The sequence below is a fragment of the Chelonia mydas genome, chromosome 2, assembly GCF_015237465.2.
Source record: "Chelonia mydas isolate rCheMyd1 chromosome 2, rCheMyd1.pri.v2, whole genome shotgun sequence".
In the NCBI taxonomy this organism is placed as follows: domain Eukaryota; kingdom Metazoa; phylum Chordata; order Testudines; family Cheloniidae; genus Chelonia; species Chelonia mydas.
In genome coordinates, this window is record NC_057850.1 from 253,213,691 (window position 1) to 253,335,586 (window position 121,896).

General features: G+C 44.9%; 1 protein-coding gene across 5 annotated transcripts; it reads right to left on the reverse strand.

The window, feature by feature from the left end:
• Nucleotides 1–68,745: 68,745 nt before the first annotated feature.
• Nucleotides 68,746–107,681, reverse strand: SEC22C (SEC22 homolog C, vesicle trafficking protein). Of its 5 annotated transcripts, XM_037891209.2 has the most exons (8): nucleotides 107,545–107,664; nucleotides 106,744–106,985; nucleotides 95,894–96,103; nucleotides 93,495–93,658; nucleotides 90,942–91,121; nucleotides 83,932–84,050; nucleotides 83,185–83,250; nucleotides 73,933–79,066 (listed from the first exon to the last, which is right to left on the reverse strand). In XM_037891209.2, exons 3-8 carry the CDS (start codon nucleotides 96,073–96,075, stop codon nucleotides 78,866–78,868), a joined length of 912 nt encoding a protein of 303 aa, XP_037747137.1. In that variant the 5' UTR covers nucleotides 96,076–96,103; nucleotides 106,744–106,985; nucleotides 107,545–107,664; the 3' UTR covers nucleotides 73,933–78,865. The 5 variants fall into 5 exon arrangements, with proteins under 5 accessions (XP_043397583.1, XP_037747137.1, XP_037747136.1 ...); XM_043541648.1 differs by lacking the exons at nucleotides 73,933–79,066; nucleotides 106,744–106,985 and adding an exon at nucleotides 68,746–69,685 and having other exon boundaries at nucleotides 107,545–107,681; XM_037891208.2 differs by lacking the exon at nucleotides 106,744–106,985 and having other exon boundaries at nucleotides 107,545–107,680.
• Between the last annotated feature and the right edge of the window lie 14,215 nt (nucleotides 107,682–121,896).

Consider the following 121,896-nt stretch of genomic DNA (forward strand, 5'->3'; position numbering starts at 1 on the left):
CTTCCTTAACAGGATTAGATTTTTGGTGTCCTCAGAGGTTTGTGCACGTTGTTTAATTAGCTGGGGGCAACAGCTAATTTCCTTTGTTTTCTTTCTCAGGGCTTCCCTGGAGCGGGGGTGAAAGGGCTTGAGGGTACCTCACAGGAAGGAATTCCCAAGTGCGCCTTCCTGGGTTCCAAGGGGTTTGCATTTTGGGTGGTGGCAGCAACTACCCATCCAAATCAGAGAGAAGCTGTAGCCTTGGGAATTTCATACAAGCCTGGAGTGGCCAGTATTAATTTTTTTGAATCCTTGCAGGCCCCCACCTTCTGCACTCTAAGTGCCAGAGTGGGGAATCAGCCTTGACAATGAGAGAATGGGTACTTATATGGTCCCTGTCACTACAGTAGCGATCACCTCAAATTTTAATGCAGTTATCCTCACAATGCCCCTGTGAGGCAGGAAAATACTATCAGCCCTTTTTCACAGATGGGGAATGGAGTCAGAAAGAAGCCTAGAGAGTTACCCAAAGTCACACAGAAAGTGTGTGGAAAACCAGAGACTGGAGTCTGGGTCTTCCCAAATCTAGGGTAATGCCCTAACAATTGAATCATCCTTCCTTTCTGCCATAACTGCCAGCAAGGAAGCCAATTACTGCCACTAGAAAATGGCCCAGGACAAAAGAACTGCATAGGTCTCAGTCCAGCATCGGTGACATCATAGACCAGAGGTGAGCAAACTTTTTGGCCTGAGGGCCACATCTGGGTGGGGAAATTGTATGCAGGGCCATGAATGTAGGGCTGGAGAAGGGGGTTGGGGTGTGGGAGGGAGTGTGGGGTGCGGGAAGGGGTGCAGTGTGCAGGAAGGGGCTTAGGGCAAGGGATGCGGGGTGCAGGAGGGATGCAGGGTGTAGGAGGGGGCTCAGGGCAGGGGATTGGAGTGCAGGAGGGGGCTCGGGGCAGGGGGTTGGGGTGTGGAGTGCAGGAGGGGGCTCAGGGTTAGGGTGCAGGAGGAGGTCAAGGCAGGGGGTTAGGGGGCTCAGGGCAGGGGGTTGGGGTGCAGGAGGGGGTTCGGAGTGCGGGAGGAAGTTCAGGGCAGGGAGTGCAGAGTGCAGGAGGGGTTCAGTGTGTGGGTTCTGGCCTGGCGCCACTTACCTCACGCAGCTCTGGGATGGCAGCAGCGTGCAGCAGGGTTAAGGCAGGCTCCCTGCCTGCCCTGGTCCCGCGCTGCTCCCGAAAGTGGCCAGCATGTCCGGCAGTGGTTCCTGGGGGTGGTGTGGGGCAGGCGGGTCCACGCGCGGTGCCCTTGCCTGTGGGCACCACCTCCGAAGCTCCCATTGGCCGTGGTTCCCCGTTTCCGGCCAATGGGAGCTGTGGGGTGGGGGGGCAGTGCCTGCAGGTGAGGGCAGCGTGCAGAGCCCTCTGCCCCTTCCCCCTCCCCCAGGGGCTGCAGGGACAGGGTGTCGGCCGCTTCTGGGAGCCGCATGGGGCCAGAGCAGGCAGAGAGCCTGCCTTAACCCCACTGCACGCCACTGCCACCCTGGAGCTGCTCGAAATAAGTGACGCCAGGCCAGAACCCACACCCTGAACCCCTCCTGCACTCTGCACCCCCTGCCCTGAGCCCCTCAACCCCCTGCCCTGAGCCCCCTAACCCCCTGCCTTGACCCCCTGCGCCATGGGGCTGCCAATCCCAGAGGCTGGATTGAAAGCCCTCACAGGCCGGATCCGGCCTGTGAGCTGTAGTTTGCCATCCCCGTCATAGATGATAACAACTGTCAGTCCAGCCCACCCTTACTTGGACTAGAATGTGTTACCTAGTAGGAAGAGAATCCATAACCCAAACCAACCCTGAGCCATCCCGTTCCCTACTTATTCCAATGCATTCATGTACTGCGAATAAGAGGCTGATCCTGAGAGATGTTGAGAACCAGCAACTCCCATGGACTGAGCCCACCTCCCCGGGCAGACCCGACGCGAGGATTTGGGTGGCTAATAACAGAACATAGAAGAGTACATCTGACATTCGTCTCCTGTTTGAGAGAGACAAGATGGGGCATTTCCTGGGGATTAGTAATCAGCTGGGAAGTGCGGCCACAGGCCCATTAGCCTCCCTCCCATCTGTAATCCATAAGAACTGCCTTTTCGCAGGTCACTGAGGCTATTATAGCTGTATAAGCTCACAGGCACGTATGGCTTGTTCCCCCCTAAGGTTACTACAGTTTCACTTAGTGCATACAGGGCATCCCAAGGGAATGAATGCCATGTAGATTAGCCAGGTGGTTAGATACCAAGGTGATGGGCACAGTATAAGAACCTGAATATCTCTCAGCATCTTCTAGCGAGGCTCTGATTCCACCTGGTTGGACCCCTGTGGCTGTGCAGAGCTCCATGTGGATAACAAGGGTCCAATCACAGGATCAGGGCCGAGAATGTTATCATCCACAGAGAAGGTTGTTAGAATATAGATATGCTGGCCTCCCTCTAAAGGCCTATACTTTAAGAACTTAGGTGTATTTTTATCACTTAACTAATTACAGGGGTATAAAAACAAAGAATCAAAATCACAGTCCACCTGTGCATGGGCCTTCTCACTAGGATAGTCTGAGGTCTTGTTCTTAGGCTAAGGCCTTTGGCTAAGCAGCTGGTGCAGCCGTAAGCTGGGAAGCGTAAGGTCATATCCTCACATTCGAAACCAGTCATACTGAAATAAAGTGGCTTTGGGCTGTTAGGAAGACGATCCTGTCCTGATAGTGCCCACCACCACCAGATAGAGAAACAGATCTTAAGATAGTTAAAGAAAACTTAGTTTGATAGCATCCTGTCTGGCAAGAAATCACTTATCAATGGTTGTGGTTGTGAAACCCTCATTTCTGTATTGTTTTATCTTTATGGCCCTCACTTTTTGTCATGCATCCGCCGAAGTGGGTATTCACCCACGAAAGCTTATGCTCCAATACGTCTGTTAGTCTATAAGGTGCCACAGGACTCTTTGCCGCTTTTACAGATCCAGACTAACACGGCTACCCCTCTGATGCTTGACACTTTTCTATTGTTAATCTGTCTGGTTCTCTAATTGCTTCTGTCTGCTGTATAATGAATTTTGCTAGGTGTAAGTTAATTAGGGTAATGGGATATAATTGGTTAGAGAATTATGCTACAATATGTTAGGATTGGTTAGTTAAATTTCAATAAAATGATTGGCTAAGGGATAGCTGAGAATATTACTATATCAATTGGGGTCAAACAGGAAGTGGGGGGGAAGGGAAATTGGAATCATGCTTGCTAAGGGGGGGAATGGGAACAGGGAATGGGGAACAGGGACATAGGCAAGGCTCTGCGGCGTCAGAGCTGGGAAGAGGGACACAGGGTAAATACTCTGCGGCGTCAGAGCTGGGAAGGGAACACTGGGGAACAGATTCTATCGGCGTATATAGAGATAAGCCCAACTGGTGTGAAGGGCTTCGGAATATGCTTGTTTGGAAACTAACCCCAATAAACATTACATTGTCTGCGCTTCGGACTTCTGGTCATTTGCTGCTTGATGCCTGCATGACAAGAACCAGGAAGTGGGAGGGTTGAGGGAAAGCCCTCTAGGTAACACCCCAGGTCACTAGTAAACCTACAGATACAGTTCTATGTTGTTCCTTTGGGCCAATAAGGAAAGATGGTTTCAGCCCACTGTGGCTCTCTATCACTAGGATATACTCACTATTCATTCCATTACAGAGAACATAAGGATTTAGCTCCTAGGTGTTGTAGTTTAGTAGTACTTACACAGCCATGTACAGGTCCATTTGTCTGTCCTTTACTATTCTGTGTTTTCTTCCTCTCTTCAAATGCTGGCAATATTTCTCATGTTGCTCCACATCCTAAATCCAGGCTTCTTCCACCTACCGACACTAAATGCCTTTAAGCTCTGCTGCGCTGTGCATAAACTTTAAGCTACAGTCAAATCAATACTAAGTTTTTGGGATCTGATTCTCTTTCCTTGACACTGATTTTACATCAAGGTAAATCCACTGGAATTCAGTAGAGTTACTCCAGAATTACACCCCTGTGAGATCAGAATCAGACCCTTATGATCATGCTCATGTTTCCTATATAGAATCCTTAGGGTATTGCTGCTTCTGTAGTTCATCTCGCCCGGCATGTGGCAGGGAAAACCCCACTGGTAAAATAATAACGATCATCACTAGAGCTAAGCAGGTAAAAAAATCCATGCAGAGGCTCAGGAAATATGACCAGATCAATACCCCCCAAGCCTCAGAATGCAAGGATTACTGTATTTCAAAATAACTATTGGGACAGGTCAGCCATGGGTGTAATCTGCCTGTATCCACTGGAGTCAATGGACCTATTCTGATCTACACAAGCCAGTGACCTGGCCCACAAGCTTGAAATGCCCTATGAGACATGTTAGAGCCAACTTCCAAGGATTCAAAGATGCTGACTGACTTTGATAAGCAACCAGTAATTCAAAGGCTGATGTGAAACCAATGAACTTGTTGGGGCAGTGGAATTGAGCTGGAAGTCTCTGGATGTCAATAGAAGTGGACCTGAGCTCCAAACCTGGATTCCTATCCAGATTGCAACTTCCCACATAAGGCATTTCTTCAGAACCAGTTCTAGCTGTCTTATTTCCTATTTTAGTTTTTGCTTCCGATTGTATCCTGTTGGAAGCAAGGAGCTAGTAGGCATGAATAAGGGTGGCAGAACTAGCCCCCTAAGGTTAAAGACGTGCCTCATGAGAGGTCCCAGTTATACCTAATGGTGTAAGGTTATGTGTACTGTCTCTTACAACATAGCAGGTACCCCAAGGCTAGGAAGGGTTCTAAGCAGAAACCATGCAGGATATGTCTAAACTTAGAGCTGGAGACATACTTGCACTAGCTTTGACCAATCTAGTGTGCTAAAAATAGAGAGTATCACCACTTGGTGAGACTAGGTGCCCCAAGAACATACCTAGGATCTCAGACAGGATTGCACTCAAGGTGGCTAACACCTCCCACCATTCACCCTGCCGTGCTACACTTGTGTTTTTAGTGCACTCACTTGATCAGAGTTAGCACGGTCCGTCTCCTTGACCTGGAAATTAGACCCCCAGCCCCAGTGTAGACATACCCATAGCAAAGCAAAGAGGATAACTTTACAGAATATACTGTTGTCCTTATTCCATAAAGTTCCTGGTTCAGTAGGAAACTAATTATTTACCATTTTCACAGAACAAGGTGCCATCAGTTTGCAGTTTCCTTGAAGAGTTCAGGGAAGGAAACAAAGGGAATGGAACATTTATGTAGGTATGAATTTAGTGCTCATTAAAGCTGCTGGATTGACAGCCAGAGAGACTGAACGACCAGGTTCAAAAAGGCAGGTGCTCTGCACATTGCCCTGTCATTATGGCTCATTTCCAACCTGGAGGAACCACCTCCCGAGGTTAGCATCTCCACAGCCCATTCAGTCCTCGACTCTGTGCTGAGGCTGGAGTTGTGGTGGTGGTGGTCTGGTGACCGCGATATTTGCCACCAAATTCCTTTCCCTACAGGACACCAGGAAGCTGCCAAATAGTAACAACAGCTGCAGGTTGGCTGGATTTGAACTGGAAATACAGAGTCAAATGGCTCTGGAGGTCATTAACAATCCTCTGAGGCACCCAGTCCCTTTTTGAACCTAGCTGAGAAAATTGGACAGAAAGTCTCACAAGAGCAGGCTTCCTTGCAGTATCTTATCTTCAGGTAGGGCAGCACTATTATCTGCATTTTACAGATGGGCAACTGAGGCACAGAAGGACTAAGTGACTTGTCCAAGATCACACAGGAAGCGTGTGGTGGAAGAGGGAATGGAACCTGCATCTCCAAAATCATAGACAAGGTCCCTAACCTCTGGGCCATGCTTCCTCCGTTTGCCAGCCCCCTCTACTTTGGTACATCCAGCCTGTGGGACCGTCCTACCCGGCCCTTGAGCTGCTGGCCGGGGAGGCTACCCCCGACCCCTCCCCTGCTGTCCCGCCTCCCCCGCAGCCATGCCACCACACCCACCTCCCAGGCTTTCCAATAAGCCAGTCCTGCTGCTCTGAGGGGCATGGTAAGGGGGCATGGAGCGGGGGGGTTGGATAAGGGGCAGGAGGTCCCGCTTATCTGGCAGCCAGGGGAGTAGGAGGTAGTTGGATGGGGCAGATGTTCTGGCGGGAGGCAGTCGGGGATGGGGAACAGGGGAGGCAGATAGGTGTGGGTGTCCTGGGGGGCTTGTCAGGGGGTGGGGGTGTGGATAGGGGTTGGGGTAGTCAGGGGACAGGGAGCAGGGTGCGGTTGGATAGGGGGTGGAGTCCGGGGGGGCTGGTTTGGGGCGGAGGGGTCCCAGGAGGGGGCGGTCAGGGGACAAGGAGCAGGGGCGGGTTGGATGGGTTGGGAGTTCTGAGAGGGCCAGTCAGAGGGTAGATAGGGGGAGGGGGCCAGGCTTTTTGGGGAGGCACAGATTTCCCTACCCAGCCCTCCATACAGTTTCGCAACCGCGATGTGGCCCTCAGGCCAAAAGGTTTGCCCACCCCTGTCCTAGCTGAGTGTAAACCTAGACAAACACAGTGACTGGTTACAACCACCAAGTCAGTGCAGCATCCGAAACAAGCAAAATTATAGCAGTCAGGGGCCTCTGCCTGTATAGCTAAGGACTTGCTCGAGTGGGGGAACTGGCCCTCATTTCCTAAGTTCATTCTTCACCTGGTGCGATAGAACGTTTTCACAGACCGCATTTACTCCACCACTCAGGCACCATGCAATTTGCTGAGTCAAGATGCGAGCAGAAATCCCCTTTGTGCAGACAGCCCCAAGTGGAAATAGTGCCAGAGGATTCATCTTAGTTCCCAGATTGTAGCTTGCCACGGGGTGGCTGGCTTATTAGCATGTTCTATCGAGCAGGTTTTCCTCGGAGGTAACCCAGAATGCAAATAAATAAATAAACAAACTAACCAAGGGAGAAGACACAATGACATACCGAGGGGCTTTTTAATAAATGCTTTCAAAATGGCTTTCCCCAGCTCATGGGAAACTAGAATGCCTCAACCTTCCTTCCAAGCATGAAACGCCAACTTGCAGCGCTCAGTCCATATGGTCACGCCCATCATTCCATTCCTTATTCGTCCTCTTTCCAAGCCCTGGCAGGGGGCCAGCCTATCTATAATGGTTATGACTGAGTGAGATTTCTGGCTTCACAGCTGCCCACGATAACCCTGTGGTTATCTCCACTGTACATGGCCTGTTGCTGAATCACTCCACTGCTTGATACAACAAGCTGTTTTGAGACGTGACACTCTAATGAATTTCTCTGGCCCGAAAGTGCCAACTCAATGTTTTTTGCCACTAGGCTGTAGCAATAACAGAAAGGAAAAATGTCACTATTTTGTGTACTTGGAGTGGAAATGACTTGGCACGATATGTTTCAGACAAAGGGAAACCACTGGACTTCTGCCTTTTGGCTGGTTTTGCCAAAAAAAGATGCAGTGGCGCATTTGAATTTTCATCCTACGTGTAAATGCACTTACTGTTTTTAAACACACGGGATGCAATCCTGATCACAGAGGTCCCTTCGGGCCTTAGAATCAGACACCCGTGGGAGCTTTTCCATGGACTTTAATGGACATTAGATCAGGCCCACAGAGAGCAGCTGTGACCCACTGGTGACTGTCTGATACAAGTCCCCCGCTAAGCCCAATCCACAGAGGATTTGGGAGTTATAGTACCCACTGTTCATCTTGGGCTGCTCCAGCTCTTAGATATGGAGGTGCCTGGCACAATCCCCAGCACCAGCCAAGATGGCAGCTATTGCACTCATACTTTGGTGTCAGGGGCTTTTACTCCGGACTAAGAGACAAATGAAACAAGTAAAGTCTCTGGCGTGTTTGTGCACCCTCTTACATGCTGCATGTGAGAGCACAAATTGTCAGTCCCCAGTGGGCTCCTAGAAACGTGGGGTGCAATGAAGAGAAAAACAACAGACCTATGTACACCACAGTCACAAGAGTAGCTATGGACTTCAGCAGAAAGGATACAACCGTTGTACTATAATGAGCCGGCTAGTGTGTATTTGTACTACTGCCAGTTGCTGGACTGAATCATAGCTGCTTTATCATTTGTATTATCATTGTTCCTTGGAGCCCCAGTTGTGCTAGGCGCTGTACAAAGACACAGCACAAAAGGACAGTCCCTGCCCCCAACAGCTTACAAAGCTAAGTTATGTGTCCCAGGTAAGGGTGGTCAAACATTTGTCAACGTTTCCGGATAGTTTTGCATTCTGTTCAGAGTTCTCCAGTTTTTCAATGAAACAACTCAAAACCAAATGTGCTTCAAACACATTCCCTTCCCTGCTCCCCTCCCCTCCGCCCCCTCTGCTCCGCTTTTTGCCACTGGAACTTTTGGAAAAAAAAGTTCCTACTTTTTTCCAAACCAGCCCTACTTATAAGCTCTGTATCGCTAGCAACTAGCAGTATTCTCTGTCCTTACCGATCCTTTTCACTCATCATACACACAAACATTCCTTACCCACTTTCCTTGCAAAGGGAGGCAGCTGTCTATCCAGGTGCTTATATGGCCATTGCTGGACTACATGAGCACCCCCTTCTTTAATTCCCATTCTTAGATGGAGCAAGTCTTGGTGCACGAAAGGGGGAACTTCAGTACAAGGACGTCATTTGGACCAGGACACCAGTGACTCTTGGAAACAGTAGCAGGCCTTTTAATGATCACAGTTGGCCAAGAATTCCATTTTACTTCTCCAGACTCCTTCAGACCACTCTGGGGACATCGGTACAACACTGACTCAGAGAAAAGAGTCTGAACTAACAGCCCCTGGTTTGGTATCAGACTTAAGGTATGTCTACACGGCAATCAGAGGTGTGACTGCAGCACCTATCCCAGCTAGCGTTGATCTAGTTAGCTTGAACAGCAGCAGCAAGCCAGGGCAACAGCCTGGGCTAAGTGCTTGAGCATGTACCCCTGGTCCCAGGTAGACTTGTGTACCAGTGCAAATTTAGCCGCACAAGCTGTTATTTGTGGTGGCTAGATCAAAGCTACCTCAGGAATGTCTACAGGTGCTGTGGTCACTGCTGATTGCAGGGTAGACAAACACTGAGGGTCAGCTAACAGACAACACAGGATGTTTCAACAAACCAATATTTATTACAGCCTCTCCGATCACAATGCATACACCATCCCCGCACCCAGGCAGCTGCACTTGCTGGTGTAGGGCTCTTTAAAGGCACAGTGCACCACAGTTTGGGCGTGGGGGAGGGTTGGGGAAGTAAAACAGCATCCAGTTATTGCTGAAATAAAAGGAGTAACACATCTTGTTACCACTCCTGCCCAGTCTCAGAGGTTTTGGGGGTCTCTTCTATTTGAAAGGCTTTTCTATCAGTGTTGAAGAAGCCTAAGGACAGCGTGGTTCAAAATGGAGCCTCCATGTTTCTCATGACAAGCGGTCAGACACAATGAAAGGGGCTCAGTTATTTACCAGAGAGCTCTCACTGAAGCAGGATAAAAACCACCCAAAGAACACAGGCAATTCAAAGCATCAGACTACACGAAAGCCAGGACCTTATCTGGTTCTGGAGACTGGTCTCCAACGCTGCTTTTCTCCCATCATTCCTCTTCAGTCACAGGCTTTTATTTCTCCCTACTCTGCGTGAATTCCCCTCACTCTATTTGTTAGCAGTGCTCTGATCTCTTTCTGGGATTCAAGTCTTACGGTCTAATGCTAAGGCACTTCACATTTGCACAGAACAGCTTAGAAAGCCTTCCAAGCAGCCACCAAGGGCTCCTGAAAAATGGCATCCTTCACAAGCTGGGAGGAATTTTTATTCCCTCACCTAGAAAGCCCTTATTAAAAAAGAGGGCAGAAGCCACAGAAGAAGCACATTGACAGCTAGGAGACAATGAAATGCACCTAGACACTGATGAAGTTGCAGTCCCATAAGAGAGGCCTGTTTCTTTCTCAAACTCTAACAGCTCTCCCCAAGTTTGGGCCAGCTCTTAGAGTCAAGACAAACCTTTCAAAGACTTAAGTCACTCAGATACTACACTGATGCCTGCAGTATAAGAACCGACAGAGAAATAAATGCCATTGTTATGTTCAGAGAAGTTAGATAAAAACAAACACACGTGCTGGAAGGTAGCAATGTTACATGACTTTATTTCTTAGCATTCAGAATACACAAGAACCAAAACTGGAGAGAAAGCAGGCTGCTCTCTAAGGGAGAGGAACACACCTCACCACCCCAGCTCAGTCTGCACACAGCCACCCTAAAGTGCTGCTAGCCCCAGATCACATGCTTCCCTACAGAGCCACCCAGCCTGCAAGCAGGATCAGGAAGCCCCTCACGCTCAGAGTGAGAGGTTGCAGTTTTCAGTTTCCAGTGCACTGCAGCCACTGAAGACATTGAGGCCAAGAACTTAAGATTCAAAAAGTTATTGGATGTTTATATGGATAACTAAGAATATCCAGGAGCATCATAATTCATGACAACCTACAACATTAAACACTGTTCTTCAGGTATTACACCCGATTAATGACTAGGGATGATTGCAGGGGCAGATTATCACCCATCTGCTTACACCTCCCTCTGCAGCATCTAGTAATTAGCCACTGTCAAAGATGGACCTTAAGAACTGCCAGACTGGATCAGACCTGTGTTCCATTGTTGAGGTGAGGTTGCAGATTTAGAACTGGAAGAGTTGTCTGAGGCTGGGATCCGCCAAAGAGCCTAAGCATATGTCGACGCAGCAAAGAAAAAGCTACGGCTGGCCCATGCCAGCCAACTCGGGCTCCAGGGGCTCGGGCTGCGGGGCTATTTCATTGCTGTGCAGACGTCCAGGCTTGGGCTGGAGCCCGAGCTCTGGGACCCTCCCACCCTTCAGGGTCCTAGAACCCGGGCTCCAGCCTGAGCCCAGACATCTGCACAGCAATGAAACAGCCCCGCAGCCCGAGTCAGCGGGGACTGGCAGCCGCTGGTTTTTCTTTGCTGTGAGACACACCTTAGGAGAGTTGGGGTCCCAATGAATTTGAGCACCTAACTCCCTTAGGCACCTTTGGAATTTCAGCCTACATTTTTAGCAGACTGTTGAAATCTAGCCATGTTTAAAGTGTAGGTTGAGCTCGAGAAGCAACAACACTTCTCAGAAGAATGAGGCGGGATTTGATAGCTGCTTTCAACTACCTGAAAGGGGGTTCCAAAGAGGATGGAGCTCGGCTGTTCTCAGTAGTAGCAGATGACAGAACAAGGAGTAATGGTCTCAAGTTGCAGTGGGGAAGGTCTAAGTTGGATATTAGGAAAAACTTTTTCACTAGGAGGGTGGTGAAGCCCTGGAATGGGTTACCTAGGGAGATGGTGGAATCTCCATCCTTGGAGGTTTTTAAGGCCCGGCTTGACAAAGCCCTGGCTGGGATGATTTAGTTGGGGATTGGTCCTGCTTTGAGCAGGGGGTTGGACTAGATGACCTCCTGGGGTCCCTTCCAACCCTGATATTCTATGATTCTATGCCTGTAAAATGTCTGTTTCAAATCTCTACAGATCTGAACATCAAAGGAAGATTTCTTTCTTTCTCCGCGTGCTGGCCCTGCAGAGCCCCATGGCTAGGGGAGAGAGCACAGGAGTCCACAGGAGCTGACTTTTATATTTCCAGGCAGGTGTTCCACCCCCACTCTCCCCCAAGGTCCAGTCCCCACTCTGCTCCTTCCCCTGAGGCCCCACCCTCACTCCGCCTCTCCCCGTCCCTCCCCCAAAGCCTCCCTTGCTCCGCCTCTTCCTGCCCCTGCTCCGCCCCCTCCCCTGAGGCTCCCCACCTGCCGGCCCCTTGCTGCTATCTGCCCTCCCCCGAGCACCTCCCGCCAGCTGCCAAACAGCTGATCAGTGGCCCCACCATACAGCTGTGGTGATGCACCCAAAGGAATAGATTTCTGCACAGGCAGGAATCTGTTCCTTCGGGTGCATCACCAACAGGATTATTCAGTAACTTCTACTCAGTTGCATTCATGCAAACCCACTAAAAGCAATGGGGCAGCACAAATGCTCCTGAGGCCCCAGTCAAGCTAGCAGAACCTTTAGCACTGATGGTGATGGCACAAGAAGCAAAGAACCCAGCTTGACTCTCAGATGGCAGCGGGAGCTTGAAGAACTGGCATGTAGGAGCAAAGCCCCCCTGTTTTCACTTTAGAGACCGAAGCCCATTTGCTTTGGCAGTTACGGGAGAGACAACGAACGCGGGACGCCACAATACCATTTTCAGAGAGCTGCTTTTCACCAGCCTCTACAGAAAGCTCCTGACATCTTCTCCTTCCCAGCAACTAAGCCAAACCATTTCAGTCAAAGAAACGGGGGTGAGCAGAAGGGTCTCTTTCCACACCCTCTGTTTGGAACCATTTTAAGTCCAGTTAGGGCCTAACCAACAAGCCACATCCAAAACAGCCTCAAACACTGGTGGAGGGTTGGCAGTCCGGATCAAACGAGTGCTTTGAAGCCAGGGCAGAGCAGCTCCAAACGGCACATCCAGGAGGGTAAATACAGGATTTACCTTACTTTCCCTAGCACACCATCAGTATAACATACATTTGCAGAGATTCATGCACAACTGCTTTTAACCAGGAGTCTTTACACATCAGTCTAATGGTGTTTCGTTCAGCTGGAAACATTTGGTTCCCAAGATGCAGCCGCAGAATCTCCTCCTTCTCTTACCCTCCTTTAGTCTTCCTGGTGCTATCCTTCCTCCTACGCAAACACCTCCACTTGCAAGTTTTCTCATTGGATTGCTGGCAAAGACGGCCTTTTCTCCCGTTCCCCCTCCCGCTCACATCCCACCATTTATAAGTTTATCTGTGTTCAGGAGCCCTCGTTATCATATGCCCCCTGCCGTCTAGGACAATTAGGCCAGCAGCCACTTCATTTTCCAGACACTGATGACTTATCTTGACCGTTTCAATTTGATTGAATCCTATGCGCTTTGATGCATCTCAAGAAGTAAGGTTTTTACCCACGAAAGCTTATGCTCAAATATATCTGTTAGTCTTTAAGGTGCCACCGGACTCCTGGTTGCTTTTGTGGATACAGACTAACACGGCTACCCCCTGATACTATGCGCTTTGACGGTCTCTCTCCCTCTGAGGCGCGCACACACACACACACACACACACACAGAGCATCATGATCCCTGCCAAATCTCTTTCGTTATTTGGTTTCACAGGCCCAGCAAAGGAAAATTTGTTCCAGGAAGCTTTCCGAAATCACCATGTGAAGTTTGTTACTGAATCTTCACTAGCCTTTCCAGTCTGTATTCATTCTGTTTCCTCTAGTGCCACCTAATGGCAGAAAGAAAACTGCACTAAGGTTCTGCCAAACTGTTACCTACAGGTCAGGGTGCTGGTAACTCTCAGACTATGGGCTTGTCTTCACTATGGCGCCAAATCGGCGCCGCTGCGATCGAGCGTTCTCCCATCGACTTAATGAATCCTCAGTGAGAGACAGAAGCTATGTCAATGGAAGAGCATCCATCTCCCACTGACATCGTGTGCTGTAGACACCGCTTTAAGTCGCTCCTGGGGTGGTTTTTTACAACCCTGACTGACGTAACTTACCTCAACTTAAGCAGTTGTGTAGACAAGGCCTATGTCTACATGGATATCCAAGGTGTGCTTGCACCTTGGGTAGACATACCCATCCTAGCTTTCCCCCCACTAGCCTGGCTAAAAGGAGCAGTGTAGATGCAGTGGGGTGGGCTTCAGCAAGGCGAGTAGGTATCTAGGGTTCCAGGCAGGCTTGTACAATACGGTTTTTAACACTAGTGCAGGTAAAGCTGACACGGGCTACGTCTACCTGAGATGCAGTCACACTGTGGACTGCAGTATAGACAGATCTTCAGAGTCCCCAACAAAGATCAGGGCCCCATTGTGCCAAGCACTGTACAGACAATATGGGTGTGTCTACACTGCCATTAAATGCCCACAGCTGGCCTGCATCAACTGACTCGGGCTTGTGTGGCTCGGGCTGTAAATCTGCTGTGTAGACGTTCAGGCTCCGGCTGGAGCCCAGTCCCCTGTGAGGGGAGAGGGTCCCAGAGCCCAGCGCAATTACACAGCCCCATAACTCAAGTCAGCTGACACTGGCCAACTGCAGGTGCTTAATTGACAGGCAGTCGCTACCAGGAGGAGCTAATGCTCCAAAGAGACACAAGGTGGGAGTCAGGGAATATTATCTCACAGAAGGGAACAGAGGCACAAAGTGACTTGAGCAAAGTCACACAGGGGAGTCTGGCAGAGAGCTGAGAACTGAATGCAGAGCTCCTGACCCCCAGTCCATGAACCTAATCACAAGCTCATCTTTCCATTTTAAAGGCAACACAGCCACTCGCTCTTCCCGATGAAAGCTGCATGGCTTACTCCCCGAGCAGCATGCTAATATCTGTTAATATCAAGCACCAGTGTCAACAGATTATTGCTGCATATGGCCCTGATCTTGCAGCTAGAGGCACAAGGGCTTGCCCTGACATCTGTGCATCACCCCACTGGCTTCAGCCACAGCCAAGGGCTTCAAAGGAAGGCATAAAAAAGTCTATTGTGTACTCAGTTGTGAAATAGCCATAGGAACTAGATATTAGTGGCAGTATTCCCATAGTGACCAAGAGCCCCAGTCACGGACGACGGTCCTCAAAGTGCTAGGTGCTGTACAAACACAAGTGAATGAACAGGATATATTGACATATTACCGGATAGAGAGAGCATATAAATCAGATACAGGTCAAATTACAAAGGATGAATATAAACAAATAACAAAAGTATGTAGGGACAAAATTAGAAAGACCAAGGCACAAAATGAGATCAAACTAGCTAGGGACATAAAAGGAAACAAGAAAACATTCTACAAATACATTAGAATTAAGAAGAAGACCCAAGGACAGAGTAGGCCCGTTACTCAATGATGGGGGAAAGACAATAACAGAAAATGTGGAAATAGCAGAGGTGCTTAATGACTTCTTTGTTTCGGTTTTCACCAAGCAGGTTGGTGGCGCTTGCACATCTAACATAGTGAATGCCAGTGAAAATGAGGTAGGATCAGAGTCTAAAATAGGGAAAAAACAAATCAAAAATTACTTAGACAAGTTAGATGTTTTTAAATCACCAGGGCCTGATGAAATGCATCCTAGAATACTCAAGGAGTGGACTGAGGAGATATCTGAGCCATTAGCGATTATCTTTGAAAAGCCATGGAAGATCGGAGAGTTTCCAGAAGACTGGAAAAGGGCAAATATAGTGCCAATCTAAAAAAAGGGGAATAAGAACAACCCAGGGAATTACAGACCCGTCAGCTTAACTTCTGTACCAGGAAAGATAATGGAGCAAATAATTAAGCAATCAATTTGCAAACACCTAGAAGATAATAAGGTGATAAATAACAGTCAGCATGGATTTGTCAAGAACCCTGTACTTTCAAGTTGAGAGACAGTCTAAAGATGCTTTCAGGTGTGTTCATGTAGAGAAGCATGAATTTACAGTATTTGATGTATACGCTCTCTCTATCCTGTAATATGTCAATAAATCCTGTTTGCTCATTCATTTAAGCAAACCGGGATTTTTGCTTGTAACATCTCAGATATTTACTGCCTGATGCTTTCTAGGGCTGTGTGTCTTCCCTGCAAAATGTAGGGATGTATTTATATCAAGAGCTAATTCCAGTTAGCTATCTCAATATAAAATCCTAGTTAGAGACAAGACACTGTATTTACCTTGGTGTCGCTAGTCAAGGGCAACCCCAGGTAGAAGGTATACAGTAGAATCTCAGAGTTACGAACACCAGAATTACAAACTGAGCAGTCAACCACACACCTCATTTGGAACCGGAAGTACGCAATCAGGCAGCAGCCAGGGGGAAGCAAATACAGTACAGTACTGTGTTAAACTACTAAAAAATTAAGGGAAAGTAGCATTTTTCTTCTGCATAGTAAAGTTGCAAAGCTGTATTAAGTCAATGTTCATCTGTAAACTTTTGGAGGAACCACTATAATGTTTTGTTCAGAGTTACAAATATTTCAGAGTTACGAACAACCTCCATTCCCAAGGTGTTCATAACTCTGAGGTTCTACTGTACATTTGACCTTAATTAATAAACAATAATGCCTCTGTCTTCTATTAGGGATACAAAGTGGGTGAGGTAAGATCTTTTATTGGAATAACTTCTGTTGGTGAGACAAGCTTTTGAGCCACACAGAGCTCTTCAGCATGTTTTTGCTTTTATAGAACTTTTCATCAGTAGATTCCAAAGCACTTTACAAAAGGAGGTTATCCCCATTTTACAGATGAGGAAATGGAGGCACAGAACTTAAGAACTACCATACTTGCTCAGACCCTTAGTGCATTTAGCCTCGGGGTCTCAAACAGGGGGTCATGACTCCTCAGAGGGTCACGAGGTTATTATGTGAGGAGTTGTGAGCTGTCAACCTCCACCCCCAAACCCCACTTCACCTCCAGCATTTACAATAGTGTTAAATATAAAAAAGTGTTTTTAATTTATAAGGGGGTGGTGTCACAATCAGAGGCTTGCTGTGTGAAAGGGGTCGCCAATTTAAAACTTTGAGAACCATCTAGCCCCGCATCCTGTCTCTAGCAGTGGCCTGTGCCAGAACTTCAGAAGGAGTGTACAGAGCAGGTTAGTTGGAGGGATCCACCCCTATTTTCCCTTCCCTGCTTTTGGCAGTCAGAAGTTTAGGGTCACCCCAAATATTGGGTTTTGTCCCTGACCATCATGGCTGATAGCCATTGAGGGACCTATTGTCCATGAACCCAGTTATACTTTTGGCCATCACAACATCCCATGGCAATGAGTTCCACAAGTTAACTGTGCTCTGTGTGAAAGAGTACTTCCTCTTGTTTGTATTAAACCTGCTGCCTGTTAGTGTCATTGGGTGACTCCTGGTTTTTGTAGTGTGGGAAAGTGTAACCACTCTTCTATTCACTTTTTCCACACCAGTCATGATTTTATAGATCTCTCCCTCCTCAGTCATCTCGTTTCTAAGCTGATCACACCTAACGCTTTTAGTCTCTCCTCATATGAAAGCCATTCCACACCCTTTCCTGGTTTTGTTGCCCTTCTCTGAACCTTTTCCAGTTCCACTGTATCCTTTTTGAAACGGGGCAACCAGAACTGTACATGGTATTCAAGGTGTGGTTGCACAATGGATTTATATAGTAGCATTTGATATTTTGAGTCTTATTTTCCATCCCTTTCCTAACAGTTCCCAACATTGTTATTTTATTTGACCACTGCTGCACGCTGAGCCGAGCAAACTAATCACAGCGACTCCAAGATCTTTCTTGGGTGGTAACAGCTAAATTAGACCCCATCGTTGTATACGTATAGTTGAGATTATTTCCTACTATACCCCGCCATATGTCTTATTCTTCACTCATCCATGTTGCATTTTGTCACTCAAAAAATGAAGCCACTTGCCCAAGGTCACCCGGCAGGCCAACAGCAGAGCTGGGAACAGATCCCAAATCTTCCAAACCCCCCACTGGTGGTCTGCCCGCAAGGCCACACTGCCTCATTTGCCACACCGAGGTAGAAGCAGGGACATGCACAGGAATTTAAATGTTATCACTTTTGGAGGGGCACGTTCTGTGCCCTCACCGTGGCCCCAGAGCCAGAGGAGTTCTGTGCCTCTGCCGATTATGGCGGGGGGGGGGGGGGGAGACCTTGCCCCTGCTTTCCTTCCTCCTTCCCCCCATGTGCACACCCATGGGTAGAATCATAAAATATCAGGGTTGGAAGTGACCTCAGGAGGTCATCTAGTCCAACCCCCTGCTCAAAGCAGGACCAATCCCCAGTTTTTGCCCCAGATCCCAAATGGCCCCCTCAAGGATCGAACTCACAACCCTGGGTTTAGCAGGCCCATGCTCAAACCACTGAGCTATCCCTCCCCCCAGGGTAGAAGTAACCTGTCCCTTATCTCCTCTGGGAGAAGGTTACTGCAATGTAAAAAAGCATAACTGTTAGTAGTGAAGACAGCATGAAGGAACAAAACTGATCCAAGGGAAGCAACAGTCTGTAGAACTAAATGCTGGATTCAGGGGACTGGGAAACTTTGCCTGCCTAGTGCACAGCACCACACAAGTTACACGGAAGGACAATATATGGGCCTTCATATTGAGATTACATTTCTTCCTAACCCCTGTTGACGGTCAGCTGATGCCAGGAAGCATCCTATCTGTGGCTAACCCTAATGTTTATCCTAGTTACTAGTATGGGCCAGTCTTACTTATAGAAATGTCTAACCCTTTCATTTTTTTTAATGCACTACGCTCATGCTCAGGCAGCCCAGATACAAGTCTGACATGATTGATTGGGATCTCTATTAACAGGAAAGCCTGGGGACAGATTGCTTCCGCTGGCAGGTAGCCCAGTTGCCTTCATCAACATTCAGGGCCATGCTGCGTAGAAGGGGCCATGAACTGTTTTGACATCCCCACTGCGTGTTGTGTTGTGTCTCTCTGTTTCTCTCTTATCTGAATGGAAATAAGCTAATTAGAGAGCACACCCGGGTGAAAGCAGGTTCACCTCAACATTGCATGGGATTGAGAAGAATGAAAGCACCCCTGGACACTGGTAGGCGTGGTAGAGAGAGACCCAGACAGGCCACCAGAGCAGCAAGCCCATTACTGCACAGATGGCTCAGCAGAGGAGCGTGGGCTGAAGGCGAAGCTGGGTGCAGAACTGGGGATGGGGGAGGAGCTGGAGCTAGAGTTGGAGTTGGCCTGGGAGCAAAGCTGTGGCGGGGGCCAGACCTGAGCTGCGTGGGGGCTGGTCCAGACCTCGTGGGGGCTGGCCCAGGCACTGCTGCATGCACACCCCCAAAAAAACCATTCCTCCACACCCCCTAGGGGGGCACGCCCCAGACTTTTGGGACCATTGGTCTAACCTATGGCTCTGTTCAGCCAGCTCCAGAGAGAGGAATCCATCTTCCTAGAAATCCTGACTTCTGGAAGGGGCAGAGAATTAATTACACACACCCCCAAGCTAGGCCTGAGAAACCCTGCCCTCAGGATAGGATGCTATAGTCCTAGCCAGAAGAAGGTAGCCCTGTCCCTACTTTTACATCCCAGTACAGCACTAACAGCTGCATGTTATTTATTAGTCAACAAGGAAACAGAGCTTTATGCTGCGGTTTGCCATAGGGTGAACCAGTGCCTAGGGCACTGGACTGGGGCTCAGAAGACCTTGGTTCAAGTCCCAGCTCTGCCACAGAGCTGGGACTTGAACCAGGTGACCTTGGACACCCCACAATGTACTCTGTGCCTCTGTGTTTCTCTGTCTATAAAATGGGGATAGCACTTCCTGACCTGCGGCACAGCCACAGGTGGGCCCGGTCCACCTATATCTGAACTTGTGTGAATGCAAAAGCTGGTGACCCGATCCACACCATGTGGACGTCCTGGCTGAAGAGCAGGTGGCTATTGGCCCATCTGCAGAATGCCACGGCCAGCAGGGAGCGGAGCAGCCTGAGCTGCAAACTTCTCCCAGCCCCTGACAACTTCAGCGAGAGCCTGGTCCCTCACAGCTGCCGACCTGTCCTCTACTTTTGGCTTAACCCATACCTGCCTGCAGCGATCAGCCCTCTTCTCTGGTCAGCCCAGCCTGCAGGCTCCCTGCAGTCAAATCCCTTCTATCCCCGTTATCCCGCCTACATGCCTGCCCCTGGCATTCAAATATAGGCCATTTAGATGATTTGCTGTGACATCAAACCTTTGGTGATTGCCTGTCCACCATACGTTGGAGCCCACGCAAATTTCCACGCTGAGCTACACCGCTGCTCCCTACCTCAGCGGGGCATTGGGGGTATAAAATATTCTAATGACGGCGAGGCGTTCACACACTGCAGCGATAAGAAGCCATATGAGCAGGAGGATGGAACTTCACCCTATGGTCCCAGCAGCTGTGACCAAACCCTGGAGAGCCACATGCTGATCCCCCAGGAAGAGCTCACATAGCCACAGAGCAAGAGGAGGGGACTCTGGGCACAAGCTTTGTACAACCAGGACAGAAGTTGGACAGATTCTCCTCTCACACCAGCAGCGCCATAGTGTGATTGCAATGGGGTGAACCCACCACTGACCCCAGCGTAATGAGCGGAACTGGACCAAGATTTTTGATATTTTGCCATTTTAAATGGGAACAGACAGCGTTTTGCTGATGGAGGGTGTGAGATTATTTCAGACCTTGGCTTCAGCGAGTGGAGAGGCAAGAATCCCTCCCTCTGAGGCCAGGATCAGTGCATGTGATCCGAACACTGCCCCCAGAGAGGGACAGAGAAATCACGTACTGGTATCCAAGCCACCCGTGTTTGCTACTGTCCGGCAATGGGCTGGTTTTATGTGCCTGCCTTAGAATCATAGAATCATAGGACTGGAAGGGACCTCAAGAGGTCATCTAGTCCAGTCCCCTGCACTCAGGACAGGACTAAGTATTATCTAGACCATCCCTGACAGGTGTTTGCCCAAGCTGCTGGCATATCACTAGCAGCCTCTGCTCCCGAAGGGCTGCACCTGCCTGCTGGGACTAGCATTTACACACTGTTCAATCTGCCATGGAGTGGGAGGTTCGGCGGTGCATGCTGTACCTGGGGCAGGGCAGACATGGTCTGAAGCTGGAGGAGTCACGCGGATCTGCCCTTGGTTTACAGAGGGGAAATGGGTGAGTTGCTGCCCAAGAGGAGGGTCACAGTTAATGCTAACCGACACTTAGAACAGATCACTTCAGAGGTGAAGTCCAAGGCCATTCCCAGGAAGGACCCATGCAAACCACAACTCTGCAGACTACGACAGATAACTGGATTTGACTAAACTCTACCACCAGTTGGAACATTAGTTTATTATTTCTATTCCACCAGCACGCAGAGGCCCCCAGAATTGGGCCCCTTTGTGCAAGGTGCTGTACAAACAAACATTAGGAGTCACTGTCCTACACACCTTACAATCTAGACTACATTGAAGGCTCCTTGTTTCATCTCGGACTTATTACTATTTACTTGTAGCAGTGCCTAGGAGCTTCAGTCATGAACCAGGACCCCACTGTGCTAGGCACTGTACAAACAGAACTGAAAGCCCCTGCCCCAAACAGATTACAATCTAAATCCAAGGACCATCTCCCTGCTTCAGCTTGTGCTACTTCCAAGCCCACGGGAGTTCTGTTCAAGCGTTGAGCTCTCCTTTCACTCCTCCCCCTCTCAAGCGGTAGAGCTTCAGCTCCTGTGGGCCAGAGAAAATAATGCACCTTAACGTACTTAGCAAGTAACAGAGCAGGATAAAGTCAAGGGGGAAACCTGCAACATTCTACATGCTCCACCCCTAAGGACTGAAGAATTTCACCCAGCCATTGAGGACTGCGTTGCAGGAAAGAGCTTTCAGTCCCACAACAGCAACCAAAATAGCCCCTGCAATTCAGCAGCAAGGAATGGAGTTCTCCCACTATAAGGAAAATACTGCAGTTGTCAGCCCGCTGATCTGCTGTCTCTCGCACGACACTTGTATGGCTCCCTCACCACAGTATGGGAGTGTGCTGTCCACCCTCCGGGCCAACACACGGGACTGAACCAGGAAACTTCAGATGTAAAAAGCACAAGCTACTTGAGCTAAAGCCCCACCGATAGAAGCCTGTTACAGACCTTCTCTGTGTATTAGCACACAGCGGGACCTGTGCCACTGACCTGTGTCTGGGTCTGAATCACAGCTCGTAAGGTTAGCAACGTGGCAGAAATTGGTGACTGTTTGGAAACAGGGAGCTCTTACCAGTGCCTTTCATTTAATCAGGACATTACAGCTCCCCAGGTGCTTTAGATTGGGATGGGGAGACGGCTGGGTGAATGGGACTGGCCACTGTTAATCCTCTGGGCTGTTATCCGAAGCTGTGAGGACACAGAATAATACCATCTCTTTCTGGTGATTAAAGAACTGCTCCCAAGAGCTTCGAGATTCTGCTCAGTAATACGGGGCAGTTATAGTGCGCCTTTCCTCCCATGCTTTGTAATCACAGAGGGTCCCTTTCTGCAGTCCTCCTTCAGGCAAAACAGGCCTTGATTTCCATGGGAGTTGTGCCTGGGTGGGGACTGAGGTTCAATCCTGCAAGGTATCAAGCGATCCTGAGTAACACTGAACATTCTCAACACTCGCTAAGGTCAAAGAGAACAAAGGGTGCTCAGCGGCCTGCAGGATACCAGCCTCAAATGAGCACGACAAGCTTTGGCCTTAAACAATTCATGCAGGAGCCTTTGGATTCTCAGAAGACACACTCTGGCCAATGCAACAGTCTCATGTGAACCCAGGAACGAGATGAGCCCTGTTTAAACACACGGCTCGGTTTATTGTTTAACAGCTCTGTTTGGCTTTTCATGGGGACATGAATTAGAACAGGTTGGGTTTCTTAGGCTGGGAGGAGCAGCCTTTGCCATTTGATTACTCCTTGCTTGTTCTGAACACAGAGCAAAACAAGCAATAAATCCACCTCCGTCAATTAAGTGGTGGTTGATCCTCCCTTTCCTTGTGCATTGTATAAGCATATTACACAGTGGCAAATGACATCAAATTGTAATGGTAGCATTTTATACCCACTTTGCACAGATGCAAGTGACAACAATGTTCAGGGCAATGGAAAAAAAACAAGGTCTGGCTCTCAGGGATTTGGTTACAGAATATAGATTTTTCTTCTCCTCAAGGAGCCTGATCCTTGGGACCAGCTCAGCTGCATTTGCTACAAGATCCAAGTGGCAGAAGGGCAGGAGAAAGTATCTGTATCTCCTGAGGCTACTGGGGGCTGGCTCAGCTCCTGATACATTCCAGAGCAGCCTCGTTGCTGCTCTAATCTATAACCCCTTGCAAGGGTGCTGCAAGAGGACATTGTGGTGACTGAGGATTGTCAGAGGTGAAATCCTGGCACTATTGAAGTCAATGACATGACTCCCACTGACTTCAGCAAGGCCAGGATTTCACCCACCATACCTACACTGTGTAAGGATTCCCTAACAGCTACTCACTCAGGCCAGCTTGCATCACAGGGGCTAAATCCATCCCCTGAGTTATGTGCAATGCAATTCAGCCAGCCCTGCATTTGATACTGAAAACCCTAAGGATGGGCGAGCCATCAGGATAAAGTACATTTTATGACACTCCTCCCTTCTGAACGCCTCCTGTCCCTTGACCCAAGGCTACACTATGTTCTCCTAACCAGTGGTGAACTGGAGCTTGTTCGCACTGGTTTGCTGGAACCGGCTGTTAAATTTAGAAGCCCTTTTAGAACCGGCTGTCTCTTCATCTGCTTTGTTTCTCCTTTATATTTGTTTGTCAGAGTACTGAGGGCCCAGTGTAATTACTTTTTTACTGCTGGGACAGCTATTGATTCTCATAACAGGAGGTGACAAAGCTCCTGCTTCGAGCAGGGGGTTGGACTAGATGACCTCCTGAGGTCCCTTCCAACCCTGATATTCTATGATTCTATGAGTGTGGGGATGTCAGAACCTCATTTCTGTCTATATTATTTGTACTTCTCTAGCCCCCTTTACAATGGTATCTCAGCACTTCGTAACCTGTAATTATTGATCATCACCACTTCCCTGGGAGGCCGGGCAGTGCTATTATTCCCACTTTACAGATGGGAAGTGGAGGCACAGAGAGGCTAAATGACTTGCCAAAGATCCCACGGGAAGTCTGTGGCAGAGCACAAAACTGACCCCTGGTATACCAACTCCTAGGCTCATGCCCTAACCACTGGGCCACCTCAGCTCTCCTATCTCTTAGCAATAAGATTCTGCTATCACTTTCCTCCATCAAGAACCAGCTAAACAGGCTGGCATCAATGTCAGCGGAACATCAGCCCCACCTGTTTTTGTACAATAGCACTAAGGCAGTGAGTGGCAAGATATTTGCTTGGAGCGCACTTTTATAAAAAGTTACACTGGAAAATCAAATGGCATTGGTGACACAACGGGGCTGTCTGTTACGAAGCAACTCCCTGTGGGGTGAGTGGGGGCGGGACACCAGGGACCCAGAGAAAATGTACACCTGCCTTCCTGCTCCTTTTATCACTCTTTTTTTAATGTTGCCTTTCCTTGGGGCAGTAGTTTTGTGCTGTCTTTCTTGTCGGTGTCAAGGCTCTGTGATGTACAGAGACCCCAGCCTCTAGATCACACTACGCACTAGAGAAGTCTAGATGCTAGACTTCCCAGGCCACTGCACCCACTGAGAACTCACCATAGCTGAGGGAGGTGAGCTGCAAATGAACCGCTGCAGCTCCAAGGCCCATTCTACACTGTCATAGAATCATAGAATATCAGGGTTGGAAGGGACCTCAGGAGCTCATCTAGTCCAACCTCCTGCTCAAAGCAGGACCAATCCCCAACTAAATCATCCCAGTCAGGGTTTTGTCAAGCCGGGCCTTAAAAAATTCTAAGGATGGAGATTCCACCACCTCCCTAGGTAACCCATTCCAGTGCTTCACCACACTCCTAGTGAATAGTGTTTCCTAATATCTAACCTAGACCTCCCCCACTGCAACTTGAGACCACTGCTCTTTGTTTTGTCATCTGCCACCACTGAGAACAGCCTAGCTCCAACCTCTTTGGAACCCCCCATCAAGTAGTTGAAGGCTGCTATCAAATCCCCCCTCACTCTTCTCTTCTGCGGACTAAACAAGCCCAGTTCCCTCAGCCTCTCCTCATAAGTCATGTGCCCCAGCCCCCTAATCATTTTTGTTGCCCTCTACTGGACTCTCTCCAATTTGTTCACATCCTTTCTGTAGTGGGGGGCCCAAAACTGGACGCAATACTCCAGATGTGGCCTGACCACTGCCGAATTCCCCTCAGGCAGCTCTAGGCTTCCCTGCCCAGGAATTCCCCCACATGAGGGAAATCTCCAGCTGACCAGTTGGGCCAGTCTAGCGGGGCCCAAAATCCAGCCTTTGCTACCTAACTCAGTCCCACCTGCATTCAGATCGGTATCCATGGCTACCGTAAAACCAACTCTAAGATCTTGTATACACAAGAAAGGTGCACCAGGGTAAGGTGCTATTTTAAAGCAGTGCGAAAAGATGCATGGACTCACTTTGTGTCAAGCCAGGCTCAGTTCAGTTTAGTTGAAGTCAGATAGGAACATGTTTAAGCTAAACCAACAAGCCACTTGTAAAGTGAAATAAGATTGTCTACACGGCTTCTAGCCCCGCTTTCACTGAATCGGTCTAAATTCATGCCTCAAGCTATCCTACTGCAGCTCTCTCAAGTGAGTTTCCAATGCACCTGCCTCTGTTATCCTCACAGTGAAGGTACACATGCTGTGCGACTTGGCTTCCTTCTACTATGAGCAGGGGTTTGAGAAGGGGTTGAGAGCAGCACTGACCAGAGCAGGCTTGGCCTTTATAGATTGCCTTGTCTTTTTTCAGGGTCTCCCAGCTCTAGGGCTTCAGAGTCATGAGCCAGGTGCTGGTAGCACACAGAGATGCTGCCCTCACACCACGGCACACGGGAATGCGTGTAACTGAGAAAGGAGGTGTTGGCTGAGGTTGCCCTTTGGTGGAAGGGCCGGGGGACCTTTAATGCTCTGCTAGTGTGACCAAGAAAAAAAAAAAAGAGCCAGAAGGAAATGTGATTACAATATATAACTGCACCGCTCCATTGGAGCAGCCCCCATATGGCATGGCAAGGCAGGCACTGGGTGCAAGGCATGGACATTTACCCTGCGCTGGTCCAGAGACCTTGGATTCAGGCATACAGGAAGAAGCAGGGGCAGCATGTCCCCCATTCACCTTAGAGAAGGGGTGAGTAGCAAAGTGTGGAGCTTTGGCTCCACCCCGCCCCCCACCATCACCACAATTAGTCAGCACAGCTGAACTGCTGCATGGGGGTGTTATTTGCTGCTGGTATATGCCAGGAGCAAAGAATACCCCCGCCAACCCAAGGAGAGAGGGAATTGGGCCTCAGGGCTGTGCCTAGAGTCACAGTCTAGCCCTAGCATCTCAGGGTACATCTATACTGAAATAAGATACCTGTTGCACAGCCGAACATGGCCCAGTCAGCTGACTCAGGCTCATGGGGCTAAACATTGCAGTGTAGGTGTTAGGCCTTGGGATAGAGCCTGGGCTCAGGGACCTCTCCCCCACCGTGGGGTCCCACAGCTCAGGCTCCAGCCCGAGCCAGAACCTCTACACAGCAATTTCAGAGCCCGGCAGCCTGAGCCCACTCACCCGGGCCAGTCGCGGGTGTTTAATTGCCCTGTAGATGTACCCTCAGTGCCGGTTGTCCCATCTGTAAAATGGAGCTCATATGTCCCTGCCTGGCTGAAGGGTTAGGAGGATTAACTAGGTAGCTTGGTAAAGCACAATGGCTCTGACCAAAGACGTGAGGTGAAGGTGCAAAGGCTGCTTACATTCCCCCAATCCCTGACTGCCAGGGGCTGGTTCCACCTCCTTGCTCATTAGACCAGCTTCAGGGCTGCTCTAAATTAGGCTACCTAGGAATAGCCCCCAAGGGTCTATTACCTCAGTCAGGGATCACCCGAGCCCCCTCCCATAGCCCACACCCCAACCCCCAACCCCGAGCCCCCTCCTGCACCTCAAACCCCTCATCCCCAGCCACACCCCAGAGCCCACACCCCCAGCCCAGAGACTGTACCCCCTCCCACACCGCAAGCCCCTGCCCCAGCCCAGAGTCCCCTCCCACGCTCCAAACCCCTCCGCCCCAGCCCAGAGCCTCCTCCTGCACCCCAAACCCCTCATCTCCGACCCCACCTCAGAGCCCGCAGCTCCAGCCGGAGCCCTCACCCCCTCCAGTACCCCAATCCCCTGCCCCAGTCCGGTGAAAATGAGCGAGTGAGCGAGGGTGGGGGTAGAGCGAGGAGGGAGGGGGGATGGCATGAGTGGGGGTGGGGCCTCAAAGAAGGGGCAGGGCAGGGCCACCAGGTGGGGCAAGGGCGTTCAGTTTTCTGCAAATAGAAAGTTGGCAACCTTACTCCTGGAAGATGTGAATCGTGGAAGCTTTACTGACCATGCAGCCTTTAAGTCGGAGCTAGCTGACTATTTAGAACGACCTGAATTGCAATGAACTCCTTTCAAGTTAATCAAGGTGAGAGTTATTTAGGGAGGAATCTTCAAAAGTGAGTCAGGAGCACACGCCCCATTGAAAAGCAATGGGAGTTCAGTGCCTAACTACATTAACTGCTTTAAAAATTCTCAGCCTTAGTGCCTACCTTTTATTCGCAATGTCTACACTGCCACTGTCAGCAAAACATATGTCACTCAGGGGGTTGAATATTCCACCCCCCTGAGCAACGTAAGTTACACTGACATCAGCATTCGTGTGCATAGCACTATGCTGGCAGGAGAGCTTCTGCCGTTCGTGGAGGTGGTTTTATTACGCTGACAGGAGAACTGCCGCGCTGTGCGTGTAGACATGGCCTAAGCGTGGGGCTTTCAGTGCTTTTTGTTTGTGTGAGGGGATTCGAAAAGCTTTTGCAACTGATTCTTGAAGTCCTTCCAGTCCTCTAGTCCCCTATGGGCCACTTGTGACACAGGAAGGAGTCTGCCAATAGGGGGATAAAGCAGAACATTGGCACGTTCTGCTGCAGATACAACAGATCGAATGCCAAGAGATTGATCCCAGCTCAGAAACTATCTGAACATGCCCCTTTCAAACAACTCCCTGTGCTCTACCTTCTGACAGCAGTTTTGCTGGAAAATTGGGTTTCACTATTTTTGGGGGGCAGAATTCCCGCCTTTCCATGGAAAATGCCTTTTTGTTGTTGTTGAAAAACAAACCCCCAAAAATCAGGTTTTAGCCAAAAATGAAATATTTTAATTCTGAAATGCTGCTGCAGTGCCTGAAAGGAGTTGTAGCTCACACACAACTCATGACCCCGTTCTCCTCTATGGACTGGATTCCCCTGCCATACTTCATCTCCCATGATGCAACACAGCCACGCAACTGCTATAATACAACCTAATTTCCCCAATGGGGGAGAGTGTGGTGCATCATGGGAGATGTAGTCCAACCAGAGAGTCTGGCCTATGGAGGAGAACAGGAGCATGAGGCATCTGGACTATAATTTCCACGAGGCATCATAGCAGCATTTCAGTTTCCAGCTCAAAACTGAAAGTTTCCACTAAAAAGTCCATTTTCTACCAGCTGTACTCATTCTATCCCCCCTTGACTACAGAGCCTTCCTTTCTGGCCACACACACAGAACCACTTGTCTATCCATGAAAATACAACTCCTAAAGTCATCTTCTCAGCTCATCTATTTGACCAAATTACTTTTCTTCAAATACTTCCTTCATCCCATCTAATTTAAGATCCACCAACATCAGTGTTCCTTCACTGACTTCTATAGTGTTACTCTGGATGTATGCAGACATAACAGACCAGAACCTCAGCTGACCATGTTTGTTTCCCGAAATCAATATTTACTAGATGGGATGGGGCATTTCAGAGTCAATACAATCTCTTCAGAATATGAGAAACTTCATTAGAACATAGTTGTTTGTTTTGGCTTTTTACAAGCAATTTTCAGATTGTTAAAAAGATAATGGATGTAATTAAAAACCAAGAATGAACAGTGCAGAGCATAATGCAATATTGACTTTTGCAGCTCTCACTTTTGAAAGTGAGATGAGTTTTATTGATTTTTTTAAAACACTTCATATAAATTCCACAGACAAAACCTTAAAAAAAAAAAAGTTGAGGTTGACTAAGTGCAACATGCCACGAGACAAACCCCAATAAGCAAGGAAATGCCAAATTATAGACCAGACCTCTTCAGCTACTAACTCAGCTCTTGGAGACACGTGATTACACAAGAATCTCAGCTTTCACTTTAAAAAGCCCTCCTGGGAGCAGAGGACTGGATGGGACTTCCAGGTTCATCAACTTCAGTCCCCTGATATCACAAGTACCTAGTCATATAATCCCATTCATAAATCTATCTCTTTGTTGTAGAGAAGAGAGTGAAACCAAAAATCCTAAAGGCTCAAAACCCAGAAAGCAAATAAAAACCAAAACAAAAGAACAATGTATTACTTTAAAATCATGATTTTTAAAGCCATTTTCAGGATTTTTGGGGGGTCTGGCTCATGATTTTTGAATGCATAGGCTTAGCAATACTGGCTCTTAACTATACATTTGAATATAAGAACATAGGAATGGCCATACTAGGTCAGACCTAGAGATCCATCTAGCCCACTATCCTGTCTTCCAACAGTGGCCAATGCCAGGTGCTTCAGAAGGAATGAACAGAACAAGTGATCCATTCCCTGTCGTCCATTCCCAGCTTCTGGCAAATAGAGGCTAGGGACACCATCCCTGCCCATCCTGGCTAATAGCCATTGATGGACCTGTCCTCCATGAACTTATCTAGTTCTTTTTTGAATCTTGTTATAGTCTTGGCCTTCACAACATCCTCTGGCAAGGAGTTCCACAGGATGACTGTGCATTGTGTGAAGAAATACTAACTTTTGTTTGTTTTAAACCTGCTGACTGTTAATTTCATTTGGTCACCCCTATAGTTCTTGTGTTATGAGAAGGAGTAAATAACACTTCCTTATTTACTTTCTCCACACCAGTCATGGTTTTATAGACCTCTATCATATCCCCCCTTAGTCATCTCTTTTCCAAGCTGAAAAGTCCAAATCTTTTTTCTCTCTCCTCATATGGAAGCCGTTCCATACCCCTAATAATTTTTGTTGCCTTTTTCTGAATCTTTTCCAATTCCAATATATCTTTTTTGAGATCCACACAGCAAGTTCATACTGGCAGTAACAGACTCTGGCTTATCACAAAAAAAAGTCTCTTGCCCACCACATATAAGGAAACACAATATACATTCACACCTCCCACAATACAGTGCAATTGCAAAATCCCAATTACAGCCTTAGCCACATGAGCCGGTATTAGGTGTCGACATATCTGCCCAAGTTGAGAGCATGGGGTGTTATAAATTTAGGGGAGAGGTTGAGGTTGTAACTTAACGGTTTGTGGGCTCTGAGTTTCATTTAGATGAAAAATCTGAAAGATAACAACCCAGCGATGTGTTATTGAGAGGGCACCAAATAAAAGGTCAGACATTGGAAATTAAGTGCCCCCTTGGCAGAGTGCCGACCCAGATCACTCCCCAGTGACACAGCAAGGCACTGCTGCAGGCACACCACCCTCAGCTCCCTCTTGTTTCTCCCAAATACCTTGTTTGTTGTCCAGCTCACTTAAAGTAATATTCTCCTTCCAGCGTCCAATTTGAAAAAGTCGTTTCCTTTAGCTCCTGAGGCCAAAAACCAGGCTCAGCTAAGAGCTGGGTTTTTATCCTGGTCATGAGATACCACCTGCCTCCCCCTTCCTCCCCACCCACCCACCCACCTACCCACACACACACACACACACACACACACACACACACACACTTACACTTAGAGAGCTTACTTGCTGCTCCCTTTAACACCTCTTCCTTAAAGGGGCAGTGTCATGGAAAGGGTAGGCTGACCCCAAGGCCTCTGACGCCTTAGAGGGGCCAGGCCACCCTGTTATCGTCCCCTTCTCATAGTCATTGTAAAGCATAAACTTATTAACACATTTCTTTTCAAATCCCCAGAGAATGTAGTCTTTGTTCTCAGATAATGTGCTATAAATGTGAGGAGGATATGCCTGTGACACAGATGGCAATTTCAGTATCTTTGGGAGATCTCACTGCATTAAGTGCCTGCATCACAGTGGACCAGGGACTGTCTGTAATTCCATGGGCAGGGTGACCACAGCCTTCCAGGAACTAAGAACAGAGGGGGGAGAAGCCAAATACATTCAGGTTGTAACACCTCCCAAGAGGTTCACATAGACTGGTTCAAACTGGATTCTCCAGAGACCATCCGGCAAAGAAAGGAGTTTTGTATAAATAGCCTGAATTTAAACTGATGCAGGGCCTGCTTTCTGATCCAGTAAGCAGACAGGTCATTCTCCACAAGGGAGGCCCCCATCCTTCCTGGGAAAGTTTGGAAGGACTTGATCTATTTGTGGGTGCTCGTTCCGAACCAAGGTTATGAACTTGTAACTGCAGGAAAACCCAAGGGTCGGACTTGAAGGACTGGCTACCTACCAGAGTCCTTGCTGGAGCCAGGGTGATCTCTGGGAAGCTTATTAGCATGAATGTAGGTTCTTTTACTTTTAATGTTTTTTTCTGTAATGCTTTCACCTTAAGCATAAATGTGCTTGCTTAAAAAGATCTGTGTGGTAATCTAAGATCCCTCTAAGATGGGTGGCTGGGTGGCCACGCACCAGGCTATCAAGAACCATGCAGGCACACAGCCACAGGGGCCTGGAATGGAGAGAAGAGAGGTAGGGGGCGAGCAGGGCTGCAGCGAGGAGGGGCACCTCTCCCCAGCCCCCAGGCCCGGGCTGCTGTGGCAAGAGAGGGCAGGGGGGAGTCCTCTCTCTCTGCCACAGCCCCAGGGCAGCCTGAACCCCGAACCCCTCATCCCCGGCCCCACCCCAGAGCCCGCACCCCTAGCCAGAGCCCTCACCCACCTGCACCCCAAGCCTCTGTCCCAGCTCTGAGCCTCCTCCCGCACCCCAAATCCCTCATCTCCTGCCCCACCCCAGAGCCCTCACCCCCAGCCAGAGCCCTCACCCCCCCCCGACCCCAACCCTCTGCTGCAACCCTGAGCCCCCTCCCACACTCTGAACCCCTCAGGCCCACCCCCGCCACATATCAACTCCATATTGGTGCACATAACAAAATTCATTCCACACATGGATGTAAAAAATTAGAGGGTTACTAACTTATCACTGCTGGCAATTACACTGTTTACAGCCTCTGAGAAGAAACCCAAAGCAGCCCTGCTCAGGCATTCTGACTTGCTGGGGAATTCACAGTGAAGGCCATGAATTATGCAGCCTGGAAATGACCCAGTCAGGAGGGAGAGAGACGTAGATCTCTGACCAAGAGAGGTGGTAGCTGGGGAGCTGGAAGCCTGGACCACAGAGGGGGGAAATGAGGTGCAATTTCTTTGAATTGTGACATTATAGTTGTGATACAGAGCAAAGAGGTTGAGAAATCCCTGCTCTATGTGACAAATTGAACCCTGCTTCAATAGCGAGATGCTAGCATGCCTGAATAATAATAATGCATAAAAGCTGGAATGTCTTGCTCAAGAAGTTACAATTGGTGGATAGAACCTTTTACTGTAGTGGGACACTGGTCCAAATTCAGCAAACATCAGCAGAGACCAAAAGTTGTTACTGTCTTTAACTAGCACCATAGGTGTACATGGCACTTTACAGGCAAGTAAAAATATGATCTAAAAGCTCACTCCTGTATGTGACTGACTTTACTCCCATGTGCAGACCCATTGAACTCAATAGGACAGCTTTGAGATGAGTAAAGTTACTCACGTGTGTTTGCAGGATCAGGCCCTCTGGAACAGATCCTGAGACTCTTACTCACTGTAACTAATACTATACTTTACTATATGTTCCATTCTATGCATCCAATGAAGTGGGCTGTAGCCCACGAAAGCTTATGCTCTAATAAATTTGTTAGTCTCTAAGGTGCCACAAGTACTCCTGTTCTTTGTTCTTGTAAGTAGTACCTTATCCCATTGAAATCAATGGGTTGACTCACAGGGTAAGATAGTACTCAGAGTGGGGATGGTAGAATCAGGCCCCAGGGTCTGATCTGGTGAGGTGCTAAGCACCCTCAATGGAAGTTGAGGAAGGAAGGATAAGGGGTATGGTAGAATCTAGATATACCTTGCACATCTTGTTGGTTATCTGTTTTTAATGATCATACATTATAATTTGAGGGAAAGTTCAGACAAAAGTTAGGAGGAGATGAGGTCGGTGTGACTCAGGGATCCCTTTGTTGCTAATGGGAAGAGAGTTTTACAGGATTCCCTGGGTCATACATATGCATAACAGCTCACCAAGGCTGGCACGTGAGGTCGCTATTGAGGGCCCATAGCCCACTGATCATCATAATCATTGTGAGCACTGTGATGTGAGTACAGATAATATTTAAGGAGTTATGTATCTATACTAAATATTATGTTCTTAAGGTCTTGCAATTAAGGCAGGTCACCAGGAGGTGACGTACCGCTGAAAGGTTCCCTTCAGGCAGGCAATAACAGGTGTCTATCTCTATCTCCAGTGATGAGCTGCCAAAATCTTAACAACCAGTTCCCTCCTCACCCCACGAGGGGGTCGTACCCCAACCCCGGGACGCTGGCGCCATCCCCCCCCTCCCCGACTGCCCCCGGAACCGGGCAGGAGGGTCTCGTGGGCCATCGTAGTGGGTGCCCACTCTGCCCCGCCCCTAAGAGCCAGAGGAACCTGCCGGGGGGTGCGGGGGGAGTCCTGGAGATGCTTACCTGGGGCAGCTCCCAGGAAGCATCTGGCAGGTCCCTCTGGCTCCTAGAGACGGGGGAGGGAAGCTAGGGGCGGAGCAGGGGGAGTGGCTTCTCCCCCCACTGATCACATCAAAAGTGGCGCCTTAGGCACCGACTCCGTGGATGCTCCGGGGCTGGAGCACCAATGGGAAAAATTTGGTGGGTGCAGAGCACCCACCGGCAGCTCCCCGCCCCGTGCCCGGCCCCAGCTCACCTCCACTCCACCTCCGCCCCTGAATGCGCCGCCCCGTTCTGCTTCCCCCCCTCCCCCGCCCCCTGCTTCCCGCGAATCAGCTGTTCGCGTTAATCCAGCCCTGGGTGGGGCTCATATAAGTACCTAACGTTTCTAACCTGCAGTAAAGGCAGAACTAACTATGGGTGTATACAAACCCTGAGCTAGTGTCTGCGTGAGGAGATGTGTCCCGCTTAGGAACAGATATTTAGTGAAAGTCCCTGGGAGCTGCTACTCAGACTTCTGCTGTTCCTGATCTCTATAAATGACCCAATAAAAAGGGGCTCAGCTGTAAACCTAAGCCACTTTACGAGGCTGTAAGCAAAGGGAAAGGTACATCCTGGACGCCCTTTCAGATACTCCCCTCCCTCACAGGAGAAATACATTAAAAACCGTGAGATGCTCTGATACCATGGTAATGGCGGCCAGGTACGTTCCACGGCTGGTGTGTTGATACAGAGGAAGCGGTGACTGCAGTTCAGTAGGACTGACAGCACGATGTGCTGTTCTGCTGGAAATACCGGTAGATGGTTGTGGTTGTTAAGATCCCCTGGCCTTTCTCTTCAGAGGAAAGTTGTTAATGCTGGTGTCCTGGATTAATCGCAGTGCAGGTCACTACATTCTGCCTTCCTACATTCCCCCTGCAGAGTGGCGATGCTCAAGCTGTGGTCTGCAGGCCACTGGCTGCCTCTGGAGAGCCAGCTAGTCCCATGGTACAGCTCCTCCTCCTCGTTTCCAGCTACAAGTGTCAACCCTGTGAGACCGGCTTCAGAAGAGGCAGCTCCCAGCTACAGTGACAGCAACAGCTCTGTACTTCTGATTGCACTATTCATCCAAGGACCTCTGAGCACTTCATGTTAGGAACCATCACAACAACCCTTTCAGAGCACTGTACAGGTAGATGGGCCACCTAAGGAACACCTGGATCAGGGGAATTGTCCCAGGTCTCACCCAGTCAATGGCAGAGGATAGAAGTGAGGAACTCTGACCCCCGGCTGCTTGCTTCAAGACTACGCTCCCTCTGCAGCACTAGCCCTTGTTGACAAGGAGGCCTGAAAGTTCAAATTAAATAAAAATTGAACCCGAGGCAAGAGTTTAAAAATGGAGCTCTGAAGTCAGGCTCCAAAGTCCATATCTAGGTACCTGAGTAAAATGCCAGATTCTTCAGAGTACTCAGTGAATAATTATGGATTTAGGAGCTGCAATCCAGGCATTTGTTTTACAAACTATTGGCCATAATCATTGCCCGAACTTTCTCCAAGTCTGAAAACTTTTGGAAGTTCTCTATTGGATTCATGTATGGACTCCATAAGAAGACGGGATGGATGGGGCTGGGGTTAAATCCCGGGATGCAAAAGATCTGGGTTCAGTTGCCGCTTTTGCCACAGACTCCCTGTGAGACCTGGGCAAGTCACTTAGGCCCAGATTTTTTATGGATATTTAGGCATTGTGGCACCTAAGTCCCACTGACTTTCAATAACACTTATGTTCCTAAGTGCTTAGGTTACTTCTGATAAGGACACTTAGGATCCTAAGTCAGGTGTTGCAATGCAGAGCTGAGCAATGGATAAATGCCTTTAAAAATCTAAGCCTTAGTCTCTCTGGGCTTCAGTGCTCCACCTATAAACCAAATCGAATCCTTCCTTTCTCCCACTTGTCTATTTAAAGTTGGAATTCTGAACTGTGCTCTTAACTGTAAGCTCTTGAGACAGGGGCATTTTTACCCTGTGTATGTACATCTCCGAGCACCATGGTGCCCTGATTTCAGTTTGGGCCACTAAATATTATTGTAATGCAAATAATTAACTATCCCGTGGGTATGGCATCACCGCAGTTGGCAGGGAGCCTCCCAGCCGACGTAGGCAGACTCACACGAGTCCGGCTTGAGCTAGCGCACTCACAATAGCCATGTAGCTCTCAAGCCTACCCAAGCCCATGGGTCTGAGCTCGTCTGGCTAGCCCAAGCTACTGCCCTAGCCACAATGTCTACGCTGCTATTTTTAGTGTGTTCACTAGCACCCTCTAGCATGAGTCTGCCTCCTGGGTTGGTAGACTTGCTCCCAGCTGCCGTGTAGACATACCCTACAAGGCCAGATCCTCAGCAGCTGTAAATGAGAGTAGCTCTGTTGAGGTCACATTTGACTGAAGTTAGTGGCCTATGTTGATTTACACCAGCTGAGGATCTAGCCTATAGTTTTCTTGACCCAGTCAGCACAGGGTTTAATTGGAAATCTTATGAGAATAGCCTCATTTCATTTCTTCTCTTTCTCTCTCTTTTTTTTCTAGATAAAATGTAGCGGGGCCATGTTTGTTGCAAACAGAGGCATAATTGCATTTACTGCAAATGCTCTTGGATCAGGTATTCATTCACCAGCTGCTAAAATAAAACGAAGAGCCACTAGAGAGTTGGATTCGTAAAGTGGAGAAGGCAAATGAAACATGCAGCCAGGGCTCAATTGCTTCCTTTGGCCTGTAATTCTTCCTCCATGTCTGCTCATCTGAGTTTTGAAAGTTAAGAAGGATCCAGGCCAGCAGTCTGGGAGGAGAGGGTATTCCATGCTATGCTGTAGCAGCTTTTAGCTGGGGTCTCGATGCCCTGGACAAACATTACCCAATGAAGCCTAATAAATCACAACAACCCTACGACGTTAGTATGGAATTACATGACTTCCACCATCTGTAGGGAGCAGCTGGCCCTGGCTTTGTCTTCACTGCAGAAAGGGTGTGGTTTTTATATCAGGGTAGCAATCTCAGTGGAAAATCATAGTGCAGACAAGGCACAGGTGGCTTCTACCTTGACCTGACATGGGGAAGCCAACCCTGTACCCTGCCGGGGGTTTGGATCGCCTAGCACCACCCAGGTAAAAATGATAATGTCTCGTTCCTACTAGGATTTCATACAGAGGGAGCTATTGCCATGTGAAAACTCGTCTCTCTTGAAGTAGAGACATAGCCTACTGCAAAGCTAGGCTTCATCACAGGTTAGATGAGCAAGTAAAGAAAATGTTGTCTACCAGGGGCTTTCAGACTTTCTCCTTTCATCTTAATGGCGAGATTGTTGCATGGTTGCTGCCCATTCGCCATCACGCTGCCTAGCTCCCTTCCCATGCAGAGTCTCCTAACATCCCCCGGTAATTACAGTCTTTGCTAGCCTGGAAATTGTGTCAAAGGCAGCTAAAAATCCATTAAGCAACATAACAGCTGGAAACGACGAGGAGGAGCCAGTACCATGTGACTAGCTGGCTCTCCAGAGACAGTCAGTGGCCTGCAGACCACAGCTTGAGCATCGCCGCTCTGCAGGGAGAATGCAATGATCTGCACTGGGACTAGTCCAGGACACCAGCATTAACAACTCCTAAGAAAAAGGCCATGGGATCTTAACAACCACAAGTATTCTCCAGTGTTTCCAGCAGAACAGGACATCACGCTGTCGGCCCTACTGTACTGCAGCCACCGCTTCCTCTGTACCAATATACCAGCCGTGGGATGTACTTGGCCCCTATTACCAGAACATCCCAGCATCTCACAGTTTTTAATGTATTTCTCCAGTGAGGTAGGGAAGCAGTATCCCCACCCATTTTGCAGATGAACAAAGGGCCAGGTTGACAAAGCAGCTTAGAGATGCAGAGAGGTGCCAGGTGGAATTTTCAAAAGCTCCTCATCTGCTCATGCACCTAAGTCCCAGGTCACCTCGGAAGCCTGTGGCAGAGGAGGGAATGGTACCCAGGACCCCTGAGTTCCAGCTAGCTCTGTAACCATTGGGACATCCTTCCTCTGTGAGGCCACTACCCTACTGTAGTTTGTAAAATGCTTTGGGATGCTTGGATTGATGGTGGTGGGAGCCATGAAAGTAGCCAGAAAGGAAGCATTCTGTTATAAGAGTCTGGTTTTCTCTGTTAAGGGCGACTCTGTCCTTTGCATTTTTAATTTAAAACATGGTTGATAATCTTGCTACCATCCAGTATGGAACAGGCCCTTTGCCAGCATTCTTGCACTGCAGTGGTGTCAAGCAATTTAGTCAGTGCCTTTTAATATCGAGATTTCTTATGGGATTAATGAAATTCACGCAGAAGGTGATACTGCAGCAAAGCGTATCTATTGGTGTGAGCTCCCACCATAGAGACGCAGTCACTTGAACCGGACAGATAGGGGCTTAAAAGGCCGAGATAAAACTTAGCATAATTGTCATTTTTCTTCTAATGTGAGATTTCTCAAGATACAAAAAGCAGCAGCCCAAAAGGAAGTGATTGGTAATAAGCATGAGGTGATAAATGGATGAATATTAATGTGACTCTGATAGGGTTGTACAGGTATGTCTAGGAGCTGTGTGTAGACACCAACCTGTGCACAAAACCCACACACACACTATGCAGAGCCCTAATTCACCCCTTTCCTAGGGTTTGGCTTTTTTGAAATCAGCAATAACAAAGTTCAGGCTTGGCTGATCCTAGGCTTCCTCACCCAGGACTGCTCAGCCCACACCCTAGATCCTCTCTCCTCAGGCAGCTACTCACACTTATCTCAGTAGGGAAATGAATTGCTTATCTCAGAGTCTGTAGAACTCACCGGCAGTATCAACTGCTAACAGGAAGAGGTTGTTTCAGGCAAACATCTCCAGTCAGTTAGTGCCTTTTAAGACTGGTAATCCTTTAAAGCCTACATGCTGGGACCTTTTGGTTTTGCTGCCATTTTGAATTTCGCTGGAGGACAATAAGAACATAAGAACGGCCATAATGGGTCAGACCAAAGGTCCATCAAGCCGAGTATCCTGTCCTCTGACAGTGGCCAGTGCCAGGTGCCCCAAAGGGAATGAACACACAGGTTATCATGAAATGATCCATCCCCTGTCATCCAGTCCCAGCTTCTGGCAAACAGAGGCTAGGGACACCATCCCTGCCCATCCTGGCTAATAGTCATTGATGTACCTACCTTCCATGAATCTATCTAGCTCCCTTTTGAACCCCAGTAATGATGTATTATATGCAGTCACATGGGGCTACTCCTATGAATCATAGAAATGAGAGCTGTAAGAGACCTATTTGGTCATCTGATCTATTTTCCTAGCAATGCAAGAGTCTTTCTTGATGTCCATTTGCTAATGTTTTACACAGTGAAGCTTTAAATGTTTTACAGTATGGGGCTTCCACGTCTTCCTTCACTCATCAGCCAGCTAGATTGACAGGTCCCTGCTCCAATCACTGTGCAAACAAAAGGAGATCCAATCTACATTGTTCAGAGAATGGCAAGGGATGATGAACAGCGGAACAAAGAGAGGGTGAGAGGATGAGGTGACAGCAGTGGGAGATGTGGACTTACTCATTATCAATATGAAAGGCCAATTCTTTTTTGATTCCTACTAAGCTCTTTGCCATGATAGTATCTAGTGGCGATGCGTTCCACAAGATGACCTGGTTTAAAATAAATAAATACAAGTATTTTCTTCAATTGCTTTTAAATATTTTGCTCCCAATTTCCCTTCTCTAGACCATTTACTAGGTTGCAAACCTCTTTTGCGTCCCCTCTTCTTCATCTCCTCCCCCCCAAACTAAACTGGTCTTTCAAATCTGTCTCCATTTGGGGGTCTCTAATTGTTCTTAATGCCCATCAGTGAACCCTTCTGCTTTGGCTGTATGTTTTTCTGAGATGGGGTGATCAGATCTGTGCACAACTGAGTTATTAAATTCTACGTAGTATTTATGATCAAACTCTGACTAATTACATTTTATGTAGCCTTTGTGTATCATTTGCAGTCAAATCATTTTAGCTTTCATTGGCACATTGAGCATGTGAGGAATCACCATCTATTTTCTTTTGGTTTTCCATCATGCAGAGAGTGTGTGTGGGAGAAAAGGAGGGGGAGTGAGAGGGGAGCCCTCAAAGAACATAAAACCACTGTGCAAACAAAAGGTCCATGACGGGCCAGATCCTTAGCTGGGGGCAATGCACCCTTAAATGGAGTTACACTGATTTACACCAGCTGGGGATCTGGTCAGAGGCCATCAGTAAAGCCGTGATGCCAATTTGGTTTAAATGTCCACAGTGGAACAGGTAGCAGAGTAGCTGGACAAGCCATGGCTGCACTGCGCTGGGCTCTGCCTCTCCCTTGGGCAGTTCAGCACATGTTCAACCATGAGCGCAACTGCCAGAAAACCCAGCCCTGCTGCTGCTGAGCTGACCCAGGGGGGATGTCACGCTGCTGGCAAAGGACAGAGCGAAGGAGTGAAACCCCCGTACCACTGGGTTTCTGAGGAGCAGAGGCCACATTCTTTCCCGCTCAGCATCCGGCCAATGCGAAGGGTGTCACTCCACCAAGCCCAGTAAGCAGGAGCCCACCTGCAATACCTTTAATGGGGCCCCTTGTGCAAGGCCCAAGAAGCATTCCTTTCTCCCCGCAGCCTCAGTCAAACGGCTCTGCCCTGCCAGCGACCGGAGGATTCAGAGCAGAGGGTGGGGGCCATCGGAGAAGGTGTCCACTGCCAGACAGGATGCCCAGTGCTGACCTGAGTTCAAGTTCCTGTTCTACCACGGACTCCCTGTGTGACCTTGGGCAAGTCACTTGGCCTCCCTGTGCCTCAGTTTCCCATCTGTAAAATGCGGTACTGGGCTGTTGTGGGACGAATACACTGAAGACTGTGAGGTGCTCAGATATTAGGGTAATAAGGGCCACCTAGTCTATAAGATAGTGGAATGTGTGTGTGTGTTTTTCCCCAGAGGGTTCAAGTTGCCGTCTCTGAACCCCTATTTGCCATGAAGCAGCTTGTACCCCGGACCAGCTGGGACTGGAGCACGAATGGCACACGTCCTGCTATCACTTCAATCTGCCTCGTCCTGAGTGGGGCCACATTGACCACTGGGCTCCTCTGCGGCTGTAGCTTTGGCGCTATTGTCTGATCTGGCCAGAAACCTGCTTTCCTCCAGTGGGACACCATCCCTCTCTCAAAGCCGAAAGTCAGTAATCTCAACGATAAACCAACTACCATGACACAGGTGTAATGATGGTGCAAGGCAATGGAGAATCTGCTCCTTTGTCTTGCACCTCCTGCGTCCATGCTTCGCCAGGCTGGAGGGTAGAGTCTCCTCCTACAGCTTGCTTTGGGGATGGGCTCCTAGAGGTCATGGGACTTCTAATCAGGTGGCCTCTTGCTGCAGCAGACCTCCCTAAGCCATGGTGTCCCCTCTGAAAGGGGGGGCTCTTTTGATTCTGCTGCCTCTACGGTTGCCTTTTATTAGCATACATCTGTGGGTCATAGTACAGGGCCAGGTCCTCAGCTGGTGTCAATCGGTGTTGCTCCATTAAAGTCAGTGGAACCACTGTGACTTATACCAGCTGGGAATCTGGCCCAAGGTTCCTTGCACATGAACTGGCTTCTTGCTGGGACGTGGTTATTTGTTGTTCTCTGAGGACCCCTTTTCAGTCGGTGTTTTAATGGCAAAGTGATTTTATGTTTCTCAGTAATGCCAAGTATATTGAACAAGCCTTGGCTGGCAATGTCAACTCGGGAATGTGCTGTGACAGAGCAGAGGGCCCCCTGCTGAGAACGCACTGTCTACGCAACAGCTTCCAAACCTTTAAGTGTGATGGTGAATGATGGTGAAAACACTACGGCTGTGCATGAGGAGAGAGGACTGGCCTGAGTCTGTTATGCTTAGCCAGGGGCCTGATCTCGTTACTCCACCCGATGCCAGGTATGTGTGCGTACGGATGCCATCTATCCAGAGATCAGGTACCCAGGGGTAGCGGACGGAGAAGGATAGGCTTGTGTTTAAGACACTGGCTTGGGACACAGCAGATGAAGGATGGTTAGGGTGTTAGTTTAAGATTCAGGAAACCTGGGTTCAATCCCAGCTCTGCCTCAGCTTTCCTCAGTAAAACGGGGATGGTGATTCTAATACTTGATCTAGGGCTGTTTGTGTGGCATGCAGACACTGCAATGATGAGGGCCTGGAAGCAGATGGAAAATAATTGTGTGATCTTCTCCCACAGGGCTCTGCCAATGTGCCCTGAGCTGGAGGGACCGCCTCGGGTAGATAAGAGGACAGTTTTCGTTTCCACACCACATTGTCTTTGGTGCCTCTGCTCAGCCCAGCGAGGGTGCCATGTAGGCTCAGTATGTCATAGACATCTCTCCATGATGCCAGGGAGACCTTGCTTCTCCATACTGCAGATTGCATCATTACCCTCGGGTTGCTTCACTCATGTTCATCCCCAAGCCCAGCTGGAGTCTCACGAATAACCTGCCTCCGTCACATTTTTGAGCCGTGTGACTTCCTGGAACACTTTTACTAAAACAAACCCACTTGTTCCCTAAACAACCTGAACAGCTTTAAATCCACTTGTAAAAGCCACTTGTTTAGCAGGGCATTCTGTTTCCTTTTCTAATCCAGTTTCATTGCAGACTTGACTAGGAACAGCAATGCAGTTGGTATCAGCTTTGTACAACCCCCTGTAGGAAAAATGCTGTATAACATTAAACTAAATGAGAGAGACAAGGTGGGTGAGGGAATATCTTTTATTGGACCAACTTCTGTTGGTGAGAGAGACAAGCTTTCGAGCCACACAGAGCTCTTTTTCCGGGCTGGGAAAGGAACTCTCAGCATCACAGCAAAATGCAAGGGGGCACAGATTGTTTAGCATAAGTAGTTAGCCCATATTGTGAGGGACCAGTCTAAGTAGAGTGGCCCATTAACACCTCTGCAGTCATAGGACAAAAAATGGGGGTTAGTGGTTTACGGATAACCTACCTTCATAGGCGATGTCTACACTGGCACTTTCCTCACTAAAGCTTTTGTCATTCAGGGGCGTGAAAAACCACCCCCCAAATGAGAAAAGGTTTAGCGACGAAAAGCACCGGTGTGGACAGCTCTTCGATGGCAGGAGCCACGTTTCCAGTGATGAAGCTACTGCCCCTTGTTGGAGGTGGTTTTATTTTGTTCCCAGGAGAACTCTCTCCCAGCAACAAAGAGCGGCCACACAGCTGCGCCATTGTAAGCTGTGCAGTGTAGATGTAGCCGATCCAGAAACCACCCCAAACACACGCAGAACTCTGTTATCTACAGCCAGGCACCCAGAGACCATAGAATATGCTCTAAGGAGAAAGTCTGGGCTTAATATACCTTAACACACTTAAAACTGGCTTCACCAAACAAGGACACTCCACCAGAGAAGTAGATCACATCATGGAACAGGCCACCCAAATACCCCAAGAGAACCTGCTTCAATATAGAAATAAAACCACTTCTGACTGCACAGAGTTGTCACCTACCACTCCACATTGGAACCCGTATGGGGTATCATCAAACAACTACAACCCATACCCGATAGAGAATCCCACCCTGAAAGAAATCTTTCCTGAATGCCCTCTTCTGGCCTTCAAACAACCGCAAACCTCTACAAGCTCATCAGAAGCAAGCTCCCCACAGACGAGGACACACCAACTCAAAGCGGCACCAGACCCTGCCAGAGCACCAGATACAAAACCTGCAGACATATCTCCACAGCTACAATGATCAACACCCCCGCCCCCAACACAGCTTTTAAGATCCATGAGTCCTGCATATGCCTATTGCAACATGTGGTGTACTTCACCCAGTGGACTAAATTCCCCCATAACAACTATGTGGGTGAAACCAGACAATCACTATGCTTTCAAATGAACTCACACAGGAAAATGATAAAAGACAAAAACATCCCATCACCGGTGGGTGAACAATTTTCATAAAGTGATCACTCTATATCTGACCTCTCCGTCCTCATCCTCAAAGGAGACCTGCACAATGCTTTCAAAAGGCGAGCCTGGGAGCTTAAATTCATTACTCTGCTGACACCAAAAGTCATGGGTGGAACAGAGACACGGGATTTATTTATGGTTTATTACAACAATCTGTAACCCATTAACCGCCTTTTTTTGTCCTATGACTGCAGAGGTGTTAATGGGCCACTTAGACTGGTCCCTGACAATGTGGGCTAACTATTTTTGCTAAATACCCTGTTCCACCTTGTATTTTGCTGTCATGCTGGGAGTTCCTTTCCCAGACGTGAGGAAGAGCTCTGTGTGGCTCGAAAGCTTGTCTCTCTCACCGACAGAAGTTGATCCAATAAAAGATATCCCGTCACCCACCTTGTCTCTGTAATATCCTGGGACTGACACGGCTACAGCTACACTGCATACATTAAAGTGAATTAGCTGGTGGCTTCATGCTAGAACGTGTCCTTCACGCTAGAAAATAATGCTGTAGCAAATGCAGCTGAATGGCTTCTTGACAGCCTAAGAAAACCAATTAATCAGTTGTTTAAGTGGGGCGTCAGGTCTCATCCTGACTGCAGTGTATTTTTTAGAGTAATTCACCTCTTGTTCTTGATTGCTAGCGCTGGAGACCGAAAGCCTCTTTATTGATGGAATGTGTACAGCAAGGCAGCAGCAGTACTGCCTTGACCCTGTCCTCAAGGGACTTCTACTAATGAGAGGGCTGTGGTTTTCTCCATGGCCTTCTCAAACTTTGGTCTCTGCTCAGAATGCCAGCAAGGCAGCCAATTAGCCTCAAGTAGTTATTGATGTAGGCAGCTGTTTGCTGTCGTGATATATGGAATCTCAGACCTTCTTAAACAGGACGTGTTTATTAAAAAAAACAGCAACAAACGAGAGGTGCAAACAGGCTTCTACACAGCTCGTGTTCCAGCTTTGTATCCATTGTTTACCAGGGACGATGCCCTACCTGGAATCCTACACATCACACAGCATCCATCTAGTGGCTGAATAATATACTGCAAAAAAAAATACTGCACCCATTAAGAAACTGGACTGAAACAATTCATTTCACTCAGCCCTCCAAACAGCCACTATCTGACACTCCTGGCTACCACACAGCATCACTGGCCTCCTTAGAACTTGCTATTTTCACTCAGCCTAACATTGCTGACTGTGACGCTGCCTGGGAGTGCCCAGGGCTGTGAGACACCTCGCTACCAGCTGCCCTTAGCATGAATAAGTCTTGTCTGTTTCTGCAGGGGTCAGCTCTCCAATGCCACCAGCCATCGGCAACACAAGCACTGCCTTCTAAGCCTCGCTGTCTCTCTAGAGGTTAGTGATAGGCATACTCCAACCCCCGAGCCTTGTGGGCATCTCGCTGGAGTGTCCAGTCCCTCATCCACTGGACATGTGCATTGGAAAATCCCAGATTTGCTGCTTCCAAAGAAATAGTACACCCCATGTGAACGGGTCCATGGTCCACAACCATGCGGTCCTTTGGCAGCCGCTCTGCCCAGTGGTCACAGTCTCAGGAGGAGGAAGAAACCCCAGACTCTCCTGCTCCACCCGGTTCCGATTCAGGGCCTGGTGAGGCTTGTCCAGCACCTTGCACCCTGAAGGGGCTCAAGTCAGCCTCCCTCGCTCACTTCCTGCCTCCCCTTTTCCTGCACTGGGCTGCAAGGTGTCCACGTAAGCACCAATTCGTTGGTTGCCTACCTGTCTCCAACCCATAGAAGCTGCCACTCGCCGACATTCCTTCTCCTGGCCTGGCTCTGGCTGCATCCTGCTTCCAGAGCAGGTCCTTCTTCCTGCCCCGTCCAAGCCCGCCTCCAATTGGAGCATGCTCAGAAAGGGCATGGGGTGGGGTCTCCTGAGCCCAGAGTTGCTCTTTAACCCATTGCTGTCCAGTGAGGGGTTTCTACACCCCGTCACACCCCAGCTTACCACTTCACAGCAGGTAGATATGTGCTCAACGCACAGCTCAACACACAGCACGTAGATATGTGTATAGTGAAATAAAGCATACGTTTAACAAAGCACAGAGATTCCAGTGATGGCAAGTAGAAGTATTGGAAACAAATGGAATAAAATCATAACACACATTCTAGAGCCTCAGTTTAATTCACTAGATACTCTCACATCTCGTGGAGTATTGCTCACCCAAAATCCCTGCAGCGCTTTACAGCCAGGCTTGGTTGTTACCCTCCTTTCATGAGGCAGACGCGCTGTCAGCTTGCCTCCTAGGTGAAGGATTCAGTGTGTTTCTTTGCTCTGCCCGGATATACCAGTTCCAGCCTTTGCCTTAACTGGCGAACAGGATGCCCACTGCTGGTTGTTACATCTTGTAGATTTCCTTTCTCTTCTTCTCCTGTGACTCAGTATGAAAATGGGCCTACGTTGTGAGGCCCACAATACACAAATGACCAGCCAGGGAGATAGACAGTGGTGAGCTGGAGCCGGTTGGCACCAGTTCGCTGGAATCGGTTGTTAAATTTAGAAGCCCTTTTAGAACCTCGTGGGACAACCGGTTCTAAAAGGGCTTCTAAATTTAACAACCGGCCAAAAGTGGAGCCTTAGGCGCTGACATCCTGTGCGCTCCGGGGCTAGAGCACCCACGGGGAAAATTTGGCGGGTGCAGAGCACCCACTGGCAGCTTTCCTCCCCGTCCCCGTCCCCAGCTCACTTCTGCTCCGCCTCCGCCCCTGAGTAACGCTCCGCCCCACTCTGCTTCTCCGCCCCACGGCTTCGCACGAATCAGCTGTTCGCATGGGAAGCTGGCGGGGGGACTGAGAAGCAAGCAGCAACTTCGCGCTCAGGCCCAAGGAGACGGAGCAGAGGTGAGCAGAGGTGAGCTGGGGTCGGGGGCACAAGGAGGGCCGCCCACACCACAGCAGGTAACCTGGGGGGCATGCAGAGGAACCGCTCCCCGCCCCAGCTCACCTCCGCCTTCCTGGGCCTGAGCACGAAGCCGTCACTTGCTTCTCAGCCCTCCCCGGCTTCCCGCACGAACAGCTGATTCGCGGGAAGCCGGGGGCGCGGGGGGCGGAGAAGCAGAGCGGGGCAGCGCGTTCTGGGGAGGAGGCAGAGCGGCGATGAGGTGAGCTGGGGCCAGGCGCGAGGTGGGGAGCTGCCGGTGGGTGCTCTGCACCTACCAAATTTTCCCCGTGGGTGCTCTAGCCCCGGAGCACACAAGATGTCAGCGCCTAAGGCACCACTTTTGATGTGATCAGTGTGGGAGCGGCCGCTCCCCCTGCTCCCCCCCAGCTACGTTTCCCCGCCCCTACTAGCCAGAGGGACCTGCCGGATGCTTCCTGGGAGCTGCCCCAGGTTAGCATCTCCGGGACTCCCCCACTCGCCCCCCGGCAGGTGCCTCTGGCTCTTAGGGGGCGGGACGGGGTGGGCACCCACTACGGTGGCCTACAAGACCCTCCTGCCTGGTTCTGGGGGCAGTCAGGGGACAGAGGAGGGGGTGGATGGGGTAGGGGTCCTGGGGGGGTGTCAAGGAACACAGACGGGTTGGAAGGGGCAGGAGTCCCGGGGGGCGGGGGTGGGCAACGACCCCCTCGTGGGGTGAGGAGGGAACCCGTTGTTAAGATTTTGGCAGCTCATCACTGCTTATAGTCCTTTCTCTTGCACAAGAATCATCTCCAGACGTTGTTCAGGAGACATCAAGTCTGTGTGGTCAGGAACCTTAAGCTGCTTCTTTGTCAAAATGTAGATTTTTTTGCCCATGCTCTCTCTCCTGTCAAAGAGAGGCCACTTAACCAGGTGGTGGTCCGTTTGATCTCATTGACATCTGGCTGAGGCATTGGCTAGCCTTTTGTCTCTGGGGCACTTGTTTGTGACTGCCCTCCAGAACATGTTGGCACATGTCTTGGCAATATTATACAGTGGAATCCTATATCTTTACATACAATGTTGCCACACATCTTTTACCAGGACAATAATGATCAGCGATTCATGAGTTTTCAAATGACAGCATATACAGTCTGCTTTGTACAAAATGTAACATAGTCTGGTAAAAGGGGTGAACGTGGGGGTACAGACTGTTACAACTATGCACCAATGAGCCCTTCTCCCACAACGCAAACCTGCATGCATGCCTGTAACAAGGGCTCTCTTTCTCAGCTGGGAGGGGGTGTCTGCCCCACACTAGGTCTGAAAAGGTAGGAAGGGCCAAATAACCCTGGGACAGGCTGCACTTGGTGGACAGTCAGCAGTAATAAGGCCTAATGGCTGATGAAGCCGGGCTGGGACAGGCATAAAGAGAGGAAGCTGGTGAAAAGAGGGGGCTGCTGGAAGGAACTCCGCAGTCCCTCCCTAGACAGGAGGGGAAATGGAAAGAGCCAAGGGGGAGTTCTATCAGGAATAAGCCCTGAAAACCTGCCTTGGAATGCAGACTCTGCCAAGAACCTGAGAGGTTCTGAAATAGCCACAGGGAAGCTCCAGTGGTAACCCAGTGGGTGGGGCAGAGCCAGGAAAGAAAGATACGAACAAGCCCAAGGAAACAGCAACAAGAGCAGAGCTTGACTAGACCATAGCCGCTGGGCATCGGGTCCCCGGGTTGGAACGCAGAGTACGGGCAAGCCTGGGCTTCCCTGCCAACCACTGGGGAAGTGGCACAATCTGGGCAGTGGAGCACCATAAAAGGTAACAAGAAAACATTCTACAAATACATTAGAAGCAAGAGGAAGACCCAAGGACAGAGTAGGCCCATTACTCAATGAGGGGGGAAAGACAATAACAGAAAATGTGGAAATGGCAGAGGTGCTTAATGACTTCTTTGTTTCGGTTTTCACCAAGAAGGTTGGTGGCACTTGCACATCTAACATAGTGAATGCCAGTGAAAATGAGGTAGGATCAGAGTCTAAAATATGGAACAAACAAGTCAAAAATTACTTAGATAAGTTAGATGTCTTCAAGTCTCCAGGGCCTGATTAAATGCATCCTAGAATACTCAAGGAGCTGATTGAAGAGATATCTGAGCCATTAGCAATTATCTTTGAAAAGTCATGGAAGATGGGAGACATTCCAGGGGACTGGAAAAGGGCAAATATAGTGCCCATCTATAAAAATGGAAATAAGGACAACCTGGGGAATTATAGACCAGTCAGCTTAACGTCTGTACCAGGAAAGATAATGGAGCAAATAATTAAGCAATCAATATGCAAACACCTAGAAGATAATAAGGTGATAAATAACAGTCAGCATGGCTTTGTCAAGAACAAATCATGTCAGACCAAACTGATAGCTCTCTTTGACAGGGTAACAAGCCTTGTGGATGGGGGGAAGCAATATACATGGTATATCTTGACTTTAGTGAGGCTTTTGATACTGTCTCGCATGACCTTCTCATAAACAAACTAGGGAAATACAACCTAGATGAAGCTACTATAAGGTGGGTGCATAACTGGTTGGAAAATTGTTCCCAGAGAGTAATCATCAGTGGTTCACAGTCATGCTGGAAGGGCATAACGAGTGAGGTCCCACAGGGATCAGTTCTGGGTCCGGTTCTGTTCAATATCTTCATCAACGATTCAGATAACGGCATAGAGAGTACACTTACAAAGCATGCGGACGATACCAAGCTGGGAGGGATTGCAAGTACTTTGGAGGATAGGATTAAAATTCAAAATGATCTGGACAAACTGGAGAAACGGTCTGAAGTAAATCAGATGAAATTCAATAAGGACAAATGCAAAGTACTCCACTTAGGAAGGAACAACCAGTTTCACACATACAAAATGGGAAATGATTGCCTAGGAAGGAGTACTGAGGAAAGGGATCTGGGGGTCATTGTGGACCAAAAGCTAAATATGAGTCAACAGTGTAACACTGTTGCAAAAAAAGCAGACATCATTCTGGGATGTATTAGCAGGAGTATTGTAGCCAAGACACGAGAAGCAATTCTTCTGCTCTACTCCGCACTGATTAGGCCTCAGCTGGAGTATTGTGTCCAGTTCTGGGCGCCACATTTCAGGAAAGATGTGGACAAATTGGAGAAAGTCCAGGGAAGAGCAACAAAAATAATTAAAAGTCTAGAAAACATGACCTATGAGGGAAGATTGAAAAAATTGGGTTTGTTTAGTCTGGACAAGAGAAGACTGAGAGGGGACTTGATAACAGTTTTCAAGTACATAATAGATTGTTACAAGGAGGAGGGAGAAAAAATGTTCTTCTTAACCTCTGAGGATAGGACAAGAAGCAATAGGCTTAAATTGCAGCAAGGGCAGTTTAGACTGGACAGTAGGAAAAAATTCCTAACTGTCAGAATGGTTTAGCACTGGAATAAATTGCCTAGGGAAGTTGTGGAATCTCCATCTTTGGGGATTTTTAAGATCAGGTTGGACAAACACCTGTCAGGGATGGTCTACATAATACTTAGTCCTGCCCTGAGTGCAGGGGCCTGGACAAAATGACCTCTTGAGGTCTCTTCCAGTCCTATGATTCTATGATTCTAAGACTGCATGAGACAGTTTGTCCAGAGAGACTTTGTTACCCTGGAAGGGGAAAACTATAGTGAGCTGGCCGGAGCAGCAAGCCACGAAGAGAGATCACCCTGAGTTATGAAGAGAGAGCAATCAAATCTGGAGGGAAAGACATAGAAGAATCATAGAATCATAGAAGACTAGGGTTGGAAGAGACCTCAGAAGGTCATCTAGTCCAACCCCCTGCTCAAAGCATGGGACAAGGGGCAAGCAACTGAAGGAGGGGGCGTCAGATTGGTCGAGAGCTAATCCCCAGATGCAGCCACAAGGAGGTGCCCCAACAGCAAGTAGCAAACCCCGTGGCACCACCACATGGTCTTGTTCTTGATCTCTGCGGTGAATGCTGCAGAATCTGCTATCTAAGGGCTCCTTTCTAACATGAACACATGGTGAGGAGAGGTAACATGGTCATTGAGGCCTCTATACCTTGGGCGTGAGAGGACATGTGGAATCTATTGGTGAGCGCGTGTTATAGGTCCCCACTTTGTGCACAATCCGCAGCAGCTATGAGTGTGTTACAACCCCCACCTACAGAGCTTTAGATCAAGCTGTAGCAGTGTGTGATTCTACCTCCAGAGGCCCCCAGGCCAATCCCCCCGTGGTTCAGCCAAGATGGTGGCCATCACACATGTATGAGGAGAAGCGCTTGCTTCCACTGACAACTTCATTGTTTGCTCCTAGTCCAGCAGGGCATGAAAGGGAGACAGCCTGCCTCTGCGTCCGTGAAAGATCGCATTACACGAGAATAATGCATCTTTGTTCCCTCTTTATTGCCTGATTATTTACAGTGGCACCATGAAAATTATGGTTGGAGAGTCTGAATGGATTTTTAAGCCACCCCCCACCCCCAGGCATTTTGAAAGTGTCACAAGCATTAGCCAGCCTGTTCAATGCCTGCTCTGAGGAAAGCCAAACAACCTCACACCACCTGCTGTTTCTTCCTCCTTGCACAATGCAGCAAGGGTGACAACAACAGGAAAGCGAAGGGGAACTTCTTATGAACCAGCAAGGCCGCTTCCGAGAACCCCCAGTGACAAATGAATCTCTAATAACCTAGCATCCGTCATTGCTGTGTGCCGCATGGAAAAAGCCAACTTTCTAGTCTCTCTAGCATCTGTCTGCCCAATTTGACAACTGGATTAAAAATAATGTACATGCCAGACAAAGAAATTGCAAAAACCTAGAAGGAGAAACACAAGGGCAAGCGTACTGCTAATCATGGTGCTACTCTTACTCCCACCGAACCCTTTCATAAGAATCTCACACCATATTTTATCTAGGGAAAGAAACTATTTAGGGCCCATAGCCAATTATTTTAGTTTATTATTCCATTATTGTGCGATGTTATGATTAATTAACATGTTATCTCATATATAATCATTGTATGTTAAATAGAGTTAAGTTGTAGGATTATAGAAGTATAAGAGTGACCCGTATTTAGAAGGAATAATGTATTAGATATCTAAGTAAGGAAGGCTGAGGCCTGTAAGATTTTAGCTTAGCTATTTTAGGTCTTGGAGGTAAGAAAAGCTGACAGAAGTGAGTGACCGAAGAATAACCCGATGCCATAAGATTATGGGAAAAGAGGCACCAAGGGATAATATTGAAAAAAAATAGCCGGAAGATTGGTTTTAAGTCACAAAAAATGCTTTGGAAGCACATCTAACATGTATCTTAACAACAGGATATAGGTCATGCATCAATGCTAATGAAAATAACAGGAACTATACACAACCTATAGGAATTGGGGTACCTTGAGTTTCCAGGGGACACCAGACCAATAAGGAAAAGGAGGGTTGACATTCCATGTTCATGCACAGAATGTGGGTATAGGTAGAATCACATAAAAAGGGGGTGCCCAGATTGGGAAAATTGAGCTTTCCTACAGGAAAACTCCAGCAGGAACCATCCCTCTACTGACGATCAATCCATGAGAGACCCATCAGACCCTAACACTGTCTAGGAGGATGTGAGTATGTCTGTAGCTATAACCCGTGCATGGCTATACCTAGGAGTTGTTTATGCTGTGACATACATAACTTTCTTGGTAACTTGAATAAAATTGATAAAAGATAACAGACCTTGTTCTTGTGATTGTACGTGTCACTGGCTTGTGGTTTCATGGGTTCCTATGAGCTCTAGATCTAAAACAGACAGAGATAACTCTCTTGAACTTGAGATGATAGCTACCAGAGCTGAACCCTCGCTGGTGTAATATAACATCACTAAAATTAACTTTAAATAAAAATAAAGGCTACAAGCCTGATCCAACACCCATTGAAGTCCAGTGGGTGTCTTTCCATTTATCTCCATGGCAGTTAGATCGGATCCTTTGGGCTGAATTTACCCACACTGTAAGCCAGTGTAGCTCCATTAAAGTCAATGCAGTTCTGCCTGTTTCCAGAAGGGTGAAATCTCACTCAATATCTAATCTTTGAAGGGATGTGAATACTGTCCCCACCACCACAGCCTCATTGCTGGATTAACCCTTAGAACAGGAGTTTTCAAAGTTTCATAGCGTGGACCACATCTCCGTGGAGCAAGATGTCCCAGTGCAGTCGGGAAGTGTGATTGCAGGGTGTGTAAACACAGCTGAGCTAACTTTGATCCAGCTTAGAACAAAGCTAGCGCCAGGGTCTCTGCAAGGGGTAGCCCCACCCACCCCAGACTCTGGCTACATACGTGAGTGGTTACCACCTCTGCTACCACAGCTTCAGCTAGAGCAGAGCTAGGTTGGGCTTGTCTACACATGCTGCAGTCACACTTCCTGACTGCAGGGTAGACACAGCCTTTGTTCTGTGTTTGTACACCCCCAAGCACAATGGGGTCATGGTCCATGTCTGGGGGTCTTATGCACTATTCCTATTGCAATGTAAATAGCAAATAATAATCATCAGAACCTCCTCTCCCCTTTGCAATAGCATGGAGTGTCTCCCCACATACTAACAATCCCCTGGACCACCCCCTTGGGGGACCAAGAGAGCACTGAATATATAGTTAGCGTCTTTGAATGCAATCTAGCAGCTGAAAACATGAAGCACAGGGCCCCAGCACCAAGCTTTACACTCTCCTATCAGTTGCTTCCTACAGAAGCAACCTTCCAGAACCTCAGTGCAGTAGGAATGGCAGAAGAGAGGAAAACAGGGTATTTTGCTCCTGTATATCTAGGCTTGGAAGAATTCAATTTTTATTGGTAAATGTTGGTAAGCGTCGATTTCACCGCACACACACAAACCAATGAAAAAAATATTTCTCTCAGTAATTGAAATGCACAGATAGGCAAAATGAGAAAAACGCTGCTTGAGAACTTAATAGAGTTTGATTTCAGGATTCGTATATTTTGATATGTGGTGTTGGCAGTTTGTGTTTTAATGGTTATAAAGCATTAGCTTTTTGAATTTCAACATCTTCTGTCATTAAATAATTATCTGACACCTCCACATAATTTCCCACCACTGTGAAAATTTAAATCGATAAAGGTTGGAAAATATGCTTAAAAATGAATAGCGGTGTTATCCATTGAATCTATAAAAACTGGATTGTACCAAGCCTATTTACATTCGAGGCCCTTGTCTCCTTACAGTTAGAAGTCAAAGAGCTAGTTCAAATTTTCAGTGCTGTTGTGTAACAAATTGTTTAGGCCATGGCTACTTATCAACGTCTCCCACCCAGCCCCAGCGACTCACGCTCTCTCTCTCACACACAGACTGCTCTAGCTGGGGCCTGCTAGTTGTTGTTCAGTCCAACTCACAGTTAACTAGTGGAGAGCAGGTGTTCTATCACTACAAAGTGGCCATTTGTGACAAAGTGACTCACCCGCCAGGTGTCCCCTAGTGGTTGGCTGCCGTGTTTTCCCTCTCTGTAGCCCCACTGACTGGCTACTCAGCTCTGCTGCTGGTCCCCTTCATCTTGTGACTGGCCCGGTCACGTTTAGGCTTGCCCCTTTCGGGGTAAACCAAATTTCAACTCAGTGATAGTCCCATCACCTCACCTCAGGTCATCAGCACGGGTCCAGGCCTTACGGTCCTTCTGCCCTCATGTTTGGGGCCTTCATGTTATCCCGCTCGGTGAGGCAGTAGGGGAACCCACTCCCTCCCTCTATCCTGGGTTCCAGCCCAGGGACCCTGTAGCAAGTGGTCAAGGTCTGTCTCGCAGACTTCTTGCTTCTTCCCTGGACCACTTCCTACATCACCCCACCTTCTCCTGACGCCTGTCCCATGGAATCCTCACTTCTATTTTTAGCAAGCTAGCAAGAGAACAGCTAACGTGGGTACATCTACATGAGCTGCAAATCACACCCCCAGCTGCAACGTAATCACATCTCAAGTCTGGCATGCTCCACAGGTGCAGCAGGGCTCACTGAGCCCATAGCTGCTCTTTAATCGCTTCCTGACTAACCCCCTCCCACCCCAACAATGCCAGGAGATGGGTCCGAGTCTGACGGAATCCATCCCTCTCTCACTCTTCTTTGAACACAATCTAATCTACCGCTTTGAATTTGTGCTGATGGCACCTCTAGATCCTGCCACTTACCCTGAATACAACGTGCACCCAGAGGGATGGCCATAGTGTGCTGGTGGACACAGGCCGACCAGCCTAAAGGAAAGATTTGTCCTCTGCAAATGCAGTCCCATGGAGTTTGCACAGTCCCATTCATAGCATATCAAGTACGGTCTGAAGATCACATGCAAGGAAGATGGTTTGATAGGGTTGATTATCAGCTCTGTGGAAACTCCAGTGTAATGTCTGTCAGTTACTAAGGCTCTTTGGGGTTGGCTCAGTGAGTCTTTCCAACAGAGTTAACTAGTTCATGAACATGGCAAGCTGTGCATGGTGCTTGGAAGTGACACAATCAGAGGAGCAGAAGGGAGGGTTTTTCATTAATTTAATAACTTTGAAGGGATGTGGGGGCCACTTTTAGTTTTAACTTGGGGCATCCAGCAAATACATTTATGTCCTTGTATCACTGGTAGCCTCTATTGCGAGACAGCCATTCACTTCCACTTGTGACATTACCCAGGGTACAATCTGGACTACTGAACAGCTGTGTCCCCTCAATTCTCTAGCCTGGGGTTGCCTTTTACACTGCTGTGCTGTAAGAACATCCACTCCTGGCCTGTTCACACACACACAGCCTCTAACATGCAAAATCACTCCCAGCTATGTTACATGAGTGCCCTGGCAGCCATTCATGAATTAAATATAGGGCAACACCAGCAAATTCCCAGTCCCAGCCTTGTCCCCAGAAACGTGCATCTTGTACTGCTCAGTATCCATCTGAACCGTACAAGTTCACAGAAAGTCCATCATTTCATCAAAGGAAGTTGATATGAACCAGCCTCATTATCTCAAATGGAGTTTCCCCACACACTTTAACCAAACACTTTGGTTAAGCTAAAACAATAAGATATGTTTATTAACTACAGAAAGTTATTTTTAAAGTGATTACAAGTAACGATGCATAAAAGTCAGTTACAAAAGAAATAAAAAAGTTAAACACAAGCTAATAGCTAAACGAACTTTAAAGGAAAAAGGGTTTGTCTCATCATATGTTTACAGCAGTCTGTACTGCCAGGATCACCCCTCCCCTAGCTCAATGATGTTTTCAGTGTCTTTCAAGCGTTGTAGCCGCCATGAGTAGAGATGGAGGAGAGAGAGGTAATTTGGAGGCCAATGTCTCTCATTCTTATACCACTCTCCCCTCTTTAAGGATTACCCCCAGCTGGGATACAGGTGAAAAGAACTAGATACAATCGTGGAGGATAAGTCCGTCAATGGCTATTAGCCAGGATGGGCAGGGATGGTGTCCCGAGCCTCTGTTTGCTAGAAGCCGGGAATGGGCGACAGGGGATGGATCACTAGATGATGACCTGTTCTGTTCATTCCCTCTGGGGCACCTGGCATTGGCCACTGTCGGAAGACAGGATACTGGGCTAGATGGACCTATGGTCTGACCCAGTATGGCCGTTCTTACGTTTTTACGACAAGTAGTTTCTTGTGGACATGAGGTCTGACCCATCCCTTATTCACACCTTCCCCCACCAGAGACTGGACACTTAAGTAGGTGATAGTCTTTTAACACCTGGCTGGGTGTTGGTCTGTCCTCTGTTTCTGAGAAACATGGTTTGGGCCTGCTTTTCTTAAACTTGGAGCATGGCACAGCAATGATACATAGTAGAATCTTATAACTTCACATACAGTGTTGATACACATATTTTACCAGGAAAGTAATGTTCAGCAGATTATGATGTTTCAAAGTATGCCTCACAAGGCATACTTTGCACACAATTTATCATAGTCTTGTAAAAGTAGCGAACATAATAGTATAGACCGTCACATCCGTGCAGGAAGGGCATCTATCAGAAGTCTTCTAACACCCAGGATTCATTTCAAACTAAACCAATGGCCAAGCTTTTCCGAGGTGACTACTGAATTTTTGGGAACCCACCTTGAGACACTTTAAAGGGGCCTGATATTCAGAGAGTGCTGAGCACTGGCCCTCTGAAAACCAGGCCCTTTTAAAGATGCCTCAAGTTGGGCACCCAAAAATGGAGGCTCCAAACATCACTAGTCATGTTGGAAAACCTTGGCCTACAGTTTGTGTATGTAAGTGATGCATAGACCCTGTGCAGGGGTGAATTGTAGCCTCTAGCCTTAGCAGAAGGCAGCTAGGTACCTTTTTTGATTTTTGCAGCTAGTGATGTGTCTAGAACTCCAGAGCCCCTCTAACAGACAGGTGGCACTAGGAAAAAATGAAGCTGACTGGAGGCTGAATGTTTCACAGCACTCAAGGCAACCACACACCAAATAAGGCAGAGAGAGCAAATGCTCAGAAGTTACTCATGGGTGGGTGAAACGGCAAACATTAATTTGGGTAAAAAGAAAAGGAGTACTTGTGGCACCTTAGAGACTAACAAATTTATTTGAGCATAAGCTTTCGTGAGCTACAGCTCACTTCATCGGCTGCATCCCCATTGTATTTTCCACTGAATGCATCCGATGAAGTGAGCTGTAGCTCACGAAAGCTCATGCTCAAATAAATTTGTTAGTCTCTAAGGTGCCACAAGTGCTCCTTTTCTTTTTGCGGGTACAGACTAACTCGGCTGCTACTCTGAAACCTGTCATTAATTTGGGTAGTTCTCCTGGATGATCCTCCCACATATGAGTTTTGCAGGGAGTTTAAATTGAAATCAAATCCCTCTTCAGGTTAATTTCTATTCTTCCTTTTCCTTCCCGTCCTTGAGAGTCAATCACACGTGGCTCCCTCGAAATTCCACGGTGCACATTTCTCTGTGTTTGGGTGAATTGCTGCGATCTAAGCAAGTGCCCTGAAACCAGCCTGTGCCTGAGGAGTGCAGGGAAATCAGGCAAACGTCATGCACTCCAAATACCTGGCTCTAATCAGGGCTTTAATGGAACCAGTGCCACTGGCCAGGGCACACACAAAAATACACAGGGTTAGCACCAGATACAAGCAGATCCAAAAATATTTAGCTTGATTGCATATAGAGGGACCCTTGCCACATTAAATCACCAGTGGGGTTTGAACCTGAGACTCTCAGTGCTGAAAGCATAAGTCTTTGTCACTTGAGCTTGTGGATTGTAGCAGTTGTCTCTTATCCACTTCTAGGGACTTGCCACTAGAGGGGGACAAAGACCCACACTGTGCTACTGTGGGTTACATGTTCACTAGTACTAGCCACTATAGGAGATAGGATATTGGACAAGATGGGCCACTGCTCGGATCCAGGATGTTCATTCCTCCATTCCTACAGATTTGTACTTCACCAAACCCAGAGGCAAAAGGAAAGATGGTCTTATGGTTTGTGTGCTAGCCTCAGATGTGGGTAATGGGTTCAAGTTCCTCCTCTACCATGGGCTTCTTGTGTAACCTCTGGCTAGTCTCTCCATTTCTCTTTTCTAAAAGGCTTCTGTAGCACTTCCCTACCCCAGAGGGGTGTTAGGAAGAGCATTACATTAAAAATGGTGAGGCATTCTGATATTACAGCAACAAAAATGATTAGGGGTCTAGAGCACATGACTTATGAGGAGAGGCTGAGGGAGCTGGGATTGTTTAGTCTGCAGAAGAGAAGAATGAGGGGGGATTTGATAGCTGCTTTCAACTACCTGAAAGGGGGTTCCAAAGAGGATGGCTCTAGACTGTTCTCAATGGTAGCAGATGACAGAACGAGGAGTAATGGTCTCAAGTTGCAATGGGGGAGGTTTAGATTGGATATTAGGAAAAACTTTTTCACTACGAGGGTGGTGAAACACTGGAATGCGTTACCTAGGGAGGTGGTAGAATCTCCTTCCTTAGAGGTTTTTAAGGTCAGGCTTGACAAAGCCTGGCTGGGATGATTTAACTGGGACTTGGTCCTGCTTTGAGCAGGGGGTTGGACTAGATGACCTTCTGGGGTCCCTTCCAACCCTGATATTCTATGATTCTATGATTCTATGATTACAATCATGAGGGCCATATAAGTAGCTTAGGTAGATGGACAACAACAATAGAGTAGTCAGTTTCTCTTTATTTCTGGCTCTCGTGCACTATTCCAATCGTGCTAAAAATGCCGGGAAATGGATAATTCCAGGCATAAGAAAGGTTGGCTTTTTTTCTTTAATTAATGAAAACATGTTGATTAACATGAGGTTTGGTTAATCTCTAAGATGATAAATCCAGACCCCTGAGCGACGTCGTTAAACCGGCCCAACCCACCCCCGGGTAGACAGCGCTGGGTGGATGGAACACCTCGTAGTACTGCCTCCCAGAGAGGTGGATTAACTACCGCAAAGGGAGAACCTCTCCAGTTACTGTAGCAAGCGTCTACGTGGTAGCTGTTTAAGTGTAGACACAACCTAAGGGCTTGAGTCTCAGCTACCATTTCCGCTGCACTGATACCATCAATGAGCCTTAAAGTGACCGAAAATGTAAATGCAGATCACACTTACTTCAATAGCCCTTCACAAGGCCAGAGTGGTGTGAAGGGGCTTCAGCGTAACTAGGGCTGTGTCTACACTAGAGACCTTACAGCAGCACCGCTGTACCGAGGCAGCTGCGCCACTGTAAGATCTCCCATGTGGCCGCTCTATGCCGGCGGGAGAGAGCTCTCTCCAGTCAACATAATTAAACCACCCCCGACGAGCGGCGGTAGCTACGTTGGTGGGAGACGCTCTCCAGCCGACATAACGCTGTGCACACTACCACTTATACCAGTGCAGCTTGGGTCGCTCCCGGGGGTGTTTGTTTCCCACCCCTGAGTGATGTACGTTTTGCCGACATAAGTGGCAGTGTTGGCATGCCTAACTAAATCAGTCCCTAAAATCTGTTTGGTTTTTACCATAAACCCTACATTTGGGGCCTGAACTACCTGACAACCTTCTGAAAGGGAGCCAGGCTGACGATCATGCTACTTTATTCTCTCACACACACGAGTTTCAGATTATTTGCTTTCTCTGGCAAGCCAAGACCACTGGAGCACCTATCCACCTCCTGTGGCCTCATCAGATCCTTTTTCAGTCAACCCAAAGTAAACAGGAACTGGTGAGCCCAGGGGAACAGAAGACAAGAGACAGGAGAGGCTTTTTATTAACAAAATAGTGCACTGAAGCAAGCACAGAAGAGATTAAAGCCACAGCCCCTCCAGAGCTGTTATCCAGCTCGGCACATTACCCCACACATCATAACAAAGCTGTTAAGGAAAGCTGACAGTTCAACAGCTTTCTGGGTGAGTAATTTTCCAAGCTCCAGAGGTGTCTGTCTATGAAGGTGGATAGCATATACCCCTGCTTCCAGTGAGTCCCTGTCTTCGCAGCTGTATGGTGTTTATTATTGCCTACAATGACTTTCTTTTTGTAGACATGGTTCAGACATCAGTTTTCTAAGCAGGAAATATTCTTTTCTGCTATACAATAAGCCAATTATTTTCAAAGCATGGAGCCTGAGAAAGGCTGGCCTTCTGGTTAAAATGGCAGGCTGAGACTCCTGAGATCGGGGCTCGGTACCCAGTTTTGCCACAGATTCATTGTGAGGGGCCTGGTCGACACTACAGAGTGAGGTCAACCCAAGGCAGCTTACGTCAACCTAACCATGGAAGCGTCTACACTTACATTTTGCTCCTGCCAACGTAACGGCACAGCTACACCAACTTAATAACTCCCCCTCCATGAGCGGCATAGAGCCGAGGTCAATGTAGTTAGATTGACACGGTGTCAAAGCAGATATGGCGTTGCTTATGTCGACTGTTACTGGCTTTCAGGAGCCATCCCACAATGCCCTGCATGGACAGTACAATCGATACAAGCGCTCCTGATGAGGATGCCCACCGCCGACACAAGGAGCGTAGCGTGGACAGGCACAAGTGATGTAATTGCTGCAGCGGCTGTATGCCGACGTACGTTAGGTCGACAATTTTGTAGAGTAGACTTGGGCAGAGTCACTAATCTCTGTGTTCCTCGATTCTCCATCTGTAAAATGGGGCTTAGGATATTACCTGGGTCTGTTTATCTATTTAGATGGTAAGTTCTTTGGGGTCTAGGTTCTTTTTCACTATGAGTTTGTGCATGCACCACGGGGCCCTGATCTGTCAGGGGCCTTTAGATGTTATAACAATATGAGAAATAAATCAGAATACAATGGTCTTTGGGGCTCCTGCTGCCTCTCCCCTCTCCTGTACAGATCACGTCTCATCTCCCCCAAGCCACCAACATAACAACAATCAGAACCTGATCCTTTATGAAGTATAAACAGTCACACACCCTCAGCAGCTACCCTTACCGCACACGCCTCATCCCACCGCAGCCCTTCACTGTCTCTTCTAGACTAAGTGTGACAGACACCCCTCTTCACAGCCAACATGCCGGAGTTCGAGTAGGGGAACACCAGCACTAAACCATGAACTGCTACAGCTTGAGCGAAAGCTGAAGTCGCTGGAAGGCCTCCTTTGCTTTCAGTGGGCTTTGGATCAGGCACTGAAGAGCCAACCCCGAAAGGAGCCCACGTGGCAGGAGACATCTATCTCTGGCCCATCAGCCAGGCACTCCGGGTAAACTGCATAGGCACCAAAGCCCCTCTCATTGGCATTTCATCCCTGGCTAGCTCCTGCTCAGCTGGGCAGCTTCTGAAAATCCCCTTCCTTAAGTGCCTAGCTCTCCCCATCCATTGTATAGGGAACTTGGACACCTTCCTTGGGGCTGAAAATTCCTCTGAGTGGCAGCCCTGGAGGGGGGAAAGGGAGATACTTCTACACAGCGCGTGGCAGAAGATCTCAGAGCCAGAGTTGAGCTCACCCCCACTCACTAGGCTTCACAGCCAGAGCTGCAACATCTACACTGCTGTTTTTAGTGCCGCAGCACACACCCTGCGAGCCCAAATCCGTCACCCCGGGCTGTGTTGACTTACTCAGAGGGGTTAGGCGTTGCAGTGCTGATGGAGCAATGCCAAAGTACCTTTAAAGATCTGGGCTGAGTCCTGGAAGACATACCCCCTGCATGCTGGTGGACAAACAAGAACGACCTACCGCTCTTGCAATGATCCACCTGAAACCAAACCATGTCCAGAATCAATTAGGACTTGTCCGGTTTATTTAATTATCACCCAGCTGAAGCCCTTCGAGCAGATTCTGCGGATGAATCACTCACCCTGATAACTTTTCCATTACTTTGATGACTTGTTATTTCAATGCTGGCATTGCCAAAAACATAAATGAGTCCCGTGTGATCCACTGACTCACAGCTGCTTAGGCCAGCAATAATGTCTCCCTTTTTTTAATTACAACGGCACTCGTTTTAGAACAGGCTGATGTGCCAAGTTTCTAAGGAAGATGTTCAAGGGTGGCATGTGCAACTCATACTTCATAGTCCGTGTGAGCATCGGGGGAGAAAAAGCCTAGGGCTGTTCTCTAATGAGGAGTCCCTAGGGTGGTGGCTCTCAACCTTTCCAGACCACTGTCCCTCTTCCAGGAGTCTGATTCATCTTGCACACCCCCAAGTTTCACCTCACTTAAAAACTACTTGCTTACAAAATCAGACATAAAAACACAAGTGTCACAGCACTGAACAATTGCTGACTTTCTCGTTTTTACCATGTAATTATAAATCAATTGGAATGTAAATATTGTACTTACAGTTCAGTGTACAGTATACAGAGCAATATAAACAAGTCATTGTTTGTTTGACATTTTAGTTTGTACTGACTTCACTAGTGCTTTTTCTGTAGCCTGTTGTGAAACTAGGCAAATATCTTGATGAGTAGATGTACCTCCCAGCAGACCTCTGGGTATTCCTGGTTGAGAAGCCCTGCCCTAGGGTTTACTTGCTGACGTGTTAAAACTACACCTGTCTCGACTTCACTAGGCTTTTACCTGGGGTTAGTTACCACGTGCTAGCTAACACATGGTAAGAACACATCGTTTTGCCTAGTGAAGACAAGCTCCAAGTGCAGGTCTGCAGCACTGATTAATCTTCACTACGATCCCACGGAAGACCGGGCAAGGAGTCCCACTGGCTAACTGCACCATGACAGCACCTCTGTGCTGGCGGGACAGGATGGGGAGCGGGGCTGTGTTCAGAGCATGTAGTGATTTCAGTGGAAGTTTGGAGCCTAAATACCTTTGTCAAACTGCACCTAGAAGCCCAGAGGAGAGTTAGAAACGACTTAATTTATTGTAACAAGATTTGGACTGAACTGCATGAGCCAAAGGGAAGACACTCATTTCCCACAGAACTCGAGTCACAGACTGTCCCCACAAGATACCATAAAGTAGCCAGGGAGTCACCATGGGCCTGATCCAAAATCCACTGAAGTCACTGGGAGCACTAGCATGGACTTCGGATCATAGAATACCAGTTTTGGAAGGGACCTCAGGAGGTCATCTAGTCCAACCCCCTGCTCAAAGCAGGACCAATCCCCAATTTTTGCCCCAGATCCCAAATGGACCCCTCAAGGATTGAACTCACAACCCTGGGTTTAGGGCGCCAATGTTCAAACCACTGAGCTATCCCTCCCCCAATCAGTTCCTAGGTGGAAGCCTGGGGTGGTGAGGTGGTCTTTTAGGGTTCGATTAGGTTTGTTAGGGTGTCACCTTGGTGGACGGAGCCCAAAGAACATAGAATCAAAGGACTGGAAGGGACCTTGAGAGGTCTTCTAGTCTAGTCCCCTGCACTTAAGCCAGGACTAAGTGCTATCTAGACCATCCCTGACAGGTGTTTGTCTGACCTGCTCTTAAAAATCTCCAGTGACAGAGATTCCATAACCTCCCTAGGCAATTTATTCCAGTGCTTAACCACCCTGACAGTCAGGAAGTTTTTCCTAATGTCCAACCTAAACCTCCCTTGCTGCAATTTAAGCCCATTGCTTCTTGTCCTCTCCTCAGAGGTTAATGAGAACAATATTTCTCCCTCTGCCTTGTAACAAACGTTTATATACTTGAAAACTGTTAAAAACATGAATTGATTCTGCAGAGGGAAATGAATTAATTGCAATTAAAAATAAAACAGGGCTTGTAGTACTCCTATTTGCTGCATCCCTTGTATGGATTTTTGGCATGATATTATCAACCAGTCTAATTTCTGTGGATAAACAGACATACCAGACGTACAGTTGCTGGTTTTACATGTGCAACATTAATGCATCTTTCTGGATATTTAGCCTATGTCGGGGGGGGAGGGGTTGATGTGTCACACCCAAAATGGAGAATTTTTAATTATGCCTATTTCTCAGTGAAGGGTACATTTTAAAAATACATATATTTAGGTCCAGCTTTCCTCCTGCACCAAGATCTACTCAGCACAGGACAGGAGAGGGTCAGACCTGGGTTTTCAAGCTGCCCCAGCCTCAAGAAAAGTTAGAGCAGCCTAGGCACTGCTCTAACTCACAACAGCTAGCTATGGTCTGTAGGAGACCATATGCCAATAGCAAATTGGCTTAGCGTAGTAGAGTTCTGCCCCCTACAGGCCCTGGCACACCCCTCCCATTCCCAGAATACCCCCTACACCCGGTGGTAAGCAGGCAGTGGCACAGAAATCAGTGCTGCCAGCTAAATGCCAGTGGAGAAATTCCCCCCCACCAGGGAGATTTATCAGTTTGACAACTGGGGCTGGAACAGAGGCAAAGAATCCAGCTCTTAAAATCCAGAAATACCTACAGATCCTATTCGGGATGGGACTAACTTCCTATTAGGCAGCGTGAGTCTCTTCTCTTGTTGTTACAAGGAGGAGGGTGAAAAATTGTTCTCATTAACTTCAGAGGATAGGACAAGAAACAATAAGTTTACATTGCAGCTGGGGCAGTTTAGGATGGACGTTAGGAAAAACTTCCTGTCAGGGTGGCTAAGCACTGGAACGAATTGCATAGGGAGGCTGTAGAATCTCCATCATTGGAGGTTTTTCAGAACAGCTAGACAAGCAGCTGGCAGGAATGGTCTAGTTATTACGTAGCCCTGCCTTGAGTGCAGGGGACCGGACTAGGTGACCTACTGAGGTTCCTTCCAGTCCTACACTTCTATGAGGCTCACTTACACTGATGTCAAACAGTAGTAACACCAGGGGAGCCAGGGGAGTTGCACTGGTGTAAGGGAGAGCAGCATAAGGTACTTAGAATGTGGGCTGCCAGGACACGAGTCTCCTTCTGCTGGGTCATGTTGGGCCTAGTGACCCCCTGAAAAGCAGCAGCCCCCTCTAAAGGGTCACTGGATTTCTCAGCATGTTGCTATCCCAAGCAGAATAGCAGAGTAGTTTTTCCTGCAATCAGCTCCCCAGGGACCTCATTGCAGGATCTGGGCTGTGGCACCTAATCCAAAGCCTGCTGAAGTCAGTGGAATTTGGATCAGTTCTTTAGGGAATGTCCACTCTGCAATGAGACCCCCATGACTGGGCCTGTGCCAGCTGACATGGGCTTGGGCTAAGGGTTTAACAGCGGTGTAGACGTTTGGGCTTGGGTGCAGCCCCTGTTCCGGGACAGGTCCTAGAGCCAGGCTCCAACCTAAGCCTCAGTGTCTACACTGCAATTAAACAGCACCTTAGCCCCCGCCCCGCAAGCCCTGCACAGGCCAGCGGCAGGTTTATAACTGCAACATACACACACCATTAGCCTCCAAAGGCATTGATGGTGAACGGGATCGAGCCCACTTTAGAGTTTGGAGTCACAAGAGCATTTTCCACAGTATCAGGAGTTTCGAGGCCTGCTGAATGCTGGTTCTTTACTCTAGAAACAATCGAATGTGGCGGAAAGACACACTCATTCATTTAAAACATGGGGAGGAAAATATATAGAAATCTCCATAAAAGCCTAATATTTTTGGAGGAAGACAAAAAGTCCTTGCTCCTGAGCCTCACTAGCAGCAGGTGGAGAGGATCCAAGAGCTGGAAGGCAGCCAAACCGTGTTTCATTGCCAAGCCCTGTAGTTCTCTCTCAGACACCCAGCATTAATAGACAGGTCTCCACTAAAGGGTTGGGGCTCTCATTCTGTCTCTGAAGATGGAAGGATCCTTTTAGCCCCTCCAAGAGGCAAATGGATTTTCTCACCTCCTTGTATTTTCTATAGCCGTGTTTGCTCTGCTGGGGTGAGTTCCCACCTCACAATCGGGGAGATTGTGTGTGGCCAGTTTGGCTCTCTTCTACATCAGTGGGAGTTTTGCTGTTATCTTCAGTGGCAGAAGGATTGGGCTATAAACCCGTGAAAATTGACTCATTATCTAACGCTCACATTAATTTTATTTGTAATCATTTGCAAGTTTATTGGGTGACATCCTGGCCCCACTAAAATCAAAGGCAAAATTCCCACTGACTTCACAGGGCCAAGATTTCACTCCTAGTGCCTTTCTCCTGAGTATCCCAAGTCTCTCTACAAACAGCTAAGACAGTACCTCATACAGACTGATAGATAGGAATAGTAATGAACTAGTAATACCTTGCTCTTATATAGCAGGTTATAGCAAGGTTGGGTTTTTTTAAAAAGACCCATTGCTGATTCTCCATCTGTCTGATTCCCCAGTGGCTTGAGAAATGCAGCATTAGCTTGTACGCTGATGCCTCTTAGTGGTTGCAACAGAGACTGGCAAGTAAAAAAAGCTTGAAACGCAACTAGAGAGATCTTCAAAACACATTTCACTTTCGCCACATCTACACTAGGAAAGAGGGGTTTTACACAGGTGTTAAAATCCTAGCCTTGACAAGGCAAGTTGTAGTGTTAACATTTTAAAATGCACCCTGTTTCCTAGTGAAACCGTCTCTGTAACCAAGGAGTTAAATACAATGGAACCGGCTAATAGTCATCTCAGGTGACCCTACTCCTAACGAAGTCAATGGAAACCTCCCTAATGAACCCAACAAGAGCAGGATTAACCCTTTTTAGCAATAAGCGGGGGGGGGTGTTTATGGCATTTGTTCTCCTTAAGGAAGGAGATAGATATACATGAAACTGTCATTAGAAAATGAGGCGATGTAAGGAAGAGTTCAGCTGCCTCAATGCTTTAAGAATTTCTATACTAGAGCTGGAATGAGGGAGAAAATACCAAAACGCACCTACGTGACTCGGGAACCAAAGTCCCATTTTCAAAAGTGACAGATAGGTGCCTAAGTGCCATTGACTTTCAGGGAGCTTCGGAGCCTCAGGGCCAGATTTTCAAAAGTAGCTTGAGGTGCCTAAAGGTGCAGAGAAGCACCCACTGGGAATTTTCAAAAGTGCCTGAGTGCCTAGGTGCCGACTCCCTCTCTTGAAAAGCCCACCAGGCGCTTATCTACAGTTTTAGGCACCTAAAAATACTTCAGAAAAGCTGGCCGTAGGGCCAAGATCCTCAAAGATATCTAAGTGCTTACTTGCCACTGAAATCATTACAAGTTAGACACCTGTGTGCCTCTGTGGATCTGGGAATAAGTCGCTTCTGAAAATGTGACAAGTTTCCAAGACACTGTGGCACTTTTGAAAATTTTGCCCCTACTCTTTAGTTGTGCTTTGTCTCAAATTTCATCGCATTCCTACTGCAATTTCAAATGATTAGGGTATTTTTTCTTCCCTTCCTGTCAGATCTGTGTGCAGTGCGGTACTGCGCCATCACACAGATACAATGTCCTTCAGGAAGTTAAGGAGATGGACAATAAACTAAAGGAAATACTGTAGGAATTCCTAAAAATCTGAGGCTTTATCTGCGCTGCCTGGCCAATGCCTGCCTGAATCACTGCATCAAGCAACACAGTTTGTGTCCTTGACTGCAGTTATTAACAGAAAGATGCCCTGGAAGTTGGCCCTCTAATGAGCCCAATCCCCACTGCACAATTTGTGACACTGATGCAGGAATGAGCTCCATGCAGGAGAGCCCCTTTGTGGAAACCACTGACATCATGGGCTCCATGTGAGTGCAAAGGCTTGGTTATGCAGATCAGGGCATAAGACTGTGTGGAGACCTAATGAGAAATAGAATTTTAAGTGCTACAAGACCGGCTGGAATAAATAAGGCTCCCAGGTCTAACAGCTTGCTGGATTAGGGAGACAAGGTGGGTGAGGTAGTATCTTGAATTGGACAGTAAGCTTGTCTCTCTCACCCACAGAAGTTGGTACAATCAAAGATATTACCTCACCCATCTTGTCTAATATCTTAGGAACAACCAATAACACTGCAGACAGCGTGATGGACTCACTTCTGCATTAGCAAGTCACAGGAAGAGCTTTTCCAAAGTTGCAGCAGGGCTGAAGCCATACAGGGGTCTGCATCCCAGTGGATTATAGTTGGATATGGTCAGTACCCACAGAGATCACATGGAATCATTTGTCGAACACTGACTGTTCTGCCCTAGCCAGGTTATAGAGGAAACAGTGGTCCTTACCACCAAAGAAAAAGAATACACTGCCCCAGGGGATAAGAATACACAACTGCAAGTTGGATCATCATAAAGCAGCACAAAAATTAAGTAAATAAGTTTATAGGACAATACTCTGAGTGAGGGATTCCACCTCTGGAAGGGAATTCCATGCTGTTAAGACACAAACTTCTCAGACCAAAATCTCTCTCACTGAGTGGCCTAATAAATATTTACTTTTTCCTCCTTCGCAGATTTAAGCTCCGCAGAGTCTGCCTCAACATTTCTACAATACCTAGCACCATGGGACTGCAGATTCGACTGGGGACTCTGGACGTTACCCTCACATATACGTAGGTGCTCAGACACTGGTGATAAGAGCCATAGTATACCTGGATGGATATTCCATGAATAATGGTTATATACCTTTAAGAGATGGCTGAATATGTAAAACAGATGCTTATTTAGAATATATAGGGTCCATTCTGCTAAGCACAGCCTCCATCTGCAATTGGAATTAACGGGAATTCCACACCCAGAGGAGATGCCCATCCCAGCAACCTGTGGGTCTTGAGTTCTAGAACCAATGGGGAATGGCAGGTCACGTGTCCTGCACTTCCCACATCTGAATGAGCTGCATGAACTGAAAGACTTTTTGGCCTTCGCCATCAGGCAAGCGTGGATTGTTCAGATCCAATCCTGCCTGGGACTCAGCATGCCCAACCTTCAGTCAAGTAAGTGGGAGTTGACAGCGTTCAGCACGACAGGGCTCTTTGATTGCCTTTCCAAATGCATATTTATGAGCGCTAATGTATTGCATAGCTGAACTTTTTGCATAATTGCTTTCTTTCTTTTTTTTTAAACCGTTTCATACCAGAGCCCTTGAAAGAAAGGATTTTGTATGTTAATATATTTCATTGTGTAATGAAAGAATGAATCTCAGCCGCTCTCTCTAGACTTGTGCCGTGCTATGCGGACTATTGCTTTACATTTTAATAGCCATTATTTCAGTCCCTTTATCTTCTCTGCTCCTTCTCACCTCCTCTTATACAGAATGACTTTTATTCTACCAAATGTAATTAGGCATGGTCCTGTGTTTATTACTTTTTATTCTTAGTAGTAGCAGAAATCAGAGTTTTCACTATTTAATTATTCAAAATTGTCTGTTTCAAGTATCCAAAACTAGTGCTCCTCTTTACGTGAAAGGCAAATGTACAAAAGACATTTTAAAAAAATACAGTGAAAATTTAAAAAGTGTGGCAAAAGCAGCTTTTGGGTCTAAGAATCCGATATGAAAAACCTAAGCATGAAAACAAAATTCGGAATGCAAAACGCTAGTCCAACCACATTCCAATCACTGTTCCTCTTAAATAATAACCAACTTTCCCGGCGATCGTGCTGTTTTCATTTGACGTATATTAAAAGGCATCATCTGAAATGCTGTAAATAGTAGTCACCATTAAAAACTCATTGGCTATTCCACAGGGAGCATAACAACATCTTCTCTGCTCTTCTAGCCCCAGGCACATACTGTGAGTACTGCAGGAATATGGCAGAGTGACTGATGAATTCTTAAAATGGTATCCACTGAGGATTGCCCTTAAGGAAAACAAATTTGGGGGCCTAAACAGGCTGCGTCCCTTTAAACAGACTGCCTGCCACCATGTCTGTGATCCATTTAAGGACCAGTGGCTGTTATAATGGCAGGATTCTTTTACTTTTAACCAGGACACTCATCAAACCTGCCTCAGGAGCAAATAATGCATTCCAAGTTTTTTTTTCCTAGTGACCATTATTGCTCCAAACATAGTTCTAGATGTAACTGGGTCACATTCAAAGGAAAGCATCAGCACAAAAGTCGAGTTGCCAAATGCCCAGGGCACGGCATAGATGTGCAGGCTCTCTCATGAAATCGCACACTTTCATCACCAGAGGAATTGTTCCTCCTTTGGCATGACGCTCCTCTCATCCTCCTGCCTCCTCTCCTCAGAATCTTCAAAAGAAAATGAAGCGGTAATTGCTTTCTCCCCTAACATCAAGGGAAAAGAAAAAAGGGTAAAGCAGCTGCTCTTTTCCAGTTGGCATCCCAAGAAGAAACATGCTTTGAGCAGTCCTTTATTTACAAGAAATATAGAATTCTAAGGGCGGAGCAGTTCAGAAGAATAAGGCTCTCATTTGTTACCATCTACATTTTACCACATTGTACCTTGTTACAGCAGAAACACTTCCATTAGTTGTGTCTTTTGAAGGCTGCAGGGGTAAGCACGGTAGTTTAAGCTTCAGGTTGGAAATATATACACATTCCAGCACCGCTAGTTAGCATCTCAGCAAGGCTGACTCAGCCCTTCAACTTTTGAAGGTAGATACACTAGGACACATTCAAAAGTGAAACTAGCGTTGAAATTGCTGTATCATAGAATATCAGGGTTGCACGGGACCTCAGGAGGTCGTCTAGTCTCCTGCTCAAAAGCAGGACCAATCCCCAACTAAGTCATCCCAGCCAGGGCTTTGTCAAGCCTGACCTTAAAAACCTCTAAGGAAGGAGATTCCACCACCTCCCTAGGTAACCCATTCCAGTGCTTCACCACCCTCCTTGCGAAAAAGTTTTTCCTAATATCCAACCAAAACCTCCCACACTGCAATTTGAGACCATTACTCCTCGTTCTGTCATCTGCTACCACTGAGAACAGTCTAGATCCATCCTCTTTGGAACCCCCCTTCAGGTAGTTGAAAGCAGCTATCAAATCCCACCTCATTCTTCTCTTCTGCAGACTAAATAATCTCAGTTCCCTCAGCCCCTCCTCATAAGTCATGTGCTCCAGCCCCTAATCATTTTTGTTGCCCTTCACTGGACTCTTTCCAATTTTTCCACATCCTTCTTGTAGTGTGGGGCCCAAAACTGGACACAGTATTCCAGATAAGGGCTCACCAATGCCGAACAGAGGGGAATAATCACATCCCTCGATCTGCTGGCAATGCTCCTACTTATACAGCCCAAAATGCCATTAGCCTTCTTGGCAACAAGGGCACACTGTTGACTCATATCCAGCTTCTCGTCCACTGTAACTCCTAGGTCCTTTTCTGCAGAACTGCTGCCTAGCCATTCGGTCCCTAGTCTGTAGCGGTGCATTGGATTCTTCCATCCTAAGTGCAGGACTCTGTACTTGTCCTGGTTGAACCTCATCAGATTTCTTTTGGCCCAATCCTCTAATTTGCCTACGTCCCTCTGTATCCTATCCCTACCTTCCAGCATATCTACCACTCCTCCCAGTTTAGTGTCATCTGACAACTTGCTGAGGGTGCAATCCATGCCATCCTCCAGATCGTTAGTGAAGATATTGAACAAAACCGGCCCCAGGACCGACCCATGGGGCATTCCGCTTGATACCAGCTGCCAACTAGACGGGAAGCCATTGATCACTACCCATTGAGCCCGACGATCTAGCCAGCTTTCTATCCACCTTATAGTCCATTCATCCAATCCATACTTTTTTAACTTGCTGGCAAGAATACTGTGGGAGACTGTATCAAAAGCTTTGCTAAAGTCAAGGAATAACACATCCACTGCTTTCCCCTCATCCAGAGCCAGTTAGCTCATCACAGAAGGCAATTAGGTTAGTCAGGCATGACTTGCCCTTGGTGAAGCCATGCTGAGTGTTCCTGATCACTTTCCTCTCCTCTAAGTGCTTCAGAACTGATTCCTTGAGGACCTGCTCTATGACTTTTCCAGGGACTGAGGTGAGGCTGACTGGCCTGTAGTTCCCCGGATCCTCCTCCTTCCCTTTTTTAAAGAAGGGCACTACATTAGCCTTTTTCCAGTCATCCGGGGCCTCTCCCGATTGCCATGAGTTTTCAAAAATAATGGCCAACGGCTCTGCAATCACATCAGCCAACCCCTTTAGCACCCTCGGATGCAGCACATCCAGCTTTTCTAAATAGTCCTGAACCACTTCTTTCTCCACAGAGGGCTGGCCACCTCCTCCCCATACTGTGCTGCCCAGTGCAGCAGTCTGAGAGCTAACCTTGTCTGTGAAGACCGAGGCAAAAAAGGCATTGAGTACATTAGCTTTTTCCACATCCTCGGTCACTAGGTTGCCTCCCTCATTCACTAAGGGGCCAACACTCTCCTTGACCTTCTTCTTGTTGCTAACATACCTGAAGAAACCCTTCTTGTTACTGTAACCTGGCTTTCAGTGCATTTATGGTATAACAACATAAGAATGGCCCTACTGGGTCAGACCAAAGGCCCATATAGCCCCGTATCTCATTTTCTGACAGTGGTCAGTGCCAGGTGCTTCACACGGGATGAACAGAACAGGTAATCATCGAGTGATCCATCACCTGTCACTCATTCCCAGCTTCTGGCAGTGGCTAGGGACACTATCCCTGCCCATCACCATTGATGGACCTATCCTCCTGGAACTTACCTAGTTTTTTTTTTGAACCCTGGTATAGTCTTGGCCTTCACAACATCCTCTGGCAAAGAGTTCCACAGGTTGACTGTGCGTTGTGTGAAGAAATACTTCCTTTTGTTTGTTTTAAATCTGCTGCCTATTAATTTCATTTGGTGAGCCCTAGTTCTTGTGTTATATGAGTAAATAACACTTCCTTATTTACTGTCTCCACATCAGTCATGATTTTATACACCTCTATCATATACCCCCCTAGTCATCTCTTTTCCAAGCTGAAGAGTCCCAGCCTTATTAATCTCTCTTCGTATGTAAGCTATCCCATACCCCTAAACATTTTTGTTGCTCTTTTCTTTACCTTTTCCAATTCCAATCTCTTTTGAGATGCGGGAGACCAGATCTGCATGCAGTATTCATGATGTAGGTGTACCATGGATTTATGTAGAGGCAATATGACATTTTCTGTCTTATCTATCCCTTGCCTAATGATTCTCAACATTGTTGGCTTTTTTTTTTTTTTTTTTTTGACTGCCGCTGCACATTGAGTGGATGTTTTCAGTGAACTATCCACAATGACTCCAAGATCTCTCTCGAGTGGTAACAGCTAATTCAGACCCCATCATTTTATATGTATACTTGGGATTATGTTTTCCAATATGCATTACGTTGTATTTATCAACACTGAATTTCATCAGCCATTTTGTTGCCCAGTCAACCACATAGTATCCCACATCAACTTGGATCATGTTTACCAGTAGGAAAAGGGCAGATTTTTACCATGCATTTAGAGTAGAAAAGGCAGTTGTATTTTAACAAATTGTTAGCTGATCACAGAAAACGCTGTCAGGAAACCTAGGGTTTACCTGGACAAGCTAAGACTACTGTAGTTGTAAAACTACAACTTTGTCCACACTAGGCTTGTAAAGGGTTAAACACACCTTTTCTCCTAGCGAAGGTAAGGCCTTGGAATTTAGAAAGCACCTTATATTTACACATTGGAAAATGGGCACAGGGCTCAGTAATCCGCCTTTGGGTTTGGATCACTGCTTCTAAGGAAACCTAGGTTGATGTAAGGTTCTTGCTCAGGGGATGGAAGAAAGGAGTGTAGGATGAAAAGCTAACAGGAGAGTGTAAGAAAATGCAAGTTATACTTACACCTTTGGCTCATAAATTACATCACCCCAACTCCCTTACACAATCACCAAGTGGATCTAAAAGGAGTCTGACTTGCCTTTTAATTTTGTATACTGGATTTCATTTTTTTATGGCCACATCTTTCTAATGAGACTTGGACTTTTTTTTTTTTAATCTCCTTTGTGTGGACTTTAACAATTCCATTGAACTTTGTCTTTTAAAAAATAAACGTATTTTGATGTGACCTTCGCTAAAGATTGGCAGCTGCTCTGCACCACAGCAGCTCCAACTAGTAGCTTTGGGTCCTAAATAACAGAATAGGTAACAAGATCAGATAGATCGTTAGTGCTTTGTGCAGTCCAATTTTAAACAGCCCCAGGGATGAGCATCCATCACTTTGAAGGGCAGGTTTTAGAGGGTGAAACATATCACTGAAGCACCCCATCATGATCACATGCATACATTTCTCTCTATGAAAAACAGAGAGCCCACACAGGTTGCCCAGTGAGTGTTAGGGCAACATTTGAACCAGACTGGCTTTAAAATGTATTTGTTAAATAAGCTCAACTTATCTCTTCAAGTTATTCTCAAGATATATTTTCCAGCCTTCACTATGTATGTCAAGAGTTTGGTATGTATATTTATATTTTAGGATGCAACATTGATGAAAAGCTTGTTTATCCTGTTTCTGATGTGTTTCACTAATTTCTGAAGATATAAATGAACACAGCCATTACAAAAAGTCATTTATTTTCATAAATATGTACATATATACACACACATGCAAAAAATGACTTTACATACATATACACAGGTTCAATTGTTAATGCAGTGCAAAAGTTGTTGTTTTTTTTTTTAAAAAGGTACCAGCCAGCCTTTCAAGAAACCTTAACAGATCTTTGGTTAAAAAAGGCAGGGGGAGAACGGGTCAATATTTCATAAGTTGGCAAAGCACTCTAAATATTTTAACTGGAAGGAAGGTTTACTCTTGGCCTATTTTCTTGTGTTGTGTTTCTAGATGAACAACAGAGTTTCCAAGAGACTTAATGTGAAAATTGAAAATGAGAATTAAATGGATAAATAATCAAATTATTTTAAATGGTCCAAGATTCTGACAAAAATTTGATTCCTTTTAAAGATCTGATTCAATACAAGCACAATCCTAGTGTTCTGATCCAGATTTTCTGTTCTCAAACAGTAAAACGCTTGTTTTATTAAATCTTGAAGGACTCATATAAATGTAAAACTATGTTATCTTTTCCTGTTTTAGCAAAAGAAAGTTTAAACATATATTATACACACACACACTGTGCACAGAATTAACATACCAAGAAGCCAATGTAAACATTTACAGAAAAAAAATTAGGACAGTCAATGCTTAACTTGACCTCTCCTTGGTCCCTGAATCACAACCCAAGCTGGAAGAAGTGTTCAGCTATTAATGGACACACATTGCTAAATGTATATTCCCTAATATGGATTTTGAAGGCAGGCTTACCCACATTATAGAACCAGATCTCCCTGTGAATAGTTCCCTGCCAATTCTACCTCCTTTGTAACAAATCGCTACTAGATGTTTGTCCATTCATCAGACATAGGGTCCACTGGGAAAGCAGAACGTTGTATTGAGAGATTTTGCTGTATTGTTTTCCTAAAGATTCTTGGGTTGGATGATCCTTCCAGTAGGCAAATCCAGTGATTCATTTCATTATGCTTAAACCTAACATTTTGGACCATATGTACTCAAGGCAGTGGGCCACTTGTAACACCGTGGCTACGCATGCCAGCTGAATGAGAGCTAGTGCAGGTATGTCCTCTTTGAGCTGGAATTCACATCTCCAGACAGCAGTGTTGACATACCTAAGTGTTCTAGGTGCCCAAGTCTACGCAAGACTAGCTTTATTCAAATACATTTAGTGGAGACAAGTACAACACTACCATGATCAGGGGAGACATAGAAATCAGATCCTGTCATTAAGGTTATTCCCCAAAATGTTTTGTCCATGTACAAAGTAAATCTCCTACCCCTTTTCCTAGCAGAAACAGCTTTCCCTATTTAAGTCAATGCACTGCCACCTGGTTAAGACTAGCCAGAGGTATGAGCACCATGTCCTGTAACATCAGCAAGGCAGACCCTAGTATGGAAATTTAGAAAACGGATTATTAAAAAAAAGTTTACTCTTAGTCATCTTCATGCCTTATTTTCTAATAAGACCTCCATTCATATGAATAGAACATGTTACAAGTGCTACTAGGCTGAATGTTAAGAAAGGTTTCCCTGACAGAACTGAATTTCTGCCCTGATCACCATTAAAAAAAAAAAAAAAAAAAAAAACCTACAAGATGAAACTTAGGTCTGCAGGACCAGACCTTCAGCTGAAGCTCAGCAAAATCTTACCTGACACAAAGCAACCCGGATATGTGAAGCAAGAACACCCTTCTCATTAATGGTACTTTTATATTTTTATCAGAGAAAATGCAAAACATTTTGATTGGCTCTTAATTTAAATATTGTCAAAATGTAAGTAAAGAACTTTGGCTCATGTCCTTCAATAGTCCAGATAAGAATGAGAAGGAACTTTGAATTGATATATTAAAAAGTCAGGCCTTGACATAGCTTAGCAGCATATAGCGATACGTCAACATGTCACTTGACGTTTAATTGTTCCTTGTAATTTGAGTAATACAAAACAGATCAACAATTGCTGCTTCATTGTGCTTTTTGATACACTGATAAAGAACTTGAAATGTTTAAAAAAGGAGGTTATAATTTCTGGCTTCCTTAGGCATTTATTTTACTATGAGTTCAGAAATATTAAAAACCAGTTAAGTCCTAAAATAAAAAAAGGAAACATTTGCAAGTGATACCTCAAACATCAAATTTTTAAGCAAATGTTATGTTATTCATGAAGTCTGGGAACGGCTACCTTAGCCTATTCCACACAGTTTAATAGATCTCAGGGCTTGTCTACACTACCCGCTAGATCGGCGGGCAGAAATCGATCCAGCGGGGGTCGATTTATCACGTCTAGTATAGATGCGATAAACTGACCGTTGAGCACTCTCCTGTCGACTCCGGTACTCCACCAGAGCGAGAAGCGCAAGCGGAGTCGACAGGAGAGCGTCAGCCATCAACTTACTGCAGTGAAGACACCGTGGTAAGTAGATCTAAGTAAGTCTACTTCAGCTACGCTATTGTTGATGTAGCTGAAGTTGTGTGTCTTAGATCGACCCCACGCGGTAGTGCAGACAAGCCCTTAGTATCAAGCAGTTTTCCCCGACAGTCAACCTAAATGTTCCTTTTCAGTTTCATTCTATTAGGCTTAGTTGTGCCTCCTTGTGCCCTAACTTCTTTCTCATCTGACCCGATATCTGAAGGACAAACATCAAGAAAGGTTGACCCCTTTAGTTTCTATGCTAAGCAGTGACTTTCTCTTCTCTCTTCAAATATCAATACCTGGACAGTCTTCTGTGGACACCCTTCAGCGTGTCTGTCTTCGGTATGGATACCTGGACCCGAATGAAATAATTCTAGGAGTGCTTGCATCCGAGCTGCATAAAGGATTATGATCCTTCCCTGCTCTGAGACATGCCTCACCCCATGCAGCCTACAACCACAGGGTCTTTTTGGCAGTCATATCATCTTACAATTTCACATCCAATTTAGTGTCTCCTATCAAGCTAAAGTTTCCACTGGTCTCTAAGTTTCTACCCACCACTGTTTCTGATGTTTCATTTTAGCCCTTTCCTTCTGATATATTTTTCCCTTTTTAAAGTTTATTTACTCCTGGAATTTCAGCTCAGTTTTCTTTACTGCACAGTGCCTTTCCATGTCCCAAAAACATAGAAGAATCTTTTGCTATTTCTCTAAAACAACAAGGAGTCCGGTGGCAAATACATCAGTTAGTCTTTAAGGTGCCACCAAACTCCTTGTTGATTTTGTGGATACAGACTAACACAGCTACCCCCGATACTTCCGTTTCACTGTAGCAGTGCATGGGACCAGGTACAGTAAAGGCTGTACTATTAGAACAGCAGACAAACAATATCCAGTCACTTAAATCTTTATGCGCAGATTTATGCATTGGCTGCACAGAGTTGCATTGCACAAGTTGTCAGAGGAAGGTGCAGGTTTCGGCAGCTGGATAGTCAGTTGTTAGGGCTTTTAGCACACAATGTGTGGGTCTGGTTTAAAATATTAGCTGGATGTTTCTGCTATAATAGTCAGTAGTGAAATAGATAGTATTGACTAACATTTAAGCTGCCTACAGAGTCAGGAAGGTAACTCTCACGTTTGCAAAGAGATTAAATTGATGGAAAGGTAGAGACATTAAGTGAAAGAACAATTCCTCAGCAAGGGGATGAAATTCTACATAATACATGGGACTACCATAAAACGGTTAAGTGAGAAAAAATTAAGAGGTTACCTCCACAGTATTACAACTACAAGCTTCCTGTAATTTCTCAGGTTTCATGATTCTCCACTAACCCTCCAAAAGACAGCTGTGTCAAAACATTAGACATTCTTTATACAGAGAAAACTTATCAAAAAAGTGTTCAGATACATTTTATATCTCAGTGTATACTTCAGCACATTAAATACCAGAATATACACTGCAGCAGAGGTGGAGAAATTCAGCTCCTAATGACTATATTCAAAAGTGCTTGCTCATAAATTAACCTTAGCATGAGAGCTTAAATGTAAAATAAAGAGAACCTGCTCTTGCTTTCCAGGATGGGGAATGGATTTCTAATAGCTAATAACGTATCTTTTGAAAGGTTGAAAAACTCACTGGGTTGTCACAAAATACATCTTCGAAACTTATTTATCTGTATAAACCAAACAAACATATAATTACCCTTTCAAAAAATGTGACCTTCAACAGGGAAATAAAGGCCACTTGGGCTGAAAGGTCAGTTGTGTGTTTTTTTGGTTTGGTTTATACAGCTTCAAAAACTTACTGACAATTTCTCAATAAGCTCACACCATACCAACAATTAAGATGTACAGTTTACTCAAGAGACATTTTACATCCTTTATGGTTTTTAAAAGGGCCCCTGCCCTTTTCTTTTCTTCAGACCCCCTATCATTCTATTTCACCTTAGTAGGATTACCCTGAAAATCCCACTAAAAGCATTTTTTCCACCAATTACTGACTAATTATGGCAAACGCCTCCTTAGCTTACATCTGTTGAGCAACTTAGGATCTATAGATGAAAGTGCTAAGCATTATTATCCACAATTTTAATCAGTCTTGGTTTTAAAGTACAATTTCAATGTTTTCTGTCAAACTTCCAGGGCAACACACTGAAATAGTGAACTGTTGCAAAGCAAATGAGACAAATGAAGAGAGACTGACTGTTTGGTATTAGTCAAGGAGTACATTGAAAAGATTGAGTACTGAAGAGTCTCAATGGCAGTGAGAACCTCCATTACGAATGCTTGCAAACAGTCTGCAATGCACAGCTGAAGTACAACTAATCCCCTGAATGTCTGTCTGACACTAATTAGAAGAGCACAGTTTATTTCGAGTTGTTTCGTTTCAAAATCTCTCCCTGGTGATAACCATCATTGTACAGTTTTAAAATATGCCCCAAAGTATTTTTGGCTAGTTTAAGTAAATAAAAGTTTTTTAAAATATGAGCGATGAATCCCGTGTGTGTTTTCATACTCCAATATCAAGCTGTTTCTCCATCAGTTGCCTTGTCAGTATCTGATATGAAGAAAGAGAAGCCACTCCTATGTGAAAGAGTATTTGCCAGATGTTTCTTAATCCATACAAGTAAATGTTGCATAGACAAATGGAGAAAAACAGTACAAATGCCTTCATCTTCCTTGATGAACCATGGAACAAGTACAAATAACACTGGAATAGCATCAGAGAAACAATGTTAGCAACATCAAACTGAATATACACAGACAAGGATCACAGCTTACAACTACTGGCACCTATGATTTAGCGATTCACCTGCCACTAAAACGCACACAAAAAGCTTAAAGCTCTTTTCAAGTCTTATCTATTACAAGACCATCCATCCAACAGAAGTGAATTGGTGGCCTCAATCCAGATCCTACTGAACAGGTACCATATCCACAACAAAGAAACCCGCCAGCGCAACTGGCACCCTTGTTGGTAGTCGAAAAAGGATTAGCAAGAAGTAAACAAGTATGAAAGCTAAACTACATTCTAAGACTCAGATGTGAGCCTTGTAGGTTAAGGCTGAAAATCAATGGCAGGGAGATACGAGGCAAACCTCTACTCACTTCTGCTGTACCTATTCTGGGCAAAAATAAAGGGCTACATTAACAGTGATTTTATCCCAGAATTCACTTAAATATTAGAGGATATAATTTCTAACAAGAGGCTCAGAGCAAGATTTAAACAGAACAAAACAAAAAAATTCCCAGTGCAGGTATAGTCCACTGGTTCAGTGTGTTTTAAGTGTTCTCCTCTAGTGGCTGGTCCACATAACAGGGTAAGAGCCTATTACGCGTGCCAGCTAAAGGAGTTACTTGTTTAGCTCAAGCAGTCAAGACTCGGGCTTTAGTCTGCTGGAGGTCCTGGGTTCAAACCTTGCTGGTGACACAAGTGGGATTGCTATATATGCAGCACTTTGCACTGAGTATGATTATGCAGGGTCACTTCATGACTCTGTCCTGCCATAATCTAAGAGGGCAAAGAGCCCAAAATACAATGTTTGTTAGCATTTTCCACTCTCAGCCAAGAAGATGGGAAAGTCAAGAAAGAGCTACTCTGTGTAAAAAGGTGAAACTGACTGGCATCAAGTTTTAGGAGCAGATCACGTCACCCAAAAAATACAAAGTTTCTACTATGTGAAATACTGGCCCAAAAAATTAGTATAAGCTACACAATTACTTCTCTTATTGTATGTATATGTACCACCCCGGGATGGGTCACCAGCAGTCAGGACCAATGGTAGGACCTCTGGATCTATAAGCATTAGACTCTACTGCCTGAGCTAAGAGACCCAGACCCTGTTATCTCAAAGCCAGCAGCAGATCCACACCTCTAAGTGGTCCAGCCATTAGAGTAGACAGAGAACCACAGTAAAAATGGGTTACACACGTACCAGAGCAAGGAGTTGTTTCACCTTAACTGTCTCTCCCCTTATTTTGGCAGAAAAGTCCAATGAATTTAAAGGGCAAAAAACGTCAATCACAGTCAGAGAATCAAGCCAAGCTAGAAGCCATATAGTACAATAAAGGACTAAGCCCAGAATACTAAGTTTCTGAAATTCTGTGATTGGACAAAACACAAATCAGATATTAAAAGGTACATTTCATTATCAGCCTAGGTTAACCTAACATGGCAAATAGTTTTCTAAATATTTCTAGCATATTAATCACCACACAGAAATACTGAAAGTGATACTTCACTAATTTACATTTTTACAAGCTGTTCTTTGAAAGAGGTCCGGAGTTGTATTCACACTTAGAACTTTATATTTATGCCGATTACAAACACTTTTTGCAATTCTGCTATTTTACATTTGGCCAGGTTTTCAAAGGGCAATAATGCACAAGCCTAAATCCAAGACCTCAGCTCCTGAAGAAATACTACTTCATCCCTCTTGGAAACTCATCTCTGTGCCAAGCCTCATTTATCACAGAGCCGCATCTGGCACTTTACAGTAAAGATGCACTGTATCAAGCCTGTAATTGCTATTTAACAAGGGTCAAATTCTGCCCTCACATTCGTGCTACTTCACTTAAGTCAGTGGAATTGAGTGGCTGTAGTGACAGAACATAACTTGGTCTTCCGACTAAACCTTAGATTATGCAGAAACCAACGTGGCATTTTATACACAATAAATATATTGGCTCTTTCCGCTGTAGATTTGAGAGCGTGTCCAAAGTAACTCACTCATTTGAAGAAAGGCTGAGCTGGTCAAACAGCAAGGTTTTTAAAGCATTTAATATTTGAAATGTTAATTTGTTATAGGCTAGAATTTCTCCGTTTTAGCAATGAAGGTTAGTGTCCAAAGATAAGACTAAATACTAATGTTGAATTTAAATACAGTTAAAGTTTAAAGTTTCAAGACTTATTTTTAAATAAATTAGAGCATGTAGTTTTGCCCATTTTCAGTCCATTTTACCAGTTATGCAAAGTCCAAGTTCCTCAAATAATTGAGCTCAATTCAAGCACCACATGACCCTGAAATCAGGATGACGGCTGTTCATTTGTAGGTTGGCTTGTTTAGACATGAGCATTCATCCATTATACCCATGTGAATCAGAAAACCAAGAACATAATTTGGAAAATGAATATGCAAAAGCTCTAAGGAATGCCAAATATGAATGCTTGTTCTTCCACTATACTGCACAAAAGATTACTCAAATTCTTGCAAAGCTCTAAGAGGAGAAGGGGATTTCGGTTACCATTTGAAATAATGCAAGAAGAAATAATTATCTGGCAGCTACCTTAAAAGAATGAGGAAGAGGGCTGCACATGCTATTAAAGAAGTAGACTGGATATTGGGCCAAGCTCATGCTAAAACAGCCTGAAAACAGGACCAGCTCCCACAGAGATTTGTCTCTAAGCTAAATTCAGCAGTCATGTGTATAACGTAAGTTACAGATCTTTGTGTGAGTTGCGCCTGTTTATGCCAGAACTGGTCCACAGGTAGTATTAAATTGCCCGTAACATATTTTTGCACTCCATCAAATGCCAGATCAATGTAAGTTACATTACTTTACCACTCACAGCTGATGTGTAAGTTACACCATTAACATCAGCAATGCCTTTTGCCTACTGACTAGGAGTCTGTTGCAATATCCAACATGACTGCAATGCAAAAGGATCTTCATATATGACCTCAGGATTGTTTACTGGCAGATAGGTGACAAAAAAAGCTATTTTGTAAAGTAAACAGATGTGCATGTGACAGGGTGCTTGGCAAGAACTGCTGACTCAGCCCTCTGTCACACCAGCCCCTATTAAGGGAAGTAAATTGGAGCTGGCTAGAGAAAACCTGCAACTAATTGGGAGACAGCTGCCCACCCAATTATCCTGGGGCTATATAAAAGGCTGGGAGGAAGGATGCAAAGGAAGGGGGGGGAGGAGCAGCGAGGGAGTGGAAGCAGAGGGATAGCTCTTCCCTCTGGGTGCAGACATTAGAACCCAAGCGGCGTATGGTGAAAAGATGGTGGGAGTACAACCTGTAAATAAACAGCACCAGTGGTTACTGAAGCTCAGGGTCTCCGAGTGACTTTGTCAGCACAACAGGGGTAGGAGCCAAGAGGGCCCTGCAGCGCATAATTGTCATTTTACAGATAGAAAGACCAAGGCTGAGAAGTTACGAGATTTATTCAAGGCCGCAGAGTCAATGGCAGAGTTAGAATAAAACCTAGCAGGCCCTGGATTTTGGTGATTCATATATTATGGCAGGGAAACAATGGAAAAACAAGGTTTGTGCTACAGTATCTTAAGGATTCTCTTTAGAAAATGTTAAAGTGTGCAAGAGTTTTAAAACTAGTTAATATAATTAAAATTATGGCTCAAGGCTTTTGAAGTTTGTATGACCCTGCTTTTTCAAGTGGTTTAAAGAAAACGCTACAATGCTGGAATAGCACAAAACATACCTATTGCTACTTTGGGGAGTTTTCATTTAATTAGTGGTTTATGTGGGGGCTACTTTAAACCAGAATAGTTCTTGAGATATCTGTACAATGAAAGGGATAGATAAACTTACAGCTGAGGGGTTGAGAGGAGCGATTAGTCAATAGGTGCATAACGGGTTAGAAGTGTGAAGGCTCCATTTGTAGACTGCATCTACCCAATGCCCAATTTTTGCTCCTGTGTCATGTAAGCATCCAAACACAGAATTTCAGCCAGCAAACAGACGTGCTTCAAAGTCTCCTATTCTGCACATTGATCACACTCGACAAATGTTTGTTAGATGCAGTGCAGTAGATGAAAAATGCAGGAAGAGTGCCAGAGCACAATAGCTAAATTGAACATACCTGAAAAATGCAGGCTAGAAAAGAAAGGAGAAATGCTATTACATTTCCAGTTCCCTCGTGGTCTTCCTGTTTGGGGAAGATAAAGAAGAATTTTTTAAGAGTTACTGAGTTTTAGTTGATGCCAAGTGCTGCTTGACATTTTATACAGGTGCATTCTATAGAAGTACTTATTCTCATTCTACTGTGGTACCATCATAATCTCAGAATACAAAGTCAGACTGGAGTTAAATCAATATTCATTGAACAAAATACTGGAAATTGAGATGTATGGATCAATTTAGGCCACAAAATAAAAACTGCGAAACACTAAACGATTTAGACTTTTTTTAAAGAGGTACTTTATGCTGATTCCACAATATATTTTCTAAAAGATATAAAAGTGCACTATCCGAAGAAACACATGCAATTTATCAAAACAGACGTTTTAAAGTGGGACAATATGTCCACATAAAATCCTTCCAGGATGTCAAAAATAAAGATTCTCCTCCGCCTTTCAAATAAACTACATCACTCCACTCCCTCCAGGGAAAAAAGATTTTTCAACATGCCCTGAAGCTCAAAAATTCAGGCTCTGACAGATCAGAGTGCATGAAGTATATTCATTCATCTGAATAAAGCTCTCCGGATAAACAAATTATAACTTGAAAAGTTATGGTGTGCAATAGCCACCGATGATCTGATACCTGTATAACTCTAATCCTCCTCTCCTTTCCCCACACTACAACTCAAAAGTCAATAAAAGGTTACCTGAAAAGAATACTCTGCTAGATGAACTCCTCGAATGAGGTTCAAAGCCCCACACATGATGTTGAGAACAAGAGACAGAATCCCCAAAGGAGTCACAGGTTGCATTCTGTAGGTAGGGGCTTCAGACAATTAAAAAAAAAAAAAAAAAAAAAAAAAAAGACTATTGAAAATTCATTCCAATTATTTCATTCCTTTTTCATAAGGAAACTCAAATTCAGTCTAATTATAGGTTGCACATTCAAGGCCTTGTGTACTCTCTGGCAAGATGGACTTTAATTTTGTGGCAAGGTGCCCAGTTTCTGTTGCACTCCATTGCTGAATTCTCAGGGTACCTGGACATTCTGCAGCAGCTACCAATAAACTGAAGTGACTTTTAATGGACTGAATGATACGATCAGTCCATTAGCACTTGCACTATGTATCTGGATATTAAGTGTCGCTTATTTTATGCCACACCTAAATTTTCAGTTGTCAGCATGCTGCAGATTTTTGTATTGAAGACACTTCACTTCCTTGTCAGCAGAAAAGCTGGAGGTTTTGGCATCCAGAAGTCATGGGAGGTGGCTTACAGTTCTTGCACCCAAGAAGCAGTTACAGCTTTTGACACTGGAGAGGGGAAGTATCTCCTCTTTGCTGCTCCTTGTGGGCAGAGATGACTTTACACATAGGGACTGAAAGGGGCTTTAACTCTTAGGGAGCAGCTACACTGCAGGCGTAGTAGTGTACATACGTGCATAGGCCTTCCAGCACGGGTATCTATAGCAGCATAGACATGTTCTCTACTGGCCCATGCTGTGCCTCCCCTACACTGCTATTTTTAACAGTGTAGTGTCCCACTGCGAAGCCCTTCCACAGTGCAGGGAAAGGCTCCAGCAGCAAGGAGGTAGCATGGAAAGGCTCCAGTAGCTCTCTGCTGCTGAAGCCTTTCCGTGCAGCAGAGAAAGGCACCAGCAGAAGGGAAAAGGCTCAGCATTTCCCCACTGCTCCCTCTTTCCAGAGTCCTTCCTCCTGGCAGTGAAAGGCTCTGGCAGCAGGGAGCAGCTGAAGCCTTTCCACACTACCTGCCCTCTGCCAGAGACCTTCACCACAGTGAAAAGCACACCGTGTCCACTCTGCACCGCACAGCTTCACCAAAAGTGGTGTGATGTGTAGACGTAGCTTTAGTTCCTGACCCCAGCAAACCCTCGACAACAGCTGCACTGATGGTACCCACATCCATCATCGATGGTTTAAGCACCTTATCTGCCAACATTAACCTGCACTTAGGCTTCTGAAGGAACTCCAGCACTGAGATGAGCAGGCTAATTCACACCTCAGATACTGGGCTCCAATTCTCTCTTACACCAAGATCCACAAGATACAAAAAAGAAGAGACGGGTCATCAAAGAGTCGCCCCAGTTCTTACGATGTTCGGGCCTCAGCCCAGCTATCGCCAGTGGCTGGCTGGTATCCCCAAACTGTGGAGCACAGAGGAGGTCCACACTGCACCCTCACCAACCATTCATGCCTGGGGAAAGGGGCAGATGGCACAGGAGGTAGCTCCACTGGCTTTTATGCCAACTGAGAATTCCTCTCCACCAGCTCGGGTCTCAGTTCAGCAGTTGCAGCTGGATTCCATCATCTTTGCATTGCTAAGGTAGCAAAGAGCCTGCAAGCAGGGAAGATAATGTGCAGCTCCATTTTATGCTCATTGTAGCTTCAAGAAGACTAAACAAAATAGACAAGGTTTTCCTTACACCCATAAGGGCTAGAAACTTATTTATAAAAAACAGCAGAGGATGGAATTGCAATCATGAAAACACAGAATATCCAATTCACGTATTTGAGCATTATATAAATCGATACAAACAATAAGTTTAAATATTAACTTAGTTAATAGTTAGACTTAAACACACAAGAGCAAAGAGGCAGCAATTCCTTTATTGGAAGGGCCTCAGAACCAGAAGTGATCTTACTCCACCTCAAAAATACACACTAGTAGCAATATAGGAATGCAAAAAACCGATTATGTATGTTTTACAGCACCTTTAATCTAGCTGTCTCAAAATGCAGTATAAATATTATGCCTCCCCAGGACAGGAGCTCCCCTATAAGATAAATGCATATCACCACATTTCACGTTAGTGAAATGCAGCCACTGCTGGGATGGAATGCAGCAGCTGTTTAATACAGTGATACTGAACAGTTTAAAGTAGGAACTTCACTCACTCACTTTTTTTTTTTATTAAAATAAAGTCTTGTCCTATAACTGAGGTTTCCTTGACAATGTGGGCTTACAGAAAGCTTCAATGCTATTTGAATACAGTGGTGTAAATTAGTGCTAATAAATGGCTACGCAATTAACTCATCTGGCACTCACCCACACACCTGCTTTTATCTCAGACACTGCTGCGGCAGCAGCCACATTAATTTTGTGATGCAATAAGCCAGCATCATGCGACATTACTGGACACAAGCTTCCACCGAAATCAATGGTGTAGGTATCTCAGTCATTTAAATATGACTTTGCATAATAAAAAACAGCAATGAAATTTAACATCGAAGTGACTCACTGAACAGTGTTTAATCAGATAAGCAGCACCAGCACGTTTTATTTTCTCAATGATCTGCACACACAGTTCACTGTACATTACTCTTGATGGATTAAGTTTTACTAAAATAAGCAATAGTGCATATTCCTCCCGACACAATTTTCCAGAAAAGAGCATTGATTCTCCCTCCCTTGTCTAGCTATCCCTTGATTTCAAGTTGCCAAGTTTGTTCATGCAGACGACATATGCCTTGGCACTCAGTCACATGCCTTTGACATACCTGAGAGAGTGTTCTAAACGCAGATATGGTGGCTATGACGGATTGTCGTTGGCTGCGCCTGATACCAAGTGGAAAACAGACTGCGTTGAGTGTTTCCCCACTTACATCATGAACAAGTGGGCAGACAGCTGAATATAGTTCTCAATGGTCAGCGAATAAAGCGTGATTCACACCTGGTCTATCTAGGCATGACATTGGATAGAACTCTCACATATCACGACCATTTTATAAAGACAGCGACTAAGGTCAAAATACACAAACCTGCTCAGAAAACTGGCTGGAATGACATGGGGAGCCAAAGCCCAAAAGTTACACGCTTCAGCCATGGCACTCTGTTATTCGGTAGAGTACTGCACTCCAGTATGGGCTTACTTGTCTCACACAAAGATGACTAACATACAATTTAATTCCACCATGCGTATTATTTCAGGCACACTTAAATCTACTCCTCTACCATAGTTACTGGTTCTCTGCAATATTGCTTCACTCAGTGTTTGCAGAGAGGAAAGCGTAGCAAAGGTCATGACAACACTGCATGATATGCCACAGTCACTGTTAATTAAAGATTGTTTAATCCACCACGTGATCGTCTGCACTCACATTGCCCATTGTAGATAAGTTTACCAGGAGAGGGATTTACGGTAGAGGACATGTGGTGAGCTCCATGGTCCTCAGAGAAAGTGACAAATAATTATCTTGTCTTGGAACCCACTCATTGTCATCCTGGGGTTGATTTACCATGAAGACAATGGAGCCTTATGAACCAACCAGTTTCGTACTGGACATGGAATTTGTGCTGCAGTGAAATTTTACAGACAGTCCACTATGTCAGTATGGGCAGCCACAAACTATGACACATATTGTTGAGGACTGCAAAGTCACTCAACTTCCTGGAGGTCTTCGTGCCTAGAGCATCGTTGATAAGAATGCTGTGGCTTGGCTTGACTGGACTGCATGCGCCAAATAAATACGTTGCCAAGATTCACTTCAGAGCCAATCAGTGTTTCACTTTAAAACAAACAGGAATTGTCAGTAACTAATATAAGAGTCATTCTTCCCTGCCTGAAGCAAGCATATCACCAACTTCCAGTCCCCAGTGAGAAACTATAGAGGCAACATATTAAGACTTGAATATGATGAAGAATCTAGTTTAGAAAATTTTCAAATTAGACGTTCTATACAGGAGGCAACAAGCATTAATATCATGGGAGAAAAAAAGAGTGGAGACTGCTATTCCTGATCATGTGGGGTTGGTTTATTTCTGACTAGGAATTGATCTTTATACCCCAAGACAAAAGTTTTCATTTTATTCCTGTATATGTCTTAGGCATTACCCACTCATAAAAGTTGTACCAATTACAGTGGTATGGCTTATTCCCATATTTAAGAGAATAAACCACGCCAGTATAAGTACCGTTATACCAGTATAACTGCAACCACATTAGGGGTAGTACTGATGTAACTATTTCAGTAGGGAAAGAAAAATAAAAGTACACCCATAACAGAAATAGTTAAGTCGGTACATAAATTGTGTGGACCCGGCCTTGGGGAATGAGAGTCTGTTCCGTGCTTATCAGCAGCAGTTTGTGCATATCTCGAGGAGACATACAATCCTGCAAATCCATTCACTAAGTAATGGGTAGAAGTTTCAATTAAGATTTTTCCAAACTGATTCTCTCAGCCTATTTAACTGGAGATCGAATGGAATTTTCAGCAAACAGTAATGTCTATTTCCTCAGGGCATTGTACAAAATAGTTGCTTGCCAAGGAGCCAAGCAGAGAAATAAGGCTGACAGAGCTCCAAGTCAATGCACAATCTTTAGCAGTATGAAATTAGACTCAGACATTTCCATTTAAAAATAAGTGAGGTATTTTAAATCTGAAAACCATTTATATTAAGATCTCATCTTAAGAAAACACAATTATGCTTTAAATATGACCTGTAAAGCTGTTCAGGAGACAAGCGATGCAGCACTGTGTTCTCCCAAATGAACACCACTAATTAGCATGTTTACCAGACAATTAGGACAAGATGTTTTTTCCATTTCATAAGTACTATTTCAGTATCTGTCTAAGATGGAAATGTTCTCTCCTCTCCACATCAACTATTTACAACATTTCCTGTGTGCCCAGTTTCCTCCAGAACTCCACCGGCTACATAAACACCATCAAGATAGGAGTTAAGCTTTCCAGTAAGACAATGGCGACCACACTGACCAAGGGAACAATGCTAGCACCTTGCTAGCAAGAACTGGGTTCATGCACTGTTCTTTAGCACTGTACAAAAGGGGTTCCCTCTGGCCAGAGCAGATTGGGAGTAAATGGCTAGACTACACTCACCTTTCCAACATTAGAAATAAGGCGTCAGAAGATCTGGTCACAACCTGGTTACAAAGTGTAGATAACCACCTCCCTGTGACAAGACTAAAACCTTGGACAGTACACGTTTTTACCTGTTTACGAGGACATGATTCTCTTATACTATATCTTATACTTGTCTTGTCTTATACTATATCTTTCAACCTTATTGTAATCAGATCCCCTGGCTTTGTGTTTCAGAGTAACAGCCGTGTTAGTCTGTATTCGCAAAAAGAAAAGGAGTACTTGTGGCACCTTAGAGACTAACCAATTTATTTAAGCATAAGCTTTCGTGAGCTACAGCTCACTTCATCGGATGCATACTGTGGAAAATACAGAAGATGTTTGTTTTCATACACACAAATCATGAAAAAATGGGTGTTTATCACTACAAAAGGTTTTCTCTCCCCCCACCCCACTCTCCTGCTGGTAATAGCTTATCTAAAGTGATCACTCTCCTTACAATGTGTGTTATAATCAAGGTGGGCCATTTCCAGCACAAATCCAGGGTTTAACAAGGGCTTTGTGTTGTAACCAAGTTTCCTGACTAGTATAGTTGTAGTGTAGATAAAGCCTTTGTTTCTTTCTAAGATAAAACAAACAAATTTTGGAGGCAGTAGAATGGGATTCAGCCACTGCTTCTGTTAATGACAGAAAATGAAAGACTGAGATACAGACAAAAAGCCAGAAAAGCTGAGTCAAGCAGTGGTAGACAGATGAGGCTGAAAATGGTTCTTACAATAAGGATGAAACAACATGCATGAGCACCTGGGTTAGACCACTGAAAAGAGCCAGAGGCACAAACCTAGATGGAACATGGAAGAAAGTAATAAAGAATACTGAGGTTATGAGAACTGAATATTTAGTTCTTATCATTTGTTCAGGTATAGCTTGGAAATATTTTCTGGGTCTTGAAACCATCTGTACTACTTCAAAGTATTTCTAAGCCTGTCAGGTCGTAAGATATTGTCCCTTCACGTGTGGTTCTGAAAATTGATCACTAATATAAAACTTGCCAATCAAATCTGTTTGGTTTATAAACAAAACAATGGGATTTTTGTTAGCCCTACAGATTCACCCTGAAATAGGCAAGTCAAGCTGTGTTCTGAGTTTTCGCATAGTAAGATGATACTTTAAAAAGTATCTATTTGTTTTTCAGTGTTTGTTATACAATATTAGCTTTGTGAAACCTCTCAATATGATATTTATGTAGATGTTTATCATAACTGTAAGACAGGTTTAATTCTGGTTTTTATGTACAGCAACTTTAAATGTAATCTGTTATCTTGCCTGGCTACTGGGGAAGAGGTGAAATGCTGTGAAACAATTCAAGATGGATAATCTTAAGTGAGACATCACCCTGCAGTCTCAGAGATATTTATTCTTTGAATCATTTTCTTCCTTAAGCCAAAATAAATCTTCTAGGCTGGAAGTATATTTTGGGTTTTGTTTATGGAACACATGATATAAGGAAGCTCTTTCTCTTAAAGAAAATTAAAGCCTCAACTTGCTTAAATGCAGGGGAATGTGCAATTCGTAATTCCAGTTATAACGAACTTCCATAGAGAAAATGATTGACGGTTAAAGATGAACTACTATAACTACTTCATTAGTTTCTTTATGTATCTGCCATAACACAAGGGTTTATGTCCTCTTCATCATGATGAAAAAGCTAGCCTTGAACAAGAACTATTTGTCTGAGGTTTATATATGTTAACATGGGTTTCTCATTTCAGAAAAACACAACTGGGCTTTTTAACTATTCACCATAGGTTAAAAAATAGTTATCAGAAGAAATCTGTATTGTTGACATTAAAAAACTTTGCATACCAATAACTTACCAGACCCCATGTGCACTTCTGTGTGCCCGTTGATCATCCCATTCGTCAGCTCTGTATCCTCTAGTTTCAGAAGCACAGGAGGATGGAACTTCAGCTCTTCCTGAATTTTCTCCAGGCGGTTCTTCATTTGAGAGCAGCTTGTGTAGTTGAAATGGTATTTCACTTTCTGAATAATATTATCTATAAGAGGGTATCAAGAAACATTTTAATTAAAACACTGGATTGTTAATGAGCTAACTGATATCCCGGACCTTCCTATCCCATTTTTTTTTAACATATCTAAAATATTATTTACTATCTGGATCAAATTCTTTGCTTTCTATTTGTTGTGTAAAGTACCTATCACACTTCTAGATGCTGTAACACACACACTCGCCATCCCAGATATGGCTTGAAACACAGCTTTACTCTGCGTAGTAAAGATGACCTAACCATGGTTTAGCAAGGTCTATAAATCACAATGAAGCCTTGAATGCTGTTAGGTCCCATCTACTCCGCAAGACAGAACAGTATTTTAACAGTGCCAGGGATTTTAGTTTTACACTACAAGATGGGACCTACTACTCAAACTGCACTAGCAGCAACAACTTCTCAGACCAGGATGCACAGGGATTTTCCTGAGACTTGTGCTACAAATGACTCAGACAAATATTCCATAGTTAGATTTTATAACCGCGTTCTCATACAAAAATATCCCTCTCCACAGGTTTGAGTCAAGTTGCAGACCACTAAAACTACAACCTACAGCAGCATCTCAGTAACAATCATCCACATCTCCAGAGTCAGAGATCCCCGTTACGGATATTGCTAATTGTTCTCTAACCTAGCTTACTTGCTTATCTCTATGCTATGAAGGGTGGAGGTTTTGCTACATTATTTTTTATAATAATCATGAGTAATGAAGCAAATTAAATGTAGAAGCATATTTATAAAGAGATCTGTTTTTTTAAGTGAAGTAAAAAAAAAAAATCCTAACTCAAAAGGCAATACATCCAAAACAGTAAGTTACATCCAAACAGTAACTTACAACGTATCATTTAGGTTGATGGCAGCTCCTACTGAACAGCAAGACTACAGAGCGCTTTATGACCCACAGTACACAGACAGCATCAGGCAAGGAGAGGGGATTTCAAGCAACAACTACGGGGATCATATTAATGCTGCAATACGCCAAGAGTTAAACAGTTACAAAGATCAATCACTACTAAGGCAATAGTTCAGATCTTGCAATTTATTCAGTGCAACTTAGATCTAAGAGAAGATATAAAAGACCATGCAACAGCGTAAGAGGAGACGGAAACATCATACTGAAAATGAAAAAATGCAAGGAACCCAAACTTCTGCATCTTTTTTTCTTAGTACATGGCCAATGTATGACTAAAATAAGCTAGAAATCCCTAGCCAAAATGCAGGAGAAACAACAAAATGCAAATTTCAACACAGATTTATGAAGAAATTAGAATGTGGCTGGCAGTGAATTCACGCACAATGCAAGAACTGCTGCATACTGTAGTTTCCCTATAAGCATCTCTTTCTTCTAAGCAGGATCTGAAATGTCTTGTTCAGAGCTGGATGTTAGTGTATTAACCCATTTAACCACCCTACCCCTCCCAGGGTATAGATATCTCACTAATGGAACTAATCCTACAGAGCTAGTCATATTTTTCCCTGAGATGTGATATTCACAAGGGGCCCTAGTTGGTAGGTGGAAAAAAAAAAAAAAAGCCATTTATTTATGTCAGGAATCACAAGTGAGAGAGGACTCCCTGTATGATCACGAAGTGCTACATGAACCTAAGTTATGTAGGAAGTGAAACTGTCTACCACGCTGATCTGATCTAACGGTTTTCTGTGCTGCTCACACGGTCTTTTTCACAGTTTTGTCTTATACTTAGATTCGCAAAAAGAAAAAGGAGTACTTGTGGCACCTTAGAGACTAACCAATTTATCCAGGTTTTCAGATTTGTGCTGGAAATGGCCCACCTTGATTATCATACACATTGTAAGGAGAGTGATCACTTTAGATAAGCTATTACCAGCAGGAGAGTGGGGTGGGGGGAGGTATTTTTTCATGCTTTGTGTGTATAAAAAGATCTTCTACACTTTCCACAGTATGCATCCGATGAAGTGAGCTGTAGCTCACGAAAGCTTATGCTCAAATAAATTGGTTAGTCTCTAAGGTGCCACAAGTACTCCTTTTCTTTTTGCGAATACAGACTAACACGGCTGTTACTCTGAAACCTGTTGTTATACTTAGATTGTAAATTTATTGGGGCAGGGACTGTCTTTTTGTTCTGTTTTTGAACAGCACCTAGCACAACAGGGCCCAGGTCTATAACTAAGACTCCTAAGAAATACCACAATAATAATATACAGTTTGATGTTATTATATGAATGTTTTTCACACAGCATTCTCCTGCCACATAAAGCCACCTTGTATGATCAGGAATTGGCATGGCTCCTTGTCATTACCAACCTGTCTGCTAGTTTAATTATTTCAGATATGATGCTCTGTACAAAGGATTCTAACATTAAGAGAGTAAATCTACAAACCAAATTCAAGAAAAGCATAGGGTCTGGTAGCCAAGCTTATGCTCGTAGAGTCATATGAAGCAGAAAATTTCCACTGGAGCTCCTCCAGGAAACAAAATGCCATGACGGTTGGGCAACTGCTGGTGCAGATCCCCATGCAGGTGATGTCCCCAGAAGAATGAAAACTGAAAAGAAAACATCCATTTTAAATCACAGTTAAGAGGTAGAAGAGTTATGCTGGACATCAGCATTAGACTGTACGGTCTCAAAAATATTTTTATCTTGGCTGCATTAGTTGCGAAAGAGTACTAAAAAAAATCTGGTTTTCATCCCAGTTGTAGGTGTATTTAAAGAAAACATACCAATCTCTGTATACAGCAGCTATTTGTTCATATCCTTTATCCCCATTACCTGTTTATGGTCCCTTCTCTACAAAGGGTACTAGATCTAAAGCTATCACCTTCAGCTGACAATGCTGAAGATTAAACATAACATGAAATTCATGCCTTGTAACACTGGATTTGAAGGAAAACCAACTAAAACTCTAATCTTTCCTTTCTCAATTCGTGCATTCAATCTAAGTTCATAGCCCCACCCCCCCGCTCCATGCCACAAAAATAATTATACATATACATACAATCACTTATAACTCAGGTCTCCAGTAACCAGCCCTTACAATCTCTAACCAGGAATGCAGTCTCAGATGTGAGCTCTGATCACTTAAGAAATAAAATCCAATCAATTTAGAGTACACAAAATTAAACAATGCATTAATATTCCCTTTTGCAAATATCCAGAGCGTGAGATTTATATTTTTCTTACAAATTAAAGCTATGCTTTTTCTAGAAATGGAAGCAGATGTTAAGTCTATAGGTTTTAGAGAATAAGCCGCTGTGCACTAAACGAAAAAGGATTTTCCTGTAAAACTGGTTCCTCAATTTCTTGTCCATAATTGTTAAGACCCAACAATCTACAATTTAAGTTTTGTGAGACAACATTTCTTGCGCCTGACAGGGGAATTTTTGTTGTTCTTCGGGTCTTATTAAACTGCTAGATATCTAATTGCAGCCAGTGTGTGTGTCATGTCATATTTATCTGGAGGGGTTATGGGATCCTATTGCAAGGAGTCTCCCCAGTTCTTCTCTCACAAGTAGGATTTTCAGACATGGTTAAGGAAGTTGTGCGAGACTCCCACTGAAAATCCATTGTTGTAAGTCTGAGCCAAATGGCCCTGTTCATGGTGTGATTTCGGATCCTAGGAAGCACCCACGTTCGTGCATAAAACAACTGGCACTATTTTAAAGAAGTGAATTTTCATCATATCACTCTTGCTGTGTTAGATAGGAATTGCAAGGCTGTGGTGCAAATCAAAATACTGGATAATCACAGGTCCCATCCAGGAACGTTGGTAGCAATTTAAAATTCAGACACATGGAGTGAGATTTTCATAAGTGCCTAAAGGAGATGGGCACACAAAGATTGTTCCAATGGAGGAAGTGTGGTGAAAAAAGAAATATTGATCATTAAGTAAACCAAGAGAACAACATATGGGCTACAGAACAGAGAAAAGGAACTTTGTAATATGTGGTCAAGACTAGGATCCTTGAAGTATTATTTCTCAGACATGGGCATTCACCAGTCTGGATGGCTCACATGGGTAAGACACAATGAAGGGGGCTTTCCTGTCCTCTGAGTTCTGTCCTGTATCGAGAACAAACAATCACCAGATGCTAACTTTCATTCATGAATGACCTGGACTGGTTCTTAAGCCTAAGAAAAAAGTAGCTTCCCGTGATTCAATAGGAAGGGAATTTTGATTATCAACAGGCCTGAGTAGTCTTGCAGATCAAGCTAAGTGGAATGAGAAAAAAAAAAAAAAAGCTGAAGAGCCTATTAAAACCGTTTTAAAAATCTAATTTAAAAAAGAGTATACTCTGATAGAATTATTTTTATTATAAATATTATATTTGTCTTGACAAGATTACCTTTTTAAATGTACAATTTAAAGGTAATACAACTGACATGACTGCGAATGAGGAACTTGAGAGGGAGAAAACTCATCTAGATGTTACAGTGGTGGCTGTTTCAGAAATACTTAAAACAGAAAGAGTTTCATTCCCATAAAGAAGCGGGAACACCAACATGAAGGAGGGGGAGGGGAGAAGAGATGCAGGTTGGACGCAAAATGATAGCAGGAGGAAATTAGTAGTAAAGTTTATATAACAACATGATAATGCAAACACTCATTTTCACATAATACTGAAAGTTCATGTTATATCTGTAGCACATGTTCAAGTTGCAGTTATACTATAGGATGAAAAAAAACCCAATAAATATGATAGCCATCCCTTGAAGTTAAATTAATCCCAGCAGGATAAACAATTCTGTGAAATTAAGACCAAATGAACGTGGTAGCTTACTGTATGCTGAAGCCACGTCCTGTTGCTGTGCCTCGATCAGGATACTGTGCCAGAATTAAGGATAATGCCTTTAGTCTCTTCCTGCATTCCAGAAAGTCCTGGTTGAGATGAAAATCCGTGGAGGCTGAAAGTGGAAGTCCGTCCCTCACTCTCACCACACAAGCAAAGAGGATCATGGACATCCTCCACAACAGTATTCATGAGGACAACCTGGAAATAAATGTATTACATTAAGATTGCATCCATTTACATAATAAGCTACTATGCAAGGATATATTGTGTTAAAGCACAGATTTAGCTCTTTCATTGCTGCTTCTCAACAATACTTCTTGTACTGCCATCATCTTTTAAAGATGATCAAGAAATGTGAGGTTTTTTTGCTTTTTTAAATTAGAACTGTCCCTTTTTCTGCTTCTTGCTGATGTATAATAATGCCCAGAAAATGTTCTCTCCCTGAAAGAATTCACCAATTTCTTCCCGACAGCATTTTACTTTAGAAATATCAGGAACACTGGAAGAGATTTTGAAAGACAAAAATAGCACTTGGACATCTAACTCACACTGACTAGTTGTTATTTCTACTAGTCCTCCTGTCAGTCATCGAACGGTAGGTACATCTACACCCCAAATGATGGTGTGTTTGCAGTGCAGCTAGACATAACTATGCTAGCTTTAATCTAGCTGGCGCAAGTAACAGCAGTAGTGAGGACATGGTGCTTCGAGCTTCAGCACAGGCTAGCCAACTCAGTACCAGCCCGCCAGAGATTCTAAGTACATACTTGGGTTGCTATCCCTGGCCAGGGTCCATGCTGCCACATCTTCGCTGCTATTACTCACACAAGCTAACTTAACACCTCAATCTGTACTGCAGACATAGTCTTACTGTCACAGACAAGTCCTAAATTCCTAATGTAAAAAACAAACAGGAAATAAATTTTTTTGTCCAAAAACTTTCAAGACTTTTTTTTATATATTATATAAAAATCAAAAGAGAGAGGACAATCCTAATTCTTCTTGTGGAAAGGGATCTGGGGATCATAGTGGACCACAACCTAAATATGAGTCAACACTGTAACACTGTTGCAAAAAAAGCAAACATCATTCTGGGATGTATTAGCAGGAGTATTGTAACCAAGACACGAGAAGTAATTCTTCTACTCTACTCCACACTGATTAGGCCTAAACTGGAGTAGTGTGCAGTTCTGGGTGCCACATTTCAGGAAAGATGCGGACAAATCGGAGAAAGTCCAGAGAAGAGCAACAAAAATAATGAAAGGTCTAGAAAACATGACCTATGAGGGAAGATTGAAAAAGTTGGGTTTGTTTAGTCTGGAGAAGAGAAGAGTGAGAGGAGACATGGTAACAGTTTTCAAGTACATAAAAGGTTGTTACAAGTAGAGGGAAGAAAAATTGTTCTTCTTAACCTCCAAGGATAGGACAAGAAGCAATGGGCTTAAATTGCAGCAAGGGCGGTTTAGGTTGGACATTAGGGAAAACTTCCTGTCAGGGTGGTTAAGCACTGGAATGAATTGTCTAGGGAGGTTCTGGAAACTTCATCATTGGGAATTTTTAAGAGCAGGCTGGACAAACACCTGTCAGGGATTGTCTAGATAATACTTAGTCCTGCCCTGAGTGCAGGGGACTGGACTAGATGACCTTTCGAGGTCCCTTCCAGTTCTATGATTCTTCCTTAGCAGGCCACTTAATATCCCATGGAAGCCAATTAAGTGTCAAGTGCTATCTGATACATTCAAGAAGCACAGCAGATATGTCCCTCAAAAATGTACCATGAGAGTTCAGCAGCAAAATGCTAGAAGACTAAGGCATCAACTTACACATCATCTCAGAAATAGAGAACTCAATGGATCATGTGAAAAAGCTTGCCAGTGAGCTGATCAGCATACTTCTATATTATAGGAGGTATGCTTGCCTAGTAAAATTAGTTTGCTTCAGGACAAACGCTTTGTACAATAGAATCACAGGATTGGAAGGGACCTTGAGAGGTCATGTTTTCCAGACCTTCAAACATTTTAGTTACTCTTCTCTGGACTTTCTCCAATTTGTCGACATCTTTCCTGAAATGCGGCGCCCAGAAGTGGACACAACATTCCAGTTGAGGCCTAATCAATGCAGAGTAGAGTGGAAGAATAACTTCTTTTGTCTTGCTTCCAACATTCCTGCTAATACATCCCAGAGCGTACCACTGTTGCAAAGAAAAAGAAAAGGAAAAGAAACATTGTTCACTCCTATTTAGCTTGTGATCCACTATGATGCCCAGATCCCTTTCTGCAGTACTCCTTCTAGTCAATGGATATTGTGTTCCTAGACATAAGGATCAGCTAGTGTGAAATCAGAATTGTATATATGATGTAAAGTACATTTAATGCCCAAATTGTATTTAAACTTTGTTTTACAGTAGGAAAAAAAAAAAAAAGACAAAATTCAGAGAACTTAAAAGGTATTTTCTCCATCCAATTCATATTAAAAAAATTACTCAGCATCGTAGGCAAAAGCAGTTAATGTGGAGAGGGCAATAAACTCTCAATCATAGTCAGAATTACACTGTATAACTATGGGGTTTGGCATGCGAACTGGCCACAATATCAAAAAAGAGTAAGCAACCCAATTACACATAATTCAACTTTTTTTGTTGTTATGAAACTAGACAACCAGAGGGAGCAAATCCTCCATTCTTAGAATACTGCTGGCGTTTGTGATATGATTATATGTATCAGAACTATGAAGTTATGATGTTACCTAATTAAAATATAACCACGCAAACCATTGTTGCTACCACTGCCATAGAATTGCAGCAAACCTTATAACTCATGACCAGAAAGTGATAAACAGCTTGCAAGCTGAATGACGCAAAGCCGACCTTTAAAGACATGTTAGAAATGTTAATTAGCGCCACTGCATGCTAAATAGGCTAGAACTTTGAAATGCAAACCTATGTTGTTAGAAGTTGGAGGTAATATTGTGTGTATCTTAGATGCTACCCGTGTAATCCGGACAGTTCCTGTCTGTCACTATAACTATTGATTCAGAGATCGAAATGGAATATTAACATTTATATGAATCTTTGGTAAAATAATGTCATTGTCTATATGTCTCTTTGAAGTTTGTGATAGACTACCTAATGGATAAATTGCCGTATGTTAATTTTAGGTTTCAGAGTAGCAGCCGTGTTAGTCTCTAAGGTGCCAGAAGTACTCCTTTTCTTTTTGCGAATACAGACTAACAGATTTATTTGAGCATAAGCTTTCGTGAGGTGCATTCAGTGGAAAATACAGTGGGGAGATTTCTATACACAGAGAACATGAAACAATGGGTGTTACCATACACACTGTAACTAGAGTGATCACTTAAGATGAGATATTACCAGCAGGAGAGCGGGGGAGGGGGAAGGAACCTTTTGTAGTGATAATCAAGGTGGGCCATTTCCAGCAGTTGACAAGAACGTCTGAGGAACGGTGGGGGGTGGAATAAACATGGGGAAATAATTTCATTCAGACCACACCACACGATCCATTGTCTACAGCCAAGCTCTACGATACAACCGCATTTGCTCCAACCCCTCAGACAGAGACAAACACCTATAAGATCTCTATCAAGCATTCTTACAATACCCACCTGGTGAAGTGAAGAAACAGATTGATAGAGCCAGAAGAGTACCCAGAAGTCACCTACTACAGGACAGGCCCAAGAAAGAAAACAACAGAATGCCACTAGCCATCACCTTCAGCCCTCAACTAAAACTCTCCAACGCATCATCAAGGATCTACAACCTATCCTAAAGGACGACCCATCACTCTCACAGATCTTGGGAGACAGGACAGTCCTTGCTTACAGACAGCCCCCCAACCTGAAACAAATACTCACCAGCAACCACACACCACACAACAGAACCACTAACTCAGGAACCTATCCTTGCAACAAAGCCCGTTGCCAACTGTGCCCACATATCTATTCAGGGGACACCATCATAGGGCCTAATCACATGAGCCACACTATCAGAGGCTCGTTCACTTGCACATCTACCAATGTGATATATGCCATCATGTGCCACCAATGCCCCTCTGCCACGTACATTGGTCAAACTGGACAGTCTCTACGTAAAAGAATAAATGGACACAAATCAGACGTCAAGAATTATAATATTCAAAAACCAGTCAGAGAACACTTCAATCTCTTTGGTCACTCGATTACAGACCTAAAAGTGGCAATTCTTCAACAAAAAACTTCAAAAACAGACTCCAACGAGAGACTGCTGAATTGGAATTAATTTGCAAACTGGATACAATTAACTTAGGCTTGAATAGAGACTGGGAGTGGATGGGTCATTACACAAAGTAAAACTATTTCCCCATGTTTATTCCCCCTCCACTCCCCACTGTTCCTCAGACGTTCTTGTCAACAGCTGGAAATGGCCCACCTTGATTATCACTACAAAAGGTTCCCCCCCCCCCGCCCCACACTCCTGCTGGTAATATCTCACCTTAAGTGATCACTCTCATTACAGTGTGTATGGTAACACCCATTGTTTCATGTTCTCTATGTATATAAATCTCTCCACTGTATTTTCCACTGAATGCATCCGATGAAGTGAGCTGTAGCTCACAAAAGCTTTTGCTCAAATAAATTTGTTAGTCTCTAAGGTGCCACAAGTCCTCCTGTTGTTTTTGCCTATGTTAATTTGTGTAACTAATTACTGGTGGTGTTTAAACAAAAGGTTACATCAAAAGCCTATTGTTTACTAACCTGGTCTGCATGGTCAAGTGGATGCTAGAACACTGTATAAAAAGACCCGTTGGTCCTGATTCTGTTATCTGAGATCTGCTTAAGCTTCATCAGGGGAAGTTTGAGTCGCAAGAGTGAGCTTCCAGTTATGCTGGTACATCTTGAATATGATATTTGGACGTTAGACTGTAACCTATGAACTGAATTCTAAAGGAACTCTTTGCAACTACAAAGTTCACCATCTCTGCTAGGAATCTGAACCTCAATGGATTGAACTCATATCTGTATGTATATTGATCTTTTAACCATACTCTCTTTTGTTTTTTAATAAATTTTAGTTTAGTTCATAAGAATTGGCTGTCGTGTGTATCTGGGTAAAATCTGGAATATTCAATAACCTGGGAGGTAATGCGTCCAATACTTTGGGATTGGTAGAACCTTTTCTTTTATATGATGAAATAAGATTTTCAGAAATCATCATATTTGACTTAGGTAGCTGGATGGAGGCCTGAGGCTGGATCACTTTAAGGGAACTGTGTTGGTTGGGCTTCTGAGTAACCAGCAAGGTAAAAAAGAAGCTGTTTTATGCTGGCTTGGTAAATCTAAGTATTGGAATATCCACCAGCTTTTTGGGGTTTGTCTGCCCCATTCTTTGCAGTTCACCCTAATTGAATGACCACAGCTGGTCCCCACTGGGACCCTGGTCACAGTAAACAAAGAAAGAACCACACAGGGCTTGCATGCCATTAAAAAGAGAAAAATAGTCATTTGTTAAATTGAACAACACTACAGAAGTGTTACTGTTGAGCTTTTAAGATGAAGAGTAAAAAAAGTTAAAGCAGTTAATGTTTCTTGACACTATGTGTCTCACAGCTTGTGTTTAAAATAAATGATTTTGTTTAGAAAAAAAAAAAAATCAAACTAAGCTCCAAAATACAAGATACATGAGAGTGAAACATCACACTGACCTTCCATCTGCTCTCATAATATCAATGTTTAAAACAAACAGTGCACAAACACGCCCAGACTTTAACCTACTGAAAAAAGTTTGTTGGTTCAGAAGAAGTATAAATATTAGCACGGTTAACTTTCAACTGAGATCAGCTCCTCAAAACTGCAAAATTCTCTCAGTTACTGGGTGCTATTCCTAACAGATTAAGATGAATTTATCTAAAACTGTTTCAGATCTATATAAAACAATGAATGATATAGATGAGGTACATCGGACGCTTCTACTTACCCTCTTGTAATAGAAGAGCAAGGGGACATTCAATTAAATGGAAAGGCAACAAATTTAAAACAAAAACCCTTTTAACACATCACATAATTAACCTGTAGATCTCTTTGTCTCAATAAATCAGTGTTGCCAAGATATTAGGATTCAAAAAGAGATTAGATATGTGTATGGATACTGAGAACATGGACAGCTACATTACCTAGAATGAACCACTTTTCATCATTTTCTAAGGAATTGTGTACAACTTTTAAAAGCATCTATTCATGAGCAAAAGAGAGAGACTTACGTATTCTTGATTGATTTGGGGTTTTGTTAGAAATCTGCTTGGGCCTGGATTAGAGGTTAGCGCTAATGTCACCCCATAAGATACAGGGCAAACCTTAAGATTTAACTCACAAGTTTGTTCCATACACAGAGAGGCAACAGCTTGTCATCAAGACACTGAAACACTTAGACCCACCTACATCACCAAACAAGGCTGCAAATTAAGCAGGCTCTCTCCATCTACTCTGCCCACAAAACCAGCCTCACATCCCATTCGTTTTTCTGCTCTCACTTTCACCTTTGTTCATTCCATGCTGCCCCACAGGCACAGAATGCCTTCCAAAAACCTGTTTCCCAAGCCACCTCCTTTCTGCTTGTTTAAATTATCATGGCATGTATTTACTTGCAGGTGTCATGATGAAGTTAGTTCTTAAGAGAGATTAATGGATTCATCAGGATGTGTACTTGCCTGAGTAACTGCACGATCTTATTACTCTAACCCTTGTCTACCTCTCTTCTTCCCCAGTCCCCTTTTCTGTCTATGATCACTTGTCTGAATTTAGGCCCCAATCCAGCAGTTGGATCTGTGTAGCAGACCCTTGTACATATGCAGAGCCTCACTGAAGCCAACTACATTCAAAGATCCAGTTGCGAAATTGAAGCCTGGTAATACAACATATTTGTGCCAGGGACGATGTCATCCAACGAGAGACTGCTGAATTGGAATTAATTTGCAAACTGCATACAATTAACTTAGGCTTGAATAAAGACTGGGAGTGGATGGGTCATTACACAAAGTAAAACTATTTCCCCATGTTTATTCCCCCCCCCGCCCCTGTTCCTCAGACGTTCTTGTCAACAGCTGGAAATGGCCCACCTTGATTATCACTACAAAAGGTTCCCCCCCACCACTCACTAGTAATAGCTCACCTTACCTGATCACTCTTGTTACAGTGTTTATGGTAACATCCATTGTTTCATGTTCTCTGTGTATATAAATCTCCCCACTGTATTTTCCACTGAATGCATCCGATGAAGTGAGTTGTAGCTCACGAAAGCTTATGCTCAAACAAATTTGTTAGTCTCTAAGGTGCCGCAAGTACTCCTTTTCTTTTTGCGAATACAGACTAACACGGCTGCTACTCTGAAAGATGTCATTACTGTTTCTGTTAAACACCTATCATACATTTTGGTGCTCAAAGTTAAGAAAGCAATAACGTGCTCACAGTATTTTAATTTATAGCCCCCACACACTCTACTGAAACACATTTAATAAAAAATATTTTGCCAGTCCAGCTATACTACTAGTGTAGACTGGACATAACTTCACATAAACTTTTTTTAAAGAGATGTTTCAACAGAGTAGATGGGAACTTACATAACAAACAAGGTACGTCAAATTTCAACATGAATGAAATACACTTGTACATCTAATAACATTCCAAGGATATGCTGTTTAACCTAAGGCTCATGTAAAGACTAGTCAGTGTATTGTGTATGACTGAATTAGACATTTACCGTAGTATTATTGCACCCCCTTCATGGGTAAATTAGACCTCCTATTTATAAGACTGGCCAGACATTTTCCATTACATTTTTTTCGTATTTTGCAATTTAGGAAACGTATCCACCCAAAAGACTCTGAGCACAGATGCAGAAAGCTGCCTGGGTGTCCTTTTAAGCAAAAAATTCCTCTACTGTTGAAAAAGTTTGTCTTTGTTTAGTCAGAATGGGATGGTTGGTAGCACTCAGGAAGCAGGAGTGTCCTGACTCGAGTATCTGTTCTCCTTCTCATTGCTCATTTGAGTCACCTTTTACCTATGGAAAAGCTGCATTTAGGCCAATTTCAGCCCAATAATTTACTAACTTCCGGTTACTGGGCCAAGTTCTGCCCTAGGCCATACCCACACAATCCCACTGAAGACTGTGGGACAGCTGTTAAAAGTTACATCAGTGCTCAGGAAAGCTTTAGAGGAAGTTGAGGGTTTTTGACTGTGCATTTGATTAAAATTTGTGTTTTGCTACATGTAATGCACCTTTGATCTCATTTTCAGATGGACCAAACACCCACAGCTTCCACTGACTGCAGAGGGACCTGTGGGTGCTCAAAACCTTTATAGGTCTATTAGGCTCAGAACAGTCTAAACAAACATAAAGGAAATATACAGCTTCATCAGCATTTAACAGAACTGCAGATCACATACATGCTGATATTTTGCCTCAGCCAATAAAAGAAATAAAAATAAAGGGGACGAGTGTGTGTATGGGTGGAAGCAGGAGCAAGGCCTTTGTCTTTTCTGTGGGAGCAGGTATCCTAGATGGATTGTACCGCCCCCTTCCATACATAAAGAGTCTGTCTTTCCTTACACTTTGATAACACCGTTATATGTAGTATAATTGTAGCCAGGTCAGTCCCAGGATATTAGAGAGGCAAGGTGGGTGAGGTAATATCTTGTATTGGACGAGCTTCTGTTGTTGAGACAAGTTTTTGAGCCACACAGAGCTCTTCTTCAGATCTGGGAAAGGAACTCTCAGCATCATGGTGAAAGGCAAGGTGGAACAGATTGTTTAGCACATAGATAGCACAAATGCACCATGAAACCAATAACATACCTCAATGATATTTTCAACCTCGGACAGGCAACCTAAAATCCCTTATAGATTTCCACTACAACTTCAACAACCATGATACATCCTTTAAACCAGTGGTTCTCAACAAGGGGTCCGAGGCCCCCTGGGGAGCCGCGAGCAGGTTTCAGGGAGGCCGCCAACCAGGGCCAGCATTAGACTCTCTGGGGCCCACGGTAGAAAGCCAAAGCCCCACTGCATGGGGTTGAAGCCTGGGTCCTGAGCCCCGCCACTTGTGGCCGAAGCCTGAGAAATATAGTTTCGCGGGGGCCCTGTGGCATGAGGCCCCAGGAAATTGCCCTGCTTGCTATACCCTAACACCAGCTCTGGCTTTTATATGCAGAAAACCAGTTACTGTGGCACAGGTGGGCCGTGGAGTTTTTATAGCATGTTGAGGAGGCCTCAGAAAGAAAAACGTTGAGACTCTCTGCTTTAAACTCTCTCTGGAACAATCCCACACTAGCATCAGCTTCCTGGACACCACAGTCAGCGTCAACCATGGAACCCTGCAGACAACCATATACAAGAAACACACGGATCACCGCACCAACCTTCATAGAGCCAATAACCACCCCAAACACTCCAAGAAATCTGTTATCTATAGGCAGGCACTCGGATAGCACAGAATCCAGGATATACACCTTAACACATTTAAAACCGTCTTCACCAAACAAGGATACTCCACCAGAGAAGTAAATCGCATCATGCAATGGGCCACCCAAATACCCTGAACGAATCTGCTTCAATACGGAAATAAAACCCCTCTGACCCCACACCCCTTGTTATTACCTACCACCACCCCACACTGGAACCCACACAGGGTATCATCAAACAACTACCACCCATATTCAATAGGGACCCCATCCTGAAATAAATCTTTCCTGAACCCCCTCTTCTGGCCTTCAAACAACCCCCAGCCTCTCCAAGCTCATCACCAGAAGCAAGCTCCCCACAGACCAGGACACACCAATTCAAAGCAAACCTGCAGACATAACACCCCCGACAACACATCTTTCAAGATCAGTGGATCCTACACATGCCAATCTCAACATGTGGTATACCTCATCCAGTGCACTCAATTCCCCAATAGCTATGTGGGTGAAACCAGACAATCACTACACTCTCAAATGAACTCACACAGGAAAATGATAAAAGACAAAAACACCCCATCACCTGTGGGTGAACACTTTTCACAAAATGACCGATATCTATCAGTCCTCACCCTTAACGGAAACCAATACAAGAGCCAGGGAGCTTAAATTTATTACTTTGCTAAACAACAAAAATCATGGACTGAACACAGACACTGGATTTATGTCTTATTTTACAACAATCTGTAACCCAGGAAACCCTTTTTTTTTTTTTTTTCCGGTCCTATGACTGCAGAGGTGTTAACAGACCTTTCTACCTTGAATGGTCCGTTACAATATGTTCTAATTACTCACGTTAACAATATGTTCTACTGTGCATTTTGCTGTGCCACTCTGAGTTCCTTTCCCAGACCTAAAGAAGAGATCTGTGTGGCTCAAAAGCTGATCTCCCTCACCAAAGAAATTGGTCCAATAAAATATATTCCCTCACCCACCTTGTCTCTCTAACACTGTTACAGTTTTTCATGCAAATAGAGTCTTGTTGACTTGAGTTACATAGGGACCAGTCTCCCAAAGCATCCAGCAACTACACCTATTGGCCTTTACTTGCCCCCTTTTCCACAATCACACCTATACTGTGAACAACTAGAACAAAAATTGTTCTCGCAGCACAGGAAGAGCTAAATTCCAGACCTAGCAGGATTTTTGCAGTTTGGGAGCACAATACAATCCCATCCACAAACAAAGTCTTCAAGACATCAGGGGCACGTAGTGCTGTTTCCAAGTGTCCCGACACAGTTGTTTTTATAACAGGTAGTCAACAGGCGGACTGCAGGCCAAACCCAGACCACCAGACACTGTTGAATGGACCCCAAAATCGATGTACTCACTGTTTTATTATTATTTTTTCCGGAGTCTGGACCTTGACAAAAAAATAATTGACTATCCAATTTTATAATATAGACAAGATCTAATGCCCAACACATTGCCTTTCCGTAACCAGGCGTTTCTCCAGCAGTGAGCTGCCAACAAGGGCATCTCCTCCATGCACATCCACTCAGCAGTGTTGCCAACTCTCAGGATTTTGTCATAAGTTTCATGATAATTATTGTTTTCCTTAAAGCCCCAGCTCCTGGAATCAATTGGATATGCGATTATTTCAGCCTTCATTCTTAAAAGGAAAAAGTAAGTGTCTAACCCTCGTGGCTGTGGAGAAAGCTTCAAAATGTGAGCCCAGGGCACCCTAAAGGCTCGAAATGCAGAAGGCAAATAAAAACACCAAATCACTGTTTTTACATAAAAACATGAGGTTACAGTCAATCTCATGGTTTTTGGTGAGAATGACTCATGAATTTTGAAGATTTGGGGTTGACAGTAGAGGTTCTGTATCCCCAGCACCCCCACGCCCACCAGCCTGCCCCCCACCCCCCTCAGTCTCCCTACCAGCCTCGCCACTAGCCTGCCCCCCCATCCAACCAGCCTCGCCCCCGACCACCCTGCCCCTCACCCTCTCCAGCCCCCACCGCTTCCCCACTAACCTGCCCCCCCACAGCCTCGCCCCCAGCCTCGCCACTAGCCTGCCCCACCCAGCCTGCCCCTCACAACCTCACCACTAACCTGCCCCCCGCCCAGCCCCGCGCCCAGCCGCCCCCTCAGCCGGCCCCCCGCGCTGGCGGCTGAAGGGCTCTTACCTTCCCCACCGCGGGCCCCGTCGCAGCCCCCAGGAGGCGGCTCCACAACAACAAACCCGCCCGCCTCCAGCCGAGACGGCGGCTAGAGCGGCCACCCCCACCCCGGAGCATGCCGGGAACTGGGGGGGGGGAGCAGGGGGGTCCTCCTCTGGAGGCTCGGCTCTTAAAGGGCCAGGCCCTGGCCCAAGGGCTTCCCGCTCGGCCCGCGTGGGACTCCCTCCCCCCACCCGCAGATCCCCCGAGCCCCCGGCCTGGCCGCGCCTCCCGGGCCGGATCGCTTCGGGCGGCTCCCTCAGCCACGGGACGACGACGCTGGTCGCACCTGGCCGGGGGCAGCCCTCACCCAGCCCGCTCTGTCTCGGCCCCGTCCTAACTCCCCCACCGCCCGTGCCCCTGGGGCCGCGCCGAGGCGCCCGACTCCCCCACCGCCCGTGCCCCTGGGGCCTCCCCCTGACCCAACCCCTGGGAGCCTCCCTCACAAGGACAGCACATTCCCACGGGAGGCCGTCCCTTCCCACTCAGCCCTCATCGAGTCCAGGCGTCCCCTCCCTGTCTTACAATACCGTTCAAAAGGGGAGAACCCTGTACAAGCCCAGGGCACTTCCCTATAAATGAACAGCAGGTAGGGTAAGCATTTGTCCCAGTCCTGGGGATGCTGATCCATAGAAGTCCTCAGTGTCATTTTCGGGGTCCCATTAAGTCTGGCCATCAGCTCATTGGACTGAGGGTGATGGAGTCAGGTGCCTAAATACCTGTGAGGGCTGGAGCCAGACTTAAGGGGTGACTTTTTCCATGTTCGGTCTCAGCCCAGAGGTGAATTATTCAGGAAAGTTTTCAGCAAAATCGGTTCAATTATTATTTGAGTTACATATGCCTGAAAATACTCACGCTTCAGCATTAGTGGTGTGCTCCATCAGACGTTCTGGGCGTGGATAAATCAAACATCGTTGAAGGTAGAAACGTCACATGCGACTTGGTCCGTAGAGCAAAATGAGATCTGAGGAATAAGTGTGATTTGAATGAAAGTGAATCTAATTTTTAAAAATGTGTCTATTTAAAAAGGTAAATTTCATACACACCAGATACAGTTTTGCATTCAGGACTATTGGGGGAGGGGGGGTGTCAGTCTAAAATTCTAGCAATTCTCATGCTTAAATGATATTATTTTACTGTATTACTTTACCGCATAGGAGGCCTACTCGTGGATCGGGACCCCATTGTGCGAGGTGCTGTGCAGATAGCTTTAGGAGAGAAAGCTCCCAAAGAAGTCAAGCAGGCTTACTGAGTCAGGCCACAAACCCCAAAATTGTTGTGGCATTTACTATGGTCAGGCCATTTAAAATCAGAGAAAAATGGCGTAGGAAATATCTGGCACCATGTTCAGCAGCTGATGATCCCATATTTTGTAGCTGTGGAAGAAAAATTAACAAAGAGTGGCTGAACAGCATAATCAAAATCCATCCAACAGCTAAGATTAAAAGCTGAGCTGATAGCTTTATCTTATTACTGACAAGCACATTATGTTATTGATAGAAAAAGATCAAGCCATACTATCATGGACTGTGTCCTTAATCTTCATAAACTAATCAGAGTAAGATTGGATCAGTGCTTGAAGGGGAGAGATCAAAAGAAAGACCGGGTGTTCAAGGAAACTGGTAGGATTTCAGCAGGTAGTACTTTTTCCCTGAGAGTCAACACTGAACCAGTTGCAGAACATAGTGGTAAGGGCACTCGTGGGATGTGTAAAACTGAGTGCATGATCATATGGGGTAATTAAAGATTCCAAGGCAATTTTTTGCTGGAGCTTTGTTGTTCGCTCTGATATACTGGACAGTTTCCAATTTCTGAGGAGACCTGGTTATAAGATTGTTTTAACCATATCAGAGGAACAAATTGACTCTTCTAATGCAGACAACTTTATCCTATTTTAAGCATATCCCTGAATCAGATTAGAACTAGAGCTATGTAAATAATGATTTCTTTTTTTTGTTTAAAAAAATTGTTTGGGTCAACTTGAAAACAATGTTTTTCAGAATTTTTGGCAAATCGAAAAAATTTTAAATGTCATTTTGGGTCTCAAACATTTTGTTCGTTTTTGAGTGGGTTTTTTTACATTTTTATGTTTTGTTTTTTTTAAAAAAATGGAAGGAAAATCCAAAACAAAAAGTGGTTTTGACCCAAAAAATCCAAACATTGTTTTAAAAATGTCAAAATGACAGCATCAGAAAAGTGTCTAGACCTGGACTCAAAGACAAAGGCAAAACATTCTGGCCATAGCACATTCTTCCCTTCTTGGGGCAGGAAGTCGGCAAGGCAGTTGGAACTAGCAGACCCAAAGTGCTACAGCAGTGGCTCTCAAACTTTTTTTACTGGTGACCCCTTTCACACAGCAAGCCTCTGAGTGCGACCCCCTTATAAATTAAAAACACTTTTAATATATTTAACACCATTATAAATGCTGAGTGCAAAGCAAGGTTTGGGGTGGAGGCTGACAGCTTGTGACCCCCCCATGTAATAACCTCATGACCCTCTGAGGGGTCCCAACCCCCAGTTTGAGAACCCCTGTGGTACAGGCTGCATCAGGTAAACTCTTCATGCAGCAATTCATCATGGGTGTCAAATACAAAAAACCACTGAAGATAACAAAACAAGCCCTTTTAGATGGGGCCTTAGTGACTTTTTGGCTTATAAAAATTGCCTCCTTCCATCCATTGGTGCTGCTTAAATGAGACCATTTAAAGACCAAATTCAATAACTCCTACATGTAAACATAATAGAGTGAAAAATAATGTGGCTTTATTCCCTGACTGATAATGACAATGTAAAATATTAGAAATAACTGTACTTTCTGATCTTGTCCACTGACTTTAAGAGTCCCTACTCAAGTCAGTCCTTTCTCAGGCAATATTCTTATTGACACCAGTGGGCCAAATCCTGAGAACAATTGGGACACTCACTTCCACGAAGGCTAAATTTTGCCCAAAGTGTTTCCAAGTCTGTGTTTATCTCTTGCATTGGAAATCATCGATAATGTAGATTATTTGCAGGGCTCAGGTAGTCTTCTTCAGTGCACTACATTAGCCTTTAACGTGAATGTTTCCCAATCTGCCAACATCAAACAGAAATAAACAGAGACGTTTATAATATGTTGTATATATTTTATTCCATCATAGATGTTAGTTAGGAATCTGACAGTACCCTAAAAAGCAAGACTCAACAGCAGACACAAGTGCTGATGATATAATAGGTAGCAGCAGTCCCTGCTCTGAGTCCATATGGAAGCAATGCCCCAGGGAGATGTTAGAGGGTGCAGTGCTACTGGAAATGGCATGTGTTTAGATGAAACCTTAAAACTAATGTCCTGATCAACAGCACTTTATTCCAAAAGAGGGGTAAACTGTGACTGTTTTAACTGGCTATTGCATTCCTCAATTTCAGTTTTAAGCTATGCATATCTTTTGCTGTGCTCTATTACCAGTAACTGCATTTCACTAGTGGGTAAGAGTAATTTCTACGTAAATTGAACCACATCTTGAGAAGGGCTGTGTCCCCACCCCTGCCATCAAGATCAATGAGAATTGAAGATTAAAAGGAGGATATTAATATAATAGGCATCATGAAAACTTGGTGGAATAAAGATAATCAATGGGGCACAGTAATACCAGGGTACAAAATATATAGGAATGACAGAAGGTTGTGCTGGTGGAGGAGTGGCATAAAGAAAGCATAGAATCAAATAAAGTAAAAATCTTAAATGAATCAAACTTTACCACAGAATCTCTATGGATAGAAATTCCATCCTTGAACAATAAGAGTATAGCAGTAGGAATATACTACTGCTGACCACCTGACTGATGGTGGTTGTGAAATCCTCAGGGAGACTTGAGAGGCTACAAAAGCGGACAAGGGCAATAATAATGGGGGATTTCAGCTATCCTCATATTGAGTGGGCACATGTCACCTCAGAAGGGATTCAGAGATATAATTTCTAGACACCAGTAATGACTGCTTCTTTGAGCAGCTAGTCCTGGAGCCCACAAGGGGAGAGGCAATTTTTTATTTAGTCCTAAGTGGAACACAGGATTTGGTCCAAGAGGTGAATATAGCTGAACCACTTGGTAATAGTGACCATCACTAAATTAAATTTAATGTCCTTGGTGGGGAGGAATACGAAAGTAACCCAACACAGTAGCATTTATCTTCTAAAAAGGGGAACTACACGAAAATGAGGAAGCTAGTTAAACAGAAATTAAAAGGAACAGTCACAAGAGTAAAATGCCTGCAAGCTGTATGGAAACTATTAAAAAACATCAAAATAGAGGTTCAAACTAAATGTATATTCTAAGTTAAAAAAAAAAAAAAGCAGAGGACAAAAAAAAAAAATACCATAGCTAAACAGAGTAAAAGGTGATTAGAGGCAAAAAGTCAAATCCAAGAGAGGAAAATAGAAAGGAGCATAAACTCTGGCAAGTCAAGTGTAAAAGTATAAGGCAGGCCAAGAAAGAATTTGAAGAGCAACTACCCAAAGACACACCAAAGGAAAAAAAAACAAAAACCAACCACCACAGCAAAAAATGTTTTAAGTACATCAGAAGCAGGATGCCTGCCAAACAATCAGTGGGGCCATTGGACTACATTGGCCACTTAGGTGCTAAAGGAGCACTCAAGGAAGACACAGGTATTGTGAAAAAAAACCTAAATGAATTATTTGCATTGGCCTTCTCCCCCACATTTGCTGCAGTGATCTCCATATTCAAGCCATTCATTTTAGGTAACAAATCTGAGGAACTGCCCCAAATTGACTTGAGATGTCAGTAGAGGAGGTTCTGGATAAAACTGATTAAACAAACAGTAATAAGTCACCAGGACCAGAGGGTATTCACCCAAGAGTTCTGAAGGAACTCAAATTACATTGCAGAATTATGAGCGGTCATTTGTAATCTATTGCTTAAATTAGCCTTTGTAACAGATGACTGGAGGGTAGCTAATGTAATGCTGATTTAAAAAAAATAATAATAATAATAATACTCCAGAGGCAATCCTGGCAATTACAGCCTGGTAAACCTAACTTCAGGTCCAGGCAAATTAGTTGAAACTTTAGTAAACGGGAAAAAAAACCCCACACATACACACACAATGAGGAGTCCTTGTGGCATGTTAGAGACTAACAAATTTGGTCATAAGCTTTTGTGGGCTATAACCCACTTCATCAGATGCGTGGAGTGGAAAAAAAAAAGTTGGTAGGTATAAATATACAGCACATGAAAAGATGGAAGTTGCCTTACCATGTGGGGTGGTCAGTGGTAACAAGGCCAATTCAATCATAGTGGATGTAGCCCATTCCCAACAGTTGACAAGAAGGTTGAGTATCAGAGGGAAAATATTTTGTAGTGACCTGGCCACTCCCAGTCTTTATTCAGGCCTAATTTGATGGTGTCAAGTTTACAAATTAATTCCAGTTCTGCAGTTTCATTGAAGTCTGTTTTTGAAGTTTTTTTTGTTGAAGAATGGCCACTTTTAAGTCTGTTATTGAGTGTCCAGGGAGATCGAAGTGCTCTCCTACTGGTTTTTGAAGGTTACAATTCTTGATGTCCAATTTGTGTCCATTTATTCTTTTGCATAGAGACTGTCTGGTTTGGCCAATGTACATGGCAGAGGGGCACTGCTGGCATATCACATTGGTAGATGTGCAGGTGAACAAGCCCCTCTTGGTGTGGCTGATGTGGTTAGATCCTATGATGGTGTCCCTTGAATAGATATGCAGACAGTTGGCAGTGGGGTTTGTTGTAGGGATTGGTTCCTGGGTCAGTGTTTGTTGTGTAGTTGCTGGTGAGTGCTTACAAACAGCCCCTCAACCTGAAGCAAATAAGGGCTGGCCTGTCTCCCAAGATCTGAGAGCGAGGGATTGTCTTTCAGGATAGGTTGTAGATCCTTGATGATGTACTGGAGAGGTTTTAGTTGGGGGCTGTAGGCGATGGCTAGTGGCGCTCTGTTACTTTTTGTTGGGCCTGTCCTGTAGTAGATGACTTCTGGGTACCCTTCTGGCTCTGTCAATCTGTTTCTTCACTTCCCCAGGTGGGTATTGTAATTTTAAGAACGCTTGACAGAGATCCTGGAGGTATTGGTCTCTCTCTGAGGGATTGGAGCAAATGCGGTTGTATCTTAGGGCTTGGCTGTAGACAATGGATCATGTGGTGTGGTCTGGATGAAAGCTGGAGGCCTGGATGAAAGCTGGAGGCATGTAGGTAAGTATAGCGGTCAGTAGGTTTGCTGGTATAGGGTGGTGTTTATGTGACCATTGCTTATTTGCACTGTAGTGTCCAGGAAGTGGATCTCTTGTGTGGACTGGTCCAGGCTGAGGTTGATGGTAGGGTGGCAATTGAGGAAATCCACAAGGATTTCAACAAGGGCCTCCTTTCCATGGGTCCAGATAACGAAGATGTCAATGTAGCACAAGTAGAGTAGGGGCACTAGGGGACTAGAGCTGAGGAAGCGTTGTTCTAAGTTAGCCATAAAAATGTTGGCATACTGTAGGGTCATGCGGGTACCCATAGCAGTGCTGCTGACTTGAAGATATAATGGTCCCCAAATCTGAAATAATTGTGGGTGAGGACAAAAAGTCAAAGCTCAGCCACCAGGTTTGCCATGACATTATCGGGGATACTGTTCCTGACGGCTTGTAGTCCATCTTTGTCTGGAATGTTGGTGTAGGGGACTTCTACATCCATAATGCCTAGGATGGTGTTTTCTGGAAGATCACCAATAGATTGTAGTTTCCTCAGGAAGTCAGTGGGGGTCTTGAAGATAGCTGGGAGTGCTGGTAGCGTAGGGCCTGAGGAGGGAGTCTACATAGCCAGACAATCCTGCTGTCAGGGTGCCAATGCCTGAAATGATGGGGCGTCCTGGATTCCCAGCTTTAAGTAATCAGACACCTAGATGAACATATGTTGGCAAAGAGTCAACTCAGTTTTTCTAAAGGGAAATCATGCCTCACTAACTATTAGATCATGTGTCTCCTTTTTGGGGTTTTATAAAACTTAAAGCATTATCTTACGATTATTAGTAACATAATTCAACAACTCAATCTTAAGTTTTTTTTTTTTTTTAAATATTGCTTACACATTTGACATCCAAAATAGAAACAAAAGTAGTAACACTGCAGTTTTACAAACCCAAAACATTGCCCATTTAACTCCATTGTATGCTGTTACCTGACATACAACATTATACCAAGCACACATTTGAAATCTTTTTTCTACAGCCTTTTATACTTTTACTAAAACAATTTTATACTTTTGCACAAGCATACCTTTTACAGTCTAGTTAACCGTTCTGTTTGGTCTAGTGTGCCTTGATTAGTTTGTATTTTCATATCCCAATCTGTATCATTTCACTTTATTTTCCTCAAATTTGGCAATGTTGATCTAGGGTAAGTCAAAGGTTTTAGTTATCTGAGGGTGGCATTGATATTGTTTGTACTGGAAATGAGTTATACCTTCACGAGTCTATTACATTCCTTGGTCCATAGGCCAGGTTATTACTGTATGACCCTTTTTCTTTCAATACCAGCATGTGTTGGTTTAATTCCCACCAACCCTTTTTTTTTTTTTAAATTGTAAATTTATGGTAAGGTTACCTCCTTTTTAATCCAAATTTCCATTTCCTTCTGTGATTAAGGTGCCCTATTCTTACTGTTTCCATTTCACTTTGGGTATTCACCAAAATCTATTTCCTTCTGGTTTTATTTTCCAGGTGCGGGCATATATTACCTGGTACACTTTTTGTTGTAAGTGAGTCTACGAGTTTTGACTGTTTTGCATGAATACTGTGCGATGCCTTAATTTTCCTACATGTTGCACCAATGCTTAGGTGGTAGGAACAAGGGTGTGTGACTTGCTAAGACCCTTGAGGACAGCTTAGGCTACTCCAGTTGCCTGCATGCAAGCTATAGAAGGTGCTCTTCATAACCTAAAACCTAGGAGGGGAGATGTGACCAGGTGACACTTTCCCTGGGAAGGGAGCCAAAGACCAGGAGGAGGAGCAATGGCAATGTTGGAGGTCGGGTCACTAGAAGCTGGACAGTCTGTGGTTGGGAAAGAGGCAGGGAGTCCAAGATGGATTTGGCTAAAAGTTACCGATTCCCATGCCAACCAGTCTGTTCCACCTTGTGTACCTGTTAATTAATAACCCCCTCGTTTTACAATGTTGGCTGAGAGTTAGAGCTGACTACGGAGTTGAAGCTCAGGGCCAGTTAGCTTCCCCAGGAGCCACGCCCAGGCGGACTCACTGCAAGGATGCCAAATGCCCAGAGGTCAGACACAGGAATGCCAAGACCACTTAGGCTTTTTTGCCCTGGCAACAGTGTGAGGGGAGGCATGTCTTACCAGGGTTTTGACTGACTTTTTAGAGAGCATTAGCCTGATGAACTGTGACAGACTGTTGATTATCTACTCCTTAGGGACTAAGATTACAGAATCTTAAATTTAGATTTGTTGTATGTATGTATACACACAGAGAGAGATTACAATCCGGAATTAACCATTTTATATGTTTAGGAACATTGTGATGTTTGTGTGTTAATTTGGTGACATTAACTCATGTTTATCCTTCCATGTATTACATATTGTCCCCATATGAGGTATGGCATCTTAAAGCGCATTTATGTTAGGGTACTTTTGTTTGGACACTTTAAATACAGATGTATTACCATACCCCAGTAAACATGTGTTATGTGCACCAATTACATTTTTATTGACACATTTTCATATGCTTAGTGATATTATACAATTTTACAGTTGATTCTGTATTTATGACTGGAATTTTAATTTTATTTTTAAACTAAACCCCTTGAATTCTATATTCTTGGGGTGCTTTTTCCTGATGGTGTGTCTTAGAGGTTTCTTTATGTGAGTCCCACAAATCCCCAATTTTGTTAATTGCTTGGGATATGTTGTCCCCCAATGCATATGCACCATTTGTTACACTTGAGGTCCCTAAACACCTTTTGTTAGTTGGATTATATTCCCTCTTAACTACTAAAGAGTGTTTTCCTGAAGTTTCTTGCCACCCTTTTGCAAGAACATCTTGGATGTTAATCCCTGTACCCACACAGAAATACATGCCTTATTGGTACATGAAATGTCCAAGTTCCCCGAGTGTTTTTTATGGCCTCAAAGGGAATGACAGATTCTGTTACCACAGAGTTCCAGGTTTCCCCATCTTCCACAGTTTTCCTTCTTATCATCCCCTTTACCAGGTTTAGCAACTTGATATTCCTTTGAGTTGTGGAGAGTTTTTATACTGGAAAATAAGTTACCTGGATACAATTTTTTTATTCTTTTACTTTGCTTTCTTTTAGCCTTTTCCCCCCTTTGATCCTAGTGAAATAAATGTTGCTAGAGTAATCAGGGAAACAACTCTAACATGACTTTTGTACAGGACTTTTTTCACAGGTTGGCTTCAAGTTGTTGCCCACAGTAAAACTTACTCTGGCTAGGACTTTGATTAAATCTGCACTGTTATCTATCCCAATACTGGAACAGCGGACCCTCGCTAGAGCGCACATCGCTATAGCACGGATTTGCATATAGCGTGGTTGTGGCGATGGATCCCAAGTTTAAATTGGGATCCATGGTAACCTGGCCCCTGCTATAGCATGGTCCCCGTGTTAATGCGGTACTGCGCATGCATCCTGAACCCCACATTCTAGTGAGGGTCTGGTGAATTTAGACTTTCCAAAAGCTTTTTTAAAAACTTTCCCGTCCTCAGAGAATTAAGCCTGGAGGCTGCTTTCAGATTATGAGATTTTCCTATACTGATAGTATATCAAAAGCAGGAAGTCTACTACACAACCTGTGAGGCCACTGGGTAATTAAGGTTTCCTTAGCACCTTGGAACACCCAAGAAGAATGAAGCCAATATAGAAGAACTAAAGAAATTTGCATTCATCTTTACAGGTAAGAAATTCTAGTAAAGATTAGTTTACTAGAATTCTTTCAAAGGACTAACAAGGATATAGAACCCTTATTGAAGGTTTTTAGGCAAGGTGAGCTGTTATAGGATGAGAGAGAGAGAGTCCTTTATAGATCAATAACTGGTCAGAAGAGGAGACAAAAGGCAAAAATAACTGATTAGTTTTCAGAATGGAGAGAGTTAAACAGTGGCATTTCCAGGGCGTCTGTACTGGGAAAAGGCAGTACTGTTAAATGATCTACATATAAAAAGGCAAACAATGAAGTGGCAAAAATTTGCCGACGATACAAAATTTTAAGATAATCAAGTACAAAACAGACTTTAAAGAGTTGCAAAGGGATCTTACAAAACTAGGTGACTAAGCAGATGAAATTCAATACTGAGAAATGCAAAGTAATGAATGTTGAAAAAACTTAATTCCAACTATACATATAAAAGAATGGAGTCTAAATTAACTGCTAGCATCCAAAAGAAAAAAGGTTCTGGAATCAGTGTGTATAGATCCCTAAAAACATTCACTTAATGTGCAACAGCCATAACTAAAAAAAACCACCACAGGAAAAAATAATCAAGGCTCTGGAACAACTTTATATAAGAAAAGATTAACAAGACTAGGACTTTCCAACTTGGAAAAGAGATAACTAAAAGGGGAATACAATAGAGGTCTATGAAACCTTGACTGTTGTTGAGAAAGAAAAAGTTATTTACTTCCCTGATTTCCCTGAGCAAATACAGCATGTTTTGAAGGTGCCTCTAGGAGTGCTACTCATGGAGTGCTGAGGAAAAGGAGAGTGAACTACTCGTGCTGCAGTGGGGGCCATATACATGTCTATTGAAATTATTTGGAATGCATGTGTGACAGAGAGGTCTGCCCCTTTATAAGCCAGGTGGACTTGAGTCAGGCAGCCCTGTCCTTAAGGTGGAACCCTTTTAAGAACAGGTGTTTAGCTTTAGTAGAGGGGGGGATCATCAGACCCAGCTGAGAAGGGGTCAGAACTCAGCTGGTGGGGAAGGGAGAGCTACAGCTACAGTGCAGGTTGGCTCCTGTGACAGGCCCTGTCGCAGAGTTTGAGAGAAGACTTGGTCTCCCAAGTGGATAGACTGTGGGATGATTAGGGAAGAACTACCAGAAGCAGAAAGGCTCTGGCAAGGAAGCTCCAGGGAAAAGTAGCTGTTGGATTTATGCTGAACTGTTGAATTTTGGGATTTCCTGAAGATCATTTGTGCAACCAGTAAATGGTTCCCTGAAGAAAGGGCCTGAACAGACTCTAGGTCTGGTGTTAATGGGCTGGGGATTACCTTTTTCTGTAAGGCGGGAAAAGATTGGTCACGTAATCCGGCAGTTCTGCCCAGAGACAAGAGAGTATATAAGTTCCTCACAGCCTATAGGGTGCTGTCCATCATGGTGGCAGCAGTGTCCACATCGGTCATCAGTAGTTGTGAGCAGTCTCCGAGAGGCAACACATCAACTCACCTCTACTTAAAGAATCCTACAGATTGAGGGATTCTGGTTCAGCAGCTGATTTGATCCATGTTCCTCCTGTGCACATCACCAGGCACAGCAGAAGGTCTGGTTGCTCCATCGCACTAGAGCTGAGGTAAGTGGTCAGACACGACCCTCCCTCCATGACTGACGTTTCATCAGTAAAGTATAGATTTCTTTACTGTTAGTCCATAACATCTGTAAGGGCTAGAGGGCCTGGGCTTCATGCCCTTGATTCCAAACCACCGAGTATTCTTTACTTACCTGTACCTAATAAAACTGTCTTTTTGTTCACCTTTAGTCTTGTTGTTGTTCTGTTTCACTGAGACCATAGGTGACAGACCTTAATCAGGGATAATCTGAATTTCCATCGTTAGCAGGGGGTCCTTTAATACCCCCCCCCTTTAATTCCCTTTTTCCCCTAACAGTATGGTGTCATGATTTGAAAAGGGGGCAACTCCTCATTACTCACAGTGCCATCCCACAATGCCCTACACTGACAGTTAAATCAGTGCAAGCACTCCTGGTGAGGACCAGCACCGCTGACACAAGGAGTGTAGTGTAGACATGCAAAAGCAGTTTAATTACTGTGGTAGCTGTAAGTCGATCTAACTTAGGTCAGCTTAATTTTGTAGTTTAGACTTGCTCTTGGTGTAAGGGACCATCTATCACAAAGATAGGCTCACCTGTATGGTGAGCCTAATCAGAGGACCCAAGGGGACTGTCTGTGACTCCATGTTTAGGCTGTTATAGTGCCTGAGGAGTTTACACTTAATAATTGATTGGTGAAATCTAAGTAGAGCTCACAACCAATTTGGGGTTTGTGCCCTTGTCCATAACAGTCTGATCTGAGGTTGGTACTTACATTCTTGAATCACTGCAGGACACCTTGACACTAACCACACTTTTAGACTTGGCTATAATAAAAATGACTGAAGTTTGAATATGAGCCATCGACATAATCCTCATTGACTAGTGGTTTTGCTTTGTTTGAAAAACAAATTATTTTTGATTTAACACAATTACAATAGTTAGAAATTGCATGAAGGCAATATCTTCTACACTCCACAGGCTACGTAGTTCCAGATATTTTCTCTTAATCTCTTTTAAAGAAAGATTGGGAAAAAAGGTGTGTTCATACACCGTTAAGTATATTCAGTTAAATTTACTAAAAAGTCAAGACATGCAAATGTTATAGTTCTGATAATGTAAATCAGCATAGTGCCTAGAGCTACACCAATTTACACCAGCATAGAATCTGACCCAGTGCATGCTATTTCTTTCTTCTGTAAAGTTTAGTTAAGACATTATGTTTTATAAACCTAATCCAAAGCCCAATGAAGTCAATGGAGAGTGTCCTATTGACTCAGTGGGTGTTGGATTAGGCCCTTACGGTATATTATCTCAGTTCCCTCTAAGGTTAGAAGCAAGTGCTATGGGTGCCGATAGGAAAATGGGAATTCTCCCCTTACAAATGGCATAAAGTCCCCATTTCTAGCCCTGCAGAGCCATGAAATATTAGACTTCAAAAGCATGACATTGATGTAGGGAACACCTGTCTCTGGCCCAGGACTGATTCTTGCCTGTCTTGGTCCTTGAACAGGTGTAATTTTGGGAGGAAATTCCATAGGTGTGAGAAGGAGAGCAAGAGTATAACTGGCTTCAGAAAAGAACTAGATAAGTTAAAGGGTAGTCCATCAATGGCTATTAGTCAAGATGGTCAGGAACGCAACCCTAAACCACTGACTGCCAGAAGCCTGGAATGGAAGACAGGGATGGATCACTCCAAAATTGCCCTGATCTGTCTACTATCTCTGAAGCTCCGATACTGGCCACTGTCAAAGACAGGCTACTGGGTAAGGACCATGGTCTGACCCACTTTGGCAGCTTTCAGGTTTGTTTTTTTAAAAGGGCACCTATTTGAAGCTCCTCATGGGCTTTGAGCATTAGAACAAGTGGCTGGAAGATGGATTAACAGGTAGAGTTCAGGTGAGACAGTCAAAGATGAGTGATAAATACATTTATCACATGGATATCATCTCTGTATATTACATAGGTAGCTAGGTAGTAGACATAATAATTTCAAATATATCAAAGTATTGTGACAAAGTTCCTCCTCTACTTTGGTGGGTCTTGCGCTTATTGGCGGATTTGCTCGCCTTGGAGCTTCACAGCAGCCCTCAGCTTGGCCGTTTTTCTGAACCCACAATCCAGTTCGACTCCTCCTGTGTCTGACCAGGAGTTGGGAGGTTTGGGGGGGAACCCAGGCCCGCCCTCTACTCCGGGTTCCAGCCCAGGGCCCTGTGGAATGCAGCTGTCTAGAGTGCCTCCTGGAACAGCTATGCAACAGCTACAACTCCCTGGGCTACTTCCCCATGGCCTCCTCCCAACACCTTCTTTATCCTCACCATAGGACCTTCCTCCTGGTGTCTGATAATGCTTGTACTCCTCAGTCCTCCAACAGTCTGTGTTCTCACTTTCAGTTCTTAGTGCCTCCTGCTCCCAGCTCCTCACATGAGCACCACAAACTGAAGTGAGCTCCTTTTTAAACCCAGGTGCCCTGATTAGCTTGCCTTAATTGATTCTAAAAGCTTCTTGATAGGCTGATTAGAACACCTGCAGCCAGTCTGTCTTACTTATCTCCTGAAGGTTCCCTGGGTAAGGTACCTACTTAACCTGGGGCTAATATATCTGCCTTCTATTACTCTCCTGTAGCCATCTGGCCTGACCCTGTCACAGTATGTAAGGCCTCAATCCCACAAAGACTTGCATACAAGCTTAATGTTATGCATTGAAAATAGTTCTCTTCAAATCACTAGGACTACTCACGGTGTGTAAAGTTAAGCATGTGTCAGGCTTTGCGGGATTAGGGCCTAATTCTATGTCTTTCAGAAATG

Coding starts and splice junctions, on each gene's coding strand:
- SEC22C (XM_037891208.2), bottom strand. CDS start 96,075: ATGTCCATGATCCTCTTTGCTTGTGTGGTGAGAGTGAGGGACGGACTT. Junction 93,659..95,893: donor GGACGTGGCTTCAGCATACA/GTAAGCTACCAC, acceptor TTTTCTTTTCAG/TTTTCATTCTTCTGGGGACA. Junction 91,122..93,494: donor CTATGCTTTTCTTGAATTTG/GTTTGTAGATTT, acceptor ACCCTCTTATAG/ATAATATTATTCAGAAAGTG.